Raw genomic sequence first — 144179 nt, 5'->3', positions numbered from 1 at the left:
CCAGAAAGTGGGTCAGTCCTTCTTGCAAGTTTTCTGCAATTCTTCATCATTTTTCTTGGTAACTCATTTAATGAGCCTTCCAGCACTCTTATTTAACTTTCAATCTAATTCCTTCTACGATTCTTTCTAGGTTAAAGATTTAAAAGAGGTACATTAACCAGTGAGCAACTGCTTATCAGACCAACACTACTCTAAATACATGCTCTTTTGTTTTCTTCTGACTTTCTTCACTCTTGCTCAGGTCAGTTTTTCTACATAACTTCTGCTGGGACACCCCAGCTGCTCTTGCAGCCAACTGAGTTCTCACAGGGATTCAGATCACTCCAAAAGTAATTTATTGTTTATAGGAAAATTACATGAGATTTTGAGGATACTGATGGGTTAACAATGGGGATCAATGATGGGACTGAAAAGCAACGAGGCATCTGTCAGACCAGATCCAGATAAACACAATGATCGTTTTTCTGAGATTTCACTGGCTTACATTTTCCGTGCCATTCCCAGTGGATATGAACACATTCCAAAACCACTATCACAAATGTGACTGACTGATGTGCTTCTGGAAAAGCCAAGGCCTGAAAAGACATAAGAATACAGCAGAGTCATGGACATCAATTTAAGGAATCAATTAATCCATAAATACAAGATAATAAAAATAGTACTGTAACTATGATGATCTCAATACATAAACAGGGAAAGACTTTTTTTTTCTTTTTTCTTTCTTAAAAAAATGCAATCAACTAATGAAGTTGGGAAATACAGATAAGATTTTGGATACACTTGACAAGATTTAATGAAGGGTTTATGTTGCATGAAACCCTTGCCAAATTAAATGACTGGTCAGTTGATAACTAACTGAAGCAACCAAGTATCAGATAAAAAATAATGTTATCTATTTCCAACTGGTGTCGCTAACCACAAAATCAGGTCCTGCATGCTTCTCCAAGATGAAGAAAAATGGTGGTAAAGCCGTGTATCTTCACTCATCAGATATATAATGAGTCCTGTTTCTCTAAATAGAGCAGAAATAAAAAATAAGGAAATGGAACGTTTTGTACTTTCCTTTTTTTTTTACAGCTCCAAGTCCATTTCAGATGGAGCTCAACCCAAAACTGGCTGAGATGTGTCCCCACCTCACCCTCCCTTATCCACGCAGCTCCTCGCTCACTGTTTCACCGCTACTCTTACGACCCTTTTTACCAGCACAGAAACCTTTGCAAAACAGTAGCAAGTAAAATATCTCCATCATGAGTGCCCTGACCATATTTGAGCGTATTTCTTACCATCTCCCAGAAACCGTGCCAATAATTTAAAACAGCATTTTGAAGTCCCTCCATGAAAATAAAGGGAAGACCAGCAGAAGCTGGTCATGACACAAACTCCACTTGACTGTTGCCTGACCACACACTATGAAGAGCCATCATAGATCCCATTTCAATGCACACTGCATTTTTAAGATGTCTTTTCATGTCCTGTTAATCCACTTATGGAATTATCCAATTCAGCATACATGGAGGCTAGACCTACCTGCAAAAGGAGCTTAATAACGTATATGTTATGAAAAAAAAGATATTTTAATGACAGTATTTGACTGGGACTTCTCAAAATCCTGTTTTACTCTTCAGTGTAAACGACTTGACTAAAACTCCAACACCAAGCCTGTCACAGAACTGGAAATCAATCTGAACTCATTTCCTACCCGAGTGTCTTAATCTCCAAAAAAGTCTTCCTGTTTCATCTTCAGCCAGTCATTCAAAAAGTATGTTCTTCTAAATTAATATTTAATTATGCAGAAAAAAAGCACTGTAAAGAATAACCATACAGAGATTTTCAAACATAGGTTTTTCTGCACAGCTAACAGAGCAAATTTATGACAACCTCAGTTTTCACGTACCACAAAATTAAACGAAACCCACAAGGCTTGCTAGAAATCTTTGTCAGATTTCGTCGTATTTTTGTCATATTTATGTCATTTGACTGATTTTGTCAGATGCTGCTAGCTAAAATTACGTTGGCCCAAAGGAAAGGAAAGGAAACACTGGGCAGTATCAGTTTCTATTCCAAGCTTGTATAACTGATACTACAGAAACTTTAATGACCCCGGAGCAGTCATTAGACTGCAACAAACACACACTCCAAACGAAGATAACTGCAATTGAAATCCGGCAACTGCAGTTTGGGAGCTCATCACTTAAACTTTGCAACCCCAAGTCACCTCTGACAATCCAAAAAACATAATTCGTGAGAGAAATGAAACAATACAACCCTACCAAAATAAACATTTCCATAACACGTAATAATAAATGTAGCAGCCAATCATGACTACCCATATTTTCAAGTTGTGTATGTACCTCATTGTCTTCAGATGGCTTAACTGAGTACTGGCATGTTAACAGAAGCATGATAATAATTTTGAGCTTCTGTTACTTTTTATTTACTCTGTTTGTATGTATTTTTTTCTCCTCAGGTAGCTAGCCAGTATTAACTGGGATTTACAGCTGTGCTGGCTGTGAAACAATGGGACAGTCAACATATCTCCTTCATATCATAGATACCAGAGTAAGGATATAGTCAATAAGGTAGTCTTCAATGTTTTGCTTGATCAAAAGATAAATTATTTGATTTATGAGGATTTTAGTACTTTTCTAGAAAACTGATCTCATCGTGTTGAGCCTATTTAGCTACCCTAACAACTTCTTCTTCCCTAGGCTTTGAATATCCGTAGACAGGCACCTTTCTTCTCAAACCACAGTTTCTTCATCAAGCTTATAGTCAGCTCCATTAAAGACAGCATTGAAGTCCTTGTTATAAGACATGTAATAAATTTTTCCTTCTGTATTTTGCCTTGAATAAACCCTATAAAATAATCTCAGAGCCTCAGGTTCTTTTTCCTACAAAGTAGAGCAATAGTCACTTTACAAGCAGGTTGGCAGTGGGCAGAGAACCTTGAATGGCAAATCAATACTCCCACTCAACACTTTTCTAAATAACTCTAGAGACTTTTACAAAGATTATATGTGTTACTAGAGCAATGAAAAAGCACTCTTTTATTGACTGGCATCAATGAATTGAAGCATGGCTGTGATATGAAAGCACTTTCACAATGTGAAAAGATGGAAGGGAACTGCCTCTATTGTAATAATACAGAAATTAGAAAGAAATTCTAGCATAAAAATGCTAAAGCTACACAACCATTGGACCAAGTGAGGAAAACGTTCAAGCACATGTCTAAACCCACTCCTTTTCAGAGGTGTCTATGTTATTTTCCTCAAGAGACTCAAGCTGATGCTTAAGCACTTTCCTCTGTTGAGATCAAAGCATATTATACCATATTTATTATTTTGGGATAACAGAACTACTTTGGGATTCAAGTAATACTGTAAGACAGAAGTATCAAAGTTCCCTGGCCTTTAGGATAGATTCTGAATAAAAAATTCCCCCCAAACTCTGAGAGTCAGGACCGTTACAAGTTTCATTGGAACCTCCTTTAAGCTCGGAGAGAGAGTTACAAACAACCATTTCCAGTACCCTGAATCTGGAATTAATAAACACAAAGACCATTGAAACAATTCAAGTATCTTTCATTCATTTTTGATGCTTTACATATAATAGATTTAACAAATTTGTGATTCGACTAAATTCTTTGTTTTCAAGCCAATGTCTTGGCAAAATTTCCATTCAGTTCAGGGAGAAGTACTGTATATTCAGTGCAGAACTGGTGAATTACTTACGAATTAGAACTTTTTGGAGAAGACACACTCTCAGTAGCAGATAATACTGCGTAATTTTAGGCTACTGTCACCTAAGCTACGTTTGACAGGAGAGAAAATACGCTCAGCATTTGCCGATAACGATTTTTTACTGCTATGCAATAATACCTAATGCCTTCCAGATGCTTTCAGGACAATTTGTTCATTTCACTCAGTAATCAAAATGTGTTTTGACTAGTAAGTCGCTATTTAGGTGGTTTTTTTTTTTTCTGTAATCATTTTTCTTAATGGGAGTATTTTCCAGATGTTGTGTTAGTCTAGTCGTCTGGGAGCCCTTCCAGCTCATGCGGAAAGTTTGCTGTCATAAGCTGTCATTGGCAGCTTTGTTTAACGAGCTAATTAGTTTAACCCCAGCGTACTTACGAAGCGATATATAAGGCATCTGAGAGATCACTGAGAGGAGACATGCTCTTTTTTAGGTAAGTGTAATACCTATCTCTACTCTGAGCGTTTGGATCAAAATGCTCTTCTTCGAAAGGGAAATGGTTTTTCTGGAACAGAAAAACCAGACGAGTTTTCCTTTTGAAAGAAGATTCATCCTGCGTTTCCGTTTGTCATATTTAAACACTAACATTTAAATCGTAGATTATGGTTTATAAAATCGTGTTGCTTAATAACTGATGTTCCAACAGTATCTTTTTTTACTTTACATTTATATTTATCAGTATTATAACCTTAGAAACTGTTGCACTGAAGTGCATCTATGTTAAAAGTGTGTCACTGTAGTTTTCACGTCATAGAATTCTGCAAAAAATTACTTCTGTTAACTGTTAATAATGAATTTTCCTGGTCTTACTACAAAATTTAACAGCTAGTAACAACCAAGAGAGAATTTATGAAGTAAATCTAAGTTTGCAATTTGTCCTTGAATAATTTTAGTATTAATTTTACGTTGTTATAAAACTAGTATCCTGCATAAAGACATGCACTGCAATTTTTAAAAAATTATGAACTGTTTAATTGAATTGCCTGTAGTGATGTGAGATTATTTCTTTTTAAGGATGATGTCGTACCTAAAAGTAACGATCATATGGAACATATTTTGCGCATCCCTGGTGATCCTTTCACTGTCCTTGATTCCAGAAGTGTCTTCTGAAGGTACTGTAACATTCACAGTTGAAGGGAGGCTGTCTAGGATATCTGACAAATACTAAGAATGCTTCAAATGCATCCTCGTAAAAATACTAAAAGTTCTAGAACTTTATATTTATTCAGACAGGCATTATGATTCAGTTTTATCAGCACTGAATATTTTCATAAATATATTTTGGTGCAGCACGGTCCTCTGTTTTGGAGGAATAACATGTAAATATGAATGTCATGCAAAATGTGTATGAACCTACTTCTTTTTCTGTAGACATATTCTACAGATCCTGTCGCCCTCAGACTGGCATATTTAGCCCAAGTGATTTGCAGTGTGATTAAAGGAAGAATCTAAAATTACAAATATATGGTTAGAAATACTTAAATACAATAGGCTCCAGGCAAGGAATGGCTATACTGTGCAAAATGCTTTGCCCTTAAATGCACTATTATTACCACCACCGAGGCAAATTTTGGCAGTTATCTGTCTAATACCACAGATTTTTATTTACTCTCAAAGCTCTGTAATTGATTTCTAACTAAAGCAGCACCGTTGTGAAGAAAAAGAAGAACTTGCAGCCTGGCAAGTCCTGTGCTTGTCAGTTCTCAAGTAGCTCTCAAGTTGTTTTAGTGATAACATCGTGTATTACTTGCTGGTAGAAAAGGATTTATTACTACTTGATAGTAGAAGACATAACATTTGTTTACCTGATCAGGACACAGCAGACGTCAGATCTGACCCGCAGGGCTGAGCAGTCTGATGCTGCACCCTCTGTAGTTGATGCTTCCTGCTATTTTCAGCAAAAATCAAGACTCTTACCAACAGCAACTAGAACCACTCAGGCATTTTCCTTAGAAGCAACTTCATAGCTTACAAATCATAAACTTGAAATAAATAAATGAATGGAAAGGTGTTGCTTTTTGGACTTAGCTATATTTTCTTCCCATAAGGGAAGAAGTGTGCAATATATAGGGCACATATCCATAAAGAAAGATGCCTGGCTTCTCTTTACAGCTCCCCTATTAAGACCTCGTTAACTCGAGTCCGTTAACTTCTTCATTTATTCCCTAGTCCTGCTTCCTTATTTGTAAAGAAGTGGTAAAAAACATTATACCTAACTTGAAAATCACAATACATATATATGTATTTGTTATCCCATAGTCTTCCTTCATACACACGCACACGGAGTGTGTGCTGCTTGAAATTGTCTTCGGTGTTGCGTTGTGTTATATGTTATTTCTTGTTATTTTCTTGTTGTTCCTCAATGTTCCAGCTGATTATCGTAACTCTGTTTTAGCTTGCTGATTGTTCAGCTTCTTTGTTTGTATTTAGGGGCGCTTCACTTGTGGTCCTGCATGTTTCATTTCCAGAAGAAGCTGTTAGCGTGTCACGTTCGTAGAGATTTCACATAGGAAGGGGAGTTGTTCCAGGGTGAATATCTGATCTGGCAGCAGCAGGTACCAAACAGCTGCCAAGCTTGAATGCACGTGGTTTGAAAGCAGACTTCCCACAAGTGACCTGCACCATTTCTTATTATCTAACATTTTCCAACACTTACAGCAGTCTAGCAGTAAAGCCACTGTGGGATGAGCTTGTATGTTACTCTGCTAATAAGTAACCTCCTAATTAACAAACAGAAAGTACTTTATAGAAGATTACAGGACTAGATCCCAACCTCAGAGTTGATATCAAATTCCTCTCTGACCTCAGGGAAAAAAATCATGTTGAGGGCAGGCAGATTTTGAAAACTGCCAATAAAAACAGCCCAGGGGACCTGTATTTATTATGACAGTGCCCACCAGTTTGCAAATTAAAATGGTTATATTTGGTTCTTATGTAGAACACTACAAGAAGTAAAATGACTCTGTCAGGTACAGCGGTGCGGGTGCTCATCTACAACCAAGTGTAGGGTGAATGAAGATGGAGAATAAGTCTGCAAAACGAAATAGTGCCTGGCTGCTATACTGCTTAAGATAAACCTGCATGGGCTAGTTGGCATGCCAGAACTGGTGTGGCCATATTGCTGAACTGGTGCTCAGGGATTCCATAACCTTTAGGAGAAACAGGATAAGTCAGCCTCTGACCTGAGCGCGCTGCTGCTGGTCCTCAGGCTGGCTCAGGGTGAGCCCCTGATCCTCACGCCTTTAGGAGGGGTTGCACGGGGCCCACAGTTTCTGCAACAGGGAGTGAAGATATGGTGTTCTGTAGAAAAAAAAAAAAAAAAATAATCAGTCTTCTTGGCCGTTCAGCATTTCTTTACGTAGCGTTTCGGTTTAGCGATGTTTACGCCAGTGTTGTGTGATTTTAGATTTATCGAGCTGTACAGGGAGATGTGGGGAAGGGTATTCTAGAGAGCATGACTGCCACTGTGATTTTAACTGTCATCACTACATGGAGTGCTGCCCTGACTTCAAGAAAGTCTGCACAGTGGGTAAGTTCCCAAACACAGCCAGTTCCTCTCGCCAAGGCTTCCGCTCCCGTTTGCTCCAGCTCCCCACCACGCCAGCGTCTCTCCTCTGAATGCTTAAATGTCTCTTAAATGTTCACTGTGTCCTCGTTCTCTTCTCATACATGTGTCGTTCTCCCCCTCAAAAACCCAGTGATAACCTCTCGCAACCCGTTCAGAGAAAATTGTCTATCCACAGGTTATCACCCAGAAAAGGACTTTGCTTTTCAGAAGAGCAGAGCTGGGCAAGGGGTGGGGGAAAACAATTTACCTGCTTGTTTTCTTCTCCTTGGCTCATTTGCACTGTATCTGTTTGTCTCTTATACAAAAAAAAAAAAAAAAAAAATTCACAAAACTGAATTCAGAGTTTTGCAGGAAGAAATTCTAGGACATTCCAACTCAAATTGAAGAAGTGTGAAGGCTGTAGGGTCTAATCCAGAGTCAGAGGGTGTCCTTCCATGGATAGACATTGACTCTGGATCAAAACCACATCCAGAGTTTGATGGAAAACGTGGTCGGATGAGATTTATTTTATATGCTTCATTTATACACTAAACTGTATATTGTGTAAGCAAACCCAGGTTTTTCAAACTGTTTTACTGAGAGTCAAAAAAAAAAAAATCTTATGAATCACAAATGTCAAAAATATCAATTATTTAAGTAACTGCAGCCTGTTACACTACACTGTAGTGCTAGTAAGATTACAGGTGTAAAATGAGACTTCTTAGATCCAGCAACACAGGCCGAGTGTTGTTCAAAACCAGATGCAGTGCTCCCTAAAATGCTGGACATGCACCCTGGAAACACTCGCACTCCAGTCTTCCCCATCCTGATTTTGATTTGCAAGGGGACATGGGCATTTTTCATAACTGAAAGTATACACTGAGGCATCTTGATTATGTAGGCTAGTTATTTATGGTGGGCCAAATGCTGAAGTTATTCTGGCATCTCCATAGCATTTAATAAAATGTTGAAGGCGAGAGGAACTCTTCCCTGTTCTACCCTAAATGGAATTAGGGTAGAATTCCTGTTCTATTCCTAAATCATGGAATTCAGGCATTAAAGGAGGCAGCCAGTCTGACTAAGGACTATTGCCCAGTTAGTGTGTGATCGATGCCGACTAAAATAGAGAAATTCCTGACATTGTTTATGAATAAAAACTGCCATAACGTCATAAAAGAAAAGCAATTCTCACCTATGCATGTGGGATGAATCCACTGACACCAACAGACTCACTCCACATCTACACTGGTCAACAGGCATTCAGAATCTGCCTGTACAGTGATCCTAAGTTTGCTAGATGGTGATTTAATTGTAAAATATGATTTCATGCCCTGTGTGCCACAAAGACAATGACTGCAATAGAGACTTCTGTACAGAAAATATACAGGACAAGAAAAACAGATTCTATGGCAAATTCTGGAAATACCAAGTGATAGTTAATTGTTGGGTCAGTTCTGCATCCTCAAAAAACATCCACTTCAGGCCTAAAATAATCACTTCAATTCGACTGTTGACTGAGTATCTATTAGAGACACTACTGGATGTTGATAAAGATTAGATTGTAATGTAATATAAACGTTTAGGGTCAAATTTTGCCCTTGGAGAAACACAGTGAGCATGTTTTGCTGAAGTCTGTAATAGCCGTGGACACATTTTTCCAAAAAGGTTTGGTCATTCTTTCGTGTGAAACAGAAGGACTGCAGTGAGTGAAGTTGTCGGAAGTCAACCGATAGTGAAATGTGAAAAGTGTGTGGTTATTGATCCTGTCAAAACATGGTGGATACTCCTTTAGCCCTGATAATTTAAGAACTATATTAAACAGACTGGGGTAACATTTCGAAAATAGCCACTCTGTGTGACGTCATGAACTCGTTCACACAATTAAGCTGCTGTGTTTGCCCAGAGGCACCAGGTACATGGTCATGACCTGTTTAGGCAAACTATTTTTCAGAAATGCTTTGGTAGGCGCATCACTCCTTGCCAAATGGTACCCTGACGAACACTTATTTGAAAACCCAACCCAGAATTTAAAAACTATTCTTGAGATAACTGCTATTTGATGGGAGCCTTCTGTGATGGGACCTAGCTACAGTGAACTCTGAGGTCACGTTTTATCCCACTATAAATTCTAAATACACCGCAACGGCCAAGTGCAGTTCTGGTTGTATGGCCTGATCCAAACCCCAACTTCTGGTTCAGACTGGAATAACCGCCCGATTTTATGAAGCTGTTCTTTACACCAGCTTAAGCAAACGACTTCGCTGTAGAAAGGTCCCAGTGTTAGGTGTGAGCCAGCCCAAACCACTGACCCCTGTCCTGCCTCACGCAGCACTCTCCTGCAGAGGACGTTGCTTTGAAGCCTTTGAAAGAGGAAGGGAGTGCGACTGCGACGCAGACTGTGAAAGATATGGCAAATGTTGCCCAGACTACGACAAACACTGTAAAGAGGGTAAGAAATTTCTTTGTCACTATGTTTTTCCTAGCTGTATTGAAATATAGATGCTTTGCAATATCATAAAATGTTAACTGTGGGGGCTTCTTAGGGCACAAGACGTTAGCTACTGAAGAACAACAAAAAACCCAAACAAAAGTAACAAAACCTAATTTCAAAAACAAATTGGCCATTTTCTCAAGTATGAAGACTTTACAGACGCGTAAAGGTAGGTATGGTGGAAGCCATCACCAAGATATGAATTCTGAGGGTAAAGTTTTGTTTTGCATTAGTCACGCTCTCATTTACTGTAAGAACTATCACCCAGAATAAAACGTGTGAGGCCAGGTTTTGCACGCACACTTCCACTCATTCAGGGACAGAAGCTGGGGAGAATGAATGACACACTGCAGTAAAAAGTCTAGTTCATCTTACAAAACCAGGAGTAAAAAAGGGAGGTCCAGCTCCCTTAAATTCCCCACGCATCCAAAAGAGGAGCATACCTGTACCCTGCACCGGGACGGTGCTACTTGAACCTCCAGACCACTCGCTTTGGGTTACTGCAGTCACTGGCAGCACACAGAGCTCCTGGGTCCTCCCCACCACCTCGCATCCAGAATGGGAAGAGCAGCCCAACACAGCTGGGACAACTGGGAGGAAGTGCAGGAGCTGCCTGGTTAGAAGGGGTTACACATTCATGCTGCAGCAAGAGGAATTTTAATGCACATTCAACCTTTAGGCTGCAAATTCTGTTCAGGGAAGGATTGCTCTGATCCATGGTCACTTCTGTTTATTCTGTCCTTCACTGCAGAACCTGATGGGTTTTTGTTAGCTGAGCACTAAGACACAGATCTAGAGGAGCAGTTTTACCTTCACGTAGCTTTAATGACACCAGGAATTAAATTCTAGTCTAGAAAACATCAATAGAATATGTTCAATTTCATCATGTCCTTTAACTGTCCGCTACTTACGGACCTAAATTCATTTCTGTGAACGCACTTGGCAGATGTGGCTTGGCACTGGGTCGCTGCATGCCCGGGTCAGACAACCTCCAAGGCAGCCAATTTTGAAAGTGTGCAGTTTAACAAACAAGATGAGTTCAGGATTATCATTCGGTTCACATTACTAACCACTCCCAGTCCCCAAAAGTGACGACTCCGGAACCTGATTCAGTTCCCAAAGTGGTTTTATTTCAACAATTACAATGTCTGTCTCCTTCTCAAAAAAAGCTTCAGGATATAGTCCACCACTCAACCTTATTTGCTTTGAGTACTAGCTTGCTATGAAAGTAAATCCCCTGATACCCTGGTCATCGCCTTACCAGACGAAAATACCACTCCTTCTGTGAAAAAATTGTGAAATGGCAGTTAGCAACTCCTTTAATTGGGTCCAAAAGATCCTGCAGGTACCCTGAGCTCCATCATGCCTTCTTTCACAACAAACAATATCCTTCTACAAGGCTACACTAGTGGGAAAAGAGAGTCACACTTCCAGTTGTACAATTTGACCCAACAACAAATTAAAAAATATTTTCTGGCTCTTACTGGATGCAAGTGGACTTCCATGCGATCTTCAGAGCTGGAAAATCTGAACACTTTTCCAGTTTCTTCTAAAACTCAGCCTACTAGAAGTTAGCTTAACACCTTGCGTTGTTTCTTTGGTCCATACCTACTTTGTGGCTTCTGTCTCTTTCAAGGAAACAATGGCTTTTAAGATGTCTCTCTGAAATGATAACTTCTGAGCAGAACTGTCATATGTCTGAAGAACCACAATATGAGTAAATCTTCAGGGGATTAGCAGAGTAAATGCTTGGCTAATATGGTAGCTCCCAGAGATACCCTATAGCGAGTCAACCCCAAGACATCTGTAGTCAAAAAAATAAGCTGACAAAAAAAATTAGACAAATTTTCAAAATGTAGAGCTCCACTCAGAATTCATCTTTTTCCCACCTCAAAATTCACCTTAGCATAGAATGCCTCACCTCCAACTTGCAAGAAATACATTACTTTCATCTGTGATGAAACACTTTGGGATCCAAAGGGTATTTTTCCTCCTTTTCCCCCAAATAATACTTTAAAGAATCCTATAGATAGGAAGAAACTTAGACTTATATGGAAGCTGGTCACTTAAATTTTGTAGCAACTTTCTTCTCATACAGCTGACACCAAGCACCTATAAAGAAAAGCACTGCCGTTAACGCATTATTTTATTTCTTTCAGCACACACACAAAAGCCATCGCCTAAGTCTCCTCCAGAAAACAAATCGACATCTAAAAGGTCATCCACAAACGAGGAAAAGAAGCCAGAGGAAGGAACGCAGCCCCATGAAGTTATGGAAGGTAGGAAAGCACACGAATGAAACAGGATGGGTGTTACCTGAAGGAACATGAAAGACCATTTTCCTGCTCTGGAAATAGAAAACCGATGCGAGACATTACCAGACAGTTACCAAGCTTGGAACCGTTTGGTTCATAAACTAATTACCTCACCTAGCCCTCAGGATGCTGCCTTTGGAGAGTTCACTTCACACAGATGTTGGAGGGCGGCGATGTCTCCTGCGTCTCTATTGAGTTTTTCACGCACATCTGCCAAAAATATGTTACGCGCCATTGTCAGTTTTGGACCAAGTCCACAGCTGGAACAGGAAGGGTGTTGTATTTTGGGACAGTGATGAATTGGCAGAACCAGGACAGGAAAGTCTCCTAGCAGGTTGCTCTAGCTTCTCATCAAGTCAGGCCTCACGCAGCTTCAGAAAATACGTATCGTTTATTTTTTTCCTGAATGGAAAATACGTTGCTTTCCTGTGTTCTTTGATATTCTGTTCCAGCGTTTTAAGTGATAACTTGGGAGATCAGTTTGAACTTGAAGCCTGAAGTAACAAGTAGGAAATGACTCCAGAAATCAATTTTGTCCGATATTTTAATCCTTACATTTTTTCATTTTTATTTCAACTTTGGAGTACTTCCCTTTCTGCTGCGGCAATTTCTTATTGCAAAAATCAATATAGTGGGTCGAATGAAGCAAAATTAAGGAAATTCAAATAACCACTAACAGAGTTCCACTTGGCTTACAGCATTTCAGACATGTGGGGTGGGAGGAAAACTTGTTCTGCACCACTCTGCTCGTACTGCACTGTTTCTACAATACATTTACACAGGGATTACTTCTCACACTGCAGTATTAGAAGTTCTTCCAGTCTTCTGGAAGAGACACTGCATCAGTGCTGCCCTGACCAGCAGCAACAACTCAGACCTTTTTAGATCCGTTCAAAAGCTGAACAACACGGTCCCAAACCACTTGGTTTCTTCAGGTTTTCAAGAAACAGATGCCAATTCAGTTTAATTCTAGATAGCTGCACAGCAGGAATCGTAGAAAAAAACAGAACTAAACGGCAAAACATGACAGAGATAAGATTTAGTGAGAGGTTAAAATGTAAAAACCTTTATGGTTAGGTTTTTTTTGGATATAGCTATACTAACTGCTGCACTTAAAGCAGTGTAACTACATAGGCAAGTAAAAAGAGTCTTAAAGGTGTAAATCACAAAGAGGAAAAACCTCCAAGATATAAAGACACAGGAGGAGACACAGTCAGGTGTCTGCGCTTGGAAAGTTTATTTTCCTCCTCTTTCCCTAACTCTCTCCTTCAAGTCCAGGTGATCGGTGCGGGTCATGTTATAATTACGGCCAGAGGAACAAATGAAAGAAGAGACTGAGAAGGGAAGTGGCCCATTAGAAGGACTCTGTTTTATAGCATGGTTCCTCTTCCATGAAAAAGGATGGAAACGCCAGGTGACCTCACCTACAAACACCAAAATAAACCTGTCGCGCTGCACTCACAGTTGTGATGGGTTAGCCACGAGGATTACTTACAGCTTAGCTAAGCTACTGCAAAGTCCCAGAAGGAATCAACATTTAACTCAGCCCAGGTTACTTTGGCTCTTCCAAATTATTTATTTTTGACAGCTACCTAAGTCCATAAACAGCATTTATCAATTGAACTTAGGTTTCCACGTATCATTTTTCTTTTTACCAGTTTAAATAAATGTTTCAACCACTTTACAGCTAAAAAAGTGCCATCTTGCTCAGAAATATTTTAGAGCAAAGACCACAAAAACAACTATTGCTACTCAGAAGATAAGCAGCTGTTTCTAGTTGATATTATATACTATCCAACTAGATGATCTTTGAGGTCCCTTCCAACCCTAACCATTCTATGATTCTATGATTCTATATGCAATAGGTGCATGCACTGCAATTCCAATATCTCGACTGAATATATATTTGTTTTCATAGATACTGGCAGTGGACTGGAAAACAAAGTGACCAGTCCTGCTCCAAGCACAAAAGAACCTGATACAACCACACCATTCGAAGCAACTACATCTAGTCCCAGTTTATCACCTACGACAAGTACTACCACAGAAGCAACAACCACCAAAGAGGCAACTACGGCTCAGAAAGACACCCCTGCAACAACAGCGGCACCAACGACCGAGGCAGAAACTCCCACCACCCCTAAAGCTGAAGACCCAACCCCAGAGGCCACAGAGGCACCAACAACCAAGGAAGAATCTCTCACCACACCTAAAGAAGAAGATATGACCCCTGAGGCCACAGAGGAACCAATCACCGAAGAGGATTCTCCCACCACCCCCAAAGATGAAGACCCAACCCCAGAGGCCACAGAGGCACCAATCACCGAAGAGGATTCTCCAACCACCCCCAAAGATGAAGACACAACCCCAGAAGCCACAGAGGCACCAACGACCAAGGAAGAATCACCTACTACCCCTAAACTTGAAGAGACATCCCCTGAAGTAACAGAGGCACCAACGACCCAGGAAGACTCTCCCACCACTGCCAAACCTGAAGAGACAACCCCTGAAGTCACAGAGGAACCAATGACTGAAACAGACTCTTACACAAATCCCCCAGAAGATGAAGAGAAAACTGCTGTGCCCACAGAGGCACCAACGACCCAGGAAGACTCTCCTACCACCACTAAAGTTGAAGAAATGACCCCTGAGGCCACAGAAGAACCAATGACCGACACAGAATCTCCCACCACACCCAAATCTGAAGAGACAACACCTGAGGCGACAGAGGCACCAACAACCAAGGCAGACTCACCTACTACCCCCAAAGCTGAAGACACAACCCCAGAGGTGCCAACAACCAGGCCAGATTCTCTTAGCACCCCAGAACCTGAAGAGACAACTCCAGAGGCCACAGAGGCACCAACGACCCAGGAAGACTCTCCCACCACTCCGAAACCTGAAGAGACAACCCCAGAGGCCACAGAGGCACCAACGACCCAGGAAGATTCTCCCATCACTCCGAAACCTGAAGACACAACTCCAGAGGCCACAGAGGCACCAACGACCCAGGAAGACTCTCCCACCACTCCGAAACCTGAAGACACAAGCCCAGAGGCCACAGAGGCACCAACGACCCAGGAAGACTCTCCCACCACTGCGAAACCTGAAGACACAACCCCAGAGGCCACAGAGGCACCAACGACACAGGAAGACTCTCCCACCACTCCAAAACCTGAAGACACAACCCCAGAGGCCACAGAGGCACCAACGACCCAGGAAGACTCTCCCACCACTGCGAAACCTGAAGACACAACCCCAGAGGCCACAGAGGCACCAACGACCCAGGAAGACTCTCCCACCACTGCGAAACTTGAAGACACAACCCCAGAGGCCACAGAGGCACCAACGACCCAGGAAGACTCCCCCACCACTGCGAAACCTGAAGACACAACCCCAGAGGCCACAGAGGCACCAACGACCCAGGAAGACTCTCCCACCACTCTGAAACCTGAAGACACAACCCCAGAGGCCACAGAGGCACCAACGACCCAGGAAGACTCTCCCACCACTGCGAAACCTGAAGACACAACCCCAGAGGCCACAGAGGCACCAACGACCCAGGAAGACTCTCCCACCACTGCGAAACCTGAAGACACAACCCCAGAGGCCACAGAGGCACCAACGACCCAGGAAGACTCTCCCACCACTCTGAAACCTGAAGACACAACCCCAGAGGCCACAGAGGCACCAACGACCCAGGAAGACTCTCCCACCACTCCGAAACCTGAAGACACAACCCCAGAGGCCACAGAGGCACCAACAACACAGGAAGACTCTCCTACCACTCCGAAACCTGAAGAGACAACACCGGAGGTCACAGAGGCACCAACGACTCAGGAAGACTCTCCCACCACTCCAAAACCTGAAGACACAACCCCAGAGGCCACAGAGGCACCAACGACCCAGGAAGACTCTCCCACCACTCCAAAACCTGAAGAGACAACACCGGAGGTCACAGAGGCACCAACGACCCAGGAAGACTCTCCCACCACTCCAAAACCTGAAGAGACAACTCCAGAGGCCACAGAGGCACCAACGACCCAGGAAGACTCTCCTACCACTCCGAAACCTGAAGAAACAACACCGGAGGTCACAGAGGCACCAACGACCCAGGAAGACTCTCCCACCACTCCAAAACCTGAAGACACAACCCCAGAGGCCACAGAGGCACCAACGACCCAGGAAGACTCTCCTACCACTCTGAAACCTGAAGAAACAACACCGGAGGTCACAGAGGCACCAACGACCCAGGAAGACTCTCCCACCACTCCAAAACCTGAAGACACAAGCCCAGAGGCCACAGAGGCACCAACGACCCAGGAAGACTCTCCCACCACTCCGAAACCTGAAGACACAACCCCAGAGGCCACAGAGGCACCAACGACCCAGGAAGACTCTCCCACCACTGCGAAACCTGAAGACACAACCCCAGAGGCCACAGAGGCACCAACGAGCCAGGAAGACTCTCCCACCACTCTGAAACCTGAAGACACAACCCCAGAGGCACCAACCGCCAAGGCAGAGTCTCCCACCACCACCAGCAAACCTGAAGAGACAACTCCAGAGGCACCAACCACCAAGGCAGAGTCTCCCACCACTGCGAAACCTGAAGAGACAACCCCAGAGGCACCAACCACCAAGGCAGAGTCTCCCACATCTCCCAAAATTGAAGAAACCCCAGAGGCACCAACCACCAAGGCAGAGTCTCCCACCACTCCGAAACCTGAAGAGACAACCCCAGAGGCACCAACCACCAAGGCAGAGTCTCCCACAACTCCCAAAATTGAAGAGACAACCCCAGAGGCACCAACCACCGAGGCAGAATCTCCCACCACCCCCAAACCTGAAGGGACAACCCCAGAGGCACCAACCACCAAGGCAGAGTCTCCCACCACCACCAGCAAACCTGAAGAGACAACTCCAGAGGCACCAACCACCAAGGCAGAGTCTCCCACCACCACCAGCAAACCTGAAGAGACAACTCCAGAGACACCAACCACCAAGGCAGAGTCTCCCACAACTCCCAAACCTGAAGAGACAACCCCAGAGACACCAACCACCAAGGCAGAGTCTCCCACAACTCCGAAACCTGAAGAGACAACCCCAGAGGCACCAACCACCAAGGCACAGTCTCCCACCACCCCTAAACCTGAAGAGACAACCCCAGAGGCACCAACCACCAAGGCAGAGTCTCCCACCACCCCCAAACCTGAAGAGACAACCCCAGAGGCACCAACCACCAAGGCAGAGTCTCCCACCACTCCGAAACCTGAAGAGACAACTCCAGAGGCACCAACCACCAAGGCAGAGTCTCCCACCACCACCAGCAAACCTGAAGAGACAACTCCAGAGGCACCAACCACCAAGGCAGAGTCTCCCACAACTCCCAAACCTGAAGAGACAACCCCAGAGGCACCAACCACCAAGGCAGAGTCTCCCACAACTCCCAAACCTGAAGAGACAACCCCAGAGGCACCAACCACCAAGGCACAGTCTCCCACCACTCCGAAACCTGAAGAGACAACCCCAGAGGCACCAACCACCAAGGCAGAGTCTCCCACAACTCCCAAACCTGAAGAGACAACCCCAGAGGCACCAACCACCAAGGCAGAGTCTCCCACAACTCCCAAACCTGAAGAGACAACTCCAGAGGCACCAACCACCAAGGCAGAGTCTCCCACAACTCCCAAACCTGAAGAGACAACCCCAGAGGCACCAACCACCAAGGCAGAGTCTCCCACCACTCCGAAACCTGAAGAGACAACTCCAGAGGCACCAACCACCAAGGCAGAGTCTCCCACAACTCCCAAACCCGAAGAGACAACCCCAGAGGCACCAACCACCAAGGCAGAATCTCCCACCACCACTAGCAAACCTGAAGAGACAACTCCAGAGGCACCAACCACCAAGGCAGAGTCTCCCACAACTCCCAAACCTGAAGAGACAACTCCAGAGGCACCAACCACCAAGGCAGAGTCTCCCACAACTCCCAAACCCGAAGAGACAACCCCAGAGGCACCAACCACCAAGGCAGAGTCTCCCACAACTCCGAAACCTGAAGAGACAACCCCAGAGGCACCAACCACCAAGGCAGAGTCTCCCACCACCACTAGCAAACCTGAAGAGACAACTCCAGAGGCACCAACCACCAAGGCAGAGTCTCCCACAACTCCCAAACCTGAAGAGACAACCCCAGAGGCACCAACCACCAAGGCACAGTCTCCCACCACCCTGAAGTTTAAGGGGACCATCCCTGGAGCCACCGAAGCTGGCTCCACTACCCTACCGAAAACAACACCTACTGAAGTGAAGACTACTCTCCTTGGATTAGTTACAAGTGCCACGAAAGCCACAATCACTCACAGCAGTGAGGTGGTCGGAACAACTCAGGAGGAAACCCCCACGCCCAAAGCAGAAACAACAGCAGAGAAGAAAATTACAACTCCCACACCCAAAGAAGCTACTGGCACAACTGGTAAAGACACGACTACAGCCGTACAAAGAACAGCGGTGACTGCAGCTGGGACTGCTGGGATTGGAGCAACAACTGACAAAAAAGACACAACAGCAGCTAAAACTGTTCCAACTCCTCTAACCAAAGAGGTGACAACTAAAATAGAACCAACCACCGTGAACAAAGAGGTGACAACACCCAAGAAAGAGAAAACTACTGTGCTTAAAGACATTTTAACAAGTTGGAAAGAGACTACTGTCACTCTGGGGGTAACAGCTGAACCGAAGGACTCTCCTAAAGACAAGGAGAATATTCCAGACACAACTCCTACAGCGGCTGGATCAGAAGCAACTCCTGTGGATGAAGAAGAAGCAACCCCAGCTCAGCGAGACGAGACGCCCGCACCAAAAGAGACTCCGACAACTGAAAAAGATGAAAGCCCTGTAAGAACAGTGACTGCGACAACGGCAGCTGCAGCAGCTACAACTCCCATGCCCAAGCCCACTGTGTGGACAACGACGGCCAAAACAGACTCAACTCCTAAACCCAAGGAGATTGTGACGACGACTAAGAGCGACACGACTGTGGAAACTAAGCGGACTGTAACGGCAGCAGCTACAGGGAACACAAACACTGTTTGTTTTGTTGTAGAGGCATCAACGGCTGGTAAAAAAGAGGTGACGACCACCAAAGAAACTGGTGTCACACCTGAAAAAGAAATGCAAGATGCCACCGAGAAGACCCCTACTATTGACAAGCGAGAGGAAACCACAGTTAGCAAAGAGACCACTACAAGAGATAAAAAAGACACGATCGAAGAGATGTTTATTGTTTCTAAAGGGACATCCAAGCCAACTATATATTTCCAGGAGGTTACTGACACGAGAGATGAGCCTCATCCAACCAAACCAGAAACTCTACCAGGAGAAGAAGAGCCCGAGATAAACAAGCCTTTAATACAAACAGCGGACTTGCCAATTTTAACTGGAGAAACACAAGGTAATTGCATTCCGGTAGGTACAAAAGCACCAATAACTCGAGCAGAGAGGACAACAAAACACGTGAGTAGAGGAGACCTGTCCCGGTGATCAACCATCATCCATGATGCTACAGCTGTCAGCACCCTGAATCCTGGTATCCCAGTTTCAAAGCTGTTATGGAAATTCTCCACGTAGTTTAGAGCGTGATCTGGTTTCAGAAATTGGTTTCAGTAATTGGTCCTGCTGAAAAATGTTTGCTCTGAGTACTATGGAAGAAGCAAAAAGTCGAGGAAAAAGTAGATACGTTGTCTAAATCCCATGAAAACCCTGTTAGGGAGCCAGGCTGAACATCTAACCCCATGGCAGAGGGGTTGGAACTGGATGATCTTTGAGGTCCCTTCCAACCCAAACCGTTCTATGATTCCATGATTCCATGATTCCATGATCTACCACTGCTCATGGTACCTAACCTGTCATTTTGTAGTCACGTAGAAAAATATCACGTAAGGCAGACGACGAGTCTTTTCCTTACGTTCTCTTTCCTCCATGCTTTGCCACAACATTTTTCATATCCTCACTGGTTTTTCTTACCAGGTATAGCCTCCTGGTTCTTGGGCATTTTTTTCAATCATATATTGACAGATATTTGGAGGGTAGGGTGGGGTCGTTTTTTAGATGGAAAATACTTGAATTTTTGTCTAAAACAGATTCATCCTTCCTTTCTATTTAGCAGAAAGTAAATGTAAATGCTTTTTTAGGAAGTAAGAAGGGGGAGGGAATCTCTACTGGGATCTTACTGCAGCCTTCCAGTACTTAAAGGGGCTACAAGAAAGCTGGAGAGGGGCTTTGGACAAGGGTGTGTAGTGACAGGACAGGGGCAATGGCTTTAACCTGAAAGGAGGGAGACTTAGATTGGAGATAAGGAAGAAATTTTTCACTCAGAGGGTGGTGAGGCACTGGAACAGGTTGCCCAGAGAAGCTGTGGCTGCCCCATCCCTGGAAGTGTTCAAGGCCAGGTTGGATGAGGCTTTGGGCAACCTGGTGTAGTGGAGGGTGTCCTTGCCCATGGCAGGGGGGTTGGAACTAGATGATCTTTGAGGTCCCTCCCAACCTAAACCATTCCATGATTCTCCAGTAGAGAAGCTTGGAGAAACATCAGGTAAACATCATCCCAGAGCATGAAGACATTAAACACGGGACATGGCACATGACGCGTTTATCGATCTTTTTCTGAACTACAGGCACTGAGGTGAGCCATAAGCAAAGATATCCGTACCTAGTCAGATAAATGGCTGGTGTCTTGCACTCCTGGGACCAAACCCCAAGAGCCAAACTTTCCAAGAACCTCACTCAAATGAGTAGCTAAACCCTTTCCATAACCAGTGCCAAGCAGAGCCCTGCATGTTGCCCAACACAAGCCACGCATTCAGCGGCCGCCGCGCTGCCGGCGGTGGGCAGGGGAGCGGAGGTGCCTCCTGCTGAACCTTAAACAAACCCGCGCCACTGTGTTTTGCAGCGAAGAAGGACGAGAAGGACCTGTGCAGCGGGAAGCCGGCGAACGGCATGGTGGCCCTGCCGAACGGCACCTTGGCCGTCTTCCGAGGTAGGTAGGCTGGTCCCAGCCTTCTCCTCCTCCTGCTCCTCCTTCCCCACCGCCCTCGCCAGCCCCAGCGAGCGGGACGGACCCTTGTTTCCAGCGCCTTTCCGCGTGCGTCCGTCCGTCCGTCGGCCGCTCCACGCGCCTTCCATGGCGTCTCCTCCCTCCACGTAGGTCACTACTACTGGCTGCTGAACGGGAGGAGCCCGCCGACCACCAGCCCCCGGCGGATCAGCGAGGGCTGGGGCATCCCGTCCCCCATCGACGCCGTCTTCTCCAGGTGCAACTGCGACGGGAAGACCTTCTTCATCAAGGTGAGGAGCGCTCCCAATCCAACTCTTTCAAACGTGGGATACTCTATCCTTATTCAAAGGCGGTGTGAAAAGACTGCAGAAGGTATTTGATGAAGCTGTAAGATTTTTTTTTTCCCCTGTTTTTAATGGATGGAGGAGTGGTTCCAGTCAGTTTTACAACATAGTTACCAAAAAATTGATGTTATGATTATTTTTCATGTCTGTGCTGAAGCTCAATCACCAAGAATGAATTTTCTCTAAAGCTCGTTTTTTCCTTAAATCATCAGGGTCCCCTGTACTGGCGTTTCACTAACGGTGTGATGGATAAAGGCTATCCCAAACCTCTTGCAAATGGATTTGCAGGACTAAATGGGAAAATAGTAGCAACCCTCCCTGTGGCAAGCTACCACAACAGACCAGAATCTGTTTATTTTATCAAAAAAGGTATGTCTCGTATTTCAGGAGCTCACAGATGATGGAAAGGTGCTTGGGTTGCCTTAGTCAGGAGGAAAACACTGTTTCTCTTGGCTAAAAGATGTTATTTTTTTCAAAAAGAGAAACAGAAGTGACGGTGGTGTCAAAAAACGGCCTGAAGCTCCAAAAATTTTTATTAGTCCTCAGAGATCTTCAAGCACCTTTTGAAATGGACAGGACTGTCAGGGGCAGAATCCATCATCTAAGCGGACAAACATTAAGAGAAGTTTTATCCGGTGGCAAAACTGTTTTAGTCTCGAGTTAAAGGCTTTAATCTTACTAGTTCATAACTGCATTTGGAAATCTCCCTATTTCTTATCCCATATTTTAAATTGATGTAATTCCCTTGGCTTATACGAATGATGCACTGCCAAAATACGAACCGCCGTCTGAATTTAAAAAGCAGATTTTAACAAAATGTGTATTAAAATAGTGCTAATGATTTCCTGTGCTTAACACTGTTAGCGGTGACACGGGCATATTCGATGCTGGTTTGGTGGGCTTTCACTTTTCTTTTGTGAGGGTTTGGTTGTTTGTGGTTGTTTTTCAATGTCTACTTTAGATGGCAACATGCAACAGTACGTGTACAAACAAGAACCAGCCAGGAAGTGTCGCCGAAGGATGCGGTTTACCATAAGATACCCGGCTTTTGTGCCACGACTTGTCATACGGAGACGCTTCCAACGGGCAGTGGGAATGCCAACCGTTATACAGACTGTCAGAGTCAACCCATATCCAGCTGGTAACTTCTGTTTATTCAGTTTCTTTTACACAACCGCTTTCATCTGAGTAGTTTCTGAAACACAACACTCTGTTCCATTTTTTTTTTTTTTTTTTAAATATAGCACTGTGAAAATTTTTCAGATCTTGCTCGCTGTAGATCACACAAGCAAACGACAGCAGGCACACTGCGGCATCTCCCAACTCAAGTTTCCTTTTGTTTGCAGGAGTTTTGCATAAGGAAATCCGAGTGGCTTCCTACTGGAGAGGGCTCCCGAAAGTCATTCACTCAACTATATCCCTACCCAACTACAATAAGCCGGACGGCTACGATTACTACGCCTTCTCGTACAGTAAGTTAAAGCTAACACGAGTTACTACACATCTCAAAAGAGTAAGGGATGGGGAAGAAAGCAGCCCAGGAATCGTGGAGCTTTCAAAAGCACGAGGTTACTGCTTGTGATTCTGCAAGACTAACTGTAAGTGCTGCTACAAAGTCCTGAGAATTGAAATGCTGCCTGTAATCGAGAGATGCTTCTATTAAAAATCAACAGTTACAGGGCAACTAGCAGCAACAGGGAACGTTGACTCTGAGCAGCCAGCTGTGGAATGCACTGCCCTAAGGGTTCAGGCTTATAAAGTGACAAAAACCTGACATAGTAGATTAATGAGAGAATGAAATCCTTGGACCACTACACATTGATAGTTTTTTTCCACTGGCTTCCATGCAACTATGTTTCTAACAAAACAAAACTAAACGGGGAGGGACATGAACCATTTTGCTTCACAGGAAAAAGTTATTGATCATTCTAGGTTAAGTAGATTCTTTCACTCCTCAGGATTCTCTGGATTATTCAGAAACAAAAGCTCTAAGAGCTTGCCATATGCAAGTACAGGATACTAAAGCAAGTCTCTGCCAGCACAATCTAATCCCCAACCTTTACAGAGGCCAATCCACACTCGGGGACCACAGTTTCCACTTCCACAGACATTGAAAGATTGTTTTCTTTCTACTTTGTTTGATTTCCAAATTTCTTAAGACTATTTCTATATTCTAGCAGTCTAAGAGTATTCTTCCCTACTCCCTGTTCTTGGGACAGATTTACTTATTAGCAGTACTATAAAACTTAGCTAAACACAAAGCAGGACATGTGAAAAATAAAGCTGAGGACAAAAATTCATTGTTCTAGCCTCTCAACTCCACACATGCAGGCGGAATGAAAAATCTGTTATGCATGCCTAAATGAAATTAAAAGGAAGGCTTTAAGTTCCAGATTCTTTCCGTGTACTAAATGCAGTTTCTGGAATTTAATTCTGACATGTCTTCATTTCAGATCGGTACTACAGTTTGGATGTTGGCAAAAGAACAGCAAGACCTGTTACCGCTCTCACGGGAAAGACTGTATCCAAAGACTGGTACAACTGTCCTCCCAAGTGATGCACAGCAGAGGATTTTCAAAAAAAGATGCCGTTTGAATGTTGACATTTTGTCTAATTTTATTAATAAAGACACTGAGATGTGTGCACACAAATCTAAGTATAAAATGCTGCTTTAAGCTCTAGCTTCAGCACACTAAAGCAACCACAGGCAAACTGGCACTTTTGTATACGCAGCTGGAATTACAGATCCTTTAACTAATGTTTCCTCTGTTCAGGCCTCCTCTGCCTCCCATTGCATGAGTTACACCTGTGTTGGGAAAGAAAAAAAATGCATTAATAGGAATCCTGTTCGCTCTTTTCATCAACCATTGGTACAGCTGATGCTTCGCTGCGGAAGCAGCTCCTTAAGGGAAGGATGGAGCTGTACCTTTCCGGTAAAATTCAAGCTCCCCCCTCCTCCCCTCGTGATTTGGATACACTGCACTTCTGGCATTTGAGAGAACCCTGTGACTTGTGATCCTAGCTCAGGCCAGTGCCAAAGGAATGAGTGTGGCATTCCTACCATGTTGGAAATCAGTTAGTCCCTCCCTTTTGTTATTAAAGAAATGGTGATAGACTAGAAAGAAAAATCTGCCTCTTCACTTCTTTTTTTTTTTTACAATACCAGATATCTGTATTTCAATGCTACTATCATCAAGTCTTCTACAATGTTAAAATAATGCCAAACTGAATATATTTCAGCTAAGGAATTTTCTTATTACAGAAGTGGCAAACAACACTTTATTGTCATGGTTTAACTCTACTGCATTACAAAAAAAAAAAAAAATCTTTTTTTGTTGTTTTTCTGAATCAGTGTAGGCCACAGTGAGGTAATGACTAGAACCCCTACATACTAAACGGGAAACTGACAGGTAATGTTAAAGCCAAAGATTTCTAAACTTATGTCCTAACATTGTTTTCTAAAATCTTTTCAAAATTTGCCAAGTTTAAGATCTGTCGCACTTCGCTTTCTCTCCATGGAGAAGAACCAAGTGCCACGTAAGAGGAACGTTTGCCTGTCTCAAAAACGCTCAGACTAACACACTAAAGCAAAACTACAGAGCTTTAGGGTGCCACACTGCAAGCCAGGGCAGGGATGCTGTGTTATTTCATGCCTTACGAGCAAACACAGGCATACAGAGCAGTACTTCACACACGGTCCCCACGGAAAGAACGTACTAAAAGCTGTTTTAAAGGCAAAAAAAGAGTCTGAATTTGAGCACCCACGAACACTTACCCCTCTGTCTGTTGAACTGACGACCACGAACACCAGTTCTTAACGTTGGTGGCTGAAGTCTGACGCGTCGGAAGGGCTTGGGCTGATTACTGCTCGTGTCTGTGAAGAAGTGGAAATGCAGGAAAGAATGTCTGTGGCTGGTACAGTTTCTCACTGTTAGCGTTTACGTGATTTGATACGCATTATGCTCTTGAATTTACTCTAAAATTGTGAAGGTGCATCCTTATTTCACTGACATCTGATATAAATAAAAGCCTCAAAACAAGGGAGTTTGGGATTTCTTTCATCACCCACGCTAGGTGGTAAACTGGTAACTGAACAGGGATTTACTTACTGTTCTTGGACAGTCTAATTGAATGAAAGTGTTTTTAATCTGACATCAAACATAACAGTGGATGGAATCACCAAAGTATCCATAACTTTTGCACCTTGAAGCATTATTCTTAGCATGGCCTGCTCTAATTAGTGCAGTCCAAGTAAAAAGTGTTTGCCATTAAGTCTACAGGCATCAAAATGTGACCTTGCTCTAAGAGTTCTATCTTGTTTTGGGTATCTTGGCTAGCAGCAGTGCACGACGCTGGTCCAAAAAGTTCCTACCCTTAGTGAAATGGTATGAAATGACTGTTTCCAGCAACGAACCCATACCTGCAGATGAACTAGAAGGAGGATCTTGACTAGTCGAAGGAAGATCTGACTCATCAGATGCTTGAACAGATTCTTCTTCTTGCTGGCTATCAATTTCTAGGCCTGCTTCTGAAGTAATTCTAGAAGAGAAGGAGGGGGAGGAAAAACATCTAAGTGCATTCACATGGTTTCAGAAAGCTCAGGGAAAAAAGTAGCATCTTGGAGCAGAAAGATCCCCATGCAAATGTCTTTCCTCAGAAATTCTCACAGGTTTTATCCTGTTTTGCCATGTTCCCCCTGCCCCAATCATGAGCAATTTATCTGGCTTTTAGAAAATAATAATGTAATTTCCTTGATATTCAGCCCAACTCCAGATGCATATCCAACATATTAATTGTCTTTCAGAGAAGGCCATAGAAGCTATTTACTAACAGTAACTAAAAAACCTTTTAGATCTGGAATGTCTTTGCTCATAACACAAAATATAGCAATTATGATAAATATCAAAAATTGCACTTGCAAACTGAAAGACATTTGTCTATCAAATTCTTAAGAACTGCTAACTCCCCTCCCTTGTGCTACGTCTTTTGTACTTGCACTGCCTTAACTGGATGACTTCATTATCCACCCTTGCTCTGTAACGAGGAGTGGTGTGCTCTATTAACAAACAAGGACACTTCAGCCTTTATTCTACAAATCTACAAACCTTAGCTCTTCAAACTGGGGCCTTTACTAGCAGTATTTGACTACTGCAGAGCCCTCCGCATTCTTAAAAAATTCAGAAATTTGTGGGGTTTTTTGTCTTGGTGACTTTTATATTAGCTATGTTAAATCAGAAGGAGAAAATCAGAAGAAAACGTTTGGGTTTAGACAAAAAGGTCAGACTGTACTACTTCACAAAACTACTAAATCCTGTTTGAGCTGTCCTTCCTACCAGCACAGGTTAAATTGAAAACGAATCACGGGCACGCTTGGATGAAAACAAATCTTTAAAACTAACATGACATCAAGTCTTGGAGAACCAAACAAGTCACAGTTTACCCTTCAGATTCTGCCTCTGCAAAAACTTCGTCCCCGTCATCACCCGCTCCAGCCTCCGTGGTGGTGGACAGATTCCCAGTAGATGTTGTAACCATGGGAACGGACTGCGAAGCATGCTCCGACGCGTCCGCCGAGGCGCTCTCAGTGAACACTGTCACTGTACAGAAAAGGCAGTTTAACAAACATCGAGTTAGTTTTTATTTCTGACAGAAAAAAAGCTTGCAGCCTTTCCTTCAGCCTGCAAATTTCTTGTCACTTACCTGGTGCTGCTACTTGTAACGGCGTGGTGGGAACGCTACGACCACCTGATTCTTCCTCGTGAGCAAGGAATAGCGGGGTTTCATACATTCCTAAACCTGCAACACAATGTTTTAGTGACAATTAAAACAGCCTGCTAAAAAACAGATTAACTGCTGACTTCCCTCTGTACACTCGATGAAATCCAGCGATTTGGTACTTAAACACGGAGATTTTTGTTATTTCGTTCTGCATCACTGTCAGAGCTAATTCTAATTGATTGAAAGGTAAAACTTTGATGAAAATGTTACTACTTGGTTTACTTTCATCCTTTTCTTATGCCACTATTTTGCTGTGAGCTTTCTTGAAGAATACTGCTCCATGCTGAGGGGGATGCAGGGGAAAGGGACTGATTCAAGACAACAAAGACAAGACAGATGAATTGCTTAGCCATCTCTAAGCAGGTAAGGATATATCCCAAAGATTTCTTTCCATTTGCTGGTTTCCCCTATTGTTTTACTACAGGAAGGCTACAATCAGCAGAAAAAAATAAAATCAAAAGTCATTCCTTCAATACTTCACTTCTTAAATGAAGTTTCTTGTGCCCAGCAGGCAATTTTTTCTACGCAAAAGTTCAGCTTCTCTGGTTCACAAGCCTGCTGTTCCTACCCACAGAAGCATTCTGCTTTTTAAATCATGACAAGGAGAAATGTAGCAGCTTGAAGAAAACATTTTTTCACTTTCTGTTAGTCTGTCAGTCTCTTTCACAGAATCACAGAAGGGTTTGAGTTGGAAGGGACCTTAAAGATCATCCAGTTCCAACCCCCCTGCCATGGGCAGGGACACCTTGCTGACAATTATTTAAATACTCTGCTGACAATTATTCAAAAGTCACAGGTTTCCACACTTCAACAAGTACTCGAAGCAGAATTGCATTTAACTGATGGCATTATTTGTTTTTTGCTCTAACAATCACAGAAAAGAAAGTACACAAATGGTTTACCTCCTTGTGATGCAAGCTGACCAAGATCAGAGTGACTCGAGCTAGTTTGTGGCATATCTTCAGGGGGTCCAAATCGAAATCTAGGAACTCCAGCTACCTGGGGGGAACTATCAAAATAAAGATTTAAGGAATTCTGCAATTTTTCCGATGACTGGGGGGACGGGGACACAGACACACGACAACTTTCTGACCAAAACAAGAGAACAAATTATGCATGAGACAAAAGAAATTAATATTGACCATAAAAATAAGCTAAACTACTGCTAATTGAATAGCAATTAGTTTCACAAACTTCTTTGGACTGCATCTGAAATCAATAAAACACAGTCTTGACGAGAATATTCTTTACTTATTCATCCTATGAATTCTCACAATTTTAAGTGGATTGCTGAACATGTCCAGAAGTGTCCTGAATCCAAAAACAGAGACAACTTTTCCTGCTTTTATTGGTAATATTAATGGGGAGAGGTTGACGGGGCGGGAGGGGGAATTAAATCAAATAGAATAGAAATAGAAATTAAATAGAATAATCCATTTTTTTGCTTAAGCTCTTTGTAAGTCAGTAAGTTACAATACATTGGAGATGATCTGCCTCTAATTTGCTGATAAGTTTGATGACAGACAATTCAAACAATGGTTACTTATTGGTAGATGCTGTCATCTATCATAGTACTAAGCACGTTTTAACACGTTACTGCAACCACAAATTCATTTAACTTGAATTTATTTTCATTCCACTGAAAAACTGAAAGAAATAAATGCCTTTTTTTTTTCCCCTTTACATCTACTTACTGAATAGCTTCTGCAAATCCATCTGTACGATGTGGAACTACAAGAGTTGGTGTGCTTGGAACTGTTCTGTCCTCATCATCAAAGAAGTGTTGCTGCTGGGAAAAAAAGAGACTAATAGGAGAACCTATAATGTATGTCCAATTTCTACCAAGCCAAGTTAAAGGTTGGTCCACATAGTCCAGCAAAACAAAGACAGATTTAGTTCTAACAAAATTCTTGTCTCGTTTCAGACATCTAAATCTGAGCTAGTTATACAGGTCACCCCTACAGGTCATAAAAAACCCAAAACAAAACTAAACCTCATACACTTGCAGGACATCCATCTTTCAAAGGATTTTTAGACATCTATTTCATGAGATCATCCTACCACCAAAGTGCCCCATCTCTCTGTTGCCTACGAAGGAACCTTAGGGTGACTCATTCACAGACAGACAGGAATCATCTGTCTCACTAGGGACTGCTGTAAGGTACCTAGTATATGGATTTTTCACAACGTGAATCAAATAATCTGTTCCCTATAGACTTGTGTCCTTTGCTCCTGCATTGCCTACAAAGCCAGAAACGTCAGCTCCCTCTTCCCTCACCCTCCATGAGGCATTCTCTTCATCTCCCTGTCTTCCTCCCATTTCTTTCAAACCTTTCTCTCCAAAGTACCCGTAAGGTCCCTCACATGTGCTCAGTTACTGTTCAGGCAAAAAGCAGGAGGTACTGAGCCAGTTCCAAGTAAAAATTGAATGTGCAAGCCAAGCAGAATTACAAATCTCAGCTGATGCCTTTGCTCTCAGAAAAGATATGTTTTTAGTCAGTCAGTCTCTCTCTCCTCCCTCACTGAACTTGCATTCCTTCTGTCAAATACAGCTGAAGTTGAACAAAGGGTTCAGAATTAGCTGGAGGAGACAGAGAGAGAGCAGAAATTAGCCTTGTTCCTTTAGGATGAGGCTTTAAAACATTTTTTTTTCCAGTAACATATCACCTTTAAAAACACTGATTCTAAACCCAAGTAACTCAAACTGCCTTAGACAAAACCACGTCAACCTCTTTTGAGCACCTTTAACTCCCTGGGAGTGTTCTATTTGCCTTCTATTAATACAGCAATTAACAGAAGTAAGATATTTTCTGCAAGAGTACAGAAACCATCCCAGCCCTGAAGTCAGCAGCTAGGCTTCTGTAAAAAACTAAACAAAACCCAGGAGTTAAGAATGTCCCCTCAAATGCAGGTTTTTGGTAGTAGACTTTCATATACTCACCATCCCACCTATACCAGGCGTTAGCTGAAGTCCACGTCCCACTGACTGTCTTCGAGTCATCTGGATTCTCTTTATAGTAAAGAAAAAAGGAAGTAGTGTGAATGCTTTCCGAGAATTCTAACAACATACAATGGATCAATCAGAACTAAGGATAGTGGGTAAATGAGTAAGTGGAACAACTATACGTCAGTGTGTAACACTGCTCAGTACAGCATCATATCTTCGTAAAGAACAAACCATGGCAGCAGCTACCCCACGTCTTGTATCTGCTGCCTGGGCTAACCATGAAAGAGAATCATATAGGTTGAAATTCTGGGTGAGTGAGTGTAGTATTTTATTCAACTTTCTACTGAGGATAGAAAACTTGAACTCAGAAATATTGTGGCTGAGTCTCACATCAAGCTAATGGTAAAGGATAATTTCAGTCAGGAGATTTTTGCAAAATTCATGTTGCGATGTTTTCGTCTACAAAATCTATAGGTCTACATCAAAGCGTAATCACGGGTCGGGCAGTGACTAATAAAAACCCCTGCCAGTCTGAGTCACGACCTGTTCAAGAACAGCTTTTGCAGTGGAAATATCAGCAGTCACTGACTGAAACACCACCAGTGTAACAATTCCAAGATACAAATCCATCATGAGTGCCTTACTGCTTTTTATGTCCCCCATCCAGCCATAATCTGCAGGATTACCCATATTAAGCCAGTTTGCTCAGCTACCAGGATGCTAAACAGAGTCAGCTACTTTTACAGCAGGCAGAGGACTTTGGTTTTATTTAGAAGAAACCACACAGTCATTTTTTAAAAGTCTTCTGAACCACTAGAGATCGTTTATACCTGTACTGGGGGACCCAGCTCTTGAGGAGGAGCATGAATAGTCAGTCGTGGGGGCAGCGGATGCGGCGGTCTGCGCGGTGACTGCGGGGGCCGAGGGGCTTGTCTCTCCGAGGCAGATGATGGCTGCTGTTCTCTGGAACTTTCGTGAGGAAAAGTGGATTCTGCAGCACTTGTACTCCCTTCTCCTAAAACACACCGAAGTACAGGAGTAAACTGATGTCCTCCAAACTGAGGTGAAAACATGAAGGCAAGTCTTCAAACTCTGCTACCACATCAACACAGACATTTTTACCCTTGCAAGAGTGGAGACAGCTTGGTACTATTTTTAAAAAAATCACTTAAAAGAAGACTTGTGCCAGCTACGTTAACATCAGCACCAAAAAACCTATTAATTATTCTAGTGTTGATTTAGAGAGATTAATCCCCTGAGTCATTGTCCTGGTTTCAGCTGGGACAGAGTTAGTTTTACTTTTTAGCAGCTAGAAGAGCTCTGTTTTATTTAGTCTGGGATTTGTTACTTGAAGAACATTGATAGTGCACTGATGGTTAGAGCTGGTGCTGAGACCTCAAGGACTTTTCAGTTTCCCGTGTTTTGTCGGGGTGCAGGAGCACAACAGGCTGGGGGGAGCATGGCTGGGACAGAGGGCCCACAACTCCCCTCAGGATTTGAATTTAGGATTGAGGTTGAAATCAGCCAATGGAATACTCCATATCATGCAACATTATGCCCAGTATACAGACAAGAGTTGAATGGGAAGTTTGGGAGCTCTCTCAGAGTTCTCTTTTCAGGCCTAACTCATCCAGGATTGCAGTGTCAGGATTTAACTGTTTTGAGATTGCTTGGACAGGACAGGAATGGCATTGGTCCCTGAGTGGTGAGTAATTTACACTGTGCATCACTTGTTTGTATATATCATTGTGTATATATATATATATATATATATAATCATATATTATATTATTAAATTGTTCTTATCTCAACCCACGAGTCTCCTTCCCTTTTTCCCCTTTAATTCTCTTCCCCATTGCCCCAGGGGTAGGGGAGAGAGAGCGGCTGCGTGGCATCAATGCTGGCTGGGTTAAACGACAGGAGTTTCCACAGCAACCAGAGACTGTATGGTTTCCAAAAGGAAGGTAGAATAAATCCAGAACAGAACATTTCAAAAGAATCTACGTTTCAGGTTAAAATGGTCTTTAGCATTTCACCTTATATTCTTATTTTTCAGTGCATAACACAGCTTCCACATTTCCCCCCCGCCTTACAGACTTTGCAGAAACACGGAATAACCATACCACTGTTTTGAGAATCTGCTGCCCTCTGGTTGCTTTCACCTCCTCCCATGCTTTCTTCAGTTTCTGTTCCAGGATCTGTACCATCAGCACCCTAAAAAACCCACATAAATGCAATATGACTTAGCACTTAACAATTTATAGGCTGTGAAGAGAATACAAAAGTATTCAGAAAGTAAACAAAGTAAAATATGTGAAAAATCTTACAATATTTCTGTAAATATCTACAAAATCAGGTAAATGTACACAACTGTGGGAAATTTCAGAAGTTTTGCATATCTGGACATACACAAATGTCAACAATGTAGCCATCATCATTTAATAGCAACAGACAACAAAGCATCCAGCTTTTGAAGAAACTTGGTAGCTTTGCAACTACACTATTTCTTGATAGCTCCCGTACTTTGCACTTTCATTCAGCCCTCTTAAACATTCAAAGTTGATTCTTCTCATGAAAACACCAATTAGAAAAGAAACCACTATCACTTAATAGCAGCCTCAGTTTTCTGGGACGAATTCCTACCAACATTTTCTCTTTCAAGTATTTAGATCTGTGCCTATGCACTACAACACCAATTTATTCCGAGAAATTTAATGGGCTATAGAAGGGGTAGAAATCTCACCTCAGCATCATCTGCTTCATATCCATCATTACCATCAGCACTACCAGTTCCTTCATTACTGTCATCACCTTCATCTCCCATCCCTGTGTCTTCATCGTCATCCTCATCTTCCTCTTCCTCATCCTCATAGTCCTACGATAAGACCATAAAAAAGCCTTAAGGAGGTGTGGAAAGCATAGTGGAATTATTTCACATCTCTGCGGTACAACGACCATCTCTGTCTGTGGAGCTCTTTCTGAAGATGCTCAGCATTTATCCAGAGTAAATGTATTTTTCCATTGCTGTGGTAGGCTGACCTTGGCTGGCTGCCAGCCACTCTCTCTTCAACAGGACAAGGGTAGAAAATAAGCTGGAAAACCTTGAGGGTCAAGACAAAGGCAGGCAGATCACCTACCAATTACCATTACAGGCAAAACAGATGCAACTTGGGCAAAATTAAATTCAATTTGTTGCCAATTAAAAGTAGAGTTGGGTGGTGAGAAACAGACAAAATCCAAAACACCTTCCCCACACCCCCTTCTTCCCAGGCTCAACTTCACTCCCTCATTCCCAACTCCTCTTCTTCTACCCCAACCCCAGGCAGGGCAGAGAGGACAAGGAATGCAAAATTGTGATCAGTCCATAACAGCTTCCTTCTGCTACTCCTTCCTCCCCACACTCTTCCCCCTGCTCCAGCATGGGTCCTCTCCACAGCCTGCAGTCTTGCAAGAACTACTCCAGCAGTGGGTCCTTCCCACTGAAGGGCTGCTGACCATGAGGATAAACCTGTTCCTGCACTGGCCTCTCTCCAAGTGCCACGGTTCCTGGCAGTACAGCCTACTCCTCCATGGGCTGCAGTTTCCTTCAAGGAACATCCTCCTCTCCACAGGCTGCAGGGAAATAACCTGCTCCGTTGTGGTCTCTTCCACACGCTACAAGGAATATCTCCTCCTCCTCCTCATTCTTCTTTGGCCTTGGTGTTTGCAGGATTGTTTCTCCCTTTTTTTGTTTTTCCTCCTCACACTAACACTGCCACGCAGCGTTTTGTCCTTTCTTATACGTCTTCACCAGCTGATGGGCTCAGCTGTGTCCTGCAGCAGGGCCACTCTGGAGCCAGCTGGAACAGGCTGTCCCCAGCACTGGGCAGCCCCCAGTTCTCCTCACAGAGGCCACCCTTGTACATTGAATAGTCACAGATAACCTAGAGGCACTACGGAATTTTATGACTTAAACCAAGCTGAATTAGCACATTATCTTTAAAATGCTAGTTCAGGCTACATAAACACAGATTATTTATAGATAAAAACTCCCCAGCTTTGATTAAATCAGTCCTGCCAGGTGAGCTTTACATCTGATCAAAGACAAAATTTAGGTAATTTCATGACATACATACTTCCTGCTCGCCTTCGTTTTCTTCATCATCATCATCTTCATCATCACTATCAATTACAATGACATCGTCTCTCTTAGACTGACCATCCTGAGATGAAGAAGTATTTTGCTGATCTGACTGAAGAGGTCCAAGATCTATTGGGATAGACTGGGAAGTTTCTTCGCTATCCTCCATGGGAGTGTACTCTCCCTGCGTAACGCCCTGTAAAAGATGAATTATCAGAAGAAACAAAATGAAACGGAGCATATACAATCCTTAAGATGCTCTTCAGAGCCTTGTGTTTCTAAGAGTTTCCTGTTTCCACTCCTAGCTGTCGACCTGAACCTGCCCTACAACACAAGTACATTGTCCTTTGCTTCCAGACCTCATTTGGGATGGGTGCCGTCACTAGGGATACTGTACTCATATATGATGCATTTGAATACATGTCCATAAAAGGCTGCTGCCTAAACGTAGACTCATTTATTTCAGACAACCAAGGAGCTATCACCAACACCTGCACAATAAGCAAATATGTGCAGTGGCAGCTCAGAAAGCCAACTGTGTCCTGGGCTGCATCCAAAGCAGCGCGGGCAGCAGGGCGAGGGAGGGGATTCTGCCCCTCTGCTCTGCTCTCGTGAGATCCCACCTGCAGTGCTGTGTTCAGCTCTGGGGTCCCCAACACAAGAAGGACATGGAGCTGCTGGAGTAGGTCCAGAGGAGGCCACAAAGATGATCCAAGGGCTGGAGCACCTCTGCTATGGAGACAGGCTGAGAGAGTTGGGGCTGTTCAGCCTGGAGAAGAGAAGGCTCCAGAAGTCCTTCCAGTACCTAAAGGGGCTACAAGAAAGCTGGAGAGGGGCTTTTGACAAGGGCATGTAGTGACAGGACAAGGGGCAATGGCTTTAAACTGAAAGAGGGGAGATTTAGATTAGAGATAAGGAAGAAATTCTTCCCTCTGAGGGTGGTGAGGCACTGGTACAGGTTGCCCAGAGAAGCTGTGGCTGCCCCAGCCCTGGAAGTATTCAAGGCCAGGTTGGATGAGGCTTTGGGCAACCTGGTGTAGTGGAAGGTGTCCCTGCCCATGGCAGGGGGGTTGGGACTAGATGACCTTTAAGGTGCCTTCCAACCCAAACCATTCTGTGATTCTATGGAATACAGATACACGGAGCACTCTTGACAGCAGAGGGAGCCCTCTGCCCTTACTTCACATCCAGCCAGAACAATTGCCTGGTTACTCAGAGGCATGCTCTGAGCACTCCACCAACATCAGTGCACAAGACTGGTGATGGGACAATGAGAAGAGAAACACACTCTGATGCTCACAAGAGAAACACTAGTCATGGCTGTTTATTAATAACTAACTCAGATAGGAGAGGACAAAAGATAATGTCACAGATGATTGCCACCGATCAACTACAGACAACTGAAAGTCTCCCCAGGATCAAGGAACAACCATCTCTCTTCTAAGTGCGAAGTGTGAGCTGCTGTTTTAGATTTCTTTTAGTCTGGAGGAACTGTAATGTAACTCACACAATAGCCAGACACAGAGCTGGCAAATAGTTTTCTTTCCATTCAGCACATATGTATATTCAAAGTATGTATGCATATTCAAAATATTTGAACCTAATTTACAAATATGACTGTAAGTGTTCAGAGAAAAAAAAAAAAAAACACAAACCCAGAACGTCAGGGATAGTCCCCTATAACTTCTCTTTAAAAAAAAAATTAAAAAATAAAAAATTGGGACTCTACCACATACTGTTCGCAGCGTTCAAGACTTTTGGTTTAGGTAAGATAACTAGGTTGTTATTTAACTTGTCACTTTCATGTTGCAAATGGCTGTCTAGCAGAACTAGATCAAAACCAACTTTTTTTTCCCCATCATGACCCATCCAACACTAAGCTTTCTCAAGGATTTGTCAAATCTTTCTGTAAAAGAAAGGCCAGAAGGAAGGAGAAGTACTTCAAGTAGTAAGCAAAGAACTGGAAACTCTAATTCTATTTTAAGACTGACTCATTTAACCTCTACATCTCAGTTTCACTATATAAAACTGGGGTTAAGGATACTAGGATTTCTAAAACAACACATCAAACTACAATTCAAAATTAACCATTCAAAAACAGTTAAGTAAATTCAATGGTTAATTTAATTCGAAAAATTAATCATTCAAAAATGTTAAAATAATTAGCATTCTGAATGTTACCTACATAGGTATGTGCAGAACGCAATAAAAATCTATCCTCGAACATTGCAAGTCTAAACTTTAAAAGGTTATAAGTGGTTTCCACTTGAAATCTGCAGGATCTGATTCGAGATTTCACTTCTAAAAATACTTAAGAGTTTGGGTAAAAGAAAGAGCTGTTTCTGCTGAAATGAGGATTTTTTCCTTTTGAAATATGCTTACTTCTCCAATCGAGTCTTGTGAGTCTTGATTGTATGTTTGAGCTTCTACCTCACCATCAGTGCTCTCTTCTGCTGTCACTTCCTCCTGAAAGAACATATATAATTGTCTCATTTAAAACACATCATTAGCCCTAAAGTTTGGTTCTTTAACATGTTTGAGATTATTTTTTTTTTTACTTTTTTACAAAAAAGTATCTTTTCCCACAAAGATCACAGGCAACATTCCCTTTTTACCATTATTCCTTAGCTCCGTTTTTATCTAGAACCCCATTTCTCTGCCTTGGAGAAGAACAATTTCCCCATTCCAGTCCACTGGACCTCAATGTCTCTGTATCTTTTCAGGATCAAAAAGAAACTTCAAGATTTCCCATTCCACCTCCACGCTCTCAGCTAACGAGGTGATAATGTTCTTACACAATCTTGTCCTTTTCTGTTATGCACCATCCCTCTTGTACAGCGTTAATAAAACACCTTTGACTTCCTTAAAGTTATTCATGAGTTGCTTCCTGGGAGGTTCTGTCTCAAGTTCATTCCTTTCTTGCAGGACATTCCAATTCCCTCACGCCAATATTTCACATGCCTCTCCTGTAAGCTTTTCCATGGGACTCATCTTTGCTTCCCTGGCAGCTCCTCAAGCACACTGTATTTTATTCCAGAGTAAGTGTAGATAACAACCTTTCAGGCTACACTGAAAAGAAGTTTTAACTTCTTCCTCCTCAACACTAGAGTATGGCCCTCTCTCTTCCATCCTACAGTTCACCAAGATTTGCATCATTCATTGCCACTGGTACAACCTCTGCCTTTTACCATCCCAAATATAATTGCTTCCTCCCCAACATATTAAAAAGTCACGATAAGAATTAACTGACTAGCTCTGAAGTAATAGACTTGCTATTCCCATTAAAACCTTCCAAAGGGACAGATGAAGTAGTAGCATTTTATGTTCTTGCAAACCTCAGGTCCAACTCTCTGAACACTTCTCAGTTTCTTTGGAAGAGGTATGTCCACTGTTTCCTCTGAAATTTGATCTGAGTTTTCCACAGTGTTATCCTCCTCTTCCTCTCGTGGCCGTTTAGACAGTGAAGAACTTGGGGTAGCTGAAACTTAAAGAGAGCGTTTCAGTTATTTTCAGAAAAACAGTTGTATAAAACAGAAAATCAAAAGGTTTGGAATTTTACTCTGGAAGATCACCTCTTTTTCTGCATTGAGTGATAATAAACAGCATCAGATAAAATCACTTTGTGCCATTTCCCAGGATACGAAAACATCAGCCCCTTCTGTTACAAATCTTATGCTCTTGGACCTATACTCACAACCTAATCGACCCCAAACGTAAGCTTCAGGGTAAAAGTGAAATATTTTTTCCAACATCTTTGCTTCTGACAAGTACACCTGAAAGATGTACTTGAGTAAAGTAAAAGAGTATTAGCTGGGAAACAAAAAAAGCAGATTACAAAAGCGTGTTTTGGGGAATAAACATTCTACACCAACAGCTACACTATGTAGGGTAAACGCATGTACAAAAGTGTATCACACTGAGTAGCTTTAGAGTTCTCTGTGTTTTATATTCCAGTTTAAGTAGCTTACTCACGACTCCTAAAATTAACCTTGCTCCAACAGTACCACGGAAACAGAGGCAGCAAGGTTTCATGTATTAAACCCCCGTGCTGCTCTGAATAGATAAACAAACCTGTGAGTTTTTATTTCCTACTTTAAGGAATGCAGTGACAACAGCATTTCAGAGGTACCACTTCTGAAGGTTCAAGAAAGGAGGCTAACCTCAGAAGTCTGTAAAACGTGCAATAAGCTAAGGGGGAGGGTGGGGGAAGAGTCAATTCTTCTGCTGAAGTTAGGCCTGGCTTGACAAGGGTCCAAACCGAGCTGTTTAAAAGAAACTATTCAGGAAGTTAGGCTTGTAACGTAAAACCAACCTGTGCCAAACACAGCTGTAGAAGTGGAGGGCCTCTCTATTTGAGAGCTCTGCACGACTTCCACAAGGGCAGGGGATGGCTCCTGGTTAGCGGGCTCGATCTGAGGATGGCTTTGCTGAGTGGGCTGCACAAAGGCAGTCGCTTGCGTCTGCTGCTGGACAGTCAAGATGGGCTGAGAGAGAGATGTCTGAACATTAGGACTGGTGGAACGCACAGACCCACTAGCGCTTCCGAAGACTGGAACATGCTCCACAGGTCCTTCTGATTGCATAGCTGAAAGGCAAACAGTAGCACGTTCAACTGCCTTCGTATTACCCGATCCAGTTTACGTTCTCTGCTTCACAAAGCCCTAAAGAAGCAGATCCAACGTTTTGCAGATTGAGTTAACATTGCTTATTCCCATCTTCAGTTAAGGAATCATGAACTGTTACAACAGAATTGGTCATAAAAGTGCAATACTGAAAGAGATGCAGGAACACTAGAACTATCTGGAGAACTATTGGGAGTGCTGGTGGACGAGAAGCTCAACATGAGCCAGCAATGTGCACTGGCAGCCCAGAAAGTCAACGGTGTCCTGGGTTGTATCAAAAGGAGCGTGGGCAGCAGGTTGAGGGAAGTGATTCTGCCCCTCTACTCAGCTCTTGTGAGATCCCACCTGGAATACTGCGTTCAGCTCTGGAGTCCCCAGCACAAGAAGGACATGGAGCTACTGGAACGAGTCCAGAGGAGGCCACAAAGATTATCAGAGGGCTGGAGCACCTCTGCTATGAAGACAGGCTGAGAGAGTTGAGGCTCTTCAGCCTGGAAAAGAGAAGGCTCCGGGATGATCTTATAGCAGCTTTCCAGTACCTAAAGGGAGCCTACAGGAAAGCTGGAGAGGGACTTTTTACAAGGGTGTGTAGTGACAGGACAAGGGGCAATGGATTTAAACTGAAAGAGGGCAGATTTAGGTTAGATATAAGAAAGAAATTCTTTACATTGAGGGTGGTGAGGTACTGGAACAGGTTGCCCAGAGAAGTTGTGGCTGCCCCATCCCTGGAGGTGTTCAAGGCCAGGTTGGATGAGGCTTTGGGCAACCTGGTGCAGTGGAGGATTTCCCTGCCCATGGCAGAAGAGTTGGAACTAGATTATCTTTGAGGTCCCCTCCAACCCTAACCATTCTATGATTCTATCTAAGGTACTTTCAAACTAAAAATTACCAAGATTTAAAGGCGAAGGTAGTGTTTATGATTACTGTAGATCCTTACACTATACTAAAACGCTTACCTTCCTGAGTCTCCACCTGTGTGGTAGGCATAACTGTGGCTGTTGGAGTAGTAGTAGGATTAGTGACTGTGGCAGGAGTAACCATTGGACGGATGCTGGCTCTTGGAGTAGACTTATTCCCAGCTATTGCAGCAGCAGTCACTTTACTTGGAGTTGACACAACAGGAGTTGGTTTAATATTTGCTGTTGGTGGATCTGAAGTGCTAGCACTGAAAAACAGGACCTTGGTTTCATCATGGTAGCATGGAAAGCAGATTTTAAAAATAACAAATGTAAATACATTATCATAGCCAGAAATACTAATTTTTAAAGGTTTAAAGTTTAAAAGCCTGATAGGGGCATAATGAATTAACTATAAACAAATTTTAGAAGACAAAAAAGAAAAAAGACAGACACAGTATGCCATCAGTAGCATTTTGTCCAGCTTAGAGGTTTGACAGGTTTCTTCAAAGGTGATCAACTAGGAATCTGTAAGCAGATCAAAAGATGCAGCGCATAGCTCGTACTATTAGCTGTCCTGGGTCTTTACTACAGTGAGTAATATATCTTACATTAAAACTAACTGATGCACTCAACATAGAGCAACATCACCTCTTGGTTGAGACAAGTATCAGCCAGATTTTGAGAGGCATTTTTGAAGGCCTTGCTTTCAAAAGGATGTTGTCATAAAAACTGAAAGGGAGTTTGTTGTCTAAACTTAGTAATACAGTAACATTTCCCATTTTAGAACTTAGCCATTTGACTCTTATCTATTGTTAGAGTTACCATCTATTTAGTCTGTTTCTCACGTTGGAGAATCTTGGACAAGGAAAATCTCCCCCCAAACCAAAAAAGGTTAAAGGTAACAATCAAAACCATACAACTTCACAATGCTTGAGCTCTGGAAACATTAAAAAAAAATATTTTCTGTTTCCCAGATACCATGTTCCCGGTGGTTAATAAGACAATTTAACAGCTTGAAAGCTTTATTGATTAAATGTAGCTGAGCAAACAGGAAGAACATGTCATGTCAATCAGTACCTTCAGAGTTGCTTAAGAAAAATTGCGAAAGGCCAGTGGTTTACTAAAAGGAAGAGCAACTAGATAAAGACAAAACCAAGAAAAACCAACCACAGAAACCCCGCACAACCCCCAAACCCTTCAACTCACATTCCTCTTTCACCTGAAGCTGGAGTAGACTTGAGTGAGATTTGCCTCTGCTGTTCTGGGACCTATTAAGTAAGAAACAGAAGTATCATGCCATGTACAAATGAAACAGAGCGAGTAATTTGGTGAAATACTTCAGCAGACAGACTGCAATTTACTAACGGTCATTCCTCTAACAGACTTGTTGGCATACCTAGTCAGGCTCCATGATTATCACAAATTCTCCAAAACAAACCATACCAGTCATACCCAGTATGTAAACCAATTCAGTAATTTCTCAGGTATCTTCTGAAGTTATTGAGACAAGAGCAGCTAGAACCCATTATACTGAACACACGGATAAAAATACAAAAATCGAGAGCAGAGTGCAAGCAGTTCATTGTTGGCTGAGTCACAGTGAACGATATAATCGTATGCTTGTTAGCACTGGGAATTCTGACTATGGCAGGAAACAAGTTTTAAAATAAGTTCTGAATCCTTACTAAAGCCAACCTGTGTATTTCCAAAACCAAGGGACAGTGGAACTTGAATAGAATCATAGAATGGTTAGGGCTGGAAGGGACCTTCAAAGGTCATCTAGTCCAACCTGCAAGGAACAGGGATATCTCCAACTAGATCAGGTTGCTCAGCACACAGTTTGTTGGGCTTCTTGCTATTTTTTAATTTTTTTTTTTTTTTTTTTAGGAGTTTAGGAATCCTAAGACAAGAATTTTCATCTGCTGTTTAGGATGTTTAGAAAAACAGCTTCATGTAAAGTAGTCCTGAGTGTTAACTACTGTACAGACAAAACCAAACCAAGCTGGATGATGGTGCTCACACTGAGAGCTGCTGTTCTTGTTCATCCACGAGACGGGCAAGCTGCTGGTTTCCTCTCCCACAGCCAGCTAAAAGCATTCCGTACCTTGTTTGTAGACTCCGGTGGCTCGTCTCGCTGCTCATGGTGCCGCTCTTGCTGCTCTCTAAGCTCTCTTTCCAGGCGGCAGATTCGACCTTCATACTGCGATTTGAGCGCGCTCATCCGCACCTCCAGCTCAGTCTTCTGCTCTTCTAACGAGCTGCTCTTTTGCTTCCACTCCTCGTTTTCTTTTGTTAGCTGTTCTTTTGTCCCTAAATGGACAGGAAAGAAGCTTGTCACTGTAGAGCTGCCTACTAGGTCTGCGTGCTGAACGCCTGTCTAATAGGTTACTGAAGTATTTTGAAATCTTAAAAACCATCAAGCTATTGACAGAGCTCTTCGAGGTAGTTCTAACTTTCACATACTGTTTTTCTAATTAAAAATATATAATAAATAGATATAAAAATTGAAATTAAAAACTAGTCACGAAAGAACAAGACGTTTTAAAAAAAATCTTATACCATCATTCCTCTCAAAATCAATTAAAAACAGAGGAAGGAGTATGTTTTGCACCTGAACGCTTAGGGGAGGCAAGAAGGAAGGGGAGAATTACCCAAGTTGTTGGTAGGCTCAGTCTGCTCTAATCAACCAAAGGATCAAAAAATGGAGGTTATCACCTTGACTGGCCAAAACTAAGCAAAACTTTGTTTCCCTCAATGTACAATTAGTTATATCCTTGCATCATTTCCTGAAGAAATTAAATTTTTTCATGTTTCAGAATAATCCTGTAACATCTAATTTAGAAAAAAAAAAATCTTCAAGTAAAACATGAAGCAGACCACATTTTCCCAAGCACCCTGTCTAAATGCTTTTCCACAGGAAGAATCAAAAACTCAAACAGAAGATGACACCTTGAGGACAGAAAAAAATATTCTAATACCAGCTAACTGCGCAATTTTCTGCTTGGCTGCAAGCAAGGTCTTCCTAGTTTTCTCTTCCTTCTCAGTGATCTGTTGCCTCAGCTGTTCTTCCTGCGTAGTCTTCTCTTGCAGATCTTGATGAAAACGAGCAAGTTCTGATTGGAGCTGCGTTATCTGCTCCTGAAGATTTCTAACTTCAGTTTCCTTTTCTGCTATAGTCTACAGAGAGAAAGAGATTGCAATTATAAGCCATGACCACCTACTTTGGCAAACATATGGCCTAAAAAGCTCCAAGGACCTAGTATTAGCTGGCTGCTGTATTAAGGTTAAAGTTTCTAATCAACAATAGAGGAGTCCAGTCCTTTCTGAATGCAAGAGTTGACTTTCCCACTTACTTATTCCAAGAAACATCATGAGACACACTAGATATTGGATTTAAACTGGGTTTAAGGTCCCTCTTGCCCAGTTAAGGTAGAGGCACAAATAGGTCACCCCACCTATTTCTGTGCATACATACAGACACAGAGTAAACCACCCTCATGTTATTCACAGTTACGTGTTTAAGACTGCGACAGAGCGTAGTACTCTGAAATTGTTCACTACTCTTACGTTGCTCACTCTGTTCTTACCTTCTGTAAACTTTCAATCTGAGTCTCCAAAGTCTTTGTCTTCACTTCAGCTTGACTGAGAGTGTCTTTCAGCTCTTGTACCTCCTGGACAGAAACTTGTTCTTCTTGTTGTTCTACGAAAGACTGAGTTGATGCTTCGGCAACCATCTGAAATATGTCAAGCGGTACCGGACTAAATGGTGCTACCTGATTACTATGTCCTTACTTTCACAAGTTGCTTCTGTGTGCAAACTGAGCAGTTAAAAAGTTCTGGGCAAAACCCAGGAATTCTAACGAACTCCAAAGTTCTGTTAAGCATTCTGTGAAGTATTAAGTGAAATGCAGTTCATGCTTTCTGGCAGTTAGAGCTAACAGCAGAATAAGTGATAATTTCCTGCTTTTCTCTTCAGAGATAAGCATTCATATAGTATTATACTATGGGAACTTGAAGATAATTAGCAAGATTATACATGACTAGATGAAAACATACTTTTTTTAAACTGAATTTCTCTGCAAACAAAGAAAAAGCATGTCTACCTTATCATGCTGTGCTTTCAGCTCCTCATATTGAGTCTTGTACCTGCGCCCGATTTTCTTGACCTGTGTTATAGTTTTCACTTTTTCTTGTATGTCAGCCACTTTAGCATCCAGCTCTTTCTGCAAAGTATCCTTTTCTGTTCTTATTTTAGTTACTTCATCCTTCAGGCTCTGCACAAGATTCTGGCTTGTAGTCAAGGATGCATTAGTTCTAAATAACAGCAGATTGGAGGAACATGGAAATGAGATGTTTGAAATAATTAATACATTTCAATATTGCTCATTTATGTACTATCATAGGCATTATCTGTAATGAATTATGTTTGCTAAGATTTTGGAATACAAATAGGTATTTGCAGAATACAACTTACTCTACAACACATTAATTTAGAGTAAGTTCAGTTAAAAGAGCTTTCAAAACAATTCTCTCTTCGTTTTACCTGGTATTCTTACTGTAGCTTGAGGATACACAAAAGTTTCATAGCTACATGGAGACAGTTAAGAAATGACACTTTCAGATACAGCTTTATTTAAATATTTTGCTTTGCACAAGGCTTTTTACTAAGTGACTTATACCACACCTGGCTATTTCTGCTTTAAGTCTGCCTGTTTCTTCACTCATTTGTTGTATACGCTTGGTGTTTGCCTCCTTCTCTGAAAGCAGCTTCCGATACTCTTCGAGATCAGTGTCCTTCTGTTGACTGAGTAAATGCTGAAAGGTTGAGAAATAGTTTGCATTTTCATAAGATGATTACACTGTTATTTCCAGAAAATCCGTCTGAATTAGAGCTACTGCTTTTGCATTTTGATTTGGAATGCCTATGAATCACAACAGCCTATTTTGAAAGCTGCATAAACAGTGCTTTATAAATCAAAACATCTATTAGTTTGTTGTTGCTTTTAAGAAAATGTAGAACTTTCTTCAGTGTTGTTTTGTGGTTTGTTTTTTTTTTTTTCCCCACAAGACCTTCTTTGAAAACATGCATTCCCCACCTGAGTCCGGGCTTTCCAGCGTTTAACATCTTCTTCCAACAGCTTTTTCTCTGCCTGCAACATTCCACTTTTCTCACTCAGTTCAGCATTAGACTCTTGTAGAGGTAGAATGTCCGCCTCAAGCTTGCGTACCTGAAAAACACAATTGGGGATGAAACTCTCTGGATCTTACAAGACTGAAGGAAATGGAATACAGTAGGATTGAACAATGATGGTAAGAGAGACGGAGAGAGCAAAACCAAAACCCTCAGGAAGTCATGACATAGCTTCTTTTCCAACTCTCTGCCTTTCAGTGCCCAGCTGGGAGCAGGGAGAGGGATGAGGAGCAAAAGCAGTGGACGATCCCACAGAGAGGGGGGAAAAAAAAAATAGGCATGACTTCACAGCTTTAGATTCTCACTCTTCGTACTCTGGTACTGCAAATAGATTATTAATTACATATTAGAAGTCAAGCAACACTGCACTGGATGCCATTAGAACAACTGGCATGTAGAAACAGGTAGAGGTATGTATTTCTCTTAAACTCTTAATGAAGCTGTGGTCTGTTTTGTATGTATTTCTGTGCCATTTTTCATTTATCTGCTGACAAAATCCTTGTTACTGGTATACCTCTAGCCAAGGATGAAAGTGAAAAAACAGCATTTATTTAAATGAAACTGAACTTTAAACTTTCCAATATTCTAGGATGGACCAATGTATTCTAAAATTCTAAATGGAAGTTTCCTTATTTGTGGATGATGTAAAGGAATAATCACAACCTAAATCATATATTTATTGTAATTAGCAATGGCATATCCAGACATTAACCCATCAACTTGATTACCTGAAAAATTTGTGTGACTCTCAGTACTAACCTTTGCTTGAATTTGTTGCAGCTCTTGTTCTAGCCTCTCCTTCTCTTCTCTTAGCATCTTGTTGGTTTCTATCAGTACGTTCATGGTCTCAGTTTTTTTCATTAATTCTTCATGCTGTGCAATGGTTTTGCTGTTACCTTTGAAAAGATTTGACTTGGTCATTTGCTTTGCTTGCACATGTATGTTACTCACCTGGATCTGGCATAATGCCATCTTTGAAAGCTATCGTGGCATTCATTATCTCACACATACACTCAAAACAAGTCAATACCACTTTAGAAATGGGAGATGGGAAAAAAATTGAAAGAAATTATCTTTATTTTCCCTGCTTATGTGATTTTGGAATTGTCACGCTGCTTCTCAAGACTCTCCATTTGACTATATACCAACCTCAGTATAAAAACTCCTAATTTTTCCAAAACTCTTCAATTTTGGGCAAAGACAGAGCAGAACACAGAGAAGAGCCCTCTCTACTTATTGAAATCAGAAGCAATAATATCCAACCATACCTGCACCTTCTCTCTCTCAGCATTGAGGCTGTCCTGGAGCTCCTGGAGCTCCCTTTCCAAGTGCTCCACTCTCTGACGGTAACGCAAACTCTCCACCTGGGCCACTTCGAATCTAGTTTCTGCAATCTCTTTCTCTCGACGTATAAATCTGCAATAAGAAAATGAACAACATAGCATGTCAATGAAAATGCAAGATAAAGCATTTGAAGTATCTTATCTCTAAAGGTCCACTGAGTTTAGGTATTGGTTCAGAAAGATCAACAAGAAAATCCTAGATAAAAGTCCTTGGAAATCCAAGTAAACACCCTAAAAACCACAATAAGAAAAAAATCAACTCTGAAACTTTCTTGCCAATCACATTTGCTAAATCTGAGTTAACTTCCTGTCACGACTGACTCAACAGTTTTTTCCTAGGAGTAGAAACAAATCTCCTCTATCAGCTACTGACGTAGAATAATCACCTCCTACCTAGCAAAGAAGTGCTTAAATTTTATACATTATCCTTCAACTATAAAGTAATACAAAACTATTTAATTTGGCAACTAATTTGTAAGCACCGAGAGAAGGAGCCCAGAGCTAAATTTACCTAAGAATTTCTAAGATTTGCTCCTGGGATTTGCCTTCCTCATTGAGAGAAACGTTCACTGCAGTTGGCATGGCTTCCTTCATAGAAGTCACCATCTTATCACTCAGACTTTCCAGCTGTTCATGTAACAGTCGATTTTGTTTTTTCCAAATCCTCACAGCGGGATGCAAGTTTGGAAGCTTCATCCTACAACAAATTATTCAAGTCTGTGGGTGAAATTCTGTGAACTGAAAAAGAAAAAAAAACCCACAAACCATAAAACCAATCATACCTTGATCATTCTCTCTCTCTCTCTTCCCAGGAGGCTTTGCACTCTAACAGTTCAGACTCAGCTTTCTGAGCAGCTTCCTCTAGCTGCTGCCTTACAGCTGCATTCTTGGCAACCTGCTCTTTAATAGCCTGCAATGCTTCGACATCGGCAGCGTGAAGCATCAATTCCCGTTCATATTTATTTTGAGCTTCAGAAGCCATCTTTGCCTGCAGAAAAATTTAAAAAAAATAGATTGTTACCTTTCTACATATCAAACATATAACATTAAATCTCAAAATCTAGACAAAATCCAGAAGAAAACCACTGACCAAAAGCTCTGTTATTCTCAAGTACAAAAAAAAAAATGGATAAGCTTAGAATGGTTCTCTTAAAGAAATTACTATTTTCAAGAAAAATTAGAATTTGAAATAATTTTCTTTGAGTGGCTATCAGGAGGACATGCTCTCTGCAGTTACTCTGCAATCAAATCTCTTGCTGTAGATTCTGCATGGATAACAGACAGGTATTAGTCTAAGAATATCCAGTGGTTACTTTTCATGTGAATGGGCAAAGATATTTTCTGCATGAGGTTAGAAAGCTAACGACGGATCATGGTCATAATATGATATCTGAAAAAATGGAAATGCCTGTCCACTAAATTTTGGGTTGGATGAGACAACAGCCAAAAGTTTTTCAACATCCCTTACTCCCATCGGTGTTGCTAGAATTCTCAGCTGCAGAAAAGCAGATTCCCTTTAAAAAACATATATAACGACAATCTCAGCAGGTGATGCGAAATTATCATATTGCTCCACAGTTTTAAAAGATGACAACTATGTTTTGGGTTAGAAAGATAATATTTTCCCCACTATCTTGTTGAAAAGAGTTGTTTTCTTTTTTGCTCCCCACTCAGGAGAGTGAGGTAGCAATTCATTAAGAACAGTTAAGTACGTTCCCCAATCAATTTTTTTACGTAACGAAACAAACCTTAGCAAGTGTCATCCATTGCATCTTTTGCTGTTTTTTAAATGAGACACAAACTGTGCTTGCAGCACAATTTTATATTCCAAGTCAGTTTAGCTGGTATTACCACAATGCTTGATCAGGTAGAAGAATGAGCCCTAAATAAGCAGCTGTTCACAAAATACAGAAAGTGCTCTTACAGTGCTTTTCTTGCCTCCACAAGTCTCTGATTAGCAGCACTTGCTTTAAAAAATGTTTTGAGTTCAACCGAAAAACATTGAAAAACTGACATTAAGTTTACTATTTCTGGCTAAAATAGGCAAATACTACAAACATACCTGCTCCTGGCAGTCACGTCTGGCCTGTTGTTCATTATTTAGAGCTGCGCTGGCTCTCTGAAGAGCTTCCTGAACTTCTGATTGCACAGTTGACAGACTCTTCTTTAGTTCTGATAGCTATAGTGATGAGGGAGGGGAGAACAACAGGAAAAAAAAAGAAAAAAACAAGACTAAATGGCAAAGTATTTTACAGAGTATTGAACACAGCAAGGCAGACTGCATAGACAGTCACGAGCAACGTAGAACTGAAGTGTGGTTATTGTATTTATTTATTTTTTAAATACTACTTTTAATCCAAAGAGAAATACTTGCAAGGTTTTGACTTTTTAACATACAGAGCTCTTTCCTGGTAAAAATATATTACTGTTCTTTCAGAGTTGGGCCTCCAGCAATTCTAGTTGCAGTCATCTTATTTTCTTTCAACCCCAGTAAGAGCTCAAATATAATCAGACAAACGAGGGCATAGACTACTCTGGTTTTAAAAGAGGTGCATGCTACAAATTTGGTTTGGTTCATGTTCCAAAAAAAGGGTTTTCTGAAACCTTTCTCAAATGTTTTTACTCATGTTTTTCTGAAAACCGTGCTCTAAGTTCAGGAAGACAGTGACAGCTTTAAATACACAATCACCCTAACAAAGCGACAAGGGTAATGCATTATTCGAGTTTGAAACCTCTCACAAATTTAGTTACTCTTTTGCACACCCTAAAAGATTTCGTTTTGGACACTCCTATACTGTGAAAACAAACTGAAGTTTAGGGAATTACACAGAAGCACACACTTGTGGACTCTCTACAAGGGAATTTAAGGCAGGGGGCATTCAGTGCACACCTGTTGTTCCATATTCTCCACAGCTTTACGCCTCTCCTCTTGCAGTTCTTGCTTTTCTTTCTCTGACTCCATCAGCTTCTTTTCCAGCTGTGCTTGATACTCTGAAGACTCCTTCAGACGAGCTTCAACGGTCGCACGAACTTCCTCTGTCACCTTAATTAAAAATCCATCATGAGAGATCAGTATTTTTCCTTTAAATACGGTATTCTGATGTGAAACCAGCACTTTATTACAATTTAAAGCCAGAATAGGTATTCTCAGCATCTCATTTAGGACATCAGCAACGAAAATGTGGAGAATCACAAATAACACTGAGTTTTTTTATTTTTTCTTTCCCCTTCACAGCTGCAGTACCTCATTAATACACTCGGGTGTGCAGTAGCCAGCGTATCTTTTTATGACACACTAGAACCTGCAATATTACTGAAGTGTATCGTGCCACAACAAAGTTTTTACAGTAACAAAACACAGACAGGCAGATAATTGGATACTAGCCAAACAACAACATCTACTGATGCTGTAACTTCAGCAGAAAATGAAAATGCTGTTTCCCCAATCTATCTGATGTTGATATGCTGAACAGCTTGGAAGAACAGGCTTCATTCACTATTAACATGGTGGAGTTATGATATATTGGAAGGTCACTCTTCAGCTTTTCCCATGAATGCCACATAAGGGTGTTCTTCTGCATCACTGATGCAGAAGGCATGAGTTTATTGGTTTTGACTGAGAGCTAATAATATTTTTAATCATGGATTACAGGGTTATAAGGAAGAGTTTTTACAAGTGAATTCCCCTCTTTGAAAGGAAGACATTGGCAGAGTACAGCTTCGAGTCAATACACAATTCAACATTTTAAAAATATGCTGCAAAAGGTTTAGTATTTCCATGATTAAAAGTGTTTTAATAAAATTGTCTAAAACATGGCTTTACTACAATATATTTTAATGCCTTCTAAACTTTAGGTTTCTGTATTCCTCCCATAAATCCTACAGACTGGACTGTAGTACAAAAAAAATAACATCTTTCATTTGTTTCTGGTTTTGCTCTAACAACCAATGGTAACTACTTACTTGTTTTTCCTTATTAAGGGATTCCTCTAGACTAAGCACCATGGCCCTGTATTGTTCCACGTTACTAGAACTAGTCTTGAGTCTTTCTCTCAGGTCATTAACTTGTTCATCAGCTTGTCTTAGTCGACTTACAAGATCATCCCATCTTCATTGCATTAGGCTGACCTATAATATTAGAACACATCCATTAACTGATGAAGTGAATCCAGCTTTTTAAACCACTGTTCTATTGAAAACTGCATTGTTTTAGAATAACATGAAAGAGCCAATCATCCTCACAAAGCTTCCCGAAATAAAATTGCCAGCCCTAACTGAAAGAGCGGCTTAAAATAAACGTTGTTGACTCAGACAAAAAAAAATAGGCTATTTAAAATAAGCAACCAATAGACTTAAGTTCTCTCAAATAAAAATAAAAAGGATCTTTCAATAAGCTTGTTTCATTTTTCCCCTTTGTGAAAAGGCTGTCTGGACATTAATTTTACTTCAACAAATCACGCTGGTTATCATTTGTTTGAATGTGTGATTGCAATAATGAAGAGGTTCATTATTTAGCGTACTGTCCTCCTCATTCTAATTACCGTGGCTACGAATTTTACCATTCTGCAGACAGCAATGTCTAACAAAAAGAGAAATTCAATGTAGAAAAACATCATACCTTTCCCTGGAGCCCTCTGTGAGGACTGAGAGGCCAGCTGAGCCTCTGTATTGTTAAGCTGCTGTTTCAACATGGCAGCTTCTCTCTGGGCATTCTTTAGAAGTTCCTTCGTGTTAACGTGACGGTTTGTCTCAGTCTCCAGTTGCCTCTTAAGATCCAGATGTGAACCTGAAAACACAAGGTTCTTCAACTTGCTAATTACTGACAAATGGCACAAAAACATGTGTGTAATTTCACGAATAAAGAACGCACTGTAAGCCGCAGAAGTCACGCAACTGCGGCTTTATTTTCACTAAAACCAGTTTAGCATATTTCAAACTACACTTACCTCTTGATTTTTGGTGAGGGAATGTCTTTGTTCCACCTCACTTTCTAGTTTCTTCTTCAGCTGAGATATCTCGCGCTCCAGTTTTTCAATCTGATTATTGAGTCTCTGTTTGTTTCTGTCTCAGACCTCTCCAGTATTCCCTGACGAAAGAGCGTAATGCACTGTGCTTACAATATCCTCTGATTCCTGCAGCACTTCATACAAAGTTGTCACAACACCCTCTCCATCCACCAAATAACTACTACACGGACCAAGCAAAACCAGGTAGATACAGAAAATTACAAAAAGTAGCACTTACAATGTATGACTTGGTTCTGAAGATTTTTTTTTAATAATATTGATATAGTAAGTATCAGTAAAAGGAAATCTATTATCCATGCGGTCTAACTCCAGTCTAAAAAAATCTCAAAAGATCTACTACAGGAAACAGAAATCAGTCACATGATGAAACGAGCAACCTGAAATATTTATACTCTAAGAGTCAATACACCTTATAATAGAAGATATAGAAGTATAAAAGTAAGTATACCTTAAAACGAACAGAAAATAAACTACCAAAGGCAAGCAGTGGTAAATTTTGCTATCAGAAAAATGAACGTACAGAACTTTTCCTTTCACTTTATTTCATGTGTTTTGTTTCCACTTCATTGTGAAAACTCTTCTCATCAACTCAAAACTCCCAGGACTTTGTCCAGATCAATAACAGTATTATAATTTAGGATAGGAATAACAAACTTTCTTAAACAAATAGAAGAATTTTACATTCAGTGTCAACTTTGTGACAGAAAAACTTAAAAAAAAAACACTCTAAGACCCAATCCCATGACTGTTGGAGTCGATTTCGATGGGTGTTTATTGAAAACTGAAAGAGAGAGCGGACTTGGACACAAGAATAATACCACGTACCTGAATAGTTCGCAAATTCGTAAGCAGCAAGTTCTTGTCCTCTTTGCTCAACCAATAAAGACTCACGCTGCTGAGTCAAACGCATATCTGACATCTTCAGGATATCTTTCTCCTTCTTTAAGTTTTTCTGCTCTCACCTTTAAGACAGCAAATAATAACCAGAACTTTGTCACAAATCTCAAATCTGTCCATTAATTTTTATTTTATTTTTCATTTTATATTATTTTTATCATCATTAATACCATTTTAAAAAAGAGCTTTTAAGCTTACAGATTGTAAACTAAAATTCTAGGCAGATAAGCCAAGAAGAGTAAGAACACAACTGTTTGACTAATCACATTCTGTTTTCTCTGAAACGTGGTCAGAGAAACACCTTCGGCATGGTTTTCCATCTTCACTCAGTACTCGAGATGTTTTTGTGGAGCTTTATCAATGTATGCACCAATATAACCACACAGGTGCACAACAGCTTTTACAAATTTAATAGCTGACGCGCTCCAAAAGCCACACATTCAAGTTCTGACAGCTTTCAAGATAATCATAAGCAAAACTCTTGTAGTAACCTGGAAAATCTGGGAGTATAACAGGCATTACTAACCTCGGCCACTGCCAGTTTTCATTAGCTCCCCTGAGGTCCTGAGTCATAGTGTTGATTATCTGCTCTGCTTCTGAGTTGTTGCTGTGAGTTTCTGGGTTCTTTCATGCAGAGATGTTATTTCCCGACGATAGCCTTCGACGTTATCCTGCAGCATTTCATAGCTTCACACGGAAGAACAAGCAAAGCATGTATTTGCCACACAAAATTGTTTAATTGCAAGAGGTGTATGTATGCAGCTGTATGTTTCATGTTCTTGTCTGCATGTTTCCACACATGTGGCTCACTCAACTAGAAAGGTAAATTCTTGGCCCCACCTTCACCATTCCTTTGTGTCTTTAACAGAATAGATAATATCAATGTTTAACTAGCAACTCTTCCTGAGCAAACTCTGTCAAGCAGTTGAACATGAACTCTACTGACAGAGAACATATACGTAAGGCAGTGAAATTAAATAGCTTATTTACCGTTTGGAGGCAAACTCCAGCTGTGTGGATATCTTTGCATTTTGTGACCTCAAGTCTGTCACCTGCTCCTGAAGCTTTTCGTTCTGCTCGTTCAGGCAACTTGTCGTTCTCGGCCTTCTCTTTTTTATAGTTCTCAAAAACCTCCTGCAACTGTATCAAGAAGAGACATTAAAGAGTTTACAGAAGTAAAAAGAAACTTATCGCTTTCTACAGTGTTTACTGAAAAATATACCTGCTTAAGTGCAGCCTTGGCCTCCACAGTCTCCACTGACTCAGTCATTGGCACTGGAGCAGGGAGTTGACATAGCCTGAGGTAGACTGGGGCGCTTTGGAGTAGATGTAAAAGAGATCTCCTCTGGTAATATACCTGAAGCTAAGAAAAAAAAAAAAAAAAAAGAGATAAAGGAGATTTTAAAGGCAACAACTGAACGAATGCTTGCCAAAGCAGAAGATCATATAACCACATTGAAAAATGGCTAAACCCACACTGCATTGTTAGGAAAGTCTCGGGCTCTCCTGAACAAGTGAATGATTGTCCATTCTTTATGCCTACACGTGCTACCAGAACATGCAGCCACCACTACGAGTCACTCATAATGCAGCAAGTTCCTACACTGTAAAAATAAAATCACCCGTCTAAACACCCCATTCATGGGTTGTCCAGCGACTACGGGTGAAAGTCGAGTATCAGATTAACAGAAGTACTAGTACCATTACAGCACCATTACTTAGAGCTTCTCCCAAATGGCAATTTCTAATTATTTTTTCCAACAGTGCCAAAATGCAAAGCTTACCTTGCAAAGGAATGATAGCTCCTGTGGTCTGCGCCAACAATATGCGAACATGTCACGCTGACGAACTATAGACTCGACAAGCTGCAACTGGTGATGACGTGACTCACGCAGTTTTCCAGCTCATGGGAGGCTTCCTCGAGCTGACTCTGAAGCTCAGAAATTCTGAACCAACGACAGGTGTCTTCAGTAACATACACAGCGAGGGCATCCCGAGATGACACAACTATTATGTTTCATCACAAGTCTTTTAATGTACATTATTGCACCTTTGCAAGTTGAGCACCACTGAGATTTCTGAGCAGACTTATAGGAAAACTGGTCTTTGGGCTTGCCATTTTGTAGAGGACAAAGAAAGTAAGCCTCTTCCATGAAAAGCAGAACAGAGGTAATTCCATTCATGTGAATAACTTCAAACAACAGTTGGTAGCATGAACGCAGAATCAAGCTAACAACTTTGAATACAGAATTACATTATTTGTAGGCTTTACAACTAATGAATTAGATATGCAAATGTTGAATTTTTTTGTTCAGCTAAGGGGAATAAAAACTTAGTCTTTCTTTTTCAAAAAACAGCTCTGTTGTGTCAAATGACATTCAGGAAAAGATCAAGAATTGTTTTTACTGAATGTCTCAAGTTTGAAAAGATTTTCACAGAAATCTATTCTGACTATAAAAGCCCAGCATTTCAGTGTGTGCTCTCATACCTGGGTGCACCTCTGGGTTGGAAAGTTTGTTTAGGAAGAATTGTTTGAAAAGATTATCTTAGCTGAATAAAAAATGATGAAAAAGCAATTACCAGATATATAGCTATAAAGCCATCTTAATCTAAAAACTGAAGACAACATTGCTTAATAACAATTTGCCTTTATGAGTTACACAGCTGCTCATGAGCATATGTGCTCTCACACACACAGATGCACACAACTGCTACCAATCAGAAGCACCAGCTGGAGAATGTTTGATTAAATCCCCGTTACAACTTAGTACAACAGTTTACTGTCAAGAACAGATCACTTACTTAGATGACGTGGTTTCTTGCTCCTCTTTTTCTCTAGCCTCTCCCAGCTCCCGAAGAGCCACCAAGAGACGCTGATTCTGCTGCTGAAGTTCTTCAATATTTCTGTAAGAGACTAGGTGTTGAGATATCACTTCAGAAGAGCTACTGATGTCAGCGGAGCTCACTTCTTCGTCACGGATCACATGATTGCCTCTAGCTTCTTCGAGTTCCATTAGAAGCACACGAATCTGAAGAGACATTCTAGCGTAAGACTTGCATACGGACTCAAAAGTTCGCTCTGAAAAACAATATATTAGAAATAAAGTACTTGGGAAATTAAGTAAATTCTTTCCTACAGCATACAAACTATTACAATCAATAAATCTTCGCAAGATAACTACATTACAGAAGCAACAGTTTGACAAAAGGAAACCACATCAAAAATCAGAAGTAGATATGCTGTGCTCAGTTCTGCAAACAGATCACAGGAAATTTCAATCAAACAAAGAATTTATTCATACAAGTTTTCCATGTTAGATGTTTAACAACATTATGCTAAGCAACACTACTCCAATCTAGCTAAACTTATTCTAATTTTGCAAGCAGAAATGGAAAAAATCACACTGTCCTAAGGAGAAACTTTTAACATCACTAAGGTTCTTATGACAGCCAAACGACTGTGGCCGAACACAACTTCCAAGTCACTTCAGAAATACAGCACCATATTAACAACTAATTGCAAATAGTGCATTAACCATAGCAACATTTGTTCTACCTGCTGTGAAAGGTCCTTTACTTGTATTTCCAGTCTCTGGTTTTCTCTTTCAAGAAGAGAGGCATGCTGTGTGGCTTTATCAGCATCCTCCTGCAATCGCTGGATTTCCTGTAAGGATACAAACATGAAGGAAACACATAGCAATTGAACTCAAACACATTGCTGTCCAAAGAGAACATAACTGAGGAGAGACATGCCTTGTGAATCACACTGTGCTTTTATTCATTAGATGTTACTCTCCAAAGGTTAAACTCCACAGATTTAGGGATCAAAGCCATGCTCTTTCATGCTATTAGTGCTGAAGTCCAATTTTATTTAATCTGGACAGACAAATACCAATTTTGTTTGAAAAGAATTCTGCTCTCAAAAAAATCAGAGGTTGTAAGCTACCACATTTAAGGCTTCACTATAAAAACCTCTGAAAAATGTTATTTCTAATAAAATACTTTGTACAGTCCAATCACTGGCAAGCAGAAAGTTCAACAGATATTTTCCCACAGTAAAAGTTTGACTAAAAGATTCATTTTATACATTCATTAACAGCCATTAGGATTAAGGAATTAAAAAATCATGTTTTCCATTATTTTACATGCTCTTTTATTTTATACTGACCTTCATAGCTTGTTCAAGCTTTGCAGACAGACTAGCAACAGCTTTTTGGAGACCGCTCAAACTCTTCACGCTGACGTTTTAAGATTGGTGCTTTGGCTTCTACTTCCTGCACTATTTCATCTAAATATTTATTGATTCTCTTATTCTCCAGCTTTCCAAAAGCAACTGATCCTGAGTTTCGACTATGCATTGTACAGCTGCAACAAAAGATTTTGTTTGAAGAAGTCTGTCCAGATGTATCGAAGAACCACTGGTGATTACATAATTCACACTTTAAGGCGGTATAATTTAAGTATTACTTAAGTATTACTTTAAGTAATTCAGAGAAACAAGTTGGATCTTTAAAAAAATTGTATTAGGACTCACACCACGGCAAAGCAGTTAACCCTATTAATTTAAAAATGCAGTACAGATTAAAAAAATACGTAAATAAGCAAACCAAAAAAAGGAAAGCTCCTGCAAAAAAACGCATACAGAAACCAGTTTGTGCACAAAAATCCCGTATCTCAGAAAAAGACACAAAGGACCCTATAAATGCTTCAACCTACTACAGAAAAACTGTAAGTGGTGTTGATATAAAACCCAAAAACGTAAGCTAGAAAAGCCTACCTCAAACGCATTGAAAAGATTTCATTGCCTTCAGCCAGGCATTACTCCAAATACAAGACCGTGAATGACGTCTGCACCCTTATATTATTAAAGGTTATTAAATATTATCAACGTTTTTCTGTTGGCATTTCGAGGGCCTCGAATGAAAGAGCTTCTTCTCACTTACCTCAGTTAATTTCATTCCAGGCTTGACTACTTTAGCTACTGCTGCAGCAGTGGGAGACATAGCTGCCAGTTCCCCTCAGACAATATAGCTCCCTGAAGACATAATCCCACCAATCACCATTAAAAGCTACAATTCCCATCATAAATATTACTTATTAATACAAACAATGTCTTCATACACCTTTGTGCTTTGTGACTACCGTATTCTAAATGACTTTTTCAGGTCTTAAAGTTACTGGTTTAAGAGTTTTCTGTAATCTGTGTTATGCATAAACCCATGCAAGTGACTGGTGGGAGATGGCAATATTCTACGTCAGACATCATCAAGGTCGCTGACCAGTTTAATTTGAAATGCTGAAAAGCTTTTGCTATTAGACTCTTGAAAATTTGCGTCATTTCTGAACATAAGCAACTGAAATAGCTGGTGCAAAACTTCTTAGCAAACTGCCAGAGGTTTACAGTGGCAAAACACTTGTTTACTTTCATTAAATTAACACAAGGAGACAGCAAATATACGTCATGTCTCTGTTCCTGCCTGCTCTGCTCTCTCTTTCCTTCAGAAATTACCTAGACTCTTTTTCCAATGAAAAAATGGCAGAACTACAATGGTGAATACTGAGCAAGATTTAATGTTAAACAGAAATTAAACACAGAGGTTTGTTTTCCTTTTTTTTGAAGAGGAAAATAAGAACAGTTCATCAATCCTACTCTCCTCTCCAGAAAAATCATTAAAAGCATGATGATTCAGCCTTAAGGAAATGTTTGCTCTCCCATTTATTTGAAAAGTAAGTCAGCTTAACAAAACTTCGAAAAACATTTTAACAGAAATGCATTTTCTGGTAGAGGAAAAGAAAATACTTCCTATATGTACATATATACAAAAAGTGTATTTTCAATATATAGGTGTGTGTGTTTATATACACATGAAAAAGCTTCTAAACTTCATGATTAGAAATGACCAAAGACGAATTACGATTAAAGCACTTACTTCCTGTAGAAATTCAGCACAGTATTTTCACACAAGACTACTCATGATAGAAATCCTGAGGCTTTATCCATCTTAGCTCCTACTGTTACCCTTACCTTTGCGCTTTGTAGCAGACAGTAAATCATTAGCATTCTCCAGCTCCTTTTCCAGTTTACTGATCTTCTCTCTCAGTTCTTTTCTACTACAGCTTTTGACTCTTCCACTTCAGCCAAATGCTCCTGGGTTGCTTTATTAGCTAAAATTAAATCAGACAGGTGGCTTGTTGCGTTTTTGTTGGGTTTATTTTTACTTTTAAAAGGACCAAAGTTTGCATATGTACCTTAAACTTTACTTTATGATCTGCAGAAGCTCATGCTGATAAGAAAGATTCAGTAGCATGACAGAAGCATGAACTGCTGCCTATCAACCTTGCTTAGAGAGGGATAAATCTGAACTGTCCTTTTAGCACCAAAACAGGAATCTAAACCGAGAAACTAAAATGAAGATGTATTTTGCACAATTATAGAATCATAGAATGGTTAGGGTTGGAAGGGACCTCAAAGATCATCTAGTTCCAACCTCCTGCCATGGGCAGGGACACCTTCCACTACACCAGGTTTGCCCAAAGCCTCATCCAACCTGGCCTGGAACACTGCCAGGGATGGGGCAGGCACAACTTCTCTGGGCAACCTGTGCCAGTACCTCACCACCCTCAATGTAAAGAATTTCTTTCTTATATCTAACCTAAATCTGCCCTCTTTCAGTTTAAAGCCATTGCCCCTTGTCCTATCACTACACACCCTTGTAAAAAGTCCCTCTCCAGCTTTCCTGTAGGCCCCTTTTAGGTACTGGAAAGCTGCTATAAGATCACCCCCGGATTACATTAATTCACCTCATCAAAAAAAAAAAAATCAAATCACCTCATCAAAATCTAAAGTAAAATTCCAGGTATATTTGAAGACAGTTACTCCCCACACCCCCTCAAGTGAATCAACTAGTCATACAACATTTTTTGTCACAAGGTGTGTTGTTTCCAGCACCCCAAAAGCCTAACGACGCTCCTTCGTGAACGCTCAGTGCCTATTTATCAACGCAACAAGGCAGTTACAACGGCGCGGAACCATTCTGCTCCGTTTGCGATTTCTTACTCACAGCTTACCTTCTCCTGCTTCCTTCAGGAGCTTGTGCAGCTCTTCCACTGCTCCCGTCAGTTCATTGCTCTTCGCCTCCGAGTCATCAGCAGCACTCTAAATAAAAGCATTTTATTTCACCTTTTATTATAGGGTAACAGTAACTACATTTTAAGAAAGCTCAAACCAACAAAAAATAATAAACATCCAGTTTTTGAGTAAAATGCTGAAAGATTCACCTAAACTTGGACAATTCTCTTTCCACTTGGATTGTCACTTGGATGCAAACTGTCCATCTGAGAGTGAGAAGTGTCAGACATTGATATGACAAATCCAAGTAAAATGTATGCCCTTTAGCTGCTTTATAGCTGGTGCTTTGTTCCTTCTCTTCACTAAAGAAAATCTGGAGAAATTTTCAGCACTCAATTTTTACCATTCCGAAAAATTACCTGTTTTTAGGGAATCTTATACAAACAGCTTATGTTTCTTTGGTTCCAGTTAGAGATCTCACGAGTGCAAGACTGTACAATACTTTAGCCATCCTGCAAGTCCCTTAGAGATAACTGAAATCAAGTTGATCCAACTTCTGCTAATCAGCAAAGTCTCAGAATCGGCTCCCATGGGAGGGCACAATCTTGAAGCTTTTAATATCAGGTCAAATATGTCAGCAGTTACAAGGATCTAGCAAACCCTACATTAAGTGGAAGACAAACCTGAAGCCCCTCCAAAGCAATGATTCTATTACTTCTATTATTAGAAGTAATAACCTGTGAATCTAATATTCTGGATGTTACATAATGTTCTGCAATGGCAGTCAGCCTTCCCCACATCCACACTTTGTGGGGAAAAAAAAAACCAAACTAAAAACTGGCCTGTATTACACTGAAGACTGAGATTCAGCCCCAAGTAATACTAATATACTCACCTTATACAGATGGGATAATTTTAATAATAATAATTTTCATAATAATAAACTCACCTTATACAGATTGGATAATTTATGTGGGCATTCAGTTCATTGTGGAACCTCTCCTCCATCCCAGCTTGCTGTTCTTTGGCCTAGTAAATCAAAGCAGACACAGGGTTGGGCAGCATTCTGCTATTGCTGTTTCACGTATTTTGGTTTTTAATTTGTAGAAGCAACTGCAATGCTGTTACACATATACTTTTTCCTGCCTCACCTCCTTCAGTTTATTCAAAAGGTCTTCTACGTGCTTCTGAAGATTTTCATTTGACTGTTTTAAGCTGTTTACCTGTTCCTCCATTCTGGAAACCTGTTCAAAGAATAAATGAGAACCTCATGTATAAATTTGTCTTTCCAACCCACTTTATTTTGGAAAACACCCATCTCAGTGGGTTTTACTTTAAAAAAAAAAAAACAAACAAAATTTCCCGAAAGAGTATAAACCTAATCAGTTGTCACAGTGTTAAAGAAACTGCTCAGGTACTCAAACAGAAGCTCACTGAAGCTGAGTATTTTCACCTCACCTGTTTTGCTGCAGGAAAACAAAAATGACATCACCCTCTCCCCGCCAAAGAATATTAGGTCAGATCCTTCTGCCCCTTCCCGTTTTTAAGAATTGTATTCCCATACATTTTAGTAAGATTATACTATTACACACTTTTGTTATCAGCAACTCCAGAACTTCTAGCTTATAATTAAAATCTTTTGACTTTTCTAATTTAGATAACTCTTTAAAAATCATGAGTTAAAAGAAAGATCACCTTGTTAATCGCCAGGCATACTTGTTTTTTTTTTACTTAAATACAGCTAAAGTACTTGGTTTTGGTTAATACAGTTAATCAGAAGGTATAGTTATAAGAAACAGCGAAAGCACTCAGTAATTACACTACCTCCTCCTTCTTGTTCTCCAGATTACATTTAAGCTCCAAGATTTCATTGCCTTTCTCCCTGGCAGTATGTAGAAGTTCATCTGTTTTGGCTTTCAACTCAGTGTTCAGCCACGTGTTTTGATTCTGCAGGAGTTCCTTTTCTTGCTCCAACCTTTTCTCACGGTACTAAAAAGAAAATTGCAGTGTAGTTGTACTAGTTCCACAGAAAATAAATAAGCTAATCAAAGTATTATGACCAGACTAAGAATAGCAAAAATGTACTATAATTCAGTAAACGGCACCAAATGACAGGCAGTGCTCCTTACTACATTGGTAATACCAACTTACCAGTCTCAAACTACAAAGAACTTCTTGAAACTCGAGTTAGCTTGCTCAAAGTTTATGTCAGTCGGGAACACCAACTAGATTAATATCTAGTTAAAGGAAATAAATCAAGGTATCAAAGTTTTCCCCCCCCCTCTATTATCCCTTTCTCCTCTCTTTCAGTTCTTTATGGAGTTTTTTCTGTTCACAGAGGAACAGTGCAGGTTAACAAATAATTATTTTCACCTTTCTACCCACCTTCACAGACCTGGAGCTCTTCTTCCTAGCGGGTGGGAGCAGCCACCATTGCCACTACTGAGGATTGGACATGCTTGTCCAACTCGATGCCCCCTTGCCTTTTATGAATATGTCTCTCTCTTCCAGTCACAGCCACCAATTTTTAATAACATAATTTGTTATAAATAACAAGAGCACACTCAACCTACTTTCAAAGCCAATAATAACCAAATGATGATTACATCACACACAAACAACTACTTATTAGAACATTAACACATACTATGCATATGAAGTACTACTCACCTTCACGGAAACATCTGATGTTTGAAGTTCATCCAGCTTTAGCTGAAGTTTCACCTTTTCCGTGTTTGCTTCTGTAAGCTTTTCATTTAAGCGTTTAACATCCTCTGGAGGAGGGAAACTAGTGTTAAAAAAAGCTAACTGTAGAACCATCAGTCTTAATTACTCAGCTTCACTAAATTGTAAAGAGAACAGACAAAAATCACACGTTATATCTTGTATCTACAAAACCAAGCAAGGAACTGCTGTGTTTTTCTGCAGTTACCATATAATTTCCCGCCTTGTTTCCTTTTCTCCAAGTATCCTTTCCTACTAATCCATTATTTGGTGCTACTTATACAAACTGGATACTCCATACCAGTGCAATTACTCAAGCATGTCTTATTTAGCAAAATCATGTGAAGTATTTTGTCAATATGTTCTTGGCGATACCATTTAGATGCTCAACTTCTTGAGATCGTCTTTCACTTGTTCGAACCAAATCTCTCTTTTCAGCTTCCAGTTCCTCTTTTTCTCTACTTAAATGGCTCTGGAAAAAATTGCAAAAGAGCAATAAAGTGGTCAGCTTTCTCTAACAGTTTATAGTCACTATTTACACTTAACCATCACAGAGGAGCACGCTAAACTGCACTCAGTTACCCCAGCCAACTGAAAAACAGGATTTTATAAGGATTTTATAGGACTTTTATAAGGGGAAGCTGAATCAGTCTAAACTACACAGTATGAAAGCATGGCTGCTTCCGTTTTTTCTATCATGTTGGAGTATATAACTCAAACAAACACAGGTTAATATCTCTCTTTTAGTGCCTAATAGCCAACATAACTCAATTAATGTCTCCCCCTACCACATAAATCTGTGACACTAATGTCCAGCCGGCCCTTTGTGCTTAAATGCAAAATGCCACTAGCACATAAGATTAGACAGCAAAGGCAAGAACGACACAGCTTTCAGGACTCTCATACTAAATAAGTAGTTTTCATGTCTTTGAACAGTTTTTTTTTGTAAATAAAAGAGATAACAGAGTAAACAAGGAATGAACACATGCAAAAAATCAAAAAAGTCAACAGTCTTGGATGACTTATAGGTTATCTCCCTACAGGCTATATGCTGCCTCTGCCTTCCAAGGTGTCCATAGAAAATAACTCTGTGAGGCCCAGGTAAGCCCCTCTGGGGAAACAATCAGATACATCTTCTCACTGTGGACAAATCAACCTAATACCAATGTTTTTGCTTTCTGCTCCAAATTTAGTGTTCTGCTGAACCGACTCACCCTGCAACCCCATGACTTTGAGTATAATGCCAGGAAAACTGTGCCAGAGCGTGGGAAAGGATGGGGGAAAACCAGAACTCCTCTTTATACCTCTGCCTGCCTTTTGAGGTTTGGCTTAAAGTCACTTCAGAAGAGGTTTCAACAAGAATGAAACAACCTATCCAAACTGAAATCATCTGCTCTGACACACGTCCAGCTGTAATTCAGTTTGCTAAACCACCAGCATTTACTGAAAAAGCCCACACAATTTTCCTGTACTACAGACATGTAAATATGTACACCAAGTACAAATTCATACGGATAATGGATACAGTCCAGTTTGGAAACTGGTTGCATTCTTGCCACAATGGAGACAGGTGAAACCAAAGCCTTTCAGCTATCATCGAGTTCTTCCGCACCTGAAGGCTGTGTTACGATCCTGAGCAGCTTCAAGTTCATTATTTTCTCAATTCAGTGACTTCAGCTGTTCGTCTGTTGGGTACGAAGAAACAGCAGTTAGGTATCTGAACCGTACCAATAATGACAGGCTACCACTCTCCAAATGCAAGTAAATCAAAATTTCCCTAACAATATGGAGGAAGGAAGAGAAAGAGAAGAATTTTAAGACTTTGCTATGGATAGACTAGGTAGCATTGTGGCAAACTAACGCGATCCTTAGAGCAGAGGCATTTATGTGAAGATCAACACATAACCCACTGTACCACTATCCCTTCAAAATCAGAAAGCAAGTCTTCCCTTTCCTTTAGAACAAAAACTCCATTTAAAAAAGCAGACTGAATGCAAATACCTCTCCACTTGCAGAAATATAGTTAATGGATGGATTTTCAACTCCTAATTAAATCTTGAAGCATTTCAGCATCACATTAAACTAAAGAATGAATATCTGTCCCATCTTAAGAACGTGAAGTTATACTTACGAAGTTTTTTAAGCTCCTCATGGAGACTTTGACATTCTTGTGTCTCGTGTACAAGTCTCTCCTGACTTTGAGCCAGACGCTTTTCTACTTCAAAAGTATTGTTGTTCTGCAAAACAACAATGTCATCTCAATTTCACCTGATAAAAATTTCTTTTCTTTCTCACCTTTATCAAGGTTACTTATTACTGGGCAGCTTTATTTAATAAGAGTTTTAATAAAGAAAAAACCTAAAAATAATAAGACTGCAGTAGAATTTGAAGAAAAAGGTATTTTTGAACACAGAAGATGCATTTTCCACATTGGATTAACATTGTTTAAAATCCTTTGTTAGCACAGAAAGCAATATGTTTCCAGAAATGATCCATAAAATAACAGTCTAATTTATCTCAATAGTTCCTTAATGTTTTTGATGTAGCTAAAGAATGTTGTATCAGCACAATTATGCAGTGTGGTCTCAGTTACATCAACTTAAAACTTCTTTTACCTGTAGTGTATTCCTATACAAGCAAAATAAAATCCTCGTAACTCTTAGTGTCAAGAGATCTGATTTAAAAAAATTGTAACAGACGCTTCTCAAAATGAACTCTTGTGTTCTACACTGCCTGTCCCATAGCACTGAGAAAAATAATTAGATCTAAATTTTGGTTATCTTGAAACAGTAACCATATCATGGAGCTGAACTATAAAACACTCAGCAAAAGCAGAATTGATTTCACTATCAGGCATAGTGAGCTTCTAAGGAAGTACTGAGGGATTTTTATTTATCTTACACTTACAATACCTTACAATTTCAAATAATGCTGCCCCTCCAGCAACATAAGAGATCCCAAAGAGACGTACCTGCTGCAATTTGTAAGCTACCTTAATTCACACTAGGCTTTATGAATTTACTTTAGCAAAATTTTATTGTGAAAGAAACAGAAAGGTTGAAGGAAAGGTGGAAGTAAAGTTTTACATCAGAAGTATGTCACCTACCTGCAAATTAACTCATACCACCCCTGCTCTGGACGCTGGGAGGGAGGGGAGAGAGAGGCTGCAGAAGAGCTTGTGGTGTCCCTGCCCACGGCAGGGGGGTTGGAACTGGATGGTCCTCGAGGTCCCTTCCAACCCAAACCATTCTGTGGTATGCACAACTCTGCCCAACACTTACGCTCATCTACACCCCTCTCTCATTTCTACTCCATTTCTCTACCGGTATTATTTTTCTGCGATCAAGTAACCTCCAAATCAATACAGAACGTCGATTCTACCAGGAGCATTTTACAGAAAGGTTACGGTCTTCGACACGGAATTTAACAGAAAAAGTACAAGCCTATTTGAGAGCTGGGTATGCAAATCATTATTTCTCTTCCGCAGCAAGGATTAAAGCGGGCTGAAGGATATCGACGCTTGTTAAAAACCTGATTAAAAACTGTTCTTTAAGCCCGTTCTGAACGCAGTTCCAACCCTAAAGAATCCTTTGCAAAAGAAGAAAACCCAAACTCCGTGGTGAGGCAGGGCACCGCGGGGCCTGCGCCGCTCCCGCCGCCCCCTCACCTCCCCTCAGCCCGGCTCCCGCCCTCCTCCTCCCCTGGCTCACCGCTGTCCACCTTGAAGCGCTCATGCCTGGCTCGCAGCCGTCGATCTCGCTCTGCTGGTCGGCCAGGAAGCGCTCCAGCTTCCCTGGACTACCTTCGGCAGCTTGGCGAGCTCGGCCCGCTCCAGCAGCTGCTGCAGCACCGCCGCCATCTTGGCGGCAGCCCTCCGCGCCGAGCCCAACTGCGCAGGCGCCGCCGGCCCCGCGGGCTCATGGGAAGTGTGGTCTTCCAGCAGGAGAGCCCTTCCGGCGGGGCCTCTCTGTCCGCCATGTTGAGTGCGGCCGCAGCTGCTAGTTGACGGGCGAAAAACGGCTAAAATGGAGGCAGGCGCTACGAAGGCTTCGTCTTGAAGCTGCCCGCGAGGCCGCTCGCTTTTTAATGTGCTGCCGGGAGACGGAGGGGGGAGGTATTGCTGCTGTCCGCCACTTAAAGCATGGCGGCGCTCTTCCTCCCCGCGCCCTTTTCCCGCGCTCGCGTCTGAGTTGTTGTTGTGCGTCATCGCCCTGCGCCTGAGCGGCGCCTGCTGATGACGTCCGCGTTGGCCACCTCGGCGGAGGCGGCGGTGGCCGCGCCTGTCAGGTCGGTGCGGGGTCGCGGAGCGGAGCGGGGCTGCGCGGGAGCGGCCGCCGAGCGGCGGGCGGGCTCCGGCGCGGCGAGTGCGGAGCGTTTCGGGGCCGGCCGTGCGCGCTGAGGCGAGGCGCTGGCAGCCGACCCGCTCGCCGCGCTCCGCGGCTGCTTTTCCCGCAGGCGCCTTTGCGGGGCCTCGGGGTGGCCTTTGCCTCCTCAGCGTGCGCGCTCTGGCGCCAGCGCTGTCGTGGGTAGTTTTTGTGAGGGTTTTGAGGGCACGAAGCCATTTTTTAAACAGGCCTGCGTGGGAGGGAGGGGTGTCTGTGGCATTTGGGGGTGCTGATTGACAGCCGATTGAACATGAGCCAGCAGTGTGCCCAGGCAGCCAAGAAAGCCAGCGGAATCCTGGCGTGGATCAGAAGCAGTGTGGCCAGCAGGAGCAGGGAAGTGATTGTCCCCCAGTACTCAGCACTGGGGAGGCCACACCTGGAGTACTGTGTCCAGTTTTGGGCCCCTCACTTCAAGAAGGACGTTGAAGTGCTGGAGCAGGTTCAGAGAAGGGCAACGAAACTAGTGAAGGGTTTGGAGAACTTGTCCTGTGAGGAGCGGCTGAGGGAGCTGGGACTGGTCAGTCTGGAGAAGAGGAGGCTCAGGGGAGACCTTATCGCTCTCTACAGTTACCTGAAAGGAAGCTGTAGGGAGATGGGGGTCGGTCTCTTCTCCCACGTTAGGAATGACAGGACAAGAGGGAATGGCCTCAAGTTGCGCCAGGGGAAATTAGGTTGGATATCAGGAAAAAAATTCTTTCCAGAGAGGGTTGTGAAGTGTTGGAACAGGCTGCCCAGGGAGGTGGTGGAGTCCCCATCCCTGGAGGTGTTTAAAAACCGTGTGGCTTTGGTGTTGAGCAACATGGTTTAGGGACCCTGATAGTGCAGGGTGGACAGTTGGACGCGATGATCTTGAGGGTCTCTTCCAACCAGACGATTCTATGATTCCGCATGTCCTGGGATCGTGTGGCTACTGTAAAGATGGGCTTTCGGATGGACCGCAGGTCCTGGACGTTTAATGACTCAGGAATTGAACAGAAAACTGTGCACAGCATGTTTAGTACAAGTGTGGGATTCAGCAAGTCCCTCGAAGAGGAGTGTGAATGCAAAAATGAACACTCCACATTCTGGCCTCTGATGAAACACGATGCAGCAGGAGAGTGTTTCTTGGAGACGTATTTTTCCTAGCGTTGCTTGCATGACTTGCCTTGTCATTTTCAGTGGCAAGTATTTAAAATAGTTTTCTTTCAAAGGATAATCACATGATTTTTCCTCTAGTATAGAGAGTTATATTTTTCATTTAAAAAAACCCACTTTTCAGATCATAAAGCTGCTTGCCTAACCTTTTTTGACAGATAAAGCATTAACCTATCCAGAATCTTTTTCTCAGGCTCTTATTTTCATGGAACTGGTGTGACGTAGATGCTTTCTTTGACTTTGTGCTTTATTTGTTTTGTAGGTTGAACCTACACTGTGAAACTTACTCAGTCTTAAACCTGCAGCAATGGGGAGAACTTACTTTGTTGAGGAAGCTATTGGGCAGTATCTTTCAGACCTCAGCACAACATCAAAACCTTACATCACTGGCCTGTTAATAGGGCAGGTAAGTGTGAAATATCTGAAGTCTGTTCTATTCATTCAGTTTAATAGAGGAAGACCCCCCTTGGCCTTCATCATCTGGGATAAGTCTGTTAACATCTCATTGAGCTTGTATGAGGCAGGAGGGTGGTAATATGATGACAACCAGAAGAGATTTCTGTAAAGGGTTTGTTTGCAGTGTTAACCAACTGCGCAAGTCTTTTAAAATCATTTTATGGAAGATATGCACAGGAAAGAAATTAAAATGGTTTCATGGAAGATATGCACAGGAAATAAATTAAAATCATAGAGAAAAAAGGCTTTAAGGCAAAAGGCAAATTTATGAAGGAAATATTTGTAACGTTACTGTAGAGTTTAACGATACTGTAAAGCAGACCTTACAGTTACTGTATTACACAGTATCCTGGGCTGCATCCCAAGCAGCGTGGGCAGCAGGTCGAGGGAGGGGATTCTGCCCCTCTGCTCTGCTCTCGTGAGAACCCCCTGCAGTGCTGCCTTCAGCTCTGGGGTCCCCAACACAAGAAGGACACGGAGCTGCTGGCATGGGTCCAGAGGAGGCCACAGAGATGATCCGAGGGCTGGAGCACCTCTGCTATGGAGACAGGCTGAGAGAGTTGGGGCTGTTCAACCTGGAGAAGAGAAGGCTCTGGGGTGATCTTATTGCAGCTTTCCTGTACTTAAAGGGGGCCTACAGGAAAGCTGGAGAGGGACTTTTGACAAGGGCGTGTAGTGACAGGACAAGGGGCAACGGATTTAAACTGAAAGAGCGAGATTTAGATTGGATATAAGGAAGAAACTCTTCCGTCTGAGGGTGGTGAGGCACTGGCACAGGTTGCCCAGAGAAGCTGTGGCTGCCCCATCCCTGGAGGTGTTCAAGGCCAGGTTGGATGAGGCTTTGGGCAACCTGGTGTAGTGGAATGTGTCCCTGCCCATGGCAGGGGGTTGGAACTGGATGATCTTTGAGGTCCCTTCCAACCCAAACCATGCCATGATTCTATATTCTTAGACCTGATATCAGTCTGATGGTGTCTTTGCTTATATTCATGTTTCTGAAAGTGTTCCCCCCAAAAAGACTATGTAATCCGGGCTGTTCGAACGCCTCCAAAGGAGGAGCAGAGGGAAGACATCAGTCCTTCAAAACTGGCATCCATCGATGAGGAATGGATAACTACGCATGCCAGTCAGGTAGCACACTGTGGGTTAATGAAGAGGGTGGGAGGAGCAGAAAGGAAATAGATTTACAAAAAACTATTGCAGTCGCTTGCGTAATCTCAAACCTTTTTCTCCAAGTCGAAGAACCTTCCTAACCACGATAGGCACGGATATTTTGAAACAAATTCTTTGTATTTTTCAAAGTTTGTGGTGAAACAGAGACTTAATGGGACCGAAGCAGGAAAATCTGCGAGATACTGCACTCCTCCATTTCAGAGGAACCTAGAAGTGACAAGCAGTCTTATTTATTTCATTTCTGCTCCTGGTGCATACTTGCCTCATTAGAAATTTTTGATATCTCAAGCTACATGGTTGCAAAGCCTTTGATTCCTATTAATACACGTTCATTTTTGGTTTTAAGGTTTCTAGAATGCTTCCTGGAGGCTTATTAGTTCTTGGTGTGTTTATTATTGCGACTCCAGAACTGTCAAAAGGACAGTCAAAATGCTTTGCGCAAGGTAAGTAGGCTTCCTGGTGGAAAGACAGGAATATCTTTGGATTTCTGTCATTGTCTTGAGTATATATATGCTTGTTTTGTTGCTTTATTTCTAAATGCACAAACGTTCTGGTTTACTGTATGGTTTTGAGAACGAAATCTCAGGAATTCTTGTCCTGTGGGACCGTGCCACAGCTTGTGTTTGCTAACTTTCTGCTTCTTTGCTGCAATAGCAAATCTTACTGTATTTATTGAAAGTGAACATCTTCAAGGTTTATATGAAGCTATTGTTTGGCAGAATTGTTTGGGGTTTTTTTGTTTGAATGAATTTGCGAGATTAGAAATATTTACAGTAGTGAAATAGATATAGTTCTGATTCCTTTAACGGGAATACCTTGCATAGAACTAGTGGTATTTGACTTAGATGCGTGGGGTCTGATAGACTTAAAGTGCATTTTTGTTACATTACTGGGGGCATCTAGTGCCTCATTTAGTTTCTGTTCTGTGGATGTAGGTTCATTTTTTGTTTTCATAACACAAGCATGTTAAGTGATTTAAATATGAGTGGGGTTTGGAGTCTAAAATCCAGGATTCCATTGTGGCAGTGCAGTGCCGTCGCATCTCGGCTGTGATTACCGAAACTAACAGCCAACAGAAAAAGGTGAGCTGTGTCCAGGTGATCAGTGGCTCTTGAATTAATTTTCTTTTTTTCAGTTGGTAGCCATTTCACACAGCGTCTTTCCCATCCTGAATGAATAGGTGTAAAGCTGTAATGTTTTTTGTAGGGAGAAAAGCACACAAGTTGAATGTGTATTGCTTGATTCAGTTTATAAGGAAGCTGAATTAAGATTTCCCAAGCAACTTTTACTTTGGAGTAGTTGCCTAAAAGTCTTTGTTGTATGTTCTTTTAACATGACATTCTGGTGACGTGTAAGCTGCATTTCCCATTTATGCATAATTATGATACCACTTTGACTTAGAACTTCAGGGCAAGACTGTTTTCCAGAAATTATAATGCATTATTTTTGTGGGAAAATCTATAATATTTTTTTCATCTTTAGCTAATCTTCTCAGTGGAGAAGTCCTTGACTAAAAGGCGACTCTGGAAGCCTGCTGAGGAGGAGGTGTCAGACCGAGCAGCTCTGCAAATTTGTTCTGCTACAAAGAAGTATCCTTTCTGGGCAAGGTGTATTGGTTGAGGCTGCTACCCCTAGCCTCGTTTCTGTAGTTATTTCTGAATAAATGGTAAACTGGGAGGAAGTCATTTGACTTCAACAGTAAGTTGAAATCATGAAGTTTTCTGATTAGCCATGAGTGAGGCTTTTGACCCTCTGATCCTTGCAAAATTTCCATCAGCTCTTACTGTCAGGTTTGTGTGTGTAGTGGCATCAAATGGTGCCTTTCCTAGTCAGTTTTGATTTGCACAGATTGCAGAAAACATCTAAAATACTGTGTAGCTTCTTGAGCTTGCTGTTACTAATGATGCTTACTTGGAAGTGGGGAAGTAATGGACGTGTGGGATCTGTACTGGTGGTGCAGAAAAATTCTGGATCTGTTGATAGATAATATGAGGAGAGAAGGCAAGATTTTTCCTTGGAAAGGTGAGAGAGACAAGGGCAAATTGCATATTGGTGCATTGGCGACTCTTCCTGTGAATAACTATTGATCTTAATATATTTGTAAGAGATGGACAGCATCACTATGGTAGTTGGAGTTTACAGTCAAATGTTTTTCCACTTTTTTACACTAATGAAAGGTGAGAACTTTCTTCAGAGCATAAATTAGCTCAACAGAGAAGTTAAGGACAAAGTTAATTGCGAATTGTTCTTACTGGTTTGTTTTTACTCTTCACTGGAGCAAAAACTTCCCTTTTTTTTCACTTTTTCTTTAAGTAGCAAAGAGTAGTTTGCCGGACATACGACGTTCAAGATCCAAAGGTAAGCTCCTCATCCTGTGTGTTGTGTACAGCTTTTCATGCACGACGAGTGATGTTTGAAAAAGATCTCTTGGGTTATACAGCGTTTCACATCGATGCTCTGTTGCTCATTTCTGCTCTCAGAGTTCAGCCAAACCAGCAGATTGGAAGTATCAGAGTGCTCTGTCTGCTTCCTGGTTAGCTTTGGACTGCACAGTAAATGTTAATATTCACATTCCGCTTCTTGCTACTTCACCCAACCGTGACTTGGAGAGGAATACTAAGGTAACTAACTGGCTGCATCAGTTGGGTAGTTGTCTCTACACTACTTTTTCTGTTGGAGGTTAAATAAGAGAGAAAGATTTGAATAGTGTGAGTACAGGAGTAGGACTAACCAGCAGAGAACGTTGGGCAGTTATTCCTCTTTTAAATGCAATTTGAAGTTACTATGAAGCATTTGTAGTATAAAAAATGCGCAGAACACTTCTTCTGCTGGGCTTAGTGTTGGCAGTTTCCTTTGCTCAAACTTATTTAGCAGTTGTCGTGAGTATTCCAACTAAAGTCTCCTCTTCTTCACCTAGTGAAAGGTTACATCCAAGTAGAACAGGAGTATGGGATGCTTTTAATGTGAATTAACTTATTGGCCGCATCCCTCTCTACAAAAATGAAATCTTTGAGGTAGCACTGAATTATTTCGAAAGGCTTGTTCTGAAAATTTTTTACCATGAGAGTTGTAGAACACTGGAACAGGTTGCCCAGAGAGGTGATGGATGCTCCATCCCTGGAGACGTTCAAGGCCAGGTTGGACGAGGCCCTGAGCAACCTGATCTAGTTGGAGATATCCCTGTTCCTTGCAGGGGGGTTGGACTAGATGACCTTTGAAGGTCCTTTCCAGCCCTAACCATTCTATGATTCTATGATTCTATGTTCTGAACATGTTGATTTTGAGATTTAACTTTGGAAAAACACATAGATGGATTTTCCAGAGACTGTAAAACTCTCTCAGAGTAACTGTTGAAACATGTATTTCTATCATTTTCAGCATGATACCGTGCAACTCTTTCAGTGAAATTCTCTTTCCTTTTCTTACGAGATTTTTGTGTTTTCACCTTTTTTAAAGAATGGATTGAATCGATGGTCAAAACAAATAGAAGAGAGTGTTTTTCTGATCAATGGACAAATTAAAGGTGACGATACAGAACTGCTGGAAGGGCAAGTGAGTACCAAACACCAAAGAACTGAACTCTAATGGATGTGTAGTTAGAACCTCTGGTGTGATAAAGCGTTTGCTGAGATGTCTTCTGTGCAGTATTTGTTGATCTAATTGGCCTCTTTCAGGTAACTAATGCACAAGACTGCTTGTGTTCCCATCTTCATTGCTGCAAATTGCCTCTTCTTCCTCTGGCAACGTGAACACAGTAATTATATGTGAAGCCTGACTAAAAATTTTTCTATATGCTGTCTCCTCATTAAAGAACATGAGCAAGGTGTGAATGTAGGTGATGAGATTTCTAAGACATACGTATGTCTGAATGTTTAACAAGGAGTGGAAACACGTGTCTGGCTGATGCATTCATCTCTCCTTTTAATTTTGTAATTATATTCTCACGGCTGTTTTCTATGTGCCATTTTTCTCTTTTAAAAGCTATAAACTAGGGCGTGTTTATGCCATAGCGGGGAGATTTTGATTCAGGGAGCATTTCTTTCCTGTTTCATTACACACATAATTTTTCTTTTTCCCCTCAGAAAAAGTTAAGAGGAAATACTCAATCCAGCGCTCAGTTTTCTGATGTCAAAGTTCTGACACAGCTGGTGAGTATTTAGAGGTTTGTAAAGTATAACCTTGCTGTTATCTTTTAAAATAGAATAAAAGATAAAAGAACATTCTGAATTATTGTCTAGAAATCCTGCTTACTTTGTCCTGAGACTTTTTATTCCCCTGTGGATGTCGAATATGAAACTGTGGACAGTTGAGCCTATTTTGTGTCTTTGGAAACTCTCGTGCTGTGATTAACCATGATGATGTCTTAAGGATTGCACGGTACAGCTGCAAGGAGGATTTGAAACACTGGTTCTAGAAATGAAACCCTGCAAACTCATGAATTTGATGGTAGGATGTACCTGCATCCATGGGTTTCAAGATGGCTTTGCATCGTTCTGAAGTTCAGAATGACCCCCCGTGTTTCAGCTTGCTGTGACTAGTTACGGACCTTTACTTGAACGCTTTCGTCAGAAGCTCAGTCACTAGTTCTGCATTAAGGTGTCGATCCTGGAGGCTGAATCATAACCTGGAGCCATCGGGTCTGTGTCAGGAGTTTCCTCTCTGCTGGAGGTTATGCTGACCTGAACTCTGAATTAGGTGCCCCAGTCTAGGTCCTGAAGTCCACATGTGTCCAGGCATTGTTTCGTTCGCTTCTTGCACAGCACAGGCTGTCCTGTTCTGTCAGGCAGTTCCTGGTTTCTCTGAAGTTATGTTGAGCAAAACTTTTAGAAATGTATAAATGCCATTTTTTAAAGACTCAATGAGTATCTCAGCTTTTATAGAATCACAGAATGGTTTGGGTTGGAAGGGACCTCAAAGATCATCTAGTTCCAACCCCCCTGCCATGGGCTGGGACACCTTCCGCTACACTAGGTTGCCCAAGCCTCATCCAGCCTGGCCTTGAACACTTCCAGGGATGGGGCAGCCACAACTTCTCTGGGCAACCTGTTCCAGTGCCTCACCACCCTCTGAGTGAAAAATTTCTTCCTTAGATCTAATCTAAATCTCCCCTGGTTTAAATGGTTTAAAGCCATTGCTCCTTGTCCTATCACTACAAGCCCTTGTAAAAAGTCCCTCTCCAGCTTTCCTGTAGGCCCCCTTTAAGTACTGGAAGGCTGCTATAAGATCACCCCGGAGCAAACTTTTGTTGTTACCTTGTTCAAATGGTTAATTACTTCAGGGAAAGGAAAGCTTTTATTTTGACAGAAGGAGTTTATGCAGTTCTTGTGGAAGTTATGCATCCCTGTGTTCCCAGGTGTTGTCTTGGAGTGCTTCACACAACACACTCATTGTTTTGGTAATTAGGGCGACTACTTCTAGGCACCAGTTGGATCCAGTTCTAAACGTGACCACATATATCATTTAGCACTGACTGATGGGATGACTCCCAGGATACTGTAGGTTATGCTGACTATATAGTAAACATACAAACTTCATTGTGTAAAAAAAAATAATTTCTAGATTGCAATTCTAATATTAGCCACAAGCCACTTGCCTGGAAAGTTTTAGAAGTCTTATAGACACAAATATTTAAATGGCAAGAAATAGAACATCTGGAAAAGTAAATACATTTTCCATAATGGAAAGGGAGAGATATTTTCAGTCTTAAGAAAACTGAAAAAAAACCCAACCCACTAAATAGTGTTATAAATCATGAGGGAAAACAGGTTATATGTGAACATCTTAAGGTATGCTATTAATTTTCTAGGTCTGTTTTTTGCTACTCGTGCTGCAGGTGCCTCGGTAACAAGATAAAACTGAAACATGTTTATTTTTCAGACCCAGGGTTCAAGTCGTAGATCAACAGCTACAGTCCAGGTCTGCAGTGGCTCCATAAATCTCAGAGGTGCTGTGAGATGCAGAGCCTACGTGCACAACAACAAGCCAAAAGTTAAAGAAGCTGTTCAGGTAGTGAAAAGGCTGTTAGTTCATCAGAAATGGTTTTCTGAAATACGTGAAATTTGTCACACTTTCTTTTTTCTTTGCCAAAATGACGTGGTCTGAACTGGGGTCAAAATGTTCATACCCTTGAGCACAGGGGTTGTTACAGAAACCATCTTTGTGCACGTGTGGTGGATTCAGTTCCTTCTCCACTTGTAGAAGACGTGTCTCCTGTTGCTAAGGCTGGATCTTTGCACAAATTGTCAAAGTGAATAGGCTTTGAAGAATTTTCGTAACATTAAGAAAAGGTTAAAGGCTGTATTTTTATATGTGTAGAGGGGAAGATTTATTTGTTCAGTGATTTTTTTTTAATTATTATTTTTTTCCCCCTCTTATTGAGTCAATGCCTTGTGATTATTTTTGTTTGGTTTTAATTTTAATGTCTAGAAGTTGTCAGCTCTTATTCTAAGAATACTAAAATTTTCCTCAGCTTTTCATTTTTTTTTTCTCTTTTTTTGATTTTAATTCTTTTGATGTTAGCGTCTCTTTATTGGACTTTTTAAAATTCTCTTGAGAGGTTTTGTTTCTGGGAAAAACTATTCTTTCAGCATAGGTTAAACCTAAGAAGGACTTCTTTTGTAGTTTCTTACTAGTCAAAAGCTTTGCAAATGGCTTTTATGTGACTGATGTTTTTGCTTTGTCCCTGCAGGCTTTGAAAAGAGACATAATAAACACACTGAGTGACCGGTGTGAAATACTGTTTGAAGACCTGATTATAAATGAAGGACCTCACAAAAAAAGTAGGAATTAAAAAAAAAAAACCCAAACTTACATTTACAGTGAATTTTGGTTGTTGTAGAAAATTCTGCTGGTGTACTGAAGTTCCAGTATGGTTAGAGCGGAATTAAAAAGCAAATGGGGCAATTTCTGATTGTCAGCCTCACCTTTTTCTTAAACCTGGAGGGTTTTTGTCAAATTCAGATACGTTCTTTGGCATCACAGCTTTCGCACCAAGTTTGTGTTCAGTTCTCATGGCCACAAAATGCAATTGCAGCTTCTTTCTCTGATCAGAAATTCCGTCATTTTTAAAAATTCTGCAGTCGAAACTCCTGTCACTGAAGTTCTAACTGTAACTTGCACACTTTTAAGTCTTCATTATTTTTTTCTAATCACTGCGTGGTATTCCTATTAATACTGAACTGGGCTAAAATTTAGTAGGATTAAAAGAACCAACTGGACATGGCCTTCCATAGTTTTTATATCACCTGTGTTACGAATGCTCGTGGAAATGAGCTCTGAAGTTCAGTAGTTCATTAAATTAAATATGGCATTGCATGTGGTGATTATGATGTGAAGCAGTATCCTGATTTTTTTAACTAACTATACAACTAAAAGCTAACTCTAAACTTAATTCTCTTCATCAAATACTGTTTACACTTTGTCATTCAAATAAGTAGGTCTTATTTCAGCACTATGAAGAATTGCTGGATTGCATTAGCTTGAATTGAACAGTGGCCAGAACACAATGCAAATAGATCAAAAATTTGAAAATAAAGCTTCCTGTCATGGTTATATTAAAAATTAAGGGTGTGTGTGCTGAGACTAGAGCTCCTAACTCATACTTGGTAATTCTTTAAACTTCTTTGAGTCAGTGGAATGGAATCAAGTTATCTTCTTGGGTTTTTTGGTTATTTTTAAACCAAATGTTTTAGTTAATTGAAGTGTCAATTTGAAGATCTTGTATAAAGTAAAGTCTTTTAAAAGATACTATCTTTTGTAGTGATCTTAAAAAAAAAATTTTAAAAAGAAATGGAAACAGGTTGATTGTGTGAGGAGAAATGATTCATGTTCAGAATTACCTTTTACTTCAGGATAATGCAGTTCGTTTTGATGTTGGCCAACTTTATGCAGCATGCAGGATTTCAACTTGTTTTCATTTGCATGCAGTTTTCAGTTTCCTCTTTAGGTGGCACCCGTACTTTGTGCCTTTGAGCGTGGCATCAAGCCTCTGAGTGTTTGCAGTCCTTGGTCGTGTTGAAACCATGTGCTGTTCTATGGTCTTATCTGCAGTCTTTCCTGGAGTTCTTTTGTCCGTCATTCTAAACATGAAAAAAGGGCTGCTCAACATATTATGGTCTGTTTACTGGAGAGAGTAATGCAAGGACATAAATCAATACAATAGCAGCCAAAACTTCTGTAAAACAGTGACAACTAAACAAGCCATGCCTGAAAACAGGATTTTTACAGTGAAACCTTCAGCAGTTCTTTTGCAATAGCTTTATCTTAATGGTCAGAGATTAATGAGGAATCTTATCTTGACTGGCAAGGCTTTTATTTGAATGGTATTTTTCCCTCTTCTCTTTTAGATTTTGAGAGGGAATATCATGTCTTACCTCAGAGACTCTTTGTCCCTGTTGCTGGCTCCAGCGTGATGCTCAGCGATTACAAGTTTGGTGATGAAGCCACTGGAGAAATTCAGGAACGTTTTGTTGAGCTGCTGGATCAATCTGTGCGAGCTGAAGACATCCAAGTCGCAGAGGAGATGAACACAGGTAAATACAGTACCTGGGAACCAGGATAGACTGCACTGTGGATTAGGGAAATGTTGACTAATGGCACAGGCCAGTTTTCTCCAGATATCGATACCCTTAAAGTTGGCTTACTTCATCTCGAGCTCTAAGGGCTTTTATCAGTCTAATTACAGTTTAAATACAGTGTGAAATGTGGGAAGGTTCTTGCAGGTTTTGTATTTGACTCGTCACAGGCCTCCCTTTCTTTCTTCCCTCAAATATCTTGCTCTTTCCCTGCGTTGTCCGTGCAAGCGTGGTTGCAGCTCATGAGCTACAGTTTGGTTGAACAAGGTTTGCATACGTTGCTCTGCATATGGATTGAGGATGATGCTATATTGCCAAATAATCCATAAGAAAAACTTGTGAAGCTTACATTCTGATTACTTTTTCAGTAGTTCCACTTGGCTGATTTAAGAGCTGGGTAATTCTGATACTACTCAGACTAAGTTAGACTAAGAAGTTGAGGGCTTTAGTCAAATCTAAATCATAGAATCGTAGAATGGTTGGGTTGGAAGGGACCTCAAAGCTCATTTAATTCCAACCCCCCTGCCATGGGCAGGGAAATAAATGATTTTTCACTAAATATTAAAAAAATATCTATATAGTCTAGTGCGTCTTCAGGAAGTTCTCATGCTAGACCGTGACTCTTTCTAAAATACAAAGTACCTTTCTGTGTTCTGAGTGTTTCAATTTATGTAGCAGATGCAGTGCTCAAAACTGAAGTTTGTGATTTACTCAAAATGAAAAGAAAATGGAGAAGGCTTTTCATTTTCTTCTGGATGTCTCATAAGTTTATGATCCGATTATGAAACTGGTATATTCTTTTTAATGCAGATATTTTTGCTATAATTGAGTTACTGACTTTTTTTCTGAATATTTCTGGTTTCTGTCGTTCCCTGTTGGTTTTGGGTGATTTTCTCATACAGCTTTGAATTCAATGTAGGAGTCAAATCTCTAGTTGAAATGCACGTAATAGTACTTCTTGAATCTTATGGAAGAGATTTTTTTTCTTCCTTTTTTCCGCTCCATCAATGTGAGTATGAGCTACAGATTACAATTTTATAATTTAAATTAAAAAAAAAAATAGCACTCATTCTCAGTTAAGAACTTTGGGCTGCTTTTGATGTTGGTATTTAGGGACAAAAAAATGGAAAATTTAGCCATGAACTTGCTCTGTAGGGTAAACTGTGAGTACTGATATTTTGCTTTGACCTACTTGTTTACTTGGAGGGTTTTTTTGAGTTTCTTAATTTCAGAGCTAAGCATAAATTCTTACATCTTTCTAATTAGTCAGTTTTCCTAGGTTTTAAGTAAACCTGTTAGCAGTGAATCTGACTCATTGTCTCGCAGTAGATGATGGGCACAGCTCAAGAAACCTCAAAAAAAAACAGGAAAGCCAATAAAAATCTCTCTTGCATTAGAAGAATAACTTTAATAATCTTACAGCTAATTATTACTGAGCTTAAGGAATTAGTATAACTTAGGGAAGCAAATTAATATTGTTGTAGCAGCGGAGATAGGTGTGGGAGGGAAAAAGAAGATGATTCAGTTTAGCTTTATTGCTTATGTAAGGATGTATGATCTGGAGGTAGGGAAGAAGAAAGCACAATTAGACTAACAGCAATGCATCACAGATTTCTTGCCATTAATATGTGTAAAATTATGTCTAGGTAGCTCACAAAATAAGTCTGTGTTTTCTTGTAGCTTGCTGGTTAGAATTAGATGTGCGAAATATATTTGCTTTTTTAAAAAAAAAGTAAATTTAAGTAAGTGCATAGCAGAGGAAAGGAAAAAAAAACATGCAAAGAGGATTTCAGAAAAAACTGAGAGACTGGCCTTGTCCCAGTGAACACCATAAATCTGTAGAATGGGTTCTGTTAATAGTGATGACAGTAGTAATGCTATCAGCACAACATCTTTGATTCTGATAGCGTTATTAGCTTGTAATTTGTTTTTTTTTATGCACTTTAGTTAATGCCAGGAGGGCTGTGACATAAAGAGAGTTTGGGGTTTCCCTTCTGTAAAGGCTTTTCCAGTGCATCATTCCAATTTGGGTTGCATTGGTTGTTTCTCAAAGCTTAGTGCTATCTTTATTAATAGCAGTCAATATTCAGCAGTGGTGTAAAAACTGGTTTGTAGTGAGTTTTGACATCAGCCTTTCTGTTTATATCACGGTTCCTGTGGTCTTGGGCACCAGCCTTGAGTGAACTGGAAATGCTACCCACAGGGAAGTGCAGGGGAAAGTTTACTGATAAAAAGAATTGTTGAAATTCAAGAACAGGAGCAGGCTTTCGAAATAATCTCTTATTTTGTTGCTTTTTAAAACACTCACGTGAGAAGAAGAGGATCTAATCAGCATAGCCAAAAGATTTCTTTTTAAGCACCTTTTTAGTCAAAACACATGAAATGGAGGTATTTTGAGGGCAGGTTTATGTGCTTGCTTAGCATGGCCTCTGCTGCTGTCTCCTACAGTTTTTATCCTCTTGATTCCTTGTTCACCTCTCCAGTGAGATCACTATTGGGTCATGCTTTAAAATTGTGGGAAACAGAAAGTAAAAACTGATCTATTTATAACTGAAAGATATAACCAGCTCCAACACTGCTGTTTCAAGGGGTTTACAAGCAATTGGAAGCTCTGCATTTACGATTGGCTTACTAAATCCCTGCTCCTCCTGGATGCAGGGGATGGTGTGTTAAATGCCCGTGGAGTGAGTAAATGTCAGTAAGACTTCAGTAGTGGTAATCACTTCCCCGTCTTTGTTAAAAAATTGATTGGTGGTTAATGAGGAATTAAGGACTCGTGTAATTGGCACCAGAAAGCATCTGCTTCTGAAAACTCTTTGTGTGGTTTATACTGCAGCTGCTTCACATGCCAGTCTTCTACAACTTAATGGCATAAATACCTTTGGTAACTAAATAGGGTGTTTCTTTTTCTTTTTTTCCTTTTTTCCTCCTTTTTTTTTTTTTCCTACCTGAGCAAGTGAGCATGACTGCCTTGATGTGCAGCTTCAGAAGTTGCCTTCAGAAAAGCTCAACGGTTCTTAGGAAGGTGCAAAGAAACATAAAGTTAGAGGGCACAAACTGTGCTACTTGCTCGTCAAAACTAAAGCAGAAAGAAACCTGCTGGATCTGGGCTTCAAAGGTGACCCAAGAATCGTGGTCAGGTTCTCTGAAAGTGGTATGTTATTTTAGGGAATTGAAAACTGTTGTAGTTTGGAGAGAATGTGGTGCTCTTACCGTGCTAATTAAGATACTTACTTTATCTTACAACAATTAATAATTCACGTACTCCGGTCGAAGATTTCTGCTCATATTTTAGGCAGATGAGAGTGTGGTTTTCTTTGCACATAAAAAATAATGGTGAAACTGTGGCCTCCTCGTGGAGCAGTGGGCTTCAGAGAGATTTGATAATTTCTCTTCGAAAAAGCACCCCTCGCATTGAAATGTTGAGTCCTGGTTTTATTTTCCATGTGTGTGCAGCTTCCAGAGGGATCTCAAAGTGACGTTTATGCTGAATGTGTACATGTGTATGTATGTATCTGTGTATCTTGCTGTCTTCTTAAGTTTTGTGTCAGACAGTTATTACTTGCTCTGCTGTGGTGCCTCCTATGCAAAGCCAGTAGGTTCAGGGGTAAAAATGGCAAAAGACAGGTCCTAAATATCCAGCTGGAGTGCTTTTGTGTAACAACAGCTCCTGTGCAAATCGGACTTCAGAAGATTTTGAAGACAGTCGTGCACGTGACTCATCTTGGATGACAGAAGCAACCTTTCTTTCTGATCACCCATCTAGATTACACGGTTCCCCCATAGCTAATGACACGATAGAGAAAGTACTTTTCCATGAATCATTTTCATGTGAATCATACCAGAGGTGTGCCTGATTACTCAGCTACATGATTTGTAATTTATAGGTGATTGACAGCCCCGCTCTGGAGACAGGCGATCTCTTTTTATTTAGATCAACATTCCATGGGCTGCTAAAACTTAGTATCTGGTACTGCTGTGGGTTTTATTTCTTCATCTTCTGAACAAGAGTGATGTGTTTGGCTTTTTCCCTCCATCTCAGCATGCCCATTCTGTCCTTTCCAAAGACATCCAGATCTCACTGCGATAGCACAAATGCTTTCTCTGATGGTTTCCTTGTCCAGAAGATGTCTGTGAGAGTAGCTACTGAATTGTGATCAGAACTTCTGACAAGTGATGTCTGAGCAAACTATCCTGAGAACAGGAATGAAAGTTGAAGACCTCTGGCCCTCACCATCAAGTAGCCTTATCACTGAACTGCGTAGCCCAAAGTGTGCGTGCTCTGTGTGGGGCAAAGGAAGAAGTTCAGCTAGAGGACCCAAGATGAATCTCCTTCTTTCTCTCCTCCCCCTCTGTAACAAGCTGAATATAGCCAAGTGGTTAGGGAAATCTTGGGAAAGGAAATAGATACGGGTTTGAATCCCATCAGTCTGGAAATAGTCAAGCACTCTCACATCCTGGCTGAGCAGCCTAAGGATTTAGTAATTGTTCCGAAAGGGAATGTGCCCTTTATGCCTGTTCCGAAAGTATATTTTTAGGGTATCTTCCAAAGGGATTTCTGTGCTCTGAAAAAAAAACATTTCTAGCTGTTGGGTAGGGAAATGATGTTGGGCTCACTCTCCTAGTGGCAGTGAGTTTTGTGTAGAGCCTGAGCTCTGGACACATGGCTTTGAAGGGAGAACTTTGACCTTTGAAGGTGGATAATGGCTCATTTTGGTGGTTCCCTCTGACAGTAGCCAAATTCTCCCCAGGTTATGTAAAGGGTGTTGGATATGTTACTCTGGAAGCAGGCTGGGAAAAATGAGGTTTGGAAGAGGAACTCCTTCCCAAATGTGTTTTTTCTCTTTGTTTTTACTCTTCCAGCCATATAGAATAGTGCTATGCTCTTGCTACTGCACCATATCTACTGCAATAAACTGGGTTTTTGTACCACAAATGTAAAAGTCGATATGGTGTTCTTGGCCTTTTGCATTAATTCAACTGTAAAGCACAACTGCTAGCTTTCACCTGGTGTTTACTTCTTCACTTGCTTTCCACACAGTCAATATTTGTCCAGTTACTGACAGCGTGGAGGACACAAAACAGAAACAACTGACAAAAGCAACGTTGCTGTTGAAACTTCAACAAAATATGGGTATGTTACTTCCCTGATTTTTGCTATGGCATCCAGTGGCCCTTTCAGTCCTGTTAGCTTCCACAGCATTATTAATAAACTGTTGAGATTAATACTTTTTAAAAATGAGTTGCCATTTCAGTATTGTAGGTGCAGGGTGTTTCTGGGGAAGAAAGAACCGCAGATTTCTGTTGGAACAAAACCAGTGTTTGCATTCGTTCAGCCTACAAGTCAGTACAAAAGGCTGATGTAGCTTTATTTCCTTTTTGGAGAGCCACCACTTCTATAATTCCCTACTTTAAAAAAAAAAACCCAAAACACACACAGTTGAATGGCTTTGTCAAATAGGCATCCATAAATCAGCTGGTGACTCACTGATCTTCTCCTGAGGCTGACAAATACGTATGGGCTTGGGTGCTAATTGTCAGCCTCAATAAATCAGGGAACACCAGCCACAGAACTCTCCTTTCAAATACAACTTCTCCATCATACTCTCTTGTCCAGCTCTCACGTATCTGTCTGCGCTTAGTACAGTTCTCCGTGCTGTGAGTCTTTTGGTGCTTTAGTCGACAAAAGAGTAATTTTTGTTTTCTGTTAATTCTTAGAAGTAGAACATGGTAACGGGAAGATTAAAGACTAGTGGCAGTAACGATGTGTTTGCTTTGGATGTAAAAATGTTTCCCCTTCAAACACCCTTTTGGCTTTTTTTATGTTGTCTTCTCAACTGCATCAGTAACAAGCATGTTAATCGATAGGAAAATGACTGTTGTGCTACCAAGAGACTTGCAGAGTAGATGTAGTGCCACACGGAAAAGAATAAATGTAGAAGCTTTTTGTTTCTTAAAATTGTGGGGTTTTTTTTCCTCCCCAGTCTGATTCCTAGAATCAAGCAGTAGTGCAGAGTCAGTGCATTGTTTTACGGGCCAGGACATGGCCAAGGTGTGACAGAATTATGCAGTCAACTGGATTTCTGGAAGGATCCTGCTCTGATTAGAAATGTCATGTGGGGTTTTTATAATTTAATTATCTGCCATCGTAGCTTTAGATTTAGGCTTAGCAATGGTAGGTGCTTTTTGGGGTGGCTCTTACTGTTTCTCTTCCTGCTTGTGGTTCACCTTGACCCTGCCCTCCACACCCTGGCTGCTGCTGACTGTGCTGCCCTTGCCACTCACGGAATGCGTTTCCTTTGTTGTTTAGGTGTGGTGATAGCAGCTGCTGTCGCAGTCTTCGCATCGATCTTCTCTTTCAATTACTTCAGTGATTAAACTCAAGCAACCGGAGCTTCGTGGAAGCATTGGCCAGTTGCAAGATGGAAACATCTGTGTTTAATAGATTAGTAATTAAGAATTGTTGCCTGAATATCACCAGTTGGATGTGCAATATAAATTGTAATGATAGGCTCGGTTACCTTGTTCCAGCATGCACTTGCTATATCAAGTAGAATCACACGGTTACTGTATCAAGTAGAAGGTGAATCAAGTTTACTTGTTGCTCTGTATAAATGAGTGATAGTATTATTTTCTAGAAAGATCCCTTAAACAAATGTATAACCTTCCTTTTCTTCCTACTTAATGTGTTAGTGCAAAATGCTGCTACTGGTGTGTTTCAGGCTATTGGTAAGACTACCATAGTTACCCGGTATGACAGTTCCTGCTTTAAGGGTTCCTTTGCTGAGAGAAATCTCATCTCGTTGAAGTTAACTGGGGAAAAATTAGATTTAATGAAGCCAGCATTTCACCGCAGGCATTGGTTTAGATAATACTGGTTAGCTAGCACAGTAAGTATACAAATAGTTCCTGGTAGTTTCAAGACTAGACCAATTCAGCCTGTAAATACCTTAGTTCAAGACCTGGAGAACTCAGAAATCAATAAAATGCGTAGAACTTTTGAGATGCCTATAAGCCCCCTTTTACTCTTGATGTGGATTTCGCTGTCTGGCTCTGATTCAATCATCATCCTCTTGGAATATTAACTATTTCAGCAACAGCTACATCTAGGCAGCCAGCGTGGATTATCTTGTAAATACTTGCAAGTTGTCAAAACTGTTTGCTAATCAGGATCTTAGACTATGAACAGGTCACATTCCGTTATGAGAGACTCTCCTGGGTATGTTAGTGGGTTATTGTTTACTTGCCATGAGGAGAGTGGAAGGAGGGAAGAATTTTGGTAAGGTTAATAAAGATGATTCCAATATGAAACGTGGTGTTTACTTGGATCTGAACTACAATGGAAAAGAATTCCAGATTTTAGGGCATTTTAATCATAGAATCATAGAATGGTTTGGGTTGGAAGGGACCTTCAAGATCATCTAGTTCCAACCTCCCTGCCATGGGCAGGGACACCTGCCACTAGATCAGGTTGCTTTAATACCACTGCAAATTTCTTTTTTGTATGAAGACACCAGAATGCTAAGAAAAAATATAAACACTCTGATTCTAAAGCATTATCAAGGATGTACTGGGATACTTTTATTAAAAGGCAGCTATGAGAAAGTTATCTTAAATATTTATTGCCTTATCTGTGTGTTCTGTTTTTACCCATTTGGAAAAAGAGCTACTTTTAGCATTGTAACTATGTTTTGGAACACGGTGTTCCAGATCTTTTGTGCTCAGGACTGTTTGAGTCGGAGGAAGGCTCCCTTTTCAGCTGCCACGTGTTTCACAGATGTGTGTTACTCTGTGCAAACGGGTGGCATCGACAGCCAGGAGGGTGGTGTTACGCAGAAGCAGTTGGTGCTGGGGGAGGTCGAGTGCTCTTCAGAAAATGAGATTAATTTTGTCATGTGCTTCAAAATATAGTTGATTTAAAAATTGCTCTGCTAAAGTCTCTATTAGAAGGAGGAGCAAGGGAGTAATGAGGAAAAAGCTTTGTCTCTTTTTATCTCTATTTTTAAAAGAGGAGGGAGTTATACTTTTGGAGGTAAAATACAAAACGGTTATTTTGTAGTTGCCCGTTACTCAAAACTTGGCCGTAGAAGCAAAGCACGACATTTGAGATGCTAAATATCTTACACCAGAGAAGAAAGTCATCATGAAACGCTCTTCCAGTAGTTCTTGTTCAGCACCTGTGGTGTAAATAGTAGAGCTTGTTTGGAGGTGTCATCCCATGGATCCCTTAGCAAAGATCTCTGGTTTTCTTCCCCCACCCCTCCAAGCTTATTCATGGTTTAGTACATGATTCTTTTCTTTATGGTGTTGCTACAGACCATCAAATTAATCCTTCAGCTTACAGCTAGCTGGATTTCAAGGATCTGTGGAAGTTTTCCAATTTGAGGTTGGAAGAAGGCAAAGAAAGTAACTGGGTGGGATGAGATTTCAGCTTTAATTCAGGAGGCTGCGTTTGACTGCCATCTGTACAGTAAGAAAATAATATAACCCTTTCAAAGAAAAAAAAATGAGTAATTTGACTTGTATCTACAGATTGAGCCTTCCAGTCATCCTGCCGTGAGGAAACAGCGGATGTAGAAGAAAGCAGGTTCTCGCTTGCCTAAGAATTACAGAACTAACCCAAGAGGGGATTTCATTGTCATCTTGCTTCCCATCCTTTTTGTACTGTGAGCCATTGACAACATAAAAAAATGAGTTCTTTAAGAAAAAAAAGCAAAGATATGTGTAAGAAAAAAGGAAAGCAACCTTTTAAAGTCTGCTTCTTGACTACTGCGTACCTTTTGCTCAGGTTTCGTACAGGTTTATCCTTTTCCTGCTGACTATATCATCTTCTGGAGTTTTCTGTTTGGGAAAACTCCATCGTGACTGAAACTGAGCTTTGTTAACTCGTATCCATGACTGCAGATACGTTTTTTATTTTGATATGTGAGAGTCTAGAGGAACAGTTAGGACTTCGCATTGGAAAATCTGGCTCTTCGAAGCCTAGTCCTAAAACGGATGTTACGGAAAAATTTTGCTGAAACCTTATTTACTGTGCTATGTAGTTGCTGTGATCAAAGCTTCACTTGCAACTTCATTAGTCATGAGCTTCTGTTGAGGCTTGGCACCACATGTGTGGGGGTTTTCTTTGTTTTGTTGTGGTTTTTTTTTAAATTACAGGTTGAAGGAAATCCTGCTTAAGCATGCTTAATCTCTCTCTTAAATTGGAGTGTCATCTTATTTCTCACAACTAGCTGTAAATGCAGTTTCTGTTGTGTTTATTGTTTGTTAGAGTTTTTTTGCTTTCAGCCTGGCTTCTCAAAGAAACGAAGCTTATGGTGACCATGCTGCTGATCTGCACTCTAATAATATAAACCCAGTTTGATAAAGAGGGAAAGTTCTCAAGAACGTTAAGTTCCCACCAGTTACGTGTAGATTTTCTGGTGTGTAGAGGACAGCAATTTTTCATGCCTCTTTAAAACACCTCATCAAAAAACACAAGACAAATACTGTCCTGCTCCTCAGGTAACTGGTTATTTTTGTGATAGACAGAAGATAATTCATTATTTTCTACTTAATCTGTTAATAAGAGCATCAGATTTTCGTAATGTCAGGTATATCTGCAAATGGTTGCTTTCTGAAGAGTTGACCTACCAATGCAGGTGAAATTTTAAGATGATTTTAGCTGAGGGATAAACATCATACTTGAATAAGAGGAAAAAGGACTACTCTAAAGGAAAAGCTTTATTCCACCTGGAATTCCATCAGAAAAACTTATCATAGACTTGCATTCAGAAGGTTCCAACACAGAAATCGTTAACGTTTTGGGAAGATGCTATTTGAATTCTTGGTGGGATAAAATCATGAATTGTCTTACAGGTTAAAGAATATTGTGCATCCTTAAGAGATGATAAAGAACTCAGTGTACACGGGGCAAGGTTTCTAGTGCTCTTCTAAAATATTAATCCGTGACAAAACAATATTAAAAGTAGGAATTCAGTAGCCTTATGATCGTCTCTAAAATTGGACCAAAAAAGAAAGATTGTTATTTAAAATAATTATTAAAACAAGGCCTAAGTTGTGTTCAAATAAATTTGTTTGAAAGGATACCTCATGACCCCTTCGGTGATGTTTTCAGGGTTATATTTCCCAAATCTTTTTGAGTAGAATTCTTTTGTTGTGCAGATTTGTTGGAAAGTAGTGTAACAGGCAGCTGCTCCTGTGAATTTTCCGTGTGAATGAGAAGTGGAGAAAAAGAACGTGTTTAAGAGAGTGGTGTAAGAACCTGCTTTTAATGTGTGGCTCATATCGCTGCAGCAGTGGTTCCTTGGTCCTGGCAGCTCAGTTCTGAATCCTTACTGATCCACGTGCAGAATTTCGCATTTTCCATGGCGGGATCCTGACCTGAAACACAGCTGAAAGCTCCCTCTCCAAAGTGAGCACCACGTGAAACTATCAGATCAAATAAAAACTGGTGAGTCATATGAGTACTAAAACCAATCTTTAACACTTTGATCATCTCCAATGTTCTCAGCTGTGTGATTAAGATACAGATACTTATGTCCTCGGAGTAAGATACAGGTATTTCTGTGCTCGGAGTAAAATTCAGCCTTCAGCTTTGCCAGTGTGCAAAAGAAGTCGTTGAAATGCTCGTAATGTTCTGTTGTCTTGTACCAGAACTGGAGGAGGTAAATTTTTTTAGATCTACAGAGAGAGAGAGGAAGGTTTATAGCGAGTTTACCCCATGTCTTCCTCTCAAACGGATTGTGAAATTGTTGTAGTTCTCAGTAGAGAACTTGCTCGTCGTGAATTAATTCGTACTCTTGCACGCTCATCTGTGAATATCAAGAGAATGTTTTATTAATAAGTTGTAATCTGTTTCCTTTAGCAAATCTTAAAGCTTTAGTAAATGTCTAGAGAGTGCTTGCTAACATTTCACATGTTTTTTAAGGTTAAGGGTATGTGCTACCAAGATACTTCACACTTCTTGTGGCAGGTTTTGAGAGCCGTTAAGCTTTATTCAGACTTATTACATACGCACAATATACTTTTGCAGCAACTCGCAGACATTTTAAATATTACTTTTCAAAACAGGGAGCAACAACGAACTGGAATGAGCCGATCACATGTCTGTGTTAGCTGTTTGGATGACAAACTCACAGAAGCGATGAGCTAACTTCTGCGTTTTCATGAATATTGAAAGTTAAATGCGGAAGCGTAGGGTAATGTCCTAGATACCTAAGCCATTTAGGAACGCAAGGACTTTGGGCTGTTTGTCCTTAAAACTGTTGGACGAGATCTTGTTCCTACTGAAGTTGGTAGAAGTGAATCTGAGGAGCCAGGACTCTGTAATTCCAGAGCAAGGAGACAGCTTTTTGTATCTGCAGAGGGACAGATCAGTCCTGTTCCTGTTGAAGTGAAGTTTTTATGCTTCATGGAGACAGGCGTGGGCCCTCAATTTTTAATTTTATATTTTTTTCCTTAATGTCTTAGAGATCACCAGTATCGTCTCCTGTACTTCCTGTTACTTGTGGCTGGCATAGAAATAAATTATGTACAGAACTGCCAGTTGTATGTGTTTTTAGTAAAATACTAACAGTTAAGCAATTTTTATATCTGTTTATCTTAACGAACAAATTAGCAAAGACAGCCTTCTCTAAATGAGATGGGTGTTACTGGGATTGATTTACTACATACTGAAGAGGAAAGGGAGACAGTGAGGACTATGGATCTCTAATTATTCAACATCTTGCTCATCCGTGTTCCCATTGCCCAGCGCTGGAAGCTCCCTTTCAGGTAGCAGCCCATACTCATTTAGGAAAGACTCTACATCCACAGCAAAAAACTCCTCATTGAATTGTTCCGAAATGCTAATGAAATTGCTCAGGAGCTCCCCACCCTTATAGACAAGTAGAGTGGGAAGCACTTCGTTGGAGAAGCGGTCTCCAGCCCCCGTGTTGGAGGCCTTGATCTTGCAGAACTTCACGGTGGCGTACTCGGCTGCCAGGCAGGTCAAGCTGTTGTTGAGAGCATCGCAGCCCTTGACGCCGTCTTCGTAAATGTGGACGATGACGGTGGTAGTTTTACGTTCTTTCTCGATGGCTTCCAGGAACTGTTCCCCGTTCTGCAGCTCACACAGGTAACCGTATTTTGGCCCAAAACTCAGCCTTTGGTGCATATCCTGCATGCAGCGTTTGCGGTACTTCTGTAGGCAGCTTTCATCTTCTTGCTCGTCATGAATTAATTCGTACTCTTGCACGCTCATCTGTGAATATCAAGAGAATGTTTTATTAATAAGTTGTAATCTGTTAGCACTGAAACAGGAAGAGACTAAGTTGTTGTCCAAAAAACATCACGTTGAAAGCTTAGCAGAAGAGCTGTCGCTTCCTGTAGGGACTCTGGAAGGTCTCTTCAAGAGACAGATGAAGATCCTGTCTCAACAATTGCGTGGCAACTTGATGGTATTGAAGACAGTTGCCACATTTGGCAACAACTTCTAGATGTGCCAGAGTTGGTGGGAATTTTGCCAGTGACTGCAGTGGGGTCGAAGTTTAATTCCTGTGGTTTTTGGGTGCCCCACTTTCAGAACTGGTAACTGGTACTGAGTGACATTAAGGCTCAGAGCTCTGTCCTATCTAAGTAGCTTTTTAAACAGGTTAAAAATTTCCCATTTCCTCGACTGAGGTTAGAGCATTGAGGCAAGGCAGGGAGGAAGAAAAGTCAGACTCTGTGTTGTGTGGTATGTTGTGAAATATACTGCTGAAGTTCTACTGAAGTTTGACTTTGCTTGAGAGAGGTCTAGCTAGGTGGTTGCACACGCGTTTGTTCAGTTGTGTGAGCTGGGCTAAGCTGCAAAGGAGTTGAGTCTAGCAAATTCTGGATTTTCTGGTTTAGAACCGGGCTGTTTTACACAGAAACAAAATTAACTTATTTTGCTTTTCTTCTCTTACCTTACGGCAGAACCTCTCTCTGGTGTCTTTATCATCTTTACTGAAAGATCTGTGCGGTGAAGACATTTGTCGAAGAATTTCTTTCTTGCTCAAGGATAAGGAGTCTCTGTCTTCGCTTTCTAATTTAAACTTCCTCCAGTCGTTGATCACACCTTTGGGCCCTAAGAGAGATGAAGTTAGGTGAGAAACTGGCTGCAACAAGAAGCTGTCTTAAGAAGTTTCTGCTCTCTGCTGGTTTGTCCTTCTGTGCCGCAGTTTATCCGTCCACCCCTCTTCCTTCCAGAGCGCTCTCCAGGAGTGCTGAAAACCAGAGTTTTGGGACCAATGTGTTACATCAGCCTCCAAAAGAAAGAAAGAGGGGGTTTTGTGATCCGGAACGCTTTGGTGGTCTGGTTCCTATTGGGGTCCTGTAAAAGGATTTTGGTGAACTGCAGGAATAGTTAACAAGGATGAGGATGTTGAAACCTGTTAAATTTGATGTGTTGGCCCAAGCTGGTGTTTCGTAGAAGTATGTTTTCATTTCTCTATGGGCAATGTATTTGAATACATAACATGCAGAAGGACTTTTAGTAAAACTAAGAATACAGGACACTTGAGGGGTTTTATTTTCTTTTTACACCCATGCCTGTTCCACTGGAAGAGTAACCTGTATAGCAAATGGAATGATAAATCTGATTGTAATGCAGATCTTCGTCTTTGGAGCTGGTTGGTTAAAGCAGTTAAATTTTCAACTGGGGAAAAAAAAAATAATAATTTCAAAATTTCAGTGGTGTTTTTCAAAATGAAACGTTTTAATCGGCATCGTAGATTCTAAAGCAAAACCAAGGAATGTTTTAGTGTTTTCAGAGGTGAAGTTTATTTCTATGGAATATTTAGAAAAGACTGGGTAAGCTGCTCTCCCTCTCGTGAGAGATGTGGTGTTGCTGGTTGCCCAGACTTTGATTTGGATTAAATTTCAACATCTTGAAGTGGTGGCTAAAGGAACTACACCCCTCAGTGGAAAGGGGAGGTGACCTGATCTTTTGCAAACAAGATTCCAAAGCAAGAATTAGCCTGAACCTCTTGGCATAGTGATAACAGTACAGCAGCCTGATTTCCAAAACCGTTTGGAAGCCTAGTTGTGGATGTAGCACCCTACGTTTGGGTCTCTAAAAATATATATATGTAATAATCATGGCCAACAGCAGCAAGGCTGGTTGGGAAAGAGTTGTTACAAGAGCTACATTTATTGTAGTGCAAAGAAAAAGAAGCCCTCGGAGCACAGGGAGGGCATGTTTGTCGTAGAGTTACTTGTTGGTGGGGTGGGATGACGCGGTACCTGTCTGTAGAGCTGAGGACCATGTCAGTACTCCTAAAAATCATGGTGATCGAGTGCTGGATTAAAAAAGAATTGTGACTCTGAGCAAGGATGCTTTCGAAGCTCTCAAATGCTATGCCATGTTTGCTGAAAGGATTTATAGGTTCACTTTTAGCACTGAATGTTCCTTCTATAAGAAGGAAAAAAAATAATTCAGCCTTTATAGTGAAACCTTATAACCTAATTTAAATGTGTGTGGGTTTTATTGTTGTTTTGTTTACTTCTCTTTCCCCCAGAAGAAGAAAGGCCGTTGTTCACAACCGAAGCAATAAACCAACGAGATTTGCATTGGGCCATCGCTGGTGGTGGCTTTTTCAGGTGTCTTCTGTGTTTACCATTTGCTTCAGGTACGAGGAGGATTGACACGAAGATCAGTTTGATGTTCACTACCCTTCCGTGAGGGGTGTCACTTACTCCAAAGTACGTTCTCTTTGGCTTTGGAGCCTGTGTTGCTGTGCAAGGGGGTTGGCAAACCAACTGGATCTACTCAAATTCTGGGTTTTGCCAGTGAACAGGGACAGTTTGCCTTATTTTTAGAGAAAAAAAAAACAAACAAACAGTTAGTTTCCTTGCCTGTGTGCGTCGCCTGTCCTTCAAAATCTTCTTCCAAGCTGGTGTTGGCGTTTTCTTCCATTTTGGTGGCTGGAGTAGGAGATGCTGCAAGTTGAAAAAGGAGAACAGTTAATAACAGGATAGAAAAGGGATAAGCTTACAGCAGGCACAGCGCAGTGTGTGATTTCCTGCAGCTGTTAGGTGTCGGTGAAGATCAAAATACACATGATAATTGTAGAGCTTCTCGTTTTTTCATGAAAAGCAATTAGGATTTATGTCAGTCTCTTTTTAAAGATGTCTGGCCAGATTCTTACCGAAAGTGCCTGAGCGAGGGTTTCTTCATTATGCTGTTCCTTCTCAGTCATCAGGGAATATTGGGAACATAGTGTGAAACAGTGATTTTAAAACTTTCTGAAATGGGAATGTATAGTATTTTCTTTTTTTTTCTTTTTTTTTTTTTTAACCCACCCTTGGCATCTGGAACGTATTAATTTTCCAAGCGCTGTAACTATTTATTTTTAGGAATTGCCTGGACTTCTCATTTCTAATACAGAAAATGGAGCCAGGTATTTGAACCTGTGGGGCAAGAGACCTCTGAACATCCTGGAGCCAGACTGCTTGTGGTTGGGCTGTGTTTGTTCCAAAACAGAAAAAAAATTATGGGGGTTATGAATCAAAATCGCTTTCTTATTCCACCTGTTCTATAAATAAGGCAACCCAAGGAGCCAGACAGCAATCACAGGGCACTGCACAGCAGTACTCAAGCAGCACCCTTTGTGTCTTTTACGGTGGAGTTTTTGAGGGGGCGAAGTAGAACCACTGGTCTTTGAGGGAAGAAGAGAGGTTTCCCTTCGTTAATCCCCGTCGACGAGATAAGCCCAGTTGGGTGGTCCCAGAGAATTCCAGAGCAGCAGGGTTTGGCCACAGCATCGAGCTCTCAAGGTCAGGCTTGATGTTCAAGTCACAGACGATGTTCTTGGGGTCCTGCAGCTCCCTTGGTAAGATCAATTATCTGTTTCAGGAGGGTATTCTGGGGGAGAAAAGTGCTGATTCCTCCCGTGCATTTTTACTGCGCTGCTGATAGACATCTACAGAGGCCTCTGCGTGAGCTGTGCCACCGTGTAGTACTGAGTCTTTTCTCATGTTGCACATCAGCCACAAGCTTCCTTTTTAGTCAGAAACTGTAATTCTACTGTGATAAAGTGTCACTGCCTGCAGGAGTCTTAAGGCAGATGAGTTGAGCGCTCCTATTTAGTCTAGACTAGTTGTAGCTGTTCAGATGTTAAGGTAAGCTTTATTTGATTTCGTAGTAAATCCCACCTGAAAGCAACTGCTGAGATGCTATCATGCCATGAATCATAGAATCATAGAATGGTTTGGGTTGGAAGGGACCTCAAAGATCATCTAGTTCCAACTCCCCTGCCATGGGCAGGAAAACCCTCAACATAGAGTCATAGAATGGTTGGAGTTGGATGCGGTATTTAAAAGCTGCTGTCGTGTTAGAGTGACGTTAGTGTTGTAGCATAAATGCACCTTCATTTTTACATACCAGCATCAGGGAATAAAATGGAATAATGGCTGAGCAAGAACAAGGAATCGGATTCTTGTGTGTATTGGGACTAAAGCTCGTTAGTAAATGTGCAAATAAGTTGTTCCATATATAGAATCACAGAATGGTTTGGGTTGGAAGAGACCTCAAAGATCATCTAGTTCCAACCCCCCTGCCATGGGCAGGGACACCTTCCACTACACCAGGTTGCCTCATGGCAGTTAATCAAAACTTGTGGGAAGCGTTGCAGATAAGTTTGGATCGAAAGCAGGCAATGAATTCTGCTTTATTCGTATAAATTCTTTCTGTAGATAGATGGTTGTAGATCCAGATTACCGGATCAATTGCGATTCAGTCAATTCTGAAATGGAAATATGAAGCTAATCCCTTCTAACACAGCAAAACTCAAAATCTTTGCCATGTCAGCGATGCCCAGCTGTGTGGATCTGCTGGGTCAAAGCCTTGTAAGTAATTCCCGTGACTTCCATGGACACCTACAAAAAGCTCTTCTGTCTGCTGAAGCTGAGGATTTCCTTTGTTCCGTGAAGAGGTGGTTTGAATCTCTGTATGCTTTGCTGTTTCGTAGCTTTGGGCGCTGAAGGGCACTAAAACTCCAGGATGTGAAACTCAAGCAGCCTGTTGCAGGTTCAAACCGGAAAACTGACCGCGCTTCCGGTGAAGCATGAGATGGGAACGGATTGCTTAACAAATGAAAGCTCTCCATAAAGTTTGTGCTACTGATCTGTTGTACCTAATAAATCTGAAAAGATTAGGTGAATCATAACCGCACGGAAAGCCGCGTTACACCACTCTTCTGCAGCGTGGCATGAGGCAACAGCCCTGATGATGCTCAGGCTGGTGAGCTGACCATGGACCTGGGAGTGGGGAACTCCTCAAACTTAATCCTGGCTCTGCGACTGAGTCATGCAAACCCTGCTCCCTTCCGTTCGGTGGAGTTATAAATATTTATCTTGGTGCTGTGGGAAGTAGGCTGTCCAAACCAGTTGTTTCCCAGTTAGGCACCTGAGGACAAGGGCATACGAACATGTAACTGCAGGCTGATCCGTGGGAAGCCTGGTTATAGAATGAGCTGGCTCTCCTGTAGCACATACTCTTCCTTCCAAGAAAGCGTAGTGGAAAAAGGTGTGGGCTATTGTGTTGAGTGTGTGGGCAAACATGGGGCATCACCAGGGTAGGAAATTCTCCCATGTGTTCGTGAAGGGGTTAGATGAGGGTTTTTTTTTTGTTGCTGGCTGGGTGTTTTTTGGGTGGTGAGGTGATGTTCTTCTGTATGCTGGGCAAGCAGCATTTTCCAAAGAAAAAATTAGGTTTCTAAGATTTGGATAAATGTGGGTGCTGCTGGCTCAGGAGCGTGTTGTGCAGTGCCTCCATGGGGAAGTGTCCATGGGTAATGCTGAGACAATAAAGCAGATGGTGTAACGGAGCAGTTTGTAACAACGCATCACAAGATGGCCAGCAGGTCCAGGGAGGGGATCCTGCTCCTCTACTCAGCTCTCGTGAGACCCCCCCTGCAGTGCTGCGTTCAGCTCTGGGGTCCCCAAAACAAGAAGGACATGGAGCTCTTGGAGCAGGTCCAGAGGAGGCCATGGAGATGATGCAAGGGCTGGAGCACCTCTGCTATGGAGACAGGCTGAGAGAGTTGGGGCTGTTCAGCCTGGAGAAGAGAAGGCTCCGGGGAGCCTTCCAGCAGCCTTCCAGTACCTAAAGGGGGCCTACAGGAAAGCTGGAGAGGAACTTTGGACAAGGACGTGTAGTGACAGGACAAGGGGCAATGGCTTTAAACTGAAAGAGGGCAGATTTCTATTAGATCTAAGGAAGAAATTTTTCACTCTAAGGATGGTAAAGCACTGCACCAGGTTGCCCAGAGAAGTTGTGGCTGCCTCATCCCTGGAAGTGTTCAAGCCAGGTTGGATGAGGCTTTGGGCAACCTGGTGTAGTGGAAGGTGTCCCTGCCCATGGCAGGGGGATTGGAACTAGATGGTCTTTGCGGTCCCTCCCAACCCTAACTGTTCTATGATTCTGTGATTCTAAGATGTCTTAGATCTCAAGTTGCCACCTCCCTGGCTTTACAGGTGCACTGGAATTTGATGTGCCCGGCAGTGGGGACAGCTGGAGCTCTGTGTGAGACACCAGCTCTCGTAAAAGCAGCTACACTTTGCAACCCCACGGACAGGCTGCAGCACTCACGCTCGCTCACCCGGCTGCAAGTGCGTCCTAATTAGTTGACTGATGGCGCCGTCTTTTAAAAATTCATTAAGGTCACCTGTTAATAGAACCCCCTTAAACCTGAGTCAGCCCGAGAGCATCGTGGAGCAGCGCTTAGCTGCGTGGGGATGGTGGCGTTCTGTAGGCATGGGCTTGCTTGCTGGAGAACATACAACCCTGACCATTGCAACCATCTCTTATAGAATCCTTACTGCTTTAAGGCTGATTTTTTTTTTTTTTTTTTTCCCATGTAAATGTGCAGCCTCCCAGTCCTGCTAAATACTTGCTCGGGGTAAGAGCACAGGGTGAGAGCAGAATGTCCTGAGAAGGTAGTCAAGTCAAACAGCAACATGGGATGACGCTGAAGTGGTACCACGTCATCACTGTTTGTGTCTGTTAGTTCCAAGGAAGCACCAACAGACGTTTCAGGACAGCGGCTGCATCACTACTGATCCCAAGTTTTCCCTTTGCACCATTTTAACAGCATGTGAGGTGCCAGATGAACAGCAATCTTTGGGGGGGAAGGGGAATTTGCTGATTTAGAAGATATCTTACATTTTCATTAGCTTTTGCCATTGGTTTTGATGGCTGAAAGTGGCTCCTGACATTTTTGTTTGAAAAGTGCCAATGGGGAGAAAAAATTTTCCTTATTGGGTCTGCAGATCATCAATGTGTTTGACCATATTTTTGTAATGCCTATGGTGACTTCACGGACATATTTTAAGAGACTCATCATTCTATGACTTCTTTACTTTCCTGTCTTTACGTCGGACTTTCTAAGTGAAGAAAGGAAAAATTGCAATTTCTTCATAGAGGAGATTTGAGACCTTTCTGTGTCCCAAAAGCCCCTTCTTCAGCAAGAAAAAGATCCAAACCCAAAGTATATGCCTGAAGCTACCATTTAATTTCTAGGAGCTTTGGATCTGTTGTAGCTCAAGAGTAGGAGTTCCTAGTACTGATGCTCGTCCTTCTGTTGTCATTAGACCAGATGGACCAGCCTTATTACAGGGTAGAAATGACCATTTAATGAAGTGTTTCCTGTTTATCCAATATGAGAGAATGCTTTCTGCTTGGTGACAAATATTTTGTGCCTTTGGCCTTTACAGAGAGTTTTCTGTTTACCCTAAATTACAGTTATTTATTTAGTATTAACATTTTCTTTTATCCATGTTGAATTTCTGAGCTCAGGAAGAAAGCACTGTACCTGTGTGTTTGTAGTGAGGGCTTCTTTAATCCTTCTCATATATTGCAGCTGTGAACACGAAAATATTGTCTTCTGGTGCTAAATTATAGTTAGAGAAGAGAGGGAAACGAAACAGAACCAACCTCTAAACAATCTGTAAAAGGCAAGATGCGTTCTGTAAAGGACAAAGCCAATAAATAAAACTTGCTTTTGAAAGTAAGTTTTGCTACTAGTCCAAGAAGTAAACATGAGAAACACTTTTCTCAAGATACAAACATGCTGTAGGCACAAGTTTGCTGCTCCCCGTATGTGCCAATCCTGCTGAAAGTGCAGTTCTGTGCCTGGGTTGGTGCAAGGCTGTAAATCAGCAGCGTGCTGATGGGTGGGAACGTTGCTTGTGAACTGGGAGGTGTGAAATTCTGGGGACTCGTGGAAGCAGAAGAATGAAAAGTAAAGGATCTTTGCGAGATGCGATTGCATGTTTACATTTCGAGCTACTTGTGGGTGGTTGGGCAGCGGGTATGTGTGCCCGGAGCGTCCCCTTGGCTCTCGGGGAAGTGCATCTGAATTTTAACAGCATTTCCCTCTACCCAAGTGCTAATTTGAATGTTGCTTCTCTGCTCATTTTTCCTGGTTTCTCTTTGCAGAGTTCCTTCCCTGTTTATTCTTGTCCCTTCTGTCAAATGATAATGGCCACCAGTCACCTGGCAGATGGGCAGCTTCTTAAGCAAGCAAGCCAACAGAAGGAGCGGCTATGGATTCAAGTGTTCTCATTGCTGGAATTTGGGGGAAATCAGGTAAAATAACATGGAACTGGAACAAGACATTGTTCACCCCTAACTAGGCAGTAAAAATGTCCCAGTGTAGCAGAATCAAGCGAGTTCTCTGCACCTACTGCTGGGAGATACAGGATCACAGAACGGTTTGGGTTGGAAGGGACCTTCATGATCATCTAGTTCCAACCCCCCTGCCATGGGCAGGGACACCTTCCACTACACCAGGTTGCCCAAAGCCTTATCCAACCTGGCCTTGAACACTTCCAGGGATGGGGCAGCCACAGCTTCTCTGGGCAACCTGTGCCAGTGCCTCACCACCCTCAGAGGGATGAATTTCTTCCTATGCTAGCAACAGTGATGGATTTCCAAGGAGCTTAATCCAAAGCTCATCAACACCACTGAAGCCACCTCAGTAACTTCAGAGCACTGCAGGGTGTGATCTGCAGCCCTGAGCAGAAGTGGTTGAACGCACACTTGCATGATTTGCATGGTTAGGGTGTGCATGCTTCAGACCCAGATCTGATCGATCTCATAGCTACTGTATGGAGCGCTACGTTTCTAACAGACTCTTTATCTTCATGCCATCTTCTGGATGTTGTGTAGTTCTTCCTGTTAGTCAGAACGTGTGTTTTCTGAGTAAGTGACGGGACAGGGGACTGGAGAACATCGGTACTTTAGAAAAAAAAAAAAAGAGAGAGGGGGGAACAAAAACCCAGAGAGATCCATCCTTGGTCATGTATGCATTTAGATTTGCAAGTGGCATTAGCATCATTACATAAGCAAAACCGATGTCAAGGTCGGAGGTCGGAATTCCAGAGCGTTGCGAAGGGAGTCGAAAGCCGTAAGCGCCGTGAGCGATCTGCTCCCGATGAGGATTGTCAGGCACCAAGCCAGGGGATAGCTGCTGGTCGAAAACTGGGAGCTCCTGCAGCTCCCCTTTGCGTTCAGGGACAATCGGGTCCCTTGATGTTAAGGTGGACCAGTATGGGTGGAAGAGCCGACCTTCAGAGCACCGGTGTTGCGTTACCGAGATGCGCGAAGGCGGCCTTATCCTACGGATAGATGGGAATTTCCTGGGCTACCATGGTGTATCATGTGGTGATTAGATCAGTGTGTTTGGGGGGGAAAAAAAACATCATTTCAAAACGCCAGGATGGGACTTGATTTGCTCAAAGAAGAGGTCATGCGATTGGGAGAAAATATAAAGCAGGACGGGCTGACGTAGAAAGCTGTCGGCTTTGCTGCAGATCACTGTGGCTGATGAGAGGGTTATGGGATGGGATTATTCCCTCTATCCGCTTTGAGGGAGTTATGCTGGTCTTTATTTGTGAGATGGAAACATTTTAAATAGGTGCAGCCCAAGGTTTGCCAATTAAGAAATTCCCCATGTGGCTACCCCGGCTTCAGCATTGTGTTAGGGTAAAAATCACAGGATTAAAAAAATACATCCCTTTCTCCTCTTCTTTTTTTTTTTTTTCCCCCCCCCAGTCTTTCAAAATTTGGCCTGCAGTTATGCACCAGAAATTTTTCATGTTTTCTGGATTGCATATTTATTTCTGGATTTCATTGTGACGTGGGAAATTAGCTCAACGTCTTCCACATCGATCAGCTTCGCTTCGACCACAGTGCCACTATGTTTTGTATGCAAAGGCAGAATGCAGGTATTTTAAACTAGGACTTATTATTTCAGGAAAAAATATTAGTTGATATGAATAATGTCAAGTTTGAATTATCATTAACCAGCATTTTTGATTTGAAAAAGCTTGGTTTTGTATATTAAATGGTAAGTGTCTTTTGAAACTCAGGATTTGAATTTTTGGAGCGTGTCACGTATTTGTTGGACTGGTTACATCGTTGTTACTATTGTGATGAATTCATCCTTTTTTTTTTTTTTTAGTTCTATCAGGAAAGCTATTTTTCATCTATCTTCTTTTTAAAATCTTGGCTGTGTCAAGTAGGGTTGAAGAGGGAGGATGGTTAGATGCAAAGAAAATGTCTATTTGAAGCAAAAGCAGAACAGCCAACGTTGCCAATGCAGATATCTAAGGGCACGAACCTCAATCCATGTTTAACCTCAATGCCTGGCCCGATTTGTCGGATGGATTGAGCATTTCACCGCGGTGCTCTGAAAGTCAGGATCAGTTGATGTTTAAGTACACATTTAATTTCTGAACTCTGAGTAAACAGCTGTATGCCTGCTAGAATTGACATGTCCTTCAGAGCTTTGGTTGGAGTTTATAGCTGTAATTAGCAAAGACATCATGAGTGGCAGAAGCCCAGGGGAGAGATTTTGTCTATTTTTTTTCCAAGCTCAGCAGATGTTTGGCAGCACATATAATCCCTATAATTTGTCAAAAATCACTTCTGTCAGAGCTGGAACTCTAGCAGTGACTGGAGACAGGCGTTTAGAGAGGTTGATGGCCAGCATTTTATGGGAAAGGGAAGAAACTTAAATTTGTTGTGAGGTTAATTAAAGACCTGGAAGTAGCAGTACCCTGTAGGGACTTTGAATAGACTTTTACTGCTCCTTTCCTTCAAAAAGAAAAAAAAAAAAAAAGGTGCCTGCAGGTTAGAGCTGACAGGGATCAAAACTTGTGAAGCTGGGAGAACATCCACTGTCTGTTTTGGGGTAGGGCTTGGCCAAGAATGCCTCCTGAGGCTCTGGATATGCAAAACATTGCCCACAGAAAACAGTTAGCAAAACAGCTTTGACTCATGAATGATAATGTTTAATTCCGGTGTGGGTCGGTGTTTGTTTTTGTTTTGGTTTTCGTGTTTTTTTTTTTTTCCCTTAGCTTGGTGGAATTCTATTTCAAATATGTATTTGTAACTGTAAAAGTAAATCAGTAGGAATCTGTGCTTTTGCTTTCTTCCTCTCTACACTTTGTCATCAGTATCTGCAAAAGGCTGGCTTGACCTAGCCAACAGGCTCCCTAGAAATGCAGGGTCTGCCTAAGCACTCTTTCTCTTAAATTTGAGAGAATTAAGCTATTAAAAAAAAAAATGTTCTTCGTAACAGCTTTCAAAATCATGTGCTCTTCGTTCCTGGCTTTCTCTGTGCATTAACGTGCATCCTCTGAGATGCGTGAAAATTTTCTTTGCTGCTTTCCTATCATTTGAAAAGTTCTGTTATCTTCCAGATCTGACACTCTAACACGGAATTAGTTTGTTTCTCTGCAGCTGGACCTACTCACCCTGGTTGGACAGAGTGCAGCAGCTAATGCTCTGGGCAAGCTAGGGCAGTAGCTCTTGACAGGGAGTATTTATTCACTTCTTGGCAGTTTAATTTGATTTACGTATGTCTTGCGGGGATGATTCAAGAGGAGAGTAAGTCAGAGCAGACCAAGTAAGACTGTGCTATGGTGAGGAAGGAGACATCGATGGAGGAGGGAGGTATCTTCAACCTGTGCTCTCCAGAATTTCTCATGTCTTCTGGCCTCAGGGCTGTTCCTGTAGCACTGGCAGAGCCGAGGAGACAGGGCTCACTTGTAACTGCCAGGTGCTTGCTGTTCTTCCATTCCCTTTCTTACCCTTTGGGTAAAGTGTCCTGAGACTCCACCAAGCACGTTACCAATTTTTAGAAGAGCCGACAGAGTCAGTTGTGCACATCATCTTGTTAAAGACATTTAACTTAAGGCATCAATGAGGGGAAGGTGGTTTTCCTCAACTTTATCTAGTGTGGGGGTAAGCTCTCCAGGAGGCTTTGCAGAAAATGAGTCTGTGTTGCCTTTTTCAGCTGGAGAGATGAGCTGTGTGACATAGGTGATTGGGTTTGGCTGGTGGGCATCTCCCATCCTCCTGGCTCTTCATTATCAAGTGGATATTTGTTCTGTATTAATAGCTTTCAGCCACTCTATTAATATGGGAAGAGCCACTACTTAAGGGTAGGATGGTTCTACAGTTCTGTGATCTCTCCTCCCAACCATCCACTAATGCTTCTTACGCATGCAGAAATACAAATTAAAAACTATTTTCCTTCTCTCCTGACACTTAAACTAACACAACAGCTACGTGTGCAGCTCTTGGATGCAAAACTGTTTTCCCTTTGCAGAGCACAAGGTGAAACTTGCTAGTTTGGGGGGTTAGCTTCCATATTTTATCTTGAATGGGAAGGTCCTCATGTAAAAGTGGTGTATCTATGTGAAAAGGCAGCAAAGACGCTGTGAGGAGGGCACAGGCAATCTTGAATCGGGTCAGCATATCCAAATTGGAAGAAAAAAATTCCCTCTGTTGAACCGTAAAGCTGTTGCCAGCTGGATGTGTTACAACAGAATGTTTGGGGTTTTTTCACTTGACCATTTACCAAAAAAATGCAGTGACTGTTTATAAAGTAATTGATTAACTGATGGATGTCCAAATCCCATTCCAACCAGCTGCAACTTCACAGTGTGTGCTACAGGGTTGTCTGGCCCCCTCGCTTGCCATATCAGAAATAGCATCATCTCCTGACGACCCTGTGGCAACTACAGTTGCATGAGGTAAGAGCGATGGTAGGAACGTATTCCTCATGTTACCTTCATTAATCAGAAGGTGAAAGCCAGAGTGGACAATATTGTGTGGCCGCAGAGAGCTCCGGAGAGCTGTAACTCCTGCAGCAGGTCATAATGTTTCTTCTTCTTGCAAGACAGGAGGAGATTTTTGCCTCTGAAGGTGGCGAGGCAGTGGAACAGGTTGCCCAGAGAATCTGTGACTGCCCCATCCCTGGAAGTGTTCAAGGTCAGGTTGGATGAAGCTTTGGGCAACCTGGTGTAGTGGAGGGTGTCCCTGCCCATGGCAGGGGGGTTGGAACTAGATGATCTTTGAGGTCCCTCCCAACCCTAAGCATTCCATGATTCTATGAGCTTTCACCAGCTTTACATGTGGCTTGTAAAACTGCACAAAATTAGAATTAATATTTTTGCTTCCTTTGCAGACCAGAACTAAGCAAACTGGGGTTGCAGCTCTGCAGCAACTACGGCGTTTACACAAGTTTCTCTGAGCGTGTAAATAAACGTCACAATTTGGAGAAAAGGGCGATGGCTTAAAACACATGCTTCTCCTATCCTGCTCCTGACCATAGCTCGGATAAATAGCGTAGTAAATCCTTTCCCTGGCACTTGCTTTTATTTATGTAGAAACTGGAGTGCAAATTCTGTGCCAGTTTTTCTGTGTACAGTTAGTTCTTTCTAAGACTCCTTCACAGGGACTGTCATGGCTCTGTCCTGAAATTAATTCCCGATATTTCAGCTTTTCCCATGGTCAGGCTGCAGTTGTATCCCTTCATAAGAAGCCATCCTGGCTGCAGCCATCTAACAGTGATCTTTTCTTGAAGGCTTCTAACATTCATCTGAGCATAAGAAAAGAGCATCAGCAGAATAAGGCTTGTATCAAGCAGCGGGAGGCACCAGGAAGCTTCTTTGCTTAGGGGAGAGCAAGGGAAAAGAAGGGAAAGGGAAAAAGGAAAATGAAGGGAACACATGGTCTTCTTGGAAAAGATCTAGATTAGATTTGAGGAAGAAATTCTTCACTCCGAGGTGGTGAGGCACTGGAACAGGTTGCCCAGAGAAGCTGTGGCTGCCCCATCCCTGGCAGTGTTCCAGGCTGGGTTGGATGAGGCTTTGAGCAACCTGGTGTAGTGGAAGGTGTCCCTGCCCATGGCAGGGGGGTTGGAAGTAGATGATCTTGAAGATCCCTTCCAACCCAAACCATTCTATGATTCTGTGATCGTACTGCAAATACTTCTGATTCATTTTCTCTGCTGCGTAGGTGCACACCAGCACAATGTGCGCACCAATGCAACGCTCGAATGCCGATTTACCTCCTAGGGACAGAATTTAGAGCAAAGCCCAAGAGAAGCATTGCTGTCACCTGCATGATGTGAAAATGCTTGTGCAAAACCCAAGAAATAACAGTATCGCAGGATACTGTGGTCCTAGGTATGGACAAAAATGCCTGAATTCCTTTAGTTCCTCGGTGCTAAGCTTAAGGGTGAGTGGAAAATATACTCAATAGCATGAGTTTCTGATGAATAAAATAGGAAATGAGTGGTAAGTGCCTGAACACAATGTTCCTTGTGTTGTAGGAAGCTGCTGCAGGGTTTAGGTCCCTTCTGCAAAGTGTCAGAGCAGCCCCATCTCATTGCTGTTGTGACTGACATGAGAAGATAAGCCAGGTCCTGACCTCTTCTGTTTGCAGCAGCTGGCCATAGGATCAAGAGAAGTAAGAAGAAGAGATATTGAAGGTGTTCTCATGGTGGTTTTTCTCCTCCCTCCACATTTGTTTACGCAGCAAAGTATAACAGTTTAACATTTGGTTAAACCTGAGCTGCTGCTGTAGGAACCTGACTGCAGCTGTGGAATGAGCTGGAGCAGACATGGGAAGTGGACGGGGCAGCAGCCATACACAGTGTGCAGTATTTAGGAAAGGAGAGGAATTCTGTGAGCACTAAAAGTAATGAAATCTGATTTTTCTAGGATTTTTTTCTAATGGTTTATGTTTCTAAAAGCTTTTTGCTGTGGCTTCAGCACTTAAAGGGGCTCTATTTGTGGGTTCTCCAGTGTTAAAGACTAAGATGGGAATGCATAAGAAAACACTCTCCCTTTGGGAGAATTAGACTCAGGTACAAAGCCAGAGAGTATCATAAATCAGAGAAAAAAACATGCTATTTCAGATTACCATGATGTCAGTTATTTGGATTTACGTGATAAATGACTGTTACAGCATTAACTGTCCCAGCAGAACAGTTCAAATGTGAATGAGTTTGTAAGAGCCTCGTTTATTGATGTGTTCCAACAAGCTGACTAAAAAAAAAAATCAAATTATAATTCATTTAACAGTCAATAAACACAAGGTTGGTCTGTATGACAGCAAGTCTGTATTAATCCCTATATTTTAAATGTTTTAGTTGAGTCTTGGATGACACGTCAATATTGGTACTAAACAGAAGAGTATAATAAAATTCTAAAGTCCCAAAATGATTCCTACTGTATTTTAAATAAATAGCCACTTTCTAAACTGATTTATTAAGGCACCTAAGTAAGATCTGAATAAGTGCATTCTAGTATGTTTTTTACTGTAGGATATGGATTACCGACATCTCCAAGGCGACTTGGTTCTGTGGCCTGAAACCCTTTTCGAACGATCTACAGAACTTAACTAATCTTGAGAGGATGCAGGCATGGATAATGGGAGCAAAAATTTGCATTCATTGGGAGGGACAGGCTCCTGAAAAGCAAAGAGTGCCTGGAGGTGGCTGTAGCGTGGGCGCTGAGGAAGTCCCCAAGGTCTAAAGGCTCTATGTTTAGACCTCGGATGGTCAATGGCTGGCATGTTTCCTCATCTGATAGAGCCTGGCTTCTCCTAACTCTTTCTGAGGGTTTACTCCATCCTGTTTGGCTTAAGGCTTAGCACGGTTATTTTTAGCGAGGCTGTATTTTCAAACATGCCTCTTGCCTGCCACCAAATGCTGTATGTGACAAAATAAGGACGAGCAGTATCCAACACGCAAGAGAATGAAGGTGAGCAGTTGCCAAAAGCTGCCTTCTGGCCTCTCTCCTCAAGAAAGAACTGAGGTCTCCCCACGACCAGTTTTGCATGTCGTTGAGGGTCCCAAAGACACCGCCGCTGAATTTAGTAGTCAGCAGCATGGATATGCTTGGATTTAACTTGAAATTGTCAGTGAAGGCATTTCGTCATTGTGTGCTTTCGAAGAGGTGAGCTCCAAGGCTTTATCTCATGGTTTCTTTCAAAAGAGTCTCGATTTGCTTTATTTAAAAATTTCGAAGGCCTTTCCTGAAGGCATCTCTGAGAAAAGGAACTAGTATCTTCACTGCTTTTAAACATAGACAGCATCTTTGGATACCGCTGGAGGCAGCTGTTTTAATAGGATTCCAGCTATGGAAGGGGCATGGCAGGGGGGTTGGAACTAGATGATCTTTGAGGTCCCTTCCAGCCCAAACCATTCTATGGTTCTATGATTTTATTGTGAAGGGCAGGACTGAGCACCGCAATTATTTCATTTGGTACTTTGTGACAAAATGACAAGTCTTTATTACAACAAGCTTTCTGCTCAAATTAAGATAAAACATTTAATTCCATGCAAAGCAACTCTCCTTAAGATGTTGCACAAATTGAATAATTTAAGAACATTTTAATTATGATGTCGTATCATGAATGACTTGTATTACTGAAATGGCAAGGTTATGCAAATAGGAACAAATTTGATTTCCAGATGCCATTTTCATTACTTTAATGTTTTCTAAACCAGATATTGCTTTGGTGGAAGTTCTCCTCAACACTGAAACAATAACAAAAAAAAAAAAAAAAAAAGAAAAATCAGTGACGCAGTTTTTGTGAAGGACAACTTTGATACCACATTTTCTCCTGGCTCTGTGCAGGACCTGTTACCAAGCAGTTTTCTATGAGGGTGGGAAAGACCAAGAACTGAATCTACCACCCAGTGTGGTTGAGTTTAGGCTGAAGTCACTGCTGCTGTTACAGCTCCCAGAGCCTTATTGGGATGGGTGGCTGGGGTAGCAAGAGTGGTAGTTTGGAAATTTCTTGGAAGGACTTTGACCTCGTGGAGCTTCGTAGTGCAGCAGGAGCAGGTACTTTGGTTGGAGCAGCTGGGATGGGTCATTAAAGCCCAGTTTAGCTCTCTGCAGGAATCACCACTCCCACAATGTCATCGTCCCCTCCCCTGATTGAATGCGGGGAGAAAAACTATATAGATTTGCTCGCTGCAATTTCTTGCATTTTCCTTCTTTCTCTTCTATTATCTCTGACTGTCAGAGTGAAAAGGGTTCCGAGTCATCAAAACCAGTTTTTTTTTTGTTTTGGCAGGCAAATATATGGAGCTATTTATCAGGCTTAGCATACTTCCTCTACTTGTTGTTGCCCTCGTTTTGCGTGTCTGTCTGAAATGAAAATGCCAATGAAAGATTAGTGTTTCATTTCAGCTTAAAAAAAAAGAATTAATACAAGAGGTGGCATGAATTCATAAAGTCTTTCACTTGAAATAGTTGGAAGGGATATTTTTGATGTTGATTTTTGTTCTTTTACCCAGAAAGTGCTATTCTCCTAATTTTGGTCAACTCTGCTTATATCTGGTATTGGGTAGACCCCATTTCTCTCATTTTATGCTCTTCTACTCATAATTCTTTGATATCTTCCTCCTAGTAAGCAGCAGAACAGGAATTGCTCTGTACTTGGATACTGATTGTGAAAATCGTGCTACAGCTTTCACTTGAGCTTTGTAGGCATTGAGCATTGAAAGCAAAAACTGTGACGTATGCTCGTCACAATATCATGGAATTCTCTTTGCCGACTTACAGCATGTTCCAGCTTACATCTAAGTCGGTGAGAAACATTTTACTGTATTGGGACTCAGGATAAATCTTTGTGCTCGTTCAAGGAATTCAGAATTAAGGTTATAATTCAGTCTAGCTGTGGTTAGCCATAAGCTTTCAGATGAAGCCTATTCTATAGTTGAAGGTGGGATAGCACTGAAAGTTACCAGCTGAGTTTTCTGCATCCTGCATGGCAAACCATGTCAAACATATCAAATCATGGAGGCAACCTGATTTTTCCTTTCCTCTCCTTGCTCACCACGTCTAACCGGAGTGCTGTAGAGTCTCTGGAGGGTTTTCTGTCCACAGGTTGTTTGTGGAATATGAGTTTGTTACTCTGGTTTTATACCCCTGGCTATCTGAAAGTGGTCTGAGAAGACAATAGGTCTAAAAGACAGGGTGGAAATTTAAGGGTGATGTAGATTTTTCATAAGTTCTTGCGTCTTCTGCATTTAAGACTACTCTGAAGGTGTAGAACTTTTGCATGTAAGGAGAATCGCAGCCTCCTGTGACTCCAGTTAGTTGCACAACTGAGCTGACTAATCCCTGTAATCCAGTCTAGTGTGATATTTATTGAGAATTATTTCCCCCACTGAGGTGGGACTACTATTGTATCAGTCAGGCCATTTTTTCTGAATTGGTGCTACCTTTGCTCTTTTTTTTTGGAAGGCTGGAAAGGGACAAGGATGTCCTTTAATAACGAAATTCACCCAGGAAAAAGCTTTACAGTTGAGATGAGGATATGAACAGGTGGCACTCATGAGTGTCGCGACGACGTAAAATACCTGTAGGGGTTTTGCACTTTGTAAATTAGGAATAAGGGAACCCTGTGATGGCTTGGAGATCCATTACTGCTACTGATGAATCCTCTTTATCACTGAAAATCAGTAGTTGCATATCCTGGCATATAGCAATCATCTTTAGCTATGCAATTTGCTCTCGAGTTGTGTTATTTTGATTATTATCCTTCATTCCCTAATGCATTTCCCCATGATTTTAGCTGTGCTGTAACTAGAACTGCTAGGGTTAGACATTAATATTAATAACAGAGATCAGCTCAAAATCCCGTTCTGAAATAGGATGAAGTATTCATGTATAATTCTAACAATCTGGTATGTATCAGCTGCAGAAGAGTGACTTTATGTCCAGACTGTCCCCTCCTGTCAAAAAAATTTCAAGCACTTGCAGAAAACTTGTAAATATTCTGAAGATCATATTGTTTGTGTAAGCAGGTTGGAAGCAAGAATCCAAAATGGAATTTTGCCCTGAGGTTTCTTGACCGCTTAGACCTGTACGATTCGCAACGTGCTCATCTGGGGATACCAGCTGTAGAAAGCAAGCTCTCAGTATGAAAAAATTCGGGGATTTAGTGGACTGTTGTATGTACAAAGTTTTCTTTGTTTGCTCATGTTACGGTTATTTGCTAAGGATTCTCACACACCCCCCCCTATACATATATATATATAAAATATAGCTTTCTTATGCCCACTGCCAAACCCAAACCTGGGTACAAATGACAAAGACACGCCACCAAGAACAGCAAACCCCTGACAGGTCAGTAAACCAGTCTGCATCTCCACTGGATTGTGGACCTGACCATCCTTTCCGTTGCCATCACCAGCAGAGTGCCTTCACAGGCAGGGATGTTTTCTTCATCTTTTCATGTAACACATCATTTTTACCTTTAGCTACGTGCTTGCAGCCTGCCCAAAATGAATGCTGTCACACTGCCTACTTAGCAAACCTTCTTGTCCAGTGCATTTGGTTTGTTACTCTTCCACAACAATATTTATACTTACAAAAAAGTTCTTTTGCAAGAAAACAGTTCTGAGCCTGAAATTAGATACCCAGGTAAGAAGGATTTATTCTAAAGTTAAGATTTAGATTTTCTTTGAGGCTCAGAAGATGGTGGACCCAGAGTTGAAAATTTTCCAGGGATTATCCCAGACATTTGAGCCCTTCACTCCCCCTTCACCGGAGCACAGGACTCCATCCCAGCACAGACAGAAGAAATGGCATGTTTATATTCTCTTGCAGATCCTTATATACAGGTTGATATTCAAAGACAGGTTACAAAAGAGCAGAAATCCCATTTTGAATCAAATCAATGACAAAATCAAATAAAGGGAGATAGGATTCCATGCAAGGAATATAAAAGCTCTGTTAAATTAGACATAGGTGTTGCTTCCGATGGCCTGGGCACACACCATCAGCAGCTCAGGGGTCGGATTTCTGATATATTTTCTCTTCCCAGACTTCATCTGGAGTGAAGCACCATTTACTGTCCATGCTAGAGCAAAACCTGGATCCATTTTAAGCACAAATAGGAACAACCTCTCCTAGCTTGTTGTTCTCAGCTTAATCAAAACAGCCTGCCAAATTCAGAGCTGGAAATCTGGCACCAGTTTTTGTCTCAACGGCTACATTTCAGCCTGATGCCAAAGGTGAGGTTCTACCGAGTTAAGTATCAGTTAAGTTTATCTATTAGAGCATTTAGTACACTGCTAATAAATTTTAGCAGCTGTGGCCATCTTTGAAACACCATATTTTATCCCCCTACTAATATCAAACTTGAAAGGCAACCAACATACAAGTCACTCTACCTGAGAGGCTCAATCGCTCAGCTCCGCTTTTTCCGAGCGCCGACAAATGTCCTTGGTGGTTTCCAGGAGAGGAGCTGGATTACAACTGACCACAGATAGACCTGGGCTCGGATTTACATCTCTGTGTAACGATGACCCTTGCAGAAATAGCTTTGGACCGTTAATAGGATTATCATAAGGGAATTAGAAAATTCTGTTCATTAGTTTGAGCCAATGAAGTTGCAGACTGGATAGAGGTTTAAAGGATTTAGGGCATAGATATAATTGGGAAGGGAGGAAAAACAACTGAGCCTAAAGAAGAGATACAGATGGCACCTCGGTATTGCAGAGCAAGGTGTATTAAAAATGCTGAAGATATACGGGTGGATTATAAGCGTAGTGTAAGAAGCCTTCCAGTTCAGAACCCTTCCATTGCAGCCTTCCAGTACCTAAAGGGGGCCTACAGGAAAGCTGGAGAGGGACTTTTTCCAAGGGTGTGTAGTGACAGGACAAGGGGCAATGGCTTTAAACTGAAAGAGGGGAGATTGAGATTAGATCTAAGGAAGAAATTTTTCACTCAGAGGGTGGTGAGGAACTGGAACAGGTTGCCCAGAGAAGTTGTGGCTGCCCCATCCCTGGAAGTGTTCAAGGCCAGGCTGGATGAGGCTTTGGGCAACCTGGAGTGTTTCCCTGCCCATGGCAGGGGAGTTGGAGCTGGATGATCTTTGAGGTCCCTTCCAACCCAAACCATTCTATGATTCTAACCCATTACTGTACGCAGGAAAGTGACCCTTACAACCCTGATGGCCTTTTAAATATTTCTGAATTGTGATAGGACTCCTGTTTATAAGAAAGGTAAAATGACTCATGGAAATGGTGCTAGGATTTAAATAAATCACCCAGTCATACCTAGCTACTCTTTAATTTAAAAAATGAAGTACTTACAGAGTGCAAATGAAAAAAGAGGGAGAGGGAATTTTACTCTATGGAAAACTGTAAATTGTATCGTATGTGGTGTTAAGAAACAGTGAAATTCAGAGCAGCTTTAAATGGAAGATTTTTATTTAAACATCTGCAACTGTGGCTTTTACATGTAGTTGGATGCTTTGCAACCGAGAAGGTCGCATCTCTCACCCACACTGCTGCTCAGACGAGATCAAGGAGGGCGGCTCTGTGGAAATACTGGCACGTAACAAACAGAGGTGAGGAGGAGATGGAGACCTTGGCTTTGATGTCCATACCCATGCATCTCCCGGCGAGGCAGTGTGGCAATGACCCGAGTGCAGTGTGGTACCTTAACCGAGAGTCCTCCTCCCCTTGAGCTTGTGTTTCATGTCGGTTGAGCAGCAAAGGAGAACTGGGAAACGTCATCACTGACACCTCATGGGAGAGTAGGAACTGCTGTGCTTGGAGCTCTTTGGTCTCTCTGCTGGCTTGTTTGTTTTGGAGTTCTCCCTCTCTACTCCCTGAATTAGCTGGTGGGTTTAATCCCACTATAAGTTTCAAAATGGCCACTGGGATAAAGCTAATCCAAAAAATTGGTGTGATCTGCATTCCTTTTATGATCCACAGAGTTTCAGTCCACCACTAGCTTTCAGCTCGTTCAAAGTGCTTATGCAGCAGTAATGGAGAGAGTCTATTGTTGCACCAAAATCAGCAAATTTGATCCAATTAAAAAAACAAACAAGCCACATTTATAGAGGGAGAACATGCTCCATAGGTGCAATGTGAGGGTTACTGCCCCATGCATGGAGTGAGCAAGACTTGCAGGATGCCAAGAGCTTTTGGAAACCTAGCTCTGAAGGGGTTGCTGGAGTGGCTGTCTGCTTACTTAACATTAACCAAGGTTTTGTGTAATTTGTGACTAATATTAGTGACAAAATAATCATCGGCTTACAGTCAACCGTCGGTCTTGGTTTTACCTACCTAGCAGTGACCCTTGATAAAACTGAAAGCTCACCATAGATCTGAGTCCTCGTTAAGACCAGCCTTCAGGAGCCCCAGCCCCCTGAGCCCAGAAGGTCTGGCACAAGGAAGACTCCTTCTCATGATGGGGGAGAATCGGATTAGGGAACATTTAAACAAATTGCGTGTAATCAAGTCCACGGGACATGGGATGCACCCATGAGTGCTGAGGGAGGTGGCCGATGTCATTGTGAGGCCACTGTTACTTGTCTCGGTGCTGGTGAGGCACATCTGGAGTACTGTGTCCAGTCATGGGTTCCCCAGTGCAGGAGGGCTGTGAGCTTACTGGAGCAAGTCCAGTGAAGGGCCACAAAGATGATTAAGGGATTGGAGCATCTGTCATATGAAGAGAGGCTGAGAGAGCTGGGACTGCTCAGCCTGGAGAGGAGACAGCTCAGGGGAATGTTATCAATGTTTATGAATATCCGATGGGTGGGTACGAAGAAGAGCGAGCCAGACTCTTCTCAGTGGTGCCCAGTGACAGGACAAGAGGCAGTGGACACAAATTGAAATATAGGAAATTTCTATGAATACAAGAAAACACTTTTTTACCATGAAGATGGTTGGTCACTGGCAAAGGAGAGATTATGGAGCCTCCATCCTTGGAGATACTCAAAACCCAACTGGTCAGTCCTGGACTGACCCTGCTTGAGCAGAGGGGTTAGAATCATAGAATCATAGAATGGTTAGGGTTGGAAGGGACCTCAAAGATCATCTAGTTCCAACCCCCCTGCCATGGGCAGGGAAACCCTCCACTACACCAGGTTGCCTTGGATGGTTGGACTTGGATCATCTTCAGAGGTGCCTACAACCTCAGCTATTCTGTGATTAATTATTTAAGTTGGTAACACTGTAACAGTTGTTTAAGGATCAGTTGCAAGTTTTTGAAAAACGAGGTCTCTGTTTCCTTAGAAATAAGACGGTAGAGAAGGCTAAGAGAAATCAGTTTTCCCCCATATCGATATACTCAATTTCATATTAGAGGTCGGTTCATCCTTAGAAATAACATCGTAAATGTGTTGGGGACCTGCCAAAGTGCTGTGCTGAGATTACTGCAGTGGAAGGCAAAGCTACGCATTGTTGTAGGTGTTTTCTGTACTGCAACACTTCAGCTGCAGACAGCTGAAAGGGTGACTGGGCATTTGGCGTAGCTGCCAAGTGGAGAACACTTGAACGTTGCCCAGGAGGAAATGCCCTCGTGCCTGGGACTCCTAACCTAGGTTGGATGAGATATTATCCTGGTAGCAGCAGCACCGGGAGTAAAGGGCACAGCTCTCGAGCATTGTGCCCCAATTTTAGAAAATTCAGGATTTTGAGAAGCCGAAAGGCCGGTATTTCCTTTTGAAATTAGACATTCCAACCTCTGGCATTTATGTAGAAGTGTATGTATATTTATTCTTTCTTTCTTTGCCTGTTTTTATTTCCTGCTTGATTATGTCTCCATTTGCTCAGCCTGCCCTGAGCTATTCCCCGCCTGACAGGCACGAGCTGCCAGAGATTTCAGGTGCTTCATTAGTTTCACCTCCTTATGCAATGTTTAAACGTCTTTTACGAGTCAGTCGTTAATTTTTAATGGCAGATCCCATTAAATTGGGAAGGTCACTTAGCTCTATTCCAAAGGGTAAGAGCAAGATGTTTCATACCTTATGAAAATATATAATATCACTATTTTCAGGCAGCAGCATGCAGGCAGAATTTGATTTTCCCCTGGAGCTGTCGACGGGGAGGACTTATGTATAAGGCAAAGGGCAGGTGGGGGATTTCTAAACATGAACGTATCAACTTACAGCTCTTTGCTGATAGAAGGTGGCATTAGATTTGAGATTGCTTTGTATTTGAGTATGATTTTTAATGTCATTTTTTCAAAGTGTTCAACCTTATACTTTCATTTGTTTCGTCCATTTTTGCAAATTCAGGTGGTGGCCATTCATTTTTCCTTCTCTGTTGACAGCAATATTTTAATGCAAGGCCCGGATATGACAACCTCGGTCTTAACTCCATCACTTTCTAGCTTTTTCCAACTGCAAGTCACAGGGATGCTTTAATTACCATGTGAAGGAAGCTTTTTAAATTAGCATGGCAAAACATCTTTGTAAGGCCTAAAAATGACATTTTGAAACAGTTTAGTCTTCTACAGCTGGTAGATTTTCTCTTTCTTTTTCTTTTTTTTCCCCTTACTTTTGATGAGATATTACTTCTACAGTTTTAGGTTAAAACATGACCTTAATGTCTTTAATTTAAAATCACATTTTTTTCTGCTAGCAAGCTGTAACATATATGCCATCATTTCAGAAAAATATCTATTTAAGAAATTGATTACTACCGTTATTTTGTGATAGTTTTATAGCTAATGATGAAGAATTCGTACTTGCAAGAATATTTACGAAATTACAGTTGTTCATCACTGGCTGAAAAACCCATTTGTTGCAAAAAGGTGGATTAAATCTTGGCATGGAAACTGATCCTAAACCAATTAAGAAAACTCCATTTGTTTGCATCCTTGTCATTAACTTAAGGAAGATTAAAATACAGAGCAGGAAGAGAAGTAATGTATTTCCAGTGTCCTGTTCGTCACGGGGCTGCGTGTCTTGCCCTGTTGCAGATCTGAGGCATAGCAAACCTTAAAATTTTGGTTATTTTTAATTTGTTTTGTTAGTTTATGTTATTTTTTAATCTTTTTAATGTCTATCGTATTTCATTTATTTAATGTCTTTTAAACAAATCTTACAATTTAGTTATTTTTTCGCTAAGGAGGTCAGAACAGCCTCCTGCCACTGGGTGATAGTACTGAAGATCCTGGGGGTTAGTCCAGATCTGTCTGTCCTCATGCTGTCAGGGTGAGACTTGTCCCATCTTCCCACTGCCCACCCATAAGCCACCGTTTCATATTTTCACATTTTGTGTCGCAGTTTGTGTCTTGGTTTTTCTCCCAGTGTGGCCCGAGTCACCGTCACACGGAGAGAGCTGGTTCTGCACCCGCTGGCAGCACCCTGTCTTTGAAGAGGGTCAAGGAGAAGCCGTGTTCCCAACCAGCCATCATCCAGCCCTGTGACGTCTGCTCCTTAATCCTGATTGTCCATCATTACATCCTTTGTGCAGCCCTGGCGCTAGGACTGGACCACCGTCACAGCCTTGGCAAGGAGGATCTCAAATGTTGGCATGCGGTCAAGATGCCCGTGTTTCCTCCTCGTCGTGGGGGCTCAGGACCACCTGCAGTGCGGGAGGTTGCGATCCAGAGTGCTTCGAGCATTGGAGGGTGTTTTTGTGATTCATTCCCTCCGTATTAGTAATACTTTGTATGTTGAATTAAGGCTGGTTACAGGCAAAATCTGTTCCACTGAAGGACCATGAGGAACAGATGAAAGCCACTTTGGTGAGGGATGTAACTGCTTCTAAAGTTCATCATCGCATCCAGAGAACGGATCCTTATTCTTATCCATATCCTACTTCAGTGTAACGACTTTGTCTTACAGAGAGGTGCACAAAGCTTTTTGGATTTTCTTTTGCAAGCACATTTGCCTTTCTTTGTGGCTTTATTTTGCACCATTGAATGTTGCCCATAGAGGTCGGTGTTTGCCTTCGGAAAGGAGGAACGCTGTACGCCTGAAACGCTGTGATATATGTCACATAACAAGCAGCTGGCTTTCCTATCTCCTTCTACCCATTTCCCTGGGTTAAAGAGATCCCTTGATCTCTTCTGAGGTTCTAAATATGTGACTGAGAAGGAAAATGGCGCTATGTATTTTGGTACAGCATTAGATTTTGCTATCTTTAACGTATTTTAAAAGAGCAAACATTGTATTTCCAAAAAACCCAACGCTTGACATTTCATAAACTATTTGCATATCTAAAAGGCGAATAGAGGATGATTCAGAGTGAGAACCTTATCTGCAGTTATCATCTCACATACATTTTATGCAGCCGTTTGCTGGCTTGTAAAACAAAACCCTCCCTCTTTATCCTGAAACCTCTATACCGTTATTTGTCGGTGGTAGTAACAGTTGTGGCTGCATGAGAGTAATGACATGAACCCGTTGCTTGAGATTACGTGAGATGCTTTGGGAGATAACGTCTGTAGAGTAGTTTCGAGTGAGCACTGGGTGAGGGAAGTCTAAAACCAGTCACTCAAGAAACCATGACTGCAGGTTGCGTTTTGTAAGGACTGTCTTCTCCAAAGTTCTTCAAACGAGCCATAACTAGTGTTACCTAAACACCTTTGAAAAATATTATTTGGATTAGTTTCTGTATGCTCTCACGTGGAATTGTGTGGACTGCACCACGCTTAGTTATCTCCTCGACTGTGTTTGTAAACCACTCCTAGTTTGTGTGCATTGCAGTTTGCTTAACTGGCTAAGTGCTTTTTAAGCAGAAACGTTAAATGAATTTACTGGTTGGATAAAAATCTTAGTTTATCGTATCAAGACACGGAAACTTGCTTACTTTAATAAGCATTCCTCAGCTTCATCACATGCGAAGGCTGGAAATGATTTTGGGCAGTATGCCTGGCTGCAAAATAGTCTGAATTCTTGTGTTTCACACCTGTTGATAAAAAAAACTACCATTAATGGTTCTGTGAGTTCCTTTACTTAAAGTTGGCCTAATCCCTCTTTGAAGAGTGACCGTTTTTCTACAAAAATCAAACCAAATCGTTTACTTTGATAGTACTTAGTGTTCCATTCATTGTGAAGTTTATACGAACGACAGATCCTTCATGAAATGTTTGCAGAAGGCATGGTGCCACTTTTGGAAATGTGTTAGTGGAAATGTTCAGCTGAAAGTACTTACACATCTTTTCTGCTATTATTTTCCCCTCCTTAAAAAGAGCATTTTCCCTCCTGAAGTGTCTTGGCAGTGGGGTGAGGGGTTCTGGTAGTGTTGAAAATACTCTGTTGGCACCCAGGTGTATGTGTCCTACTTTTGTGGTTGGTTTGTTGTTTTTGTTTTTGTTTTTGTTTTTTTTTTTAAATTAAGTGCATAAGACAACACGATGCATGACTTTCTCAATTTACGTCTTCAAGCAAAGAGCTCTTCTTTTTGGATTTTCTTCTTTCAGGCCTGTAGCCAGAAGGGAGCACTCTTACCTAAGGCAAGGTAATGCTTCCCTCACCCCTTAGTATCTTCTGGGTTGGTGCGTGTAGGTAGCAAATTCTTTCACCAGAACAATGGGTAAAGGGTGAGGCTGGGAACTGCTCAGCGACGCATTTGCAGTCTCTATACTAATTTGTTGCCACATAATAAGACTTTTCTCTCTCTCTCATTAGTGATGGTAGCCTTTGCTTGCTAAAATTGAATGGCAATTTGGAGTAAGATGAAGCAATTCCGCTGTTGTCTTCTCATAGGGATTTCCCATATACGTTTTTCCAAAACAGTGATATATGTCCCTCATACTGCCACTCCTCAATATGATCATAGAGTGGTTTGGGTTGGAAGGGACCTTCAAGATCATCTAGTTCCACCCTTCCTGCCGTGGGCAGGGCCATCTTTCACCAGGTCAGGTTGCTCAAAGCCCGGTGAAAACTTGAACACTTCCAAGGATGGGGCATCTACAGCTTCTCTGGCAACCTGTTCCAGTGTCTGACCACCCTCATTATATCTGATTGTAGAACCTTTTATCTAATCTAAATCAACCCTCTTTCCTTTTAAAACCATCACCCCTTGTCCTGTCACTACAGGCCCTGATAAAAAGTCTCTACGTCTTTCTTTTAAGCCCCCTTTATATAATGAAAGGCCACAGCAAGGTCTCTCCAAAACCTTCTCTTCTCCAGGCTGAACAACCCCAACTCTCTCAACCTTTCCCAATAGCAGAGGTTCTCCAGCCCTCTGATCATTTTTGTGGCCTCCTCTGCACCCACTCTAACAAGTCCATGTTTTTCTTGTGCTGAGGACCCCAGAGCTGGATTCAGTACTCCAGGTGGGGTCTCCCGAGAATGAAGTAGAACGGGAGAATCACTTCATTTGACCTACTGGCCACAATTGTTTTGATGCAGCCCAGGACATAATTGGCTTTCCGGGCTGCAAGCACGCAGTGCCAGCTTACGTCCACTTTGTCACCCATCAGTATCCTGAAGTCCTTCTCTGCAGGGCTGCTCTCAATCCATTCACCTCTGGTCTGTACTGATATTGGGGATTGTCCCAACCCGTTTACAGGATCTGGCACTTGACCTTTTTGAACTTCATGAGGTTCACACCAGCCTGTTTTTCACACCTGTCAAGGCCCCTTTGGGTGGCACCCCTTCCCTCTAGTGAATTAACCGCACCATTCAGCTTGGTGTCATCCACAAACTTGCTGAGTTTGCACTCAATCCCACTGTCTATGTCATTAATGAAGATATTAAATAGTACTGGTCACTGTATGGACCCTTGAGGGACACCCCTTGTTATCAGTTTCCGCTTGGACATTGGAACTATTGATGGCAACTCTTTGGATGTAGTCATCCAGCCAACTCCTTACCCAACAAATAGTCCATCCATCAAACTCGTAACTCTCCGGTTTAGAGACCAGGATGTTGTGTGGGCCCATGTCAAAGGCCTTACAGATGTCAAGATAGATCACGTCAGTTCTTCCCTGTCCACCAACGCAGTCACTCCATTGTAAAAGGCCATCAGATTAGTCAGGTATGATATACCCTTGATGAAGCCATGCTCACTGTCTCTAATCACCTCTCTGCCTTCCATATGCCTTGACATAGCTTCCAGGAGGATCTGTTCCATGATCTTACCGGCCACAGAGGTGAGGCTTAGTGGTTGGTAGTTCCCACAGTCCTCCTTTTTACCCTTTTTAAAACTGGGTGTGATGTTTCTCTTTTTCCAGTCACTCAGGACTTCGCCTGACTGCCATGACTTTTTGAATATGAAGGACAGTGACTTAGTGACAACATCTGACAGTTTCTTGAGGATCCTGGGGTGCATCTCATCAGGTCCCATGGGCTTGTGTATGTTGAGGTTCCTCAGATTGTCTCAAACCTGATCAATATGGTATCATCAAGAATGTTACCAACTTGGGAGTGCTACTGCATTTGCCATGGACTAGGTGTAAAGGATGCAGTACAGAAATCTGCTGTGAACACATGTAACACAATTAAAATATTTTGACCAAGAAAAGAGTCAAGTTCAAAACTGAATTGAGTAAACTGACTCGTCAGTCCCCCCATTATTCAAAAGCTTTCAGCAGTCAAGTGCAGACAGCTTGCACATGTTTGTTTTGCTTCTCAGGGATTAACCAGAGCTCCATGCATGGTTCAGTGGAGGCTTTAAAAGCAAATAGGAAGTTTGCCCCTAACGGAGTCCAGGCAATGCAGATATCTCATGTAGCTGTTGATTTACCACGTAGACAATTGTTGAGATGACATCTAGCTGCAGGAAGTAAGTAAGTGGGTGTCTGAACACAGGATGTCACAGTTCCTGGTCCAAAGAGTTTGCAACTGAAACAACTGTTTCCTAGTGCCAGGCTACCTGGCTCCCCTTGCCAGAGTCAGAGTACGTGAGGGTCTTATGGCAGAGAGCCACACCAGCTGTACGGCAAGTCACGCACTGGGCGATGTCTCTGAAACCCCAGAAAAGGTCTTTCGGACCTCTCTCCTATTTGCCTGTTTTGAAGAAAACCCAGACAAACTGTTTCTAACAGCGAGAGAAGTGCCGTGCTCGCTGGTCTCCTTAAGCTCCTTCTCAGATTTCTCTCCAATGGCCAGCTGCTCCTCCAAAGTTTATTTAAAGTTGAATGTCATGGGCAGCAGTGAAACCCTAATTGCCTGTGATAATGTTTTGGGGGTTTTGCAGTTTATCGAAGGCATCTTTTTGGCAGATATACCATGGGAATGTCAGACTGCTTGTGCTGGCTCTCTGCGTGCAGCGGCCGGGTGGGAGGTCTGTGTAAGGAGGTTGCAACACGGAGAGAGGAAATTATTATAAAATCAGGGGGAAAGAAAAAAAAAAAAGAAACCAGAAGTGACCGGGGCAGACACACGAAGGAGGTGGGCAGTTATTCATAGGTCCTGATATAATACTGGACGTCATAAAGTGATGAAGATCCAAGCCTGCCTGATGAATATTCAGCAAAATGGAGAAATAAACTGGCAATACACACAGGTATTTAATCAGCATATAATCACAGAAAGATATTTGGAAGGAACCCTTTGTTGGTCATCAGGTCTACTCCCCTGCGTCATGGAAGGGTTTAATTACGCTAAGACGCTCCTCCTCAGATGGAGGCCAAGTAGTCATTAAGTCCAGCGAAGATGTTTCTTGGCAGCTTGCTGCACTGTCCATGTCTTAGAAACAAAAGCAGTGCGGTGTAATGTTATTAAACTCTGGAAAATGACAGTGAAAAATGGTGCAATTTGAGCTCCATGGTTACTGCTTCTCAGTAACTTCCACCGAGGTATTTTCAGTGGATAAGTGAAACTTGTAATTTTCTTTCCTGAACAGGAGTCCTGGAAAATGTCCTCTGGGAGTTGAAATGCTGTGCTTTTTCTGTCTTAGCTTTTTACTAAAGACTCTCTGGCTCAGGTGCACATGTTGGTTTATGTTGTCCTGCATACATTCATGTTCCACACACATTTAGACATGGCAGAGCGTGAGCTCTTGAGTTGTTTTCTGATCCCTTGGAGGAACTGAGCAATTGCAGAATAAGTTTATTTTATTGAAAATCACTTTTCCGATCAATATTTGCCCTTTTGGAGCAGTGAGTTATCGGAACAGACTGTGCCTTATTCACGCGCGATCCTAGACAAGATCTTGCAAAGATTTTCTGAGCTTTTAGATCCTTTGTGCACACTTGGAGTATTTGAGATTCAAATTTCTTTTTTGTGCATGTGGTTGAGTAAGCAAATCTGATTCCACTTTGATTGGGTGAGTGTAACTTCTCTGTTGGGAAGATGCAGCACAGGGCATGTTCGCCAGCTGATGCCAGCAAACTTCTGGCAACCGGGAGCGTGGTGAGGCATCACCTGTATGCAACATTGTGGTGCTGGTACAACTCTCTTTCTTGAAAAGAAACAGAAAAAAGACACAGAAAGCTTTCCAATTGCGTGTGCTCCACAAGGCTCTGCTGTGAGGGACACTCAGAATAATCATGTTCCAACTTTGAGGTTTTTTAGTTCCAATAACAAAATCCCTCTTCTGGATTTTTACATCTTTTACAGCAAAGACTAGGCATTTTTCTGTGTGTTTAGCTTCTCTGCTTCTGGATTATGCAATTAGTGCAGATTGAGTGGATGTTAAAGATAAACCCTGACCCTGAATCATACCTTCCAAATGATATTTTTCTGTATCTTTTCAAGATAATACTGATTAATCCATCTATTACATTCCATAGAAGCAAGTGTTTTTTCCCCACATTGTGTTAAAACCAGAAGCCTTAGAGCATAAAGACCTTAAAAATGAAAACTAAGTGCATTGGTTTATCAATTAATTTTTCATTGTCTCAACAAAGAACTTAAAACATATAAGAAAAGTAATAAAAAAACCCTTTCTTTTTCAATAAATTATGTTCTCATAAATAGGGATTTCCTCAACATGCTGTTAAACTTGATTGTGTCACCTAAGCTTTCTTAGTGGTAGTAACATTTCATGATGCTTCTGGGCTAGCGATGGCTGGCTGATTGATTTACGACATTTCTTGGTCGTTTCGTGCAATGACATTAGATTAAAATCAAGACTTTCACCTGCAAAACCTCTTATTGGCTCTTGACCTTCAGGTCTCGTTTTTTTTTTTTATTTAGAGGGTTTTAAAAAGCAGTAGTAGGGTGCTGTCCCTACCAACTGGTGAGAAGAAAATAAGTCTGTATCTACACAGACAATAACATCTCTGGATTTGCTCAGAACGGGTGAGTTGGAACCTGCTCAGATGAACTCGGGCACGAGGTTATGCTCAAGTCCTGTATATGTATATGGTCAAAGAAGGACGTTTGCATCGATCTGTACCTGTCAGCCATGCTGTGAGTGGGGTCACAGATCACTCCTGCTGTCACTGCAGTCCATGGCAAGGCACCCGAGGCAGCCTATGGGAGCAAGCAGTGCCCAGCTGAGTTTGAGGAGACTGAGATGACCAGCATAAGAGAGGGCGTTTTCCACACAGGGCATGGGATTTATGCTAGTGCTTTATTATAGATTCCTTTTACAAAAATTTGTGTGGCTTCAGGCTCATTATAATTTCCTGTGAGCCATACTTGCCTCATGTTGGCAAAGAGGTAGGACTTGGGATGATGGAACCATTAAGATATACAGATGACAAGCAATATGTGACATATTTGCAAAGACGTCTTCAGTGGTCACCAGGTCTAATTTAGTCTGGGTTACCACTTACACCAGCTCACAAGCTGATCCAATGTCGCCTGTTGCCAAGGGCATTTCTGAACCCTTGATTGGTGACAACCATCCTGCTAAAAAGTGATTTGTGACACCAGCAAGTCAGACTTCAGACTTAGGTTGTGCAAATACTTTCCTACATGAACTGTGAGAAAACAATATAAAATACTTTATTTAAAATATATTAAAAAAATGTGTAATGAAAGATGTAGTAAGCACGAGGAAAAATTTTTTTTTTTTCTGTGTAAAAGCTGAGGAAGAAGAGAGGATTTTCACAGATGTTATTGAACCTAGGCAGTGTTGTAAAATAAGAATTGCTAGGCCTGACGTTGACTTGCACTTGTTTATTTTATGCTAAACTGAGTTTGAGTCTCCCATCTTGAAGCTGCAACTGGATTAGTGCTGTGCTTTGGGGTATTATGGGATGCCTAAGCTCTCTCAATTGCAGACAATCACACGAGAGGCTCAATTACCATGAGGACTGTGCAGTCATTTATTGTAATCTTGGTAATGTGTTAAGGATAATCTGCTGCTTGCATCAATAAGCTCTTACCTTGCATTGCTTAAGTAACCCTTCCCTCCTTGCAAGAGGAAATTTTTTTTTTAAGTTCTTAATAATCATCTGAAATTTAAGCCAGATGCTTAAGCCCTTCTGTAGGTGTTGAGGTCAACCATATCAGATTCTCCTGCAAGACTGAAGTTTAAAAGTAGTCGTTGCTCAAGCCATGGCAGTACAAAGATGATGTGCTAACTTTGCTTTCTAAGGAAAAAGGACAGATCATGAGCTTCTATGGTATAAACTCAAGCTTCAAGCATGTTTCCTTCATTTATGTTCTGTTTTCCTTTCCTGTAGCACATCAGTGTCCAAATTCCCATTCCTGTACCATCCAAGGGAACTCTTGGCATTTATTAAGTTTTGGTATAATGACAAAACTGGAGATGGAGGAGAGACTTAGCTGATAACCTTTGCATTAGCATCCAGATGTCCACAGTCTTTTTTGAGGACTTGATTTGATGTTGCTGTGATGGCAACTCCCAAGTTCTTGATCTGGTCTCACTATGTGCCTGGGTTCAGGACCTTGTCAGCCCTCTGCTGCTGCTTTAGGCAGTAGAACTCAGTCACTGAGGCTTTGAGCAACCTGATATAGGGAGGGTGTCCCTGCCCATTGCAGGGGAATTGGAACTAGATGGTCTTTAAGGTCCCTCCCAACCCAAACCATTCTAAGATTCTATGATCTCCGCTTCGCGCTATTTTTGTTGCAGCAGACAAAATAATTTTCATATTCTAGTTGCTGCATTGTGGATCTGCTCTTTTCTGAGCGAAATCTTCTTATGGGTTTTGTGGTTTTGTGAATTGTTTCTCATCAGAGTGTCTTCTGGGTAGCTTTTCTCCCCTTCACAAGGGTCTCGAATATTTCTTTTACTGATCCCTTTTCATGAATACACAACATTTCTCTCTTTTTTTTTGTAATAGCAAAAACTATAGCGCAAAATTTGTATTAGCAGAAGACAATTTTGGGAATTGATTCATGAAATGTTGGAGCACAAGAGTTTATTTCTATTAGAATGAGAAATTGACACAACAATCAGATGTGTTGGATGTTATCTTGTGTAAAGGTATTGGTTTTAATCTGAGAGAAAAGGAGGCAAGATATAATTAAATTTTGCTTTGGAAATTCAAAGTGCACGATTCTTGGTAGAGAGCACAATAATTGATCAAGAGGTAACACCGAGATTTTGATCAGTCCAAGCAATCTCAGCATAGTCTTTGACTTTGCTCAGGTACCGTTAGAGTAATAGGCTAATTAACTTAATTTGACTCACTGGTATGTTGGATTCACAAACTTAAAAAGATATGAATGGGCTATAAATAGTGCCCTGGCCTTTTCTGATTTCTTTGGGTATTTATATTACCTCATTTGACTTTCGAAAGAGTTCCTTTGTTGAACCTGCCAATCATTGCCTGAGGAGGAGGATTCTTGCCTAGTCTGTCATGGTGTTAATGACACTGAGCCTGACGGCGCTATAATCTGGCAGATTCCAAATTTTAAGGGAAAGAGATTGCTTTCCTGTGTCCTGAGGCTTTCACTTTCTCTGTTATTTGAACTAATGCGTTTCTTAAATCATACTTGTGTTGGCTCCCATTCTTGCCTGATTTATGTGGTGTCAGCATGTCTGTGCTGAAGGCTCTTTCCTTTTTCCATAAGCCTCTGATGGTTTGGTTTGGATCTTTTCTATGCCAGCCCATGTAGCCTAATCAAAATTATGTCTTAACAATATTGCAGTTCTAAAAACTTCTCTGTGAAGTAGTACAAAACCAGCTACTTCGTTTTCACTGGCTGTGGAGGGCGCTTACAGCAGCTAGCTTTTCCACGTGAGAATTAATGTTTGTGAACATCTGTCACAAAGTTTTGTTTCCTGGACAGTGGGAGTGGTGTGCTCCTCTGCTCAGAAATCCTCCCTTGAGCCATTGCAGCAGGCTGTGTTCAGCTGCAGAATATGTCAAGACGTCTCATGTAGATGAACGATTACAGGCTGGATCCAAGGAAAGAGAATGATTCGAAGTAAGTTTCTGAACATATCCTTGATTACCTAACTTATTTAAAAATCTAAGGTTATGCATATCAAGAAAGTTTTATAGATTTGTATAAATGGACCTGTCAATGTCTGACAGGGATCCTTCTGATGTGACTTCCTGAAGAGGTTTTAGAAATGTCTATTTGATCTAGTTGGAGATATCCCTGTTCCTTGCAGGGGGGTTGGACTAGATGACCTTTGAAGGTCCCTTCCAGCCCTAATGATTCTATGATTCTATGATTCTATGATTTGAATCAGTCTCTGCACTATTTCTTCCGTTTTCAATTGCATTACAATGCATCCACAGAAATGTTGAGAAATATTGCTGTGGTCATCATCGTAGCAATAACTATTGCTTGGCTAATCACCCTCAGTATTTCAATCTCATTTTCTTTTCTTTAAGCAAAAAGGTGGTGCTTACTATCTAGCAGGAGGGAAGGGGTCTGGAGGGCTTTGCTTTTAGCTTGTACTTAGCACAATAGCTTCCCGGTTCACCAGTGAGGTTCTCTAGCAAACTAAAATACTTTAAAAGTTGAGAGAAAAATCCAGGGTGTAAATTGCAAGAATCTTTTTTGCTTATTTTTCTGTGGCTTTGGTCTTGCCAGGTTGGATCAGGGTTCCATATCTTTTGCCCAAAGACCTTAAAATCCAAATAGGCAAGATGGAAGGACATACATGGTCAAGACTCTCATTTAGCGTGGAATGGGATCCCCAAGGGTGATAGACGTTGACTATTTTGGCAAGCTTTCACTTGACACGGGCTTGCTCAGGAAAAGTTGGGCCCCAGCCCACCTCAAGATTTAGATATTGAGGAGCTGCCTTTTTAGATTTCTGTGCCGTGTGTGATCTGCGTAGTTGTCGAGTGTTGTTTGTAAGTCAAGAACCTGAAGCCTATGACGTAAGCGACAGGAATTTGCCTGTAAAAGGGCAGTCTGGTTAGGACATATCAAAGAACAGAAGATGCGTGTGTAATGTTGGTGCTCAGTGCCCATCGAAATCCACCGATGTCACCATCCAACTCCCTTAGCCTCCTTTGAGACACCCCAGTCCATGTGATCGAATGGATGAATTAAAAGTTCATCGGCTGCTGGATGAGAAAGCAACGTGCATGATGCCTCACGTCATCGATCCCTTATGATAAATAGTGGTTCGTGAAGTATAGCTGACCTCCAGAGTCTCCTGAGTAAAGGAAATACATTCCAAGAAACCTCACCAGGATATGCACTTATATTTTTGTGTGTGAAGGAGAAGTTGAATGTGTAAATCATGGTGCAGCTGTTCTAGGGTGCTCTGAATGGAGAAGTCCAAGGAGGTGGGGGTTTATTGTCACACTGTTCCCTTGCATGTGTAACAGCAGCAAGAGGAAAGCGTCAAGTCAGATTTCAGCTACTTTCACAGTTACAGTCAAAGGACTTTTTTGAGAAGGGATGGTGGGGAGGTAGGAGAAGAGCTCTTTACATTAGTGATGGGTGATAGAACAAGAGGAAATGGGTGTAAGCTTAGTCAGGGGAGATTCAGGTTGGATGTTAGGAAGTATTTCTTCTCTGAAAGGGTTGTCAGCCACTGGAATAGGCTGCCCAGGGAGGTGGTTGAGTCCCCATCCCTGGATGTGTTTAAGAATAGGGTGGATGATGTACTTAGGGATATGGTTTAATGGGGATTAGGGACGGTTGGACTCGATGATCTCTAAGGTCTTTTCCAACCTAGAAATCTATGAATCTATGACTTCTGAAGAACATGCCAGTTGAACAGGAGGTACCAGCATCACCTTGGACTGGGTGTGCCGAGAGCCTGCAAATGATTTAAGGAAGGAACGACACGGAGACAGAAAACTGTGTAAACTTTTGGTTTATATGAAACAGTGATCATTTTTATCCCAAGACAAATATCCCTGAAACTGTATTGCAGAGCTGTAGTCCTTACAAGCGATGAGACTCCTAAGTAACCAGTGAAAGGTAGCTCATGAGGAAATACTGTGCAGATGATGCAAGTCCCTCAAAGGAGGATGAAAGGGAAATGAAGGCTGAAGGTGAAACGAATGTATCCTGCACTTTCCAGAGGTAATAAAGAATCACAGTTTTACAAGCCGTTCAAAATAGATTAAATGCTTGGAAAAGACATCATCTTCCTCCTCCATTCTCTTTCCGTCTTGGCAACGGGTAGGGAGAGAGATGCTGCAAGGGAACACCTGCTTCTTGCGATGATCTCCAGCAGCCCCTGGGGTCATTAGTAACTGGCTTAAATCATAACAGGATGCTGTGAGTTATGTTACACGACTGAAAAGGCACATCTGCTCTGGGCTTAGGGGACCACGAAGACGGCTTAAAGCTTCTTCTATGTTACCCCTCTCCAAGTTAAATACAACCCACAGCTGTTACTGAAGATTGCCGTCTTTATCTTTTCCTGTATTTCTTCTGTCTATAGAGTAGGTTGTGTAGTTTCATAAAATGAAATAGTAGAAGCAGGGGCTTGTTGGAAGGAGGCTTTCTCTCATTTTTTACTGACCTCCTTCTAACCTCACTGGTAGGGTTTGAGAATCTTTTCCAAACTGATAGACAAAACTCTATCTAGTAATGGAAAAAACTCATTATACCATGTTCCAGTGGTTTGCCTGAACTCCTTCCAACCCTGTATTTTGACCTCTCTCTACTGCAGCAAGAAGACAAATAGATGAAGGAAGCAGAACCGGCTGTCTTCTCCAGTTTCAAGGCTTTTTCTGTATACACTTGCATATTTCAACAGGTGGTTCCAATATAAATATTTGAAGAAAAAGGACAGAAAGCCCAGACTGGAGTGGATAGCAGTTTCCAGAGCTGCTTCAGGGAAGGTCCGTGTCAGGAAAGCTCTTGACCGCGAAGGAGGAGCGTACGGCGCGTTATCGAAAGATGGAAGATAATTGCTAGGCAAAAATCATAAACCAGTCTGGCACTCACGTCCGCCGTCCTCATATCCAGACGGTAGGAAAATGGGCTTGGTGTCAGACCGCGGAGGGTGATGGAGAAGGGGTGGGAGGAAACCCGCGAAACCGCAGTCCTTCCTCCCCGCTCCTCAAAATGTCAAACGCCAGAAGGGTTTTTTTCCCTGCTTTTCCGTACCGCATGCGTCCAGCCGTGCAGAAACGGGAGTACCTTTGAGCACATCCCGGTACAGTCATGCCTGCGTGGCTCGTCCGCCTGGCCGTGATGCATCGGGCTGCGCTTAGTAACGGAGGGCGCGGGGACGAGGAGGGGGACGGCCACGTCTGCAGCATCTTCTCCCGGGGTGGCCCTCCCCGCTGAGCCTGTCGAGGGATTTAAAATTGCCTGAGCTGTTATAAACTCTGTGGGGAAGAGCTGCTTTCCAGATAAGAAAATTGGGAACAGTTAGTCCTTGAACGTGAACGTTGGGGCAGATATTGCCAATCATCAATAAAAGACGTTAATGTAACTTTCTACTTGCAGCTGAGGACTACACCAAGGAAACTTTCTCCGTTACTCCCTGGTGAAGCCTTCACATAGTGGTTTAGGAACCTGGCGCAAGGGAAAATAGCAATTTCTATTTTTGCTTCTCTTCTTACTGACCTGCTATGACTTCAGTCTCTGAAATAAAAGAAACACTTGTGCTCTGGAAACATCTTTTTTTTTTTTTTTTTTTTGTGTGTGTGGTTTCTTTCCTTTCTTCAAAAAAAGTACTTTAATCTCCTAAGTCTGCTGAGTGTATATAAAATCGATTCTCTTCAGAGAATTCAATGCGACCATCTTAGCTGTAAATCATGGAATCATAGAACGGTTTGGGTTGGGAGGGACCTCAAAGATCATCTAGTCCCAACCCCCCTGTCATGGGCAGGGACACCCTCCACTACACCAGGTTGCTCAAAGCCTCATCCAGCCTGGCCTTGAACACTGCCAGGGATGGGGCAGCCACAACTTCTCTGGGCAACCTGTGCCAGTGCCTCACCATCCTCAGAGGGAAAAATTTCTTCCAGTCTTGCAAGCAGAAGAAACATTATGACCATATCATTTTTAAAAAATAAGAACATTTAATTCCCCACACCCCTACCCATTCTAGTAGGCTAATGGTGAAGTTCTGAAATTGAAACAACACTATTTTTTTTCCTGCTGGAAAACCCCTCATTCGTTCCATACTTGCTGTGTTACTTGCTCCAATCTATGTGCTGTGTGGATTTTACAGGTCCTGTTTCCATAGAGTAGGGCAGAAGAGAGATGTGGTTCAGCAAGATAACCGAAACCTGGAAAAAAAAGCTTTATTTTTGAGTCAGAATAACACCTTCAATCATAGAATCATAGAATCATAGAATTGTTAGGGCTGGAAGGGACCTTCAAAGGTCATCTAGTCCAACCCCCCTGCAAGGAACAGGGATATCTCCAACTAGATCAGGTTGCTCAGGGCCTCGTCCCACCTGGCCTTGAACATCTCCAGGGATGGAGCATCCACCACCTCTCTGGGCAACCTGTTCCAGTGTTCTGCTGGATTTTCATTGAAATGAAAACATTGCAAAATTATTTTGGCTTGACTCAGTGCCACAAGAAGGTGTATTATTTAATCTTGGGATCACTGATGCCTTTGGATAACCTTTTCATTTTACTTTTAACCAATTTTTTTTAAAAAAAAAAGTCTTCAAGATTTTGCTGTGTTTGAAGCCTAACTTTTCAGTTAAAAATGTCCAAATGGTTTTGAACTTTCCAACTCCTTTCCCCCACCAAGTGAAAATATTCAACAAAAACAAGATTCTGAGCATTTTTAAATCCTTGTCTCACCCTACAATTATTTCGTACTTTGTTTTTTGGGGGGAAACTGAAGAGAGTGGAATTCATGTTGCCGTGTGTGCAGTCTACGAGTGGTTTTTTGGCCCAACCCTGTTCCATACCGACTTTCTTTTAATTCAAGCTGACATTTGAGGTCTGACCTTCTCAGGGGAGCGCTGCTGCCTGCTGTACCCAAGAGGCACTGGGAAGCAGGAGGGGCGCACGTAGGCGTGCGTTGTGTGCCCAGACCATCTGGATGCTTGATGGTTGAACTGTGAGCGCCACATCTCCCTGTGCCGCATCAGCCTGAGTTACGGGTCCAATTCAGCCCAAAATAGATGGAATTTTGAGGAGATCAGTGAAATGATGCAGATTTGCAGGAGATGCAGCTGTAGTCTGTAGACTGAGACACTGTCTCATAAGTAAACTAATTCATGACGGTCATCAGATGGTGCTACCACCAATTACGAACTTGTTTATGTGGAGTCACTGATTGATGCAATTACCTTGGATGTTTTGGCAAGATGGATGTTTGCAAGAGCTGGATGTTGCCTGTTGTTTTGTTGCATCACGTAGTAAAGGTGTGATCCGTATTTTCATGTCAGGATACAAAACAAATAGCCTCTGTTGCACAAGCAGGGACTTTAAAATACGTGGGTTCACAACGATACGAGCAAAGCACGTTTAGAGTGATTGTTTGTTTTGGAAAAAAGTGGTTCTTGAAATTATCCTTCCCTACTACGAAATCATTGGTATTAACAGGGAAAATGGTAAATCCTTTTGCTGCAGCTGTAGGTGCTGTTAGTTAGCTCTGCCGTCCCTACCCACAGCATGCCTCTTCACTTCTCTATGTCTTGCTGGTCAGCACAAAGTTCCTCCACGATGAAGAGTCAATGTCTACCTGTACTCTGTTCTGGGCTTGAAACAAAAGGATTTACTATTTTAAATGCCAAATGGGGCTTGCAAAAACTCTAGACCCTGTTATTCACTATGTTTAATATTTAACATCATCCTGAGGTGTAAAACACTTTGCCTAATGTCTAGGAAGAGAGTCCTGTGGTGAAAAGATGACTTATTCAGCTATTCTTTCTTCTTTTGTCCCCTTATTTTCCTGCCAGACGCATCATTACGGTGTCAAAGCACCTCTTCAGTGATGGAGATCTGAAACCTGGTGGATGTGTCACCTCATCTGCTGATGCGTACGCTAGTTTGGGTTTCTGCTCCTTGCTAGCTGCAGTGCTCTTCCTCACAGTGTGTCCTTTAGCATGGTATGAATGCACGTAGCCACTTAACACTGAAAAAATGAATCACAACCTATTGTAGTATTTTTTTTACTCATTTGGGTTTTTTTCCAGGTTACTGATTCATTCAAACAGAACAAATTTCCGTGGTAAAATTTCAGGTGTCAAAATATCCACCCCAAGAACTCAATGCTTGATTATCTTGGCTGCTGTAGTTTCCTTTTTCAAATGTTTTGACTGGAAACAATGATGATGGACCAAAAACTGATGACTAATTTTAAGAGAATGGGGACTTATTTTAATTCTTGGAATTAGCAGGGTGATACGTAAAGTATGTCTCCAAATTTTCAAGAGGGTCTAGTGTAAGAAAGCCAGGTGGTGACCATTAACAGGTTTTAAAGGTGATAGCTTTGAACTCGCTAATTTCAGAGATGGAAGAGGACATAACAAGTGTGTGGACTTTACTGTAGTAGTAATTAATAAAATAGATTGAGTTACTGCGATTTTTTATGTTTATGTATGGACCACTCTGTCCAACTTGTTTGTCATCCTGTGGCACAGCACATAATTTATTCCTTGTTAAGCAATAGTTCTAGTAAATATTATACTGTTGCTCATTTTACTTTATAAATTACCTGGCAAGTGATGTTATTAAAACAAATATTTCTAAAGATGTGATAGCAGAAGGGTAACTGATGGCGAGGCAGGGGAAAACCTCTTACGAAATGTTTGATGCAACTAAGTTTAATCCACGTGTACCTTAAGATTTTATGTTCAGATTTCTGACTGCCCGGAGATGTTTCTCAGTTCCAAGCCCCAGCCTTGTGAGTCCCACAGGGATGTAACTGGGCAACCTCCGATGATCCCAGTTGTCTCCTGTGACCTAATACCTTTCTGGCTTTTATAATGTAAGCCTTAATGGCTAATAAAGGTCCCTTAGGACTTCCAGGTCTAACTTCTGTCTTAGCTTGAAGCACAGCAAGGTAAGCTACATCTTAATAAAACCTACATTATTAATAAAATTTAAGTGATTTATTCCTTTCGATTTCAGATCTCTTTTTTGTTTTGTGGGGGCAGCGTGTTTGTCTGTGGCCAAGGCAGGCTGAACAAGGTCCATCAACAATCACAGTCGTCATCAGGAGGCTTACAGGCACAATGCAGGTGCTTCTGTTCTTCTTTTCTGACACCGTGCTCCTAACTTGAAACCTGACCTCAGTCACGGCTTACAGTAACACCTTCAGCAAACGAGAACTTAAGCTCAAGGTGCCGGGTTCCCTTTTGTTACCTTCTACTTGTTCTGTATTAATTTATTGTATGCATTACGAGTGGAACCTGTTTGAAACAATTCACACTAATTTAATAGAATACTTCCAGACAAATAATTAACTGCCAAAACTAACCTTTGATTATCCTTTATCAAAGGATAAGGTAATATGTCTGAAACCGAACGAAACGGCAATTCTTCATTGCTGCTGGGGTGTCTGTACCTGATATAGAAAACATTATGGAGGAGTGGCTGTAACCCTAGCTTCCAGCTTCCAGTTCTGAGGCTGGAAGATCCCCAAATTACATGAATGGTCAATTTGCATTGATATCTGTACGTGGGTGATGTACAAATGTCTTGTAGGTGTACTGCTGCCTCAGGGCAGGGGAAACTGGTGACATGGTGGCATCTCCAGGGGTCCTCTATAGGCAAAAAACTCTACATCAGCTTTCCAGATCATACTGGCCCCCTGATGTTTTACCCAAGGTGAGTAAGCTGGCGGAGCAGCGTTTCTGAGCTGAGTGGCCCATGGGTTCTACTCGAAAAGCGGCTTTAATCACTCTTTGTTTCTCAAAGTATGTCTCAAATTATAAGGAATTTGGGACTATGGGTTGAATTTTCTGAAATGTCAGCCAGAGGGCTGTTTGCCATTATGAAAATAAGATGAAGATAAATCTGTTCCTCCTAAACATTTCAGTCTGCATCAGATTTCATTTCTCAAAATTTTTCTAATTTCCGCTTGACTTTGCACAATAGAACTAGTAACACAGCCTTCTTCCTGGTTTTGGGGTTGGTTCGCAGTCTAAACTTCGGCCAGTTTAACAAATTTAGTTTTACTTGCTCTTAAAATCTAATGCAACTTTGGTAGCCATGACGAGTGCGTTTTCTCAGCGTCTGTACAGACGCCTCGAACAACACCCGTAAAAAGGAAAATTCCTGTTCTGACTGGCCTGTTGCAGCTGAATAGTAACAAAGAGAAATAATCCAAGATTATAGGAATTTACACTAATTACTTGCATAAGTTTATTTGATTGTGAACAATCCTTCTCGTTTTAATCCTTGTTTAAAGACAGAACATGTCCTGCCAAACCGCGCTCTGGTGGGTGGTGGTTTTCTTTTTTCCTTTTCCTCACCCTGTGATTGAATTGTTCCATAATTGCAGCTATTTGAATCTGAAACTCAAATTAGAAGAACTAGAAAGAGAGGGAACGTGGGAGAAAACATGAATAAAGCAATGCGACGAATTCAGTGTTCATCTCCCTGCATAAAATAGAAGGATTTATACTCTAATCCTGTCCCTGAAATATAGAAAATCCCATTTTAGTGCAAGACTGAATGACTCCAGTTACATTTTTCAGTGAGGAAAGGTTGCAGAGTGTGTTACACTACTCTGGCTGTAAACTTCTTTCCTCAAATATTTATTTTAGTGTCTATCTTAGTATAGATATTTCACACCTTACTCGCAATTTTTTTTTCAGGCGTTTGAGCTCCGCTGTCTGCAGTCGATGTTACTCCGGCTGCTTTTATTTATTTGTGGTAGGTATTTTGTTTGTAGGTATTTGGGACACCTGCACCTGGCGGGCTCCCTGTGTAGAGCCAGTGAGTCCGCCATGTCCTTAAGATTAGGTGACCCACAGACACCAGCTCACCTGCACAGAAACCTCCTCCTGGCATAACTCACATCTACTTAATCTTGTCTCAGTTTCCGGGCAACGTAACCTAAAATGGACTTTGCTGCACCTTATTTCATCTGCCATTGCTCCGTGACTCTCTCCTTTCCTTCTGGCCCGTGTATATACATGATAAAGCGTGCTGGGTTTGTGTGGAGGGGTTCTGGTGGCGGGAGAGGGGATTCACCCTCTGCAATTTGGCGGGCTTTCAGACCGGGCCAGACCGGTCTCTGGCCAAGTCGGACCCCCAGCCCCCTCAGCCAAGGCTGAGCCATCAGCGCCTCTGGGAATGGCCCTATTTAAGTCAGGACAAAGGAACCGGAAAAGGTGCTTTGCCCGGCAGTAAGGAGATGAAGGGCGGAGGGTGCTGCCCCGTGCCGGGCCTGAGGATGGGATGGCGGCGGCGGAGCTGCTGGGGAACTCGGGGAGCGCCCCGCTCCCGGGGTGCCGCTGGGCCGAGTTCACCCAGAGAGGGCTGAGATCTGGGAGAAACGGCCACACCGACACCGGTCAGTGAGATGGAGCGGGACGAGGTGCCGGAGCTGAGTTTCCCCCGCAACCGGTGGCGAGACGGCAGCGGCCCCTGCAGCCAGGGCAGAGCCGGTGGGGCACAGACCCACCGCAGCCCGGGGAGAAGCCACGTTGGAGAAGAGATGCTGAGCCTGAGGGAGGGCAGGGAGAATGGGACATGGGACGCACAACAAGGTAGACCCGGAGCGAGTGGCAATTCCCTAAGAATCCATGACTGTGTTAAGAGCCGGCACTGGAGCGATCTGATGGGGAAGGATTGCATCCTGTGGGTAGGGCTTACGCTGGAGAAGTCTGTGGATTTTTCCTTGTGAGTAGGGGATCCATTGGAGCAAGGGAAAAGGGTGTAAGGACTTCTCCTCCTTTAAGAAAAGGAGCGGCAGGAACAAAACGGGATGAACTGACCTGCACTCCCCCATTCCCTGCCCCCTGCCCCGCTGGGGGAGGAGGTAGAGCCGGGAAGAAAAGGAAAGAGGGAGGGGAGGTGTTGTTTTTAAGATCTGGCTTTGTTTCTTTTTATCCTCTCAAGCAACTGTTATAAATTGAATTGCTTTATTCCCATGCCGAGTCCGTTCTGCCCGGGCCCACGGTGGGTGGGTGCTCCCTCTGTTCCTGTCTCACCCTCAGCCCCGTTATTACGTTTTTCTCCTCTCCACCCCACTGAGGAGCAGTGGGCGAGCGGCTGAGTGGTGGCTGAGCCGCCAGCTGGGCTGCCCCACGACACAAAGATCTCACAGCGCAGAAGCAGCTGCTAATGAGGCCAGGTCAAGCATCTTTACTTTGTCTAGAAACACCATTGAGAAGTATTCTTATTTAATTTGACAATTTCCTGACAAAATTTCAGAGGGAGATTGTTAACGTGTTCTCTGCAGACATGCAGAATTTGATTTTGAAGGAAGCCTAGAGAGAAAAGAGATGATTTTCTTCTCAAAACTCTGACTCAAGGCTGTATCTGGGAATTACTGAGAGTGGCAGTTTCATTACAGCTGCCTTTATTCCTTCTTTGGTTTCAGTGTGAATTTTTTAATGCCAAATGTCAATCATATTTGTAAAGCATAGAGAACTGGGATCAAATTTTGATTCACCTGCTGCTAATCTGTTTGTGGTTGTCTTAAATTATAGAACATTTTTAACAGTAGAACTTTTTTTTACATACGTTTCTGCCATTGCTATGTGATGTCTAGACAGGATACCATTAACATCTTGAGTGTGTAGTCAGTAAAATTTTCAAATTCACTTCTTTGGTTGCACATTTCTTCTCTGCTTCATTTGAGCTGATGGAAAATTGTTGGAAGTACTTAGTCAAAGGCTGGATATTTACTAATGACTTCACTATTGGACTGAGATTGAAAGTCTTGAATAGAAGAAATTAAGAATCAACTTCCTTTACCAATAATCATTCTAAAATCATCTAAAGGACTTCTTTATATGATTCAATATGGCATTCCTTAAAACAATCTACTGAAATAAGTCCTTGGTTTCATTGTTTTACCCAGTAACGGAAGAGAACAAGATATTTTCTCTTTTTTAACTCCCCTAAGTTGCAATCTTCTCTCTTGAATCAACCTTCTGGCAAGTTTTCCACTGTAAGGATCCCACTGGGCTGACTATGTGTGAATTCACATACGTATTCACGCACTGAGTATGAATTGTACTCACCAGTCAGCAGAAACGACCAGTGTCTCATGATTTGTATTTTATATTTTGCCTTCGATTGCTTAAGTATTTTGGATGGACTTACCCTGACCTTGGTCATCAGAGGAGGTTAATCCCAACCAAGTGCTGCTGTCATGCCGATTCTGCTCCGCAGTTCTTCGTGGGGAATAGAGTTGAGAAAACCACATTTTCTTTAAGTGAGATAGTGTATTGTGATCAAAATCACAGCATTTCGTCTTTTGGAGTTTATTCAGTTTTCCACAAGTTCATAGCAAATCCTATTTTTCTTTGTTCAAACTCATTAAAAAGAAAGTCCTTTGTGAACTTGGTATCAGGCCAATTTTTTTTTGTGGAGTAATGAAGACACTGGTCAGATTTGCTGTTCAATTTATAGCAATGCCACGCCTAATTTAAGTTTTAAAACATTTTTAAAATTGCGATTTTCTGTGATCTGTAAAATTCTTGGAGAAGTTTTCTTCTTCATGTCTTGTTGCCGGGAAGAGTGAAGTCTGTAACCAAAACAACCCAAACCTGCCTTGGAAGGATACTGTAAGAGGGGAAAATGTGAAAAAATACTTCATATATGTCTGCAAGATTTGGGACTGAGGCTTTTGTGTCTCAAGCACAGGCATAAGTATAATTGCTGAGTATATATAATGTTTCTGTATCTTACCAGGTGTGAATTTTGTCTTAAAATAGACTTTAAATTTCTCTGTTTCTTTATAATAATGAAATCTAATTTGCTTATGTATTTATTTTATTTATTTGGTTTATATTTCTCATAATATCTCTTTATTTTATTATGCTTATTTTTGGGGTAACATCTTTCACACAAAGTTACAGTTTTGAAATAGGAGCCTTAACTCCATTTTAGCTTACTTTTTATCTGATGTGAAAAGTTCTGTGTTTTATGACTTTCTCTTTTCATTTGTGCAGAGTTACTTTTCTGTTCTGCATTTCTAGCTAGTATTTGCAGCTGGAAACAGATTCCACTTTGTTTACAACATATCGGTATATTGTTTCCAAATTTGTTGGAAATCTCCTAATAAAAAGGAAAAGAAAATAAGGTCTTTGTTGGAAAAGGCTGTAATTTTTAAAAGAATTCCACGGAAAATAAAATAATAAACTAAATGAGCAATCATGTGATTGCCACACATAAAAGAAAGGGATTAGGAAAAAAAAAAAAAGAAACTCTTCAGAAGTATGAAAAAAAATCAGACTCTTTAAGACAAAATGTTTTTGCGGGCGCTTTAATTCTCCACTAATAAAACAACTCTCATTAACTTATGAATTTGGAAATGGTTGGAAGAGCTAAATGCAAACAGAAGAATTAAAAGATATGGTGATAAAGCTTGAATAGTGGTGTCCTTGTGCTAACTCAGTGTCTAAACCACGATGATATTAATAAATATCTTGGCTGCACGAGTTGCAAGGATTTTAATTGCACATCTATTCTCTGTTGGCTCCTTGCCTGTAAACAGAAAGGGGGTTAGTGCAGAGGAATTTTGTGTGCTGAATAAAAATCTGAAACTGTACTTCAGAGGCAATACTCACCCCAAGGGTTTTTCATTTTGCTATTTTTAGTTGCTCGCAGTTCATTTTAGGAGACAGACATTGCATGACAAAATTGGTATTAATAGAAGTATTCCTTCATTTCTTAATTAATGTGTGGTTTGATCTAGCATCAATTATAACAATTTTCTGAGTGTTTTTTCTCATGAAACCAAAGTAATTATAACAGAGGAAGATTAAATCTTGGGCAGATCTTTTTGCTAAGATGTTGCTTTCAGTGGTTTCCCCTGAAGAACTTTTAAGTTCCACAGGAATAAACTTCTGCTTTGAAATTACAAAACAGAAAAGTTGTTTGAGAGTGATGAAATTAAGTCAATAAGTCAAGGGCAGAATGCTGCTTCTAGGTGGACATTTGGAGGTGTCGTGGGTTAGGCCGATCTGGCAACTAAACCCCACGCAGCTCTCCCACTCCAGTAACATGGAGAGGAGAAAAGTGTAATAAAAGAGCTGAGGGTCGAGACAGGAACAGAGGAGCACCCACCAACCACGGTCCCGGGCAAAAGAGGCTGTTTGCTTAAAGCAAAACTATTTATTAACAGCTACCTAGAAAGGGAAAAGCAAACAAAAACGGTTACTTGAGAGGATAACAAGAAAACAAGGCCAGGTCTTAAAAACAACACCACTCCCCCCCTTTGCCTTCTCTTCCCGGCTCTACCTCCTCCCCCCAGCGGCGCAGGGGGCAGGGAATGGGGGGGTGCAGGTCAGTTCATCCCGTGCTGTTACTGCCGCTTCCCTTAAAGGAGCAGGAGTCCTTACACCATTGTCCCTTGATCCAGTGGATCCCCTACTCACGGCGAAAGCGTGAATCCTGCCCGCTGGGGGGCAAATCCTTACCCCATCGGATTTGCCCAAGTGCGGGCTTTACCAGTCCTGGACCTTTAAGGAGCTGTAGCCACTCGCCCTGCCGTGGGCCATCACACAGACTGTAAATGCCTCCGGCGTGGGGCGGCACAGCGACCCGCAATGCGCCTCCGCACGGACTGAGATGCGCAAATGCGCCTCGCCCTGTGCCCGGGAGTCACAACAGGCTCTGGCTCCGGCATTTCCGTTAACGAAACCCCTCCCCATCGGCGGGGGCATCCCACGGGCTCGAGATGCACCGTGCTCAGGCTCTGGCATCTCTTCTCGACGTGGGTCCTCCACGGGCTGCGAGTGGGTCTCTGCTTGCCCCACCGAGGGCTGTTTGCAAAGGGGCTGCTGGCAAGGGGGCTCAGCCGCGGCACACGCTGTCCCGTCCCATCTTCACTGACCTCTGATCCGTGCGGCCGTTTCTCTCAGATCTCAGCCCTTTCTGGGTGAACTCGGCCCGGTGGGTGCCCCGGCAGCGGGGCTCTCCCCGAGTGCCCCACGCGGCTCCGCCGCCGCCAGCCTCGACGGGGGGGGCATCGGCACGGAGCGGGCACCGGCCCGGCCCGGCCCAGGCCGCCGGCCCGGCCGGGAGCGGGGCCGTGCCCCCCTCCCGTCTCCTCGCCCCTGGGCACAGGCACACACCTTTCCGGTTCCTTTGTCCGACGTAAATAGGGCAATTCGCAGAGGCGCCGATTGGCTCAAGCCCCGAGGGGGACGGGAGTCCGGTGTGATGGGCTGCTCCTGCCACCCGGGCCTCCCCCCCCACTTCAAACCATAACAAGAGGATAAATACAAGACCTTTAGGAGGACAAATTGATTTGGATGGCAATAGGAGCTGGTACTATTGAAGTCTCTGCATGGAGAAAGAGCTAGAAATACTCCAAAACTGAACCAGGACGTGTGTATGTCAGCTTTGACATTCTCTCAAATCGCTGTGACCAGAGAACAGCAAAGAGTCTGACGCTGTCCCTCAGGAGCAAGATGTAAGTGTGGAAACGGGCATTCTAGAAAAAGATTAAGAAAAGCTGTATGAAGCCTGAATCTAATTTTCTTCACCAAATGTTCTGAACCAACTGCAGCAAGGGCTTCTTTTTTTGTCCAAGTAGTTCAGTTTATCTGGTATAAGAGCTCAGCAATCTCTAGGCTATCGGTTTATAAGGTACCTGATTTTATCATTAGAATTCTAAATCATACTGAAAATTAATGTAGCCAACATCACCACTGAGTGCTGGACATCACAACTGAGGTGCAATCAGTGTGCAGCCTGACTTTGATCTTTTTTTTCTGTACTTATAAATAATAAATGCGGCTTTAATCCATGAAACACAATCCTAGTGGAATAGTTCTTTTTGAAACTGTCATATCTAGTCCATGACTATGCCAGTCTGCATGTCTCCCTTGCTCCCCTGAGACCAATTGTCCTGCCGTTTTCCTAGTAAGGTTGAGGGAAACGACCTGCTGGTTGTTCTGTGGAGCTTGGTTTTGTTCATGTCTGCTGCTCCATCCTTGGGTGAACCGCTTGACGTCTTCGTGTCAAATGTTTACATTTTGTCTTAGAGGTAAAGATATTTATTTCTCAGAAGTTTTCCAAATCTTAATACAGATACATCATGGTCACTGAACAGACCAGATTGCTGAAGTGCTCAGATCATTGAATGTGCCATCAGTATGGTGGCACTGGACTTCCACAATTTCTACCTAGTTGTCGTAACTCTTTCGTTTCCTGACTTTTTAAAAATACCTCTTATGCTTCTGTTCCCTGTTTTCCACCGTTATAAAACAGAAACAAAATATTGGCTCATGACCAACTTTGAATTTTCAGTTGTCGAAGATGTTAATGCCCCTTGCCCAAAAGTTTCTTTTTCATAGATTCATTAAAGTTTCTGTTTCATCTGGAAAAAAAAAAAAAAAAGTAAAGCAAACAAACAACACTTGAAGCTAACTCAGTGTTCCATTTAGCTTCTTATAAATATCTCAAATGAACCTGCTTCCTGATTTCATCAGGTGAAGAACCAAAAAGAAAGTCCATATTTTTCCCTAATTTCCTCCAGAAGCTACTTCTGCTTAGCACAGAAGCTACTTTTTATTTTCTGTGCACTGATGAAAGTCTTTGGTTCCACTCATCTACATCTGTGATCCCTTTACACGTAAAAGCTGGAGATGTACATCTTCAGAAAAATATTGGCTTGGGAGCATCATCTTTGGTCTTAAATACCCAACCGAAAGTCATCCTTTCCTCTCTTTTCTCCCTCAAACCCAACCACAAATCTCATGATTTTATTTGAAGGTAAAAGTTTTGATCAGGGTGAGGAATTATGGAGATAGTCGCTGAGACGATCCCGTATTCCTTCTACTAGGAGGTCTTCCATTCTCAGCTTTTATGACGGCTCTAAATTCATTTAGTTAAATTTAAATTAAAATTAAAATTTAAATTTATATTAGTTAAATTTCATTTAACTAATGTCTCTTACACCAATAGAGGGGGCTGGAGTTCATTATATTTCAGAAAAAAAAAAAAAAAAATTTGCATACCTATTAAATACAGCCCAGTTTGTAACCAGTAGCGTGTGGTCTGTGCCAATACATGATGAAAAGTAAAAGGTATTTCCTGGCAAAATAAGGACCATAAAGAAGCTGTCAATCACATGGGGTGATGAATCACACAAGAAAGGCTGCAGTGTGAGAGAGAGTCCCTGAGTCCAAACATGGTGTTAATTAGCAAATTGAGCTATGATCTGAGGGTGGAAACACTAAGTTTTTGTTCTCTCAGCCTTGTCGTTTGTGTATATTGTATTTCAGAAAGGGGATACGACTGAATCTTTGTAGTCTCTGTGTCTGGTCACAAGGACTCAGCTGAGAGGTATCCATTTTCCCATCTCTTGCAAATTTTTGCATTTGGAAAATTTAATCCTCAGTATAGAGACACAGCAAACATTTCTGGAGTTTTTCTGCGTTGTGTAGGCACGGACTTGAATGTCAAATCTCTGTATCCCAAACACATGCTTTAGTTTTTGGGTCATTTCTACTTGTGACAGGGCTCTCGGCAGGGAAGTGGCTGGATTAAAGAAAAACTGAGTGCATGGTCCATTGGTTGCAGTCCTTACTTGGAATACAGGGAGTATGCATTCGTGGTATAAAAGGTATAAGTTCTTGCTTCAGAATGTGCTTAATTATGAAAACATTTTGGAACAGGTCCTGCAGAAAGCTTGGGATAGAATGACAGGAGAATACCTAAGAGCGGGCTGCTGCTAGGAGCAATAACCCTGGTGGGGAAGCTCTTTTGACCATAAATGCTAACTTAGAACTGATTATTTTTTTTCCCCCCAAGATTCACACATTTTGGTGAAAAGACTGCTTTTGGTAAGTTGCTTTTTTGTTGAAACTGCTGGGGAATTTTAAACAAGTTCCTATTATTTGTACGTTCATATTTATGAATTTTTGTTGGATCTTCTTTCAAATTCATTCCAAGATTACGGTGGAAGATCAAGTCGTGTATGATAGCAATGGTGTCAGAGACTATAAGCAGACTTCTCTTCTTTACATTTTTGCACCAAATCTGGAAAATTCAGAAGTGTCGTGGTGCTATAGCACCATCCCTCCTCCCTACCATGCTTCTTGGGTTGAGATTAATATATTGAAATAAAAGGTGAACTTGGAGTGAACTTGAATTTTCAGACTGAGGAAAGGAACTTCAAAAGGCAGAAGAGAAACTAGAGAGGGGATGTATTTCTAAGAGCTGTTGAAAAATTTCACAAGAAGTCTTCTTGTTGCTGCTGAGGAGCTGATGACAGCCCAGCTTGTCACGCTGCTCCGTCGTGGGTCCTGTGGAATGAAGCAGGGTTGTGACACGTTGGGGTGCAAAGTCATGGGTTTCTTCAGGTGGACACTTGTCTACAAAGTGCCTCCCAAGTGAGAACATTAAAAAAAAAAACAACACCAAAGAAAGCAGAAAGCAAGCCCCCTCTCTCAGCCACTTTTTCCATCATAATTGCTTAAATAAGCATAAGTCAGCCAGCCAAAAGGCACCAAGTTAAGGTTTGGTTTCCCGTGTTACACCAGCTAATATCTATTTAATCTCAATTTATATCTATTTAATCTTCTGAGCTCCTTTTTCCTCCAAAAACGCCATTGGCACAAGCTGCTTGCTGGAAGGAATTGGTAAAAATTATTCATCCAGCTGCATTTTGCATGTCTGAGGACTAATGTTTTTTTTTTTTTTTTCTTAAAAAGCTCTTTTCTTGCCTTTAAAGGAAACAGAAATGTTGGAAAATTCCAAGACTTTTTATGTTGTGACTTTGGTGCATTGTCAAAAAGTGAAAGAGGCCGGTGAAGTCTCCCACCTCCGGTGTAAGGAAAGGTTTCCTCATCAAACTCCTAACACTTAATTACAGTGATTTTCTGCCAGAGGAACCAAAGAATCCACAAAGCAATCAGAAACGATTTGACCAGCTATGGTCAGAAACGATGAGTTGGGGCTGGGAGCCCTAGTCCTCTGCTGACCTCGTTTCTCAAAGTAAAAGGGCCTGATTGACACTGGGGACTGAAAAAAAAACTGACTTTTAGTTGAAAAAGGACTCTCTAAGAAAGATGAAATGAGAAATGACCATTCTTCCTGGGGGATTGTCACAAAGCCCATGCGGGGAGTGTAGTTGAGCAAAGATCTGCAGGATAAGGGGAATATTTAAGAAACTTCAGCGTAGACAGACCATGCCATTTCTGTCCCCAGAAGAGCTCGGGAATATGCTGCTGAACTCTGTCACGATCCCAACAAGACACAGATGTTGTAGGAAGTGTGATGAGGTCTTGCCACCATTTCTGTTATCTAGTCCAAGGCCAGTTTTCATTCCATCTATGGACAACAAAACATGGTCTGAGGTAGATCTTCACTTTTCATGGCTTGGACCGAAGCTCTTAATGGGTAAGAGCTTTCTGGGCTAGCTGGTTGGGGGAGTCCATGTCTTAACTTGCTACAGGAGAAGAGTGAAGATGATGATGATGAACATTTTGTGCAATGATGAAAGCCCTGTGGAGAAATATATCCAAATATATATTTTTTAGTCACAGTGAAAGGCAAATTCCATTTTCCAAATTGAAATCTTGAGCTGTCCTAGCAAATTAATGTTGCCATTTTCACCCCTTTAAATTCGAGGTTTCAAGGTTTGAAATTTTTTAATATTAAACATCAAAATTTTTCAGCTAGCTTGTGGGGCCATGCACATAGCCTGAAGTCCATGCATTTCGAGCTGTGGTTTTATTTTTTTTTGTTTATTAAAATACCAAGAAAGGCTGTTTTCCTCTTCAAGTGATGCTAGAAAATTTGCTCTTCGTGTAGCTTTTTAAAGTCATTACAAGGGCTTCATTTGACTTGGTTATGAGTTGCAGGCTTCAGTAGGGTGGCTGGGTTGTAGAGGACATCATGGGAGATCTAGAGGGCTCCTCTTATGATTGCTTAATGTGAGAAGGGGGAAAACTACAGCT

At 41.8% G+C, this 144179-nt stretch overlaps 3 protein-coding genes across 3 annotated transcripts; 1 reads left to right on the top strand and 2 right to left on the bottom strand.

Annotated features, from left to right (window-relative positions):
- Positions 1 to 24109: 24109 nt before the first annotated feature.
- Positions 24110 to 65988, bottom strand: TPR (translocated promoter region, nuclear basket protein). The gene is given in 69 exon segments (XM_086617843.1): positions 24110 to 24317; positions 25287 to 25385; positions 25932 to 26050; positions 26952 to 27108; positions 27212 to 27307; positions 28192 to 28298; positions 28984 to 29107; positions 30227 to 30299; positions 31067 to 31251; positions 32360 to 32450; positions 32980 to 33111; positions 34352 to 34552; positions 36739 to 36822; positions 37692 to 37840; positions 38669 to 38941; positions 39935 to 40143; positions 41084 to 41145; positions 41982 to 42187; positions 42856 to 43054; positions 43465 to 43611; positions 43981 to 44191; positions 44562 to 44692; positions 44974 to 45105; positions 45828 to 45957; positions 46332 to 46484; positions 46923 to 47065; positions 47067 to 47108; positions 47194 to 47214; positions 47217 to 47399; positions 48474 to 48590; positions 49302 to 49454; positions 50375 to 50534; positions 51023 to 51197; positions 51354 to 51470; positions 51473 to 51497; positions 52264 to 52296; positions 52298 to 52395; positions 52858 to 52881; positions 52884 to 52928; positions 52931 to 53022; positions 53326 to 53420; positions 53422 to 53475; positions 53558 to 53620; positions 53622 to 53698; positions 54120 to 54164; positions 54167 to 54232; positions 54235 to 54281; positions 55138 to 55364; positions 55892 to 55999; positions 56504 to 56551; positions 56553 to 56659; positions 56662 to 56688; positions 56691 to 56700; positions 57279 to 57370; positions 58361 to 58444; positions 58447 to 58500; positions 59404 to 59491; positions 60354 to 60376; positions 60379 to 60433; positions 60556 to 60648; positions 61229 to 61393; positions 62075 to 62178; positions 62504 to 62598; positions 63741 to 63813; positions 64260 to 64353; positions 64355 to 64365; positions 65839 to 65874; positions 65877 to 65924; positions 65927 to 65988. Coding segments are annotated over 69 exon segments (7104 nt in total). The 5' UTR covers position 65988; the 3' UTR covers positions 24110 to 24261.
- A 394-nt stretch (positions 65989 to 66382) lies between these two features.
- ODR4 (odr-4 GPCR localization factor homolog) lies at positions 66383 to 84871 on the top strand. The gene is given in 15 exon segments (XM_086617633.1): positions 66383 to 66415; positions 67910 to 68053; positions 69106 to 69234; positions 69623 to 69691; positions 69693 to 69719; positions 70759 to 70865; positions 71598 to 71634; positions 71757 to 71897; positions 72733 to 72828; positions 73359 to 73424; positions 75154 to 75282; positions 75965 to 76055; positions 77622 to 77807; positions 82891 to 82983; positions 84160 to 84871. Coding segments are annotated over 14 exon segments (1338 nt in total). The 5' UTR covers positions 66383 to 66415; positions 67910 to 67954; the 3' UTR covers positions 84228 to 84871.
- Positions 84872 to 89565: 4694 nt separating this feature from the next.
- Positions 89566 to 92769, bottom strand: PDC (phosducin). Its single transcript, XM_009992256.2, has 3 exons — positions 92709 to 92769; positions 90779 to 90939; positions 89566 to 90093 (listed from the first exon to the last, which is right to left on the bottom strand). The coding sequence occupies exons 1-3, from the start codon at positions 92767 to 92769 to the stop codon at positions 89566 to 89568; spliced, it is 750 nt and encodes a 249-aa protein (XP_009990558.1).
- Positions 92770 to 144179: the final 51410 nt, after the last annotated feature.

The sequence above is a fragment of the Tauraco erythrolophus genome, chromosome 10 (assembly GCF_009769465.1).
Source record: "Tauraco erythrolophus isolate bTauEry1 chromosome 10, bTauEry1.pri, whole genome shotgun sequence".
In the NCBI taxonomy this organism is placed as follows: Eukaryota; Metazoa; Chordata; class Aves; order Musophagiformes; family Musophagidae; genus Tauraco; species Tauraco erythrolophus.
This window is presented reverse-complemented; position numbering and strand designations above follow the sequence as displayed.

Bases quoted from the DNA above. Each gene is read 5' to 3' on its own strand.
- PDC (XM_009992256.2), bottom strand. From the start codon at position 92,769: ATGGAAGAAAACGCCAACACCAGCTTGGAAGAAGATTTTGAAGGACAG. The intron at 90,940-92,708 runs GCAAGGAAACTA...CATCTCTCTTAG, and splicing joins AGGACAGGCGACGCACACAG to GGCCCAAAGGTGTGATCAAC. The intron at 90,094-90,778 runs GTAAGAGAAGAA...TGATATTCACAG, and splicing joins GAGAGAGGTTCTGCCGTAAG to ATGAGCGTGCAAGAGTACGA.